This window comes from Populus alba, chromosome 11, assembly GCF_005239225.2.
Source record: "Populus alba chromosome 11, ASM523922v2, whole genome shotgun sequence".
Lineage (NCBI taxonomy): Eukaryota > Viridiplantae > Streptophyta > Magnoliopsida > Malpighiales > Salicaceae > Populus > Populus alba.
The window spans coordinates 13,447,220-13,568,063 of record NC_133294.1 but is presented as its reverse complement, the minus strand read 5'-3'; the positions used below and the strand labels follow the sequence as shown (position 1 = coordinate 13,568,063).

At 34.2% G+C, this 120,844-nt stretch overlaps 7 protein-coding genes and 1 long non-coding RNA gene across 15 annotated transcripts; 5 read left to right on the top strand and 3 right to left on the bottom strand.

The window, feature by feature from the left end:
• Positions 1–15,690: 15,690 nt before the first annotated feature.
• LOC118038317 (uncharacterized) lies at positions 15,691–16,397 on the top strand. The gene is made up of 2 exons (XR_012171126.1): positions 15,691–15,916; positions 16,092–16,397. It is a non-coding gene; the product is annotated as an uncharacterized lncRNA (long non-coding RNA).
• A 6,713-nt stretch (positions 16,398–23,110) lies between these two features.
• LOC118038280 (BES1/BZR1 homolog protein 4) lies at positions 23,111–27,025 on the top strand. Of its 2 annotated transcripts, XR_004685742.2 has the most exons (3): positions 23,111–23,764; positions 25,834–26,744; positions 26,824–27,025. XR_004685742.2 is itself a non-coding variant. In XM_035044594.2 (2 exons), the coding sequence occupies exons 1-2, from the start codon at positions 23,549–23,551 to the stop codon at positions 26,575–26,577; spliced, it is 960 nt and encodes a 319-aa protein (XP_034900485.1). In that variant the 5' UTR covers positions 23,111–23,548; the 3' UTR covers positions 26,578–27,025. The 2 variants fall into 2 exon arrangements, 1 of the variants encoding a protein (XP_034900485.1); XM_035044594.2 differs by having other exon boundaries at positions 25,834–27,025.
• Positions 27,026–27,483: 458 nt separating this feature from the next.
• On the bottom strand, positions 27,484–33,484 carry LOC118038279 (uncharacterized). The gene is made up of 5 exons (XM_035044591.2): positions 33,102–33,484; positions 31,015–31,929; positions 30,401–30,601; positions 28,676–28,871; positions 27,484–27,900 (listed from the first exon to the last, which is right to left on the bottom strand). Exons 1-5 carry the CDS (start codon positions 33,168–33,170, stop codon positions 27,719–27,721), a joined length of 1,563 nt encoding a protein of 520 aa, XP_034900482.1. The 5' UTR covers positions 33,171–33,484; the 3' UTR covers positions 27,484–27,718.
• Positions 33,485–39,305: 5,821 nt separating this feature from the next.
• Positions 39,306–48,726, top strand: LOC118038282 (uncharacterized). 5 transcript variants are annotated; one of them, XR_004685743.2, is made up of 7 exons: positions 39,306–40,447; positions 42,808–43,047; positions 43,644–43,733; positions 44,607–44,756; positions 44,869–44,993; positions 45,729–45,812; positions 46,248–46,383. XR_004685743.2 is itself a non-coding variant. In XM_035044596.2 (7 exons), the coding sequence occupies exons 1-7, from the start codon at positions 39,872–39,874 to the stop codon at positions 48,496–48,498; spliced, it is 1,437 nt and encodes a 478-aa protein (XP_034900487.1). In that variant the 5' UTR covers positions 39,311–39,871; the 3' UTR covers positions 48,499–48,726. The 5 variants fall into 5 exon arrangements, 2 of the variants coding, with proteins under 2 accessions (XP_034900488.1, XP_034900487.1); XR_012171204.1 differs by having other exon boundaries at positions 45,712–45,812; XR_012171203.1 differs by having other exon boundaries at positions 45,703–45,812.
• A 5,117-nt stretch (positions 48,727–53,843) lies between these two features.
• LOC118038382 (probable LRR receptor-like serine/threonine-protein kinase At1g53430) lies at positions 53,844–62,673 on the bottom strand. Its single transcript, XM_035044714.2, has 24 exons — positions 62,305–62,673; positions 60,993–61,167; positions 60,629–60,700; positions 59,960–60,031; positions 59,800–59,871; positions 59,650–59,721; positions 59,368–59,439; positions 59,208–59,279; positions 59,027–59,098; positions 58,830–58,901; positions 58,651–58,722; positions 57,916–57,987; positions 57,736–57,804; positions 57,525–57,584; positions 57,402–57,440; positions 57,274–57,323; positions 56,794–57,161; positions 56,401–56,599; positions 56,160–56,300; positions 55,936–56,054; positions 55,597–55,807; positions 55,268–55,505; positions 54,862–55,012; positions 53,844–54,425 (listed from the first exon to the last, which is right to left on the bottom strand). Exons 1-24 carry the CDS (start codon positions 62,432–62,434, stop codon positions 54,036–54,038), a joined length of 3,060 nt encoding a protein of 1,019 aa, XP_034900605.1. The 5' UTR covers positions 62,435–62,673; the 3' UTR covers positions 53,844–54,035.
• A 4,650-nt stretch (positions 62,674–67,323) lies between these two features.
• LOC118038383 (protein trichome birefringence-like 41) lies at positions 67,324–71,885 on the top strand. 2 transcript variants are annotated; one of them, XM_035044715.2, is made up of 5 exons: positions 67,324–67,736; positions 69,009–69,180; positions 69,776–69,951; positions 70,063–70,221; positions 71,477–71,885. In XM_035044715.2, exons 1-5 carry the CDS (start codon positions 67,483–67,485, stop codon positions 71,772–71,774), a joined length of 1,059 nt encoding a protein of 352 aa, XP_034900606.1. In that variant the 5' UTR covers positions 67,324–67,482; the 3' UTR covers positions 71,775–71,885. The 2 variants fall into 2 exon arrangements, with proteins under 2 accessions (XP_034900606.1, XP_034900607.1); XM_035044716.2 differs by having other exon boundaries at positions 67,597–67,736; positions 68,303–69,180.
• A 1,440-nt stretch (positions 71,886–73,325) lies between these two features.
• LOC118038381 (protein trichome birefringence-like 41) lies at positions 73,326–76,420 on the top strand. Its single transcript, XM_035044713.2, has 5 exons — positions 73,326–73,803; positions 73,999–74,170; positions 75,411–75,586; positions 75,679–75,837; positions 75,952–76,420. The coding sequence occupies exons 1-5, from the start codon at positions 73,511–73,513 to the stop codon at positions 76,262–76,264; spliced, it is 1,113 nt and encodes a 370-aa protein (XP_034900604.1). The 5' UTR covers positions 73,326–73,510; the 3' UTR covers positions 76,265–76,420.
• A 23,619-nt stretch (positions 76,421–100,039) lies between these two features.
• On the bottom strand, positions 100,040–104,966 carry LOC118038380 (large ribosomal subunit protein uL13c). Of its 2 annotated transcripts, XM_035044712.2 has the most exons (5): positions 104,629–104,966; positions 103,549–103,734; positions 102,362–102,532; positions 100,910–100,973; positions 100,040–100,471 (listed from the first exon to the last, which is right to left on the bottom strand). In XM_035044712.2, the coding sequence occupies exons 1-4, from the start codon at positions 104,878–104,880 to the stop codon at positions 100,926–100,928; spliced, it is 657 nt and encodes a 218-aa protein (XP_034900603.1). In that variant the 5' UTR covers positions 104,881–104,966; the 3' UTR covers positions 100,040–100,471; positions 100,910–100,925. The 2 variants fall into 2 exon arrangements, with proteins under 2 accessions (XP_034900603.1, XP_034900602.1); XM_035044711.2 differs by lacking the exon at positions 100,910–100,973 and having other exon boundaries at positions 104,629–104,962.
• Between the last annotated feature and the right edge of the window lie 15,878 nt (positions 104,967–120,844).

Below are 120,844 nucleotides of genomic sequence, written 5' to 3'. Positions count from 1 at the left end.
ATGATTTTTTATTTCCAAGAGATGTGATTGATATCAATTTTCGGGCAGCAATTTTTTCCTTCCTTATTCATACATTTTTATTTTATTTTAGCAAAATTAAGTCTTTTTTAGTAGCATGTTTTTTGAGAAAAAAACTAAAATAAATATTCATTAAAATTTAAATCACTTGAAGTTAGGAGGAAAAATGTATTTTTTTTGTCTTATTTTGATGAAAACATGTTTTTTTATTATAAATAAAAAGCATTTCTTTTTAATAAAAGTTTCTCATGATTTGAAAAGCAACTTTTGATTATAAACATAAAAAATTATCATGACTCAATTATTTATTTATGTGTGATAGAATAAAAATTAATATGAGAAAAACATGTAAAAAACTATTATTAAAATAAAAAAATAGATAATTTATTCTCATTTAATATTCATGAAGATATTTTTTAAAAAAGATTATATATTAGGTTTATATATAATAATTTTTTTTTCTAGGTGTTTTAAGATTTGTTGTTTAATTTAGATTTTTTTTAACTTTTTACATGCTTTTATATTTGTAGTTGTTTTGTGGTAAGGTAGGTTTCATGACTTATTTAAAGATATTGGAAACCTCTTCAAGAGATAATTATCATATATTTAGAGAATAAAAATTAGGGGTGAGCAAAAAACTACAAAATTGATTAAATCGAGAAAAATCAAAAAAAATAATAAAAAAAACCGAACCGTGAAAAAAAATCGATTAAAATTTTTTAAAAACCAACCGGTTTGATTCAAGTTTCGGTTTGATAAGCCTGAAACTGAAAAAACTAAACCGAATCCAAAACCAAAAAAAACCAAGCCAAACCTGAAAAAAACCGAACCAAATCGAAAAAACAGAGCCAAACCAGAACCGATCAGTTTGAACCGAATTTTATTTTAAAAAAAACCAATTTAATTATTTAATTTAATAAAAATCAAACTGAATAAAAAATAATCATCTCTAATAAAAACTGAGAATTCCCTCTTCGCACATTAAAATATTATATATTTTCCATGTGCATGTGTTGTTACAACTATATTTAGCTTATGCCTACTTCACACAGCGAGGCATATGAATTTCGGATGGTGCTTCCCGAATTTTCGACTAGGAAATCTAAAAAATCTTTACTCTAGCTTCAACTTGATTTTTTTTTTTTTTTTTTGTAAACTTCTATCGATTAGATTCAAGAGAAGGCCTGTGGACAAGGACTATAATGACAACTGTCAAGAGGAGGGGACCATACTTAAATTCTTTCTTTCTTTCTTTCTTTCTTTGTTTTTTCTTTTAATTTGTGTGTTTATAATTTTTCACGAGCAAAATTGTTCATTTAGCAGTTATTAGCCTGGTTAATGGATAGATTCTTACTGTTGTAATTTTAATTATTAAGCATTATAGTTAGTGATTAATTTGAAGTCCTAAGCCATGCTTTGGCTACTATATATTTTAATATTTCATAGCCTATAAATATATAGTTAAAATAAGAAACAATATTAAAATGGATAAAATAATTATGATTCTAAGAAAACCTAGTTGATGAATAATAGGAAATCCTTTAGATTGAAACAAATGAATTATCATTTTAAAATCAAAAAGTTACTCGTGTAAATTGTTAAATTAATTATTCAAAGTTTTCTATTATTTCTAGTATGATTTAAACTATTAACATTAACCTGTTATAATAGGTAAGTTTAACTGATATAGAACAATTATATGTTAATTAGATATTGATCCTGAATTTATTATTTCAAGCACCATAGAAAAAAATCATAATTTATATATTCTGTAATCTCTATTTGGCTTTTTGCACAACTATGTACTTTTTTTCTATACATAAATTATTTAAAAAAAACCAAATTTATTAAGAAAAAAAAAAAAACAAAACAAAAAATTCTTTTTTTTTTAATTTAGATTTTTTTAACACTATTTAAGGTTAAAAAATTAAAAGAGTTGCTTCAAGAACGACACCGTTCTGAATCCAGATTTTGAAATAAAGGAGAAGCATCAAATTAAATAAAAAATTCCTTGCTTGAGAGAGACCGAGAAGTGTGATAATTTGAAATAAATAAAAAATCGAGTTGCCACCATTTCTCTCCTTCAAAACCCCTACGCCACAAGCCGAGAAGAGAAGAGATGAGAAGAGAAGAAAAAAAGAGAAGAGAAGAGAAAAAAAAAAAAAGAAAAAAGAAGAGAATATAAGAAACGTTTCGAGCCAGAAATCTTTCAGGTTAGGGATTCGTCTCTTCAAATCACATTTCACTGTTTCCGAAGTAACGTATAAATTTGATTTCACATTAGCAATTGCTGCTGCTTTTCAATTTCGATAGTCACTCTACTCGCGTTTTAGATCTCCATATGATTTATTTATGTTTATAATCTCTAGTGTCTTTACGATTTTAGGCGTTGATTTGTGATTTTCATTAAGGAGAACGCCGAGGAGTGTAATTTTCAGGAAAATTTATCAAGTCGATTCCGTTTGTTTATGCATCTTCTTTTTTACCAGCTTTGTTTATGCGTCTTCTTTTTTCTCGTTTTCCGTTTGGATGCTGAGAAAATTTGAGAATTGGAAAGGAGTTTCAGGAATTTGAATAATAAGACTTCACTGTTGGAACTCGAGGAAATTGGTGGTTTTCATGCAAATTTTGCGTCTGCGCAGACTTTTTGGCTCAGTACCAAACTGAGGGTACTCTGGCCATTTTCATGACCTTGACTAATTTTTCTTGATTACTGAGTAACCACTACCTTGATCAATATTTAGACACTAGAAAATCTTTGTAATTTGATACTCAGAGATGAGGACTTGGCACTTTGCAGCTGTATATTTGACAAAATTTTAGCAATTCTTTTGAGATTGTGACAGTCGTTTTATCTTATGAGGAATACTTTTGTAAAAAAATATAAATATTTGCACAAATTCTGTTTTGACTGTGCATAATGGAAGGGGATTGTAGTGAATTCGCAGATCACATTTTGATGTTGAGAAAATAAATGACCCCATAAAGATGGGCCAATTTCGTAAAAAAAAAAAAAAAAAAACGAATGTTGTGAAAGAAGTTGCGTGGATTGTCATTCTTCATGATCGATATCGCTCTCTATAAAATCTCCATGTCTATTTTTCTGTGCATGATCAATATCATTTCAATGCCATTTCTTTTTTATTTTTTCAAGCAATTTCACTTCATTGTCATTATTCCTGAAAACAAGAACAAAGTTCAACATGATGCTTTGCAAAGCCATCATTACCTGAATGAGAAGAAACTGTCGCAGGACATAAGTAGACAGCGGTTGTGAATTTACACTAATGTCTGACCAGCAGCAGAGAGAAATCCTTCTGAGTTACAATTTTCTACATACACATTTAAGACGAAAGTGTGTTTAATCTCTTCTCCAAGGAAAGAGATGCTTTTTTTAAAAGATAGGCTTGTCTATGCCTGCTTCTTTAATTTCCCTTTGTTAACCCATCAGTATTTCTTACTTGTTCAAAACTCTGGACAGTTGCTGCACACAGGTAGCCAATGCTTCTAGTAGCATCAAATTCATTCCTAAATTTCTCCACCTACACCAAAGAGCATACTGTAATTGGACATCCAGAACATGTAGGGACTATGAACATCACGTATCTCCACATTGGTATGATATTATCCACTTTGAACCTAAACCCTCATGGATTTGCTCTTGGGCTATATCCCAAAAGGCTTCATACCAATGAAGATATTTGTCCATCCTTATATACCTATGATCCTCCCCACTTCTAGCTAATGTGGGACTTTGGTCGTATACCCAACAATCCTCCCCTCGAACAAAGGACCACCGAGCCTCCCCTCAAACGATCATTCATCCGTCCACTCTTTACCAACCAGGATTCTTCATTCTCTACTTCACCGTGTTGGGGTTAGGACACGTCCATGAAGTATCCAGAGAGCACACCACCTATTCAAATAGAGCTGATCCACAGATTACATCATGATCTAATTGGGGCCCACCATCTTCGTTAGGCATTCTGAGGATTCATCCACCATGGCTAACTCTGGGGCAAGGCTTTGATACCACTTATAGGGACTATAGACACCACGTATCTCCACATTGGTATGATATTATCCACTTTGAGCCTAAGCTCTCATGGATTTGCTCTTGGGCTATACCCCAAAATGCCTCATACCAATGAAGATATTTGTCCATCCTTATATACCCATGATCCTCCCCACTTCTAGCTAATGTGGGACTTTAGTTGTATACTTAACAGAACACACTTAACATCAAGGAAAAAAAAGAAGAGAATCTAAATAAATCCTTACAGACATAATGAACACAAATCTAAGCTCAGCCTGACAAATAAACTCTCTGACTTGTGTGGGATCTGAGTTCACTCCAAGAACCGGAATTGAATCATCCAAGAAATGACTTGCTGGTAAAAGAGTTCCATCACCACCAACAGTAAAACCAAATCAAAATTCCGAATTGGTTGTGATAAATTTGTACGTAAGATGGGTTCCCAGTCAATATTTGATTTCTTTCGTAAAATATCATTACAGTAGTTTATAGCATCCTTGTGAACCTTACATGGGGATTGAAATGTAAAATATTTGATTCATATGTATTTTTTTGAAAATTTATCAAAAATATAGGTAAAAAATTGGATAGCAACATATATAGGGATTAAAATGTAAAATCATAAAACTTAAGGGACCAAATAAATACATAAACTCAAACTTTTAAAACTAAACCAAGGTTTTTCATGCCTTTTCAACATTGGACGTTGTTTTTTTTTCATGTTATTTGGATTTTTAAAAAAAACTACAATCTAAGATTCTTTTTTGAAAATTCAGTCTTTAATTTGACATGGGATCATTCCTCTTACCTTGGATATATAATAACATGCAAAAGGAAAAGAAATTATTAACCGATAAAACAATGATAATAAAACTTGAAAGGATGTGATTGTGAATAAAAAAAGTTGAATGACAAAAAAACAATCCATAATACATATGAATCTGCATGCATAGTAGCATGCTTGATTTTTTTTTTTCAAATCTTTTAGTTTATTTTATTAGATAATTGTCTGCACCATGCTGCAAGTCAGATCAATTTTTTTAACATAAAAAAAATCCAATAGTTGTTAATGTCTTTTTAATTTTTTTTTTTTTAACTATATAGATATTGACCTAATGTGACTTAGTCAACTTGGAAGATCCAAAGATTACCTGAATGACCACTAAAATATAGTTTGAGTTAAAAAGAATCAAGATGACATCTCTTTTAAATATTGAAAGGAAAACATATTACATTGATTCAGATCAATTTTGATTAACTTGCCAAATCCTACAGAAAGAAAATAAAAGAAAAATAAATTCAATATTGAAAGATGAAATTAAAAACATAACTCAAATAAAATCATAAGTTAAGTCAACTCTGGTTAATCTATCAAACATGGATCATGAGATCAGGATAACGCCATAGAAGAAAAAAAATCAAAGTAAATTATAAATCTCAATTCTCAATCAACTTATTGTTTAAGGTTGAAATTAAAAGATCAATTAAAAAAGAGACATAAAAAAAACTTTGAGTCAACTAACTAAACCCGTGACACGCATTATGAGATTGGGAGCTCCCAACGATTAAGACACTACGGGCCACCCGTAAGTTCTCGATCATAGTGTTGGAGAGCCTGTACACCTGATTTTTATCGGGTCCACTGAACGATCCAACCTCTATCCACAAATCCGGATGGGTTGACGGATGTCCCTATATCTCTCTCTCAACTCGGCTATTATAGGTCTCCTGAAAATGAAAAAAATAATCATCATATTCAATTCAATAAAAATAATAACTTACAAAATAAAATGGTTGAACAAACATACCATAAAGTGTTGAGCATGGTTGTCAACGAATTGTTGCACCACCTTTTGACGGTCTTGACTCCGCAAGTGCATCTCAACAAACAGCTCCATTAGGGTTGGCTCACGTCCAAGAGACGTAGCCTATAATGATAAAAATTAATTAACAACAAATTAATTTAATGATATATTTCATTTAAATTAATCTTACCATCTGTTTTGCATGTGCAGCAAATAGAACAGAGTTGCCGGTGTGCGTTGTTACCGAGCCATGAATTAGCCAATTTCGGTTGCCAGCACCGGACTACGAGCATGTGTGAACTACTCAGACGTCACGTGCTCAAGATAGTGCGGCCATATATCTACCGGGATGTATATCGGTTTGACATCCCTCCAAACTGCCACGTCATTCTAGCCTTGGAAACCCTATCTCTTGTTTTTTTTTTCCTTTTCTTGTGCTTTATACCAAAAATCATGCAACCTACTTCCATAGCCAGAAATTAGATTTTGAAACATAAATTTTTTTCTAAAAAAATCTTGTAATGTTTTCGATGTTACCTAGTTGCCGCGTGATTTTCCCACACCCTCCTCACAACTTTACCATGCACCCTGTCACAAGTGAATTTGTTTTATGTATAATAATTAAGTAAATGAAAATAATAATTTATTTACAATTATATTAATAAATTATTAGAAATAAGCTGGAAATTAGGAATTAACACCAACCTCAAATCTGTCAAACGATGCATCGATTTGATGTATCCATTCAGGATGTCTGGATACCTGACTCCATTGAAATAAAGGAATCTCCATCAACGATTTAAACATCGATGATATTACTCAGGCGGACACAATGCTTGTGAACCTAAAAAAAAATTAAATTAATGAAATATTGATTAGTTGTTCGTAAATTATGTTATAATTTTTTTAAAAAAAACTAAAACCTTAACAAAATTATATTGAAAGGTCGTCCTTCTACTTTGCCTCGTACTTGTGGGTGAATTGATTACACTGCGAAGACTAGACGCCTCTGCGCCATGAAACCGCGCTGGAAGCGGCAACATCGGTTGACGGCGCAAGTGACTCTTCTTGATAGGCACCTAAGGATATGTCATCCTCGCTGTTAGAAGAACTAGTTGCGATCATACTTGAGCGACGAGCTGTGGACGTAACTACACAATTTTATATGAATAATTTTATAATTAAATTTGAATGTTAAAAAAAATTCAACAGCACGTCCCCGATACTGGAGACTACCAAAATCCACAAACCTGCAAATATTGACAATAGCCACAACCAATTGACCCCATCTATACTAATATTGTATATAACATAACATCTATACAAATAACATCCACACTAACTACAAGGAAATTCAACATTAACAATTACAATTCAATAAATTATTCAATTATTATGGAAATACAAACAATAAAATATATTTAATAAACTAAAAAAAAACTCCAAACTAAGAATTAAAATTAATGGAAATAATTAAACACAAATCATGCTATAAGGTAAATTCAACATTAACAATTACAATTCAACAAATTATTCAATTATTATGGCAATACGACAATAAAATATATTCAAAAAAATTAAAAAAAAATAGACTTTAGGAATGAAATATGCTTACCTTAATAATGTGATAGGGCAAATGAAGTAGACGAAAAAAATGAAGTGATAGGGCAGTCGCTGGGATTTATAGAGTAGTTTTACCGACAGCTTCACTAACAGAAATAAAAATTAATATTATTTTAAATTATTCCATTGGTGAAGCTTCAAAAATCTGTTGGTATATAAATTTTGAATTTTGCACCATCGTTTTAAATTACCCTCCATATTTTTCGCAGTCCGTCGGTGATTTTATCGGTAATATTGACTCACTGACAATATACCGACGGACTTAAATCCATCTGCACATTCATCGGTAATTTTTCAACTTTGTGAAATGCAGACGAATTGTAGGTTGTGGAAAAGTTCGTCGATAATTGTGGCATTTCCAATAATTATTTTTCAACTCTCTGTGAAATGCCGATGGACCTTAGTCCGTCGATATTGATGTTGGTGATAGTTCATTATACAATAAAGATTACATTTGTATTGCCTATTTACCTTCTTGCAAACACTTAAATGATAAATTGTCCATCGCACAAAACAATAACAACAGTGCTTAAACATTACATATATAAACTTATAAAATAAATATTTTGTGTTACAAAATATATCATCCATAATATATATTACATGAAAAAAAATGTTTTACACAAGGCTTCATTCTGATAGTTAGTTAGAATTTTCTTCTTCATCATCATCCATTGAATAGTCATCACTTTCATCGCAATCTTCAATATGGATATCATCATCTTCATCGACATTTGTTTGTCTGCTAGAGCTAAAAACAACATTCAACTCCTATGTGTCAACATCAACAAGACTATCATCGAAAACATAAAAAATTGAATTTTCTTCCAAGTCAATCGAAGGAGCACCTCGATATGGTTCAACCAACTCACTAACTTGAAAGACTTCATCTTGCACACTTGTGTCTTCGTTCACACTTGTGTCTTCGTTCTCATTTTGAACAAGCTCGACACAACCCTTGAGTTTTGTTTTTAAAACAGACAAGTAATCCACTCTTGATCGATCCTTTCTAAAGGAAAGGGTGTATGTGTAATAAACTTGTTGCAATTGCTTTGCGAAAACAAAGACATAGTTTACGTTGCGGAGTTTAGCTTTTCAGTTGATTTTGACCAGACCATAGTGCGAATCAACACTGATTCCTTTGTCAGTCATGTCATACCAATAGCATTTGAATAAAAACACTTTATTCTGCTCGCTATGATATTGCAGTTCGACGACCTTTTCTAATCTACCACAGTAGTCAACTTTTAACTCACTACTAGTCGATCTCTTAACACAAACACTGCTATTGTATGTCTTTCTTCCATGCCCGTATTCTTCAGTATGGAACACATATCCATTGACAAAATACCCATTGTAGCACTTAACTTTTCTTTCAAGGTCCAGGCTTAGTGAAGATAATGACTTAGCAGCACTCCTTCCCATTTGATAAACCTTGTATGTAATGTACATCAATGAACAATCTATATTTTTCTCGTAATGACATGTATATGGTAATTTTGCAAGTGAGGATGCGTTTGTGATAGTACTTACATGTGTTTTGAACCACGTGGCAAATTATTCATCTTGTAATTGAAAGATCTGGGATTCGGTCAGTTGTGAGTTATTGGACAACAAATATTGTCAATGTTGCCTGCAAGTGATAATGACAGTATGATATTACAATATATAATGACCATTATATATATTATTGACAAAGTTTAATTAGTATTACACATATATATACTTACTAAATAAAAGGTCTCAGCTCATCATAGTTAAATAAAACATAATTGTGTGCTTGTTTGAACTCTGTTTAGGACAAATATCTTCCTCTTATGACATTTTTAGGTGTGGGTTGTCCAGGATTGGAGAATATTGACAAGTTCCCACTAGAAGGCACTTCACCGCCATCATCATGCCGTGGAACAGGATTGATTCTCATTCTTAGATGAGGTTCAAAATAGTACGAGATAAATATTGAGATCTCCTCAACAATATAGGCCTCACATATCAAAGCCTCAATATACACCTTATTTTTAACCTTTTTCTTAAGATTGAACAAGTACCTGTATTAAATTAATCAAATATTTTCAATTAAGAAAAACAGAGAAAATACTTTTATATATGAATTACATTGTAACTGTAATATCTAACCGTTCGAATGGTTACATCCATCTATACTGGACTGGTCAAAAAATGATGGAGGGAATATCATCTCAAGTTTGCATAGTTTCTCGTTGATATTCGTTTCAAGCCTTTCAATATGATCAACATTCAAATTGCTGGAACATACATTTCTAAAGAAATGACTGATCACCGTGAGTGCATCCCATATCCTCTTTGGCAACAAATCACGAAAAGCTAATGGGATGAGTGTTTACATAAACACGTGGCAGTCATGACTCTTCATTCCATACAATATGCATTCCTCCATATTAACCTTCCTTGATATGTTCGAGGTATGTCCATTGGGAAAACGCATACTCTTAAGCCATTTATAGACTAGTAGTTGTGTGTTTTTCTCTAACATGAAGCTTGCTTTTGGTTTTGCGACCCGTGACTCATCACAAACCAACTCCATATTTTTACGGTTATAGAACAAAGCTACATCCAATCTAGCCTTGATATTGTCCTTTATCTTCCCCTTAACATCCATGACAGTGTTGAAAATGTTCTCAAACATGTTCTTTTCAATGTGCATGACATCAAAGTTATGGCGGAGCAGATTGTTCTTCCAATAAGGAAGCTCTCAAAAGATACTTCGTTTTACCGAATTATAGGTCAAAACAAAACAAGGAAACTTTTGTTTACCTGATTGAAGACCAAACACAATTTCACAGTACTCTGATACAACATCATGCAATTCTTCACCAGAAAGACGCGGGGATGCAACATCCTTTTTAACTATGTCAACAAAAAAATCTTTTCTATTCTTTCTGTACCTGTGATTATGTGACAAGAAACGACGGTGATAGTAAAAAAAAATAAGCTTTACCTTCGTTTGTTAGCGTGAATGCCTTGTTGTTTTCCATGTAGTATGGACATGCTAGTTTCACATACGTGCTCCAACTAGAAAGCATTTCATAAGCTGAAAAATCATTGATAGTCCACATCACAGCCGCCTTCATCAGGAAATTTTGTTTCCTCGATATATCATAAGTTAGAGCTCTGGAGGACCACAACTGTGACAACTCATCAATCAACGGCCAAAGACAAACATCTATATTCCGCCCCGGACTGCTTGGGTCGGGTATGATAGTAGATAAAAACATGAACTCCGGCCTCATACACATTCTCGGTGGCAAGTTATAAACTGTGAGTATGACCGGCCAACAAGAATAGGGAGTAGCAAATGACCTAAATGGGTTGAATCCATTTGTACACAACCCAAGACGCACATTCCTTGATTCAGCTGAAAAGTCAAGATGCACACTGTTAAAGCGTTTCCACGCTTCGCCGTCAGAAGGATGCACCATCACACCATCAACCGCATCATGTGCTTGGTGCCATGTCATGTGCTCAGCAGTCCTTGGTGACATGAATAACCTCTGCAGTCTAGGTATGATCGGGAAGTATCTAAGTTTTTTATAGGCCACTAGAGTCTTTCCTATGCCAGTTCTGAGTTTATAACGGGAATGTTTGCATGTCATGCACTCAATCATCTCAGCATTTTCAAGGTAGTATAACATGCAGAAGTTAGGGCACATGTCAATTTTCTAGCATCATAAATCGAGGGGTTTCATCATGGACTTCGCAACATAGAAGTTCTCTTTCAGCTTGTTCCCTTCAGGTAAAATGCTTCTCGCCCATTCAATAATTTTAGCATACCTGGCCTCACTTAGCCCATGATTTGACTCGATGGTGAACACCTATGCCACAGCCGATAATTTACTATGGTTTGTGCAGCCATCCCATAATGGTTCGTCAGAATCTTTCAACAAATCAAAAAACCTAGTTACATCTGCATTAGGTTCTTCTTCTATGATTGGACATTGACTGACATTACCTTGATTCATTCTCATTGCATCCATAACCATATTTCTGTAAGGATTAGTGTTGTCATTTGTCGTTTCATGCACGTTGCTAGCACTAGAAGTTGACCCAACCACCGTTTCTCCCATTCTCGTCTTACTAACAAATACTTCTCTATGTACATACCAACACTGGTAATTCTCTATAAGCCCTTTGTGTAGAAGATGCATCATTACAACATCTGAATGCAGATACTTTTTATTTTGACACTTCCTGCATGGACACCTAATAACGCCTCCAGTAAAATTTATGGGAATAGATGTTGCGAAATTAATAAAACCCTGAACCCCGTTACAATAATCCATCCTCCGTAATCCTTGGGGTGAATCTCGATACATCCATGAACGATCATCCATGACTTATATATATCAAACCTCTATAAAATTATGATGACATCATATATTAATTAACTAAGTTAGGTAAATAAACTTGCAAAAATATTACTTTACCTCGAGATTATCTAACAAACCAATCACAACTTCTCATAAATATTAAATATTCATTATGATCATTTATTTAATGTCCATACGTACAAATTAATATATATAAATTTACGAAAATTACCACACCGCAATACCATTGATAAAACTTAAAACGGACCCATTAAGCAAGCTATTCATTATTTCAAAACAGCACATGTAATTTGGTAATTCCATAAATTTTTAACGATTTACAAACAAATACAATCTTATAAAATCTAAAACAAACCATAATAGGAATAAAATTATACATTCATATACTACAAGTTTGTTTCAGAAATAACAATAAAACATGTACATCTACTAACAAAATACCTATACTAAAAAAAACAACAAATTAAATTGATATTTAAATGTTAAAATTTAAAAAGATAGAATTACTTACAAAAATTGATAAAATCCGTCGGAAAATCAAAACACGGATGTTGTGACCACAAAACTTCAAGAAATATAACTTGTTATGCTGAGATGAGGGAGATTTTTGTTTGGGTGTTGGCTGTTTGCAGATGGGGAGAGTTGGGATTAGGAAGAAGAAGGTGAAATAGGGGAGGAGAGTGTCGGCAATAGGGAATTATATTAACTTTTACCGACGGTTTCACCGACGGATATTTCCGTTGGTTTATCCATCGGTCTTTCTGTCAGTAAAGTAGACATGTCACCGTATGGATCAGCCATTTCAAATCCGTCGCTGATTCCGTCGGTATGTTTAACGATGAACCGGTTATGTCACTGTACGACCCTGTCGTTTTGAGTCCGTCAGCAAAAACCTCCCCGCCAAAACCTCCATGTCAACGACCCGTCTTTTTTTTTTAATCTGAACTTTTCATCCGTAATTCGGTCTGTAACTACCGACGGACATTATCCGTCTGCAGTTACCGACTGAATTACAGACGGAAAAATTCCATCGGTAATTTCGACCTCAAATTGCCGACAGAAATATTCCGTCGGTAAATCCGTTGGTATTAAGCGAATTTATGGTAGTGAATGTAGAATAATGAGTGTCCCTTTGTATCGTCCATTAATTATTTTTCCTTGCTTGAAAGATGTTTTAAATTCTGAAGTTTCTTCCCTTATTTTACTAAAAATTTACTCTAAAAAATAGAAAAGAAAGTGGCCGAAATATATTTTTTAAATAGCCTCCCATAATCTTTCTTTTTAATAACAAAAAAACCCTAAGTCTTATTGCCACCACATACATTCCGTAATAAATATAGAAACCTTGCAAACTATTAATATTAGTTGTTGCCATAAATGTCTCATTATTTGATATGAAATACTTGTAGAATAGGTAAGTCAATATCTACCACACATGTTTCTAAGAACATTAAGAAATTCTTGTATTGATTGAAATCCATAATACACAAGGAAATAATGTTTCTTCAATTCTCGCGCATTTATGACATATTTCAGTCCTAACTCCAAACATGTCGATCTCTCTTTTCCAAATGAATTAGTAAGCCTACCATATACTGATGAAAATGTATGAATGTCTATTTTTCAACCCAATTGGGATCTTAGAATAATTCTTTATGTAAATATAGATATAGTCTAAAAAGTAGACGGAGGTCCATATAGACATATTTGATAAGATTCGTTTGGTAAATTCGACCATTTAAAATAATCACTTACCAAATTCTGATTGACCCGAAATTGTAACTCAATGTAGAATAACATGTTTAGATATGTCTGTAAGAAATTCATCTTGATCCAACATTCGAAATAAATGATCAATAATATAAGACTGAATAATAGAAAATTTTATGCCAAAATCAAAATCAGGTTCGGGAGGGTCAACTCGGGTCAAGATAAAGATATAAATGGTTACTTGAGGCAAGACTTAGATCACGGGTAGGGAGGGTAGAGTTGACCCAAATGTTTTTAAAAAGAATCAATGAAAAAGGGTCAAGTCTAATTCTTCTATTTCTTTTTAAACTCAAATTGGTCCAAGCACTATGTCTACCGGGTTCTAGGTCGACTTATTAGGTTATTTTGAGTTTATAATTAGAATTATTATTATATTATTGATTTCAACACTCAATATAAACTAAAGAGAAAAAAATAATATTTATTTATTTTTATAAATATATAAATTTTACAATAATATATGTTAAAGGTAAAATAGATTTTTGCTATATATATTTTTCTTTGACCTTATATTTGAGTACTTTTTTTAAGTTTCAATTTAAAAAACAATATATGTTATAATCTATACTTTAAACATTAGATAAGACATGAATATTATTTTCATTATAATATATTGTTTCTATCTTATTAAATGCTTACCAAACACTAAACAAGATTCATCATCCAATCCAATCCAATATACACCAAACACAAAATAAAACAATTATTTATTTTATTCAGTACAATATTATCAATACTGTACAGCATACCAAACCCTAATCATGGCTCTAGTGCAGGGTTCTGGTTTCATGCGGAAGAAGAACATGCAACTTTGATTACTCTTTGATGCGCGTTGCAACTTCCAATGATAATGGTTGTTTTTCACTTGCAATTTAATTTTTAAAAAAATTTGAAAAGATTGGAGGCTTTTTTTTTATTTATTTTCCCGAATATTATCTTAAATTAACTCTTTCATTAATTCTCAATTTCCAAAAAAATCTAAATTTAATATTTTCGCTGTGGAAATGTGTTTTAGACCCAATTATTTATCAGCTTATTTAGAGCAACCTGATAGAAGCAATTTCGATATATTTCAGCGACTCTACTTCTCTCAGGTTACGCCATTAGCAGAAATTTAGTAGCTCTCCCTCCTTAATCTTTGGAGATTGTTATGCTCTAAAATCCCAAGACCAAACTGGAGATTTTTGTAGATGATATATAGTTCTTAAAGGAAAACCAGGAAGTATATTTCTTGAATATATTGTACATTCAATTATTAGAGTATTGATCCGCAATAAGGACGTTTCATGACAATTTCCTCCTCAAAATGAGTGGGATGTTAGAATACACTTGTGAAAACTTGACCGAGTCAAAAATATTTACACATTGTCAAATTTTGTAAGTGTAGACACGCCCTAAAATTTTCAATAGTTGACCGCAACTTGATCTAATTAGTCAAGTTTCTAAGATAAAATAATGGAGTTGATGTTCCACCTCAACTAATTAAAATTAATCATACTCATTCCACTATAATATTTAACAGTTTTAATGATGTCGGTGTGAGATTACTATTCATTTGATACATGTTTTATTGACTAAATCCCTGCCGAAATACATCCGCCGGCATAGTTTTTATTGATAATTCCACATTTTATTGGTAAAAAAAATTATCAATGATTTTACAAATAAAAAATATATGTCAAAAAAATATTCCCGTTGAAAATATATTCTAGTAATACTTGTGTTAAAAAATCATCTCAACTTAATAACTTAATTGTTAAATGAAATTAAAATATATAATTAAAATAAATCCTAGTCATCCTTAGTAATACTTGAAAAATTATCTTAACCTTATAATGTAAGTTATTAAATAAAACCTCCATATATAATTTATATAATTTTAAAGGTGGTTAGATTACTAATCTACGCTTGTTTGTTTCAAAATGAATAATCAACGTAACCCTCTGCAATTGGTACAATAACGACGTGAACATGCATGTGTTGAAAAATCAACCTCGTGGGAAGATTCCAATATGGTAAGTGAGCTGTCTTTGTTTTTTCCTTTAGGATTATTTCATTGACCATTCAGACTAGCCAGCATCTGGTGAAGTTACTGCATATAAATCTTGCATCGGAGCTCAGTTGGAGCACAAAAAGGAGCCACTGAATCCAGAGCTCCCCGGAGAAAATCAGCAGGAGAGTACTCTTCACTTAACCTTGATCATGGCTCTAGTGCTGGGTTCTGGTTTCATGAGGAGGACCACGGAGCTCTCTCCCTACGTCAATTACTACTATCAGCTGAAGGCGGCTGTGCCCATGTAAGGAGTGTTTATGATCATTTGTTACGAGCATTTTGATCGGAAACTTGGTCTTTCACACACCATTGCATCTTTCAGTTATGATGACAACTTTTCACTTGCAGCTTAGTTTTTTATCTTTGGTCAACTATATATATATGGCTAACAATCCTTTGGTGTTCTTTTGGAGCACAAGAAGTGCAGCAATAAACGTGAGGCAAATCAGCGTAGGAAGTGGACCGAAGATCCATGGCTTCCACGGGCTTGCCAAGAGGACGGAGATTGCTGTCGGAGAGGAAGCCACTGCTCCAGTTGGCTTCAATGCTGGCTGCTCAAGAAAATTTAGGACAGTAAAGAGGATGATACTTCAGCTCCAGAGACTCAGGCCACTGGCAATCACTCTAGGAAGGTTAATGTTATGGAGTCAATTGTTAGTTTTCACGTTAGATATTACTTCCCACTAAATCATATCATAATTCAAATAAGATGCCGATGTTCATTGATGAGATCACTGTTATTAAATATCACTTTCGTTTATCATTCTGTAAAACAAAATAATAAAAAAAAAATCTCTCCATTTCTTCGTTTCTTTATTTTCTTTTCCTTTTCCTGGCTCTTCTCTCGCCTCCAACCATCATCGCATGCTTCTGTTCTTGCACGTTCCTCTAATTGGAATCTAGTCACGTTTTTTTCGGCCTAATTTTTTTGCATGCCGTGCCATGATAAAATGAAGCCGCCACAGCAAAAACAACTTACTAAAATACCGCAATGCCAAACGGACTCTAAAAACAACGATTCTCAATCTCTAACGTTATATACTTAAAACTATAAAGAAATTTAGAAAACAGCTCCTTAATATTTTATTAAAATTTGAATAATAATCTAAAAAATATATAAATTAAACCCACTCTTGACGGGCTAATGAGTACGTGTATGGCTAAAAGGCGACACTTTGGAGTAAACGGGTCCAAAAACCAGGGTCAGAGCATCACGACATGACCAATCCAAAATAGTGGTAGATAAATTACGATGTCGTCAAGTCCAACAACTCGTGAATATTAAAATAAAACAATTGGAACAACAAAAAGAAAAAATCATAAATTTTTTTACAAAATATTTCATTACAAATACTAAGAAGTTATTTTAGAAAATAATTTTTTGATGGAATTTCTGACAAAGAAAAATGGTACAAAAACAATTTCTTGTTAAAAAAATCTATTGGATAAATACCGACTTAATCTTTTTGATTTTCTTGAAAACAATTATATTTTTTTCAAAATTTTTCATTAGTAATTCCTTCGGTAATTAAAATAAAAAAAGCATAATAATAAAATCTGAACTAAATAAATTTATAAAAAAATAAAAATTCAAATTCTTAGTATTGATATTAAATGAAATTATATTTTTTTAATTTAAGTTCAAATTTTAAATATTCATTTTATATTATCAAAATAATTTAAAAAAACAAAACAAACCCGTCATTATAAATTAAGAAAAGAAAAACTAATGTAAGATAACTCTCTTTTATATTAAATGATAATTTGCAATTTTGGGTTGTATAATATCTAGGGTGATCTAAAATCTTCAATTAATTGAGAGTGTACTTAAATAAATCCAGAATTCTTAGAAACTTTCAATAATCATAACTCTTAAGAATAATATATCAAATTGAATGGCTAACATGTCAATATATTGTAAGTCCACAATGCAATTGAAGGAGGAGAGCTCGCGGGAGTCGTACAGGTTAGCTATCAAAAGTCTTTGCGTGACAAAGTGGTTTTAGAAAGAGTTATCAAACCATGAGATGAGAATTTATGAAATAGAAGGTTTTTAAAATATAATAATAATTGTTTTTTTAAAATATATTTTTACTTAAAAATATATTAAAATAAATTTGTAATAAAATAATTTTAGAGTGAGTTATTGAAATATGAAATGAGAATTGATAAAAAAATGTGTTTTATAATAACGGTTATTTTTTAAAATGTTTTTTTATTTAAAAATATATTAAAATAATATATATTTTTTATTTTTTTTAAAATCATGTTAAAATCAGCATATTTAAATCATTTAAAAAAATAAAAAAAAATTATAAATTTTTTAAAAATATAATTTCAATAACGTTGGCGGACGAACCCAAATAAAAACGATTGTCTCCGCAACAGGACAAGAACGCAATAAAACCAAAAGTAGCGAATAGAGGGCAAGGAGGAAATGAGTGCTCCCTTCACCAAGTGAAAGGAATATGAAATTAGTGAGAAACTAGAACCGTCCAATGAGAAGGGGAATAATAATATAATAATAATAAATTATTAGTATTATTATTAATTAAGATTTTTTCTCCTTAAAATAGGGGTAGTTGTCACTAGGCACTACTAGTACGAGGAATTAGTATAATTCTCTTTGCCAGCTCTCCTTAGTCTCCACTTTTATTTTATTTTATTACGGGGAATTTAGTTGCGCTGCCATTGCTGTTTCTTTGACCAGTTAGCGTGCTGCCCTAGTTATGCAGAGAAAGCATTTTTAAAAATTCTTACAAGATCTGGTACGAACTGTAACCAGAAAAAAAAGCTTTTTTTAAAAAAAAAATACATGAGAGAAAAAACACATTTTTTTCTGGAAACAATTGGTTTCAAGTAAAATTAATTCATAATTAACATTAATAAAAGTCAAAGCATGCAATTAACAATCTTATTTATTTAATAATAACTGTTATTATTTTTTATTTTTTAAAAAACATAAATCGAACAAAAACAATAATTTTATATATTTTTTTGGATTGATAAATATGAAGAGTACAACTATAAACCAGAATTTTTTTGGGATTTTAGGATAGGTAAAAAAAATATTTAGGGATCTAGTACACTTAATCGAGTTATAAATACCAGTTGCGACATGCGAGCCGCATATAACATATGTGACGTATAAGTCACACATAACATTTATGATTCAATAAAGAGACATGACTATAAACGATTTTTTTATCTATCAATTTGTAAAATTCAAATAATTAGTTTTCCAACCTTAAAACACAATTCATATAACATCTTCAATCCTAAATAAAAAAATTATACAGATGATTAACATAACATAACATAACATTTTATTACAATTAACCTAAGTATGAATCTATTCATGATTCTCATAATATATAATGTAACTATTTCTAATAATTGCCCCATCTCGTGGATGAGTATAGAGTACCACCCCAACTTTTTCAAATCGAGGATGAGTGTATAGCATCAATGTAGGGGTAAAGAGGAATAATATCACTACGGCTCGTGGACAGAACTAGAATGCTTGTGGATGAACTTGCATCACCACCTCAATTAGTCCAACTCGAGGACATGTCTATGTAGCTGTCAACATCAATATCACCTCAGCTAGTAGACGAGCCTATGACGCTCATATATAGACCATCATCCCCAACACTCCCACAATAAACAATCTAATATTCTATTGATGTCGCTTCAAGATGCTCAGCCTCCCCAACCTTTAAAGTCCACCACGACACAAATTGAATGTAGTGTTAGCCACAATACGTCCAATCTCATTGACGCCTTGACAGATTGTTCTTGTTGCTTTTTATGTCTCTTGTACTAAGTAATGAATCTACATGTATATATTAAAAAGTCATTAGTACTTATCATCTATAATAACAATAAAAATATTTACTAAATGTTGTATATAAAGTAGTATTGTATACCAATCGATTATATCTCGGATATCAGGGAGTATAATGCATCAGATTACATGGGCGTTTCGGGAAACGGGATCACGTAGGTGTAATGAAATGACATATAATGGTCAGATACCATCTCATGTAGGTATCTATATTAATAATTGGATGTCACTCCTAAAAAACATGATCCTTTTTAGCATCTTTAAATTTTTAATAAGAGCATAAATCACCAACCAATTTTCCTCGCGCTCATCCTAATGACTAATATCACTTATCACCGATATCAATATAATTTGATATGTGTTGAGATAGATAAAATTATCACATTACCAGATCTGAGTAATGCACTCAACAATATTAAAGTAGTGCAACGAGACCTGTGCTAACTAAAATTTAGATCCCTTTGAATTTACTCGCAAAGTGTCGTGAATAAAATTAATGATATCTAATAGGCTTGGGAAAAATTTGTTCCATGAAATTCTTAATCATCGCATGTCTATCTGATATAATACACAACCTGGTATGATCACCAATTAAATATCAACAAAGCAAATCTAAAAACTAATTTTAATTATCGTTGTCTTTTCTTCCAAAATAATAAAACACAACGAATAAACTCAATTACTCATATTATAAGCAACTGTAACCAACAACTTTTCCTTGTATTTATCATAAAGGTGAGTGTCATCAATATTTATTGGATGATAACATTATTGAAACTCATTAATTGAAGTATCAAATGCCTAAAATGCTATCCCAAACATTGTCTTATCATCATAACCATTTTATAATCCCAAATGATAATCGTTCTTGGATTTGAGTATTTGATGGCTAGTAGCATTCTAAGTGGGTTTTGAAATGACTCTTCGTGTGTACCAAACAACCATTTCAATATTTTCTACTCAACCATCCATGCCTTTCAATATGAGATGTCATACCCAACTGAGGTTTCATATTAATAATTTCATGTACCAATATTTTGTCTCCTTGCATTATCACCTAACCTAGATGGACCAGCTGTTTGTGTTGTCTGTGTGGTTCTCTATGAGTTATTTAGAATCTGAGTCAACTCAATACTAAAAGAGTTTTCTCATCTAGGTTTACTATTCAAGTAGAGTTTTAGCATATTAATCTCATTAATCTTAGCAAACCTAAATATCAAACTCACACTTCCGTCATTGCAAATTGGTACATCGACATAATGTTCTTAACTGATCCCAGTTCACAACATCATCCAAGTAATTTTGAGTTTTATTTTAAGCATATTCCAGCAAAGTCAACCACTTAACATTCTAGATAACTCGTTAAAAGACATATTTGATGCAACAGTTAGGAACACATGACTTTTTCTATTATAAATGATACCATTCTCGATAGTTATAATGATACCACCATGAAAACATAATATTTCTAAATTACCAGATATTCTAGCAAACAGCACAACAAAACATAAGTCTAATTTATTAATATCATGATGTTAGTCAAATTACATAATTTATCAAAAAAATCATAACGATAACATAATCGATTAAAATCTAAATTCATCAAATTAATTTGCAAGCACCTAAATTCATTGAATTTTGTTATTATAACAAAATTATCAACTCAATTCATGTATTTCACAGCTAATTATCCTATTTTATACCTAATTCAGTATAATCCCTAATTTAACCTAAATAAACACTAACTCTAACCTTAATTCACAATCAACAATAACTCAAAATCATTTATTATTTTACAAAATAACATAATTATCAACTCAAATTATATCTAATTAGCCTAATTACAAAAAACCCTAAATCTTTCAAAAAATCTTTAATTCTAAACTCTAACATTTTTTAAATCAAATCGACACACATTAGCATAAATTACATCAAATTAATAAAGAAAAAGTGTTGAATATACCTCCAAGTGTAGAATGTGTATCGTAATAGTGATCAGTGGTGATAGTTTTGACTGAAAATAGCTTGACCTGAGGTAGAGAGCTTGACCTGAGGTAGAGAGAGAGAGGGTGGTGATCTCGTGTTAGAAAAAGGGTAATCTCGTGATGTTTTGGAAGTGTTACCCAATAAGGAAAGAAAAAAAAAAAAAAAAACAAGGAAGTCACTGGTAGCAGGAGGGGTGGGGGTGGGGGTGGGGGTGTGGGGTGTAAAACCCTACTTCGCCATGTTTTCTTAGAAGAAAAAAAAAATCAATGTGCAAAAAAAAAGATAGAAAACTCATAGAAACCATATAGGTATTTAATTGTGGGCATGGTGGCCGATGGAATTAGTCCCAAAACAAAATTAATTAAAGATTTTTGAAGCAGTAATGATTGCTGAAGCAATGATTACCCATCATCTATTAGTACTATTACCCTGGTTCATTTTTTGTGCTGTCGATGTAGAGCTCAGCAGACTCATTATTTGCGAGTTATTTTTTCACTCTTCTTTTTATGCGCGCTGTTCAACAATCTGTTAACAGAAGGGCCCCACTTTGATCACGCCAAAACCCATCTGGTCACGTGAAAAGAGAGGTCCGCGTCCGCATCATCTTCTACTGCAGGCGCATGCACACCAAGATTAACATCTCATAAGGCATAAGGGCCTCGGCCTTGACACGCGCGCCGAATACTGACACGGGCGAAAGCAGTTTTGCCTCTCATTGGATGGTTTCTGGACAGAGACAGTTACACAACAGTAACAAATCAACTGCCACGTGGCACAGAGAATCAATTGTTGTCATGCTAAGCAATAATAAATTTAATATCAATATCTAATTAATATATATTTATTGTATCATTAACATTACTGGTTAAAATCATGCTAAAAAATAATTGTAAATCTCAGATAAATGGTTTATCAATTTACCATTAAATTAACCATTTTTTGTTTGTTAATTTAAGAGTGTATAATTTATGTATTTTAATCAAATAATTTTATATTTTTTTGTGATAGGATCTAGAACCTTTAAATCAGGTCCACATAAGCATTGAGCTGTAGGTTTAGTCAACTAATTTCAAAATAAAAAATTACTGATTGTTTCTTTAATTATTTAGATTTGTAGTTATTTAGTTTTTTTCTTTATAATGATTTGTGTTCTTATTTATGGGATTATTTTGTTTTGTTAAATTTATTAATTTTTTATATTTTAATATTATTTTGTAACCATGTACGAGGGTTTTTTTAAAGTTTTATATTTATATATATATATATATATATATATGTATGTATATATATAAATAACGGTTTTGATTTTAGTTATAAAATTTGATGGATTAATCTAATATTTTATTGATTTAAAATCTAGATTCATCTAAATTATAAAAATATATAAAAAACTAATTAATTTAGTTTAATACATTAAAAATCCGAATTAATTTATAATTTAAAACCGATCAAAAACCCATGAAATACATGGATACATGGTGTTACTTGATGCTTTTCTCTCTTATTCGTGCATAAATCATGAGTGGTGAGACATGGGAGACTAGTCCATTTATTTATAATCATAACTTATTTTTTTATTCCATCTACTGTGAGTGTCAAATTCGTAAATTAATAATAATAAAAAAAAGGCAATGAGCTGAGCACCCTCCAACATACTTAGGTGACCGTTCTCCCTTGCGATTTTCTCAGGTTTTACTTCTTCCCGGGTTCAACCAAACCAAAAAAGACCACCTCCAGTTTCAGTGCTCGTCTCCACCTTCAACCTCTGTCCTGATCTGATCTGACCGATTTCAACTCCAACTGCTCCCATTTAAACCCAAGTTTCTGTTTTTTCCGATCCCAAACAACTGTAGCTTTCGCTGATTTCCGAAAGCTACTGATCCAGTCACTTTTGTGGTTATCATCATCCATCGCACTTTCTTTTTATGAAAAATTAGACTTCTACCGGAAAACTTTCAGCTTTACTATTTATTGTCTAGCTATCCAAGAAACAACCATTGATCACTTCCTACTGATGCAGCCACTTTGTTAGAGACTAGAGGTATGACTTCAGGTACGAGACTACCAACATGGAAAGAAAGAGAGAACAACAAGAGAAGAGAACGGAGAAGAAGAGCCATTGCAGCAAAGATCTTTTCTGGGTTACGAATGTATGGCAACTTCAAGCTTCCAAAGCACTGTGACAATAATGAAGTCCTTAAAGCCCTCTGCAACGAGGCTGGTTGGGCCGTCGAGCCCGATGGCACCACTTACCGCAAGGTACTTTACTCACACAGTCACCTTCTGTATTTTATTTCTGCTTGACTTTAGTTTTACGCTTTAGGAAGCAAAACTTGAAAAAATCCGCAGTTTTGGTGTTCAAGTTTCGTTATCAATTTGCTTATTCCCTGGACATTAATTTTGGGTTACTTGTAGTTTTGATTAGTTTTGTCTGTTTAGTGGCATTAGCTAGGTGCCTCTCTTGTGTATATTTAGTATCATTCATGACTCCTCTGTATATGGCGATAAGCATTAGAAATGACAGAAATTTGTGAAACCAGTTCCTGCAATTCATTATCCTTGCTGAATTCTGCCTAAAGCTAGCTTTGTGAGGCTGATTATGGTGCATGTTAGCAGAATTATACTATTGCATGCTAACATGTTTGATTTCCATAGCAGTAGTGGTGGCGTTGCTGAGGTATTTTTCTTCTTTCTAAAGCTGGTGTGATCCGTGGGGTTGGATTCGTTTGCTGATTTTTTTTTTTTCTCTTTGGTCTTTCTGGGGTTTATCTCTCCGGCTCACGTTAGATCGTCAGCCCCGTGCTTTATTGGCTGTTTTTTTTTTTCTTTTGTGTGTGAGGTGTCACCGGCGTACGTTATATCTGGTCAGCGCTGTTTAAGCGATCTTGTTTCCTTTTTCAGTTTTGGTTTAGTGATGTCAGTTTTCCTTTCTCGTGAACCACAAGATTCTCTCTTGTCTTTCTTTTGCTAACAACTTTGGACTCCCTTTGGTCTGTTAGAGAGAACATGAAGCAGCAGCACAGAGGTCCTACAAAGACCAAATTGACCTCGAAAACAACACCATACTGACTGCAGCATGTGGATGGTGGTAAAAGGTTAATAGTAATGTTGGACTCTCTTTCATGGATTTGGTTGAGTTGCTTTTAGATCATTGGCAGCAGAAATACAGACCCTTTTTTCAGTTCTGTGCAGTCTCTCATTAGGGAGGGAGGTGTATTTGCTTTGGTTGTGTTCGTGATTGTGCTGCTGCTTCTTTTGTGGAGCTGCACTGGAGTTCATTTATTGTTCATAGAGTCAAAAATAACTTGAACTAAGTTTAGTAAATGATTTCTATCGGGCTTGGAGATTGTTAAAATACTTGTCTTATTTGGTATATGAGTTGTTTAAAGTCACCAATGACCAATCCACTGATGGAGATCACAAGTTGATGGTTCTGTTGGTGGTTGAAATACTTTCAAGTGTTTTAGAACACAATGACCTACACTCCATATGCAAAAGCTTGAGAAGTATGAGAATAACGCTAGTTCTGAGCTAAGAATCTTATCCATCCAGATGTTGGATGTTTGAAGTTCAGGGAAAAGAGATTGACTATGAGTAAATGATCAAGTGGATTGAGCTACCAAGGATAGCTCAAGACTGCAAAATCATCTCCCTGTTTAAGATATAATTTAGAGGAATGAGGCTCTGGGAAGGATGCTGTAGTTGATTGTAGAGGAAGTTTATGGTGATTGTTGAGAGTGATGTTTGTATCTTGGGAAGAAATGACCGGTGGGGACATAACAGTGAGTTGCACGTTCCACAGAAATATATCGAGTTTTATGGACAAAGGATCATCATTTGGGACACTAGATCAACCATGTCTTCCCATTATTATATATTTTAGGAAGTAAATAATTTTCTTAGATGTTTTTCAAAAATGGGGATATTTTACCTTCCTCCCCCTTTAGGTTTTAGTTATTTATTTCCATGTGAACTTGCTGGGTCATTTCTCTAAAGCCTGCTGCAGCCACAATTTGCTTTCAATCCCAGACCATGTTTTTCAGCTGCTTGGTCTTTTTATGCCTTCTTCAGTTATGGGCATGTTTCTATCCTGATACTGTTATGCTAAATGGCATTAGAAACTTCCTCGTCCCTGTTACTGGCATGGTTGAAAACTTAAGGCTCTGCTTGTTAGGCTGGAAAGTATGATTTTGCAATCAAAATAATGTTCTCATTTTTGTTGTTGCTTGGCATAACTTTGCCATAGCATTAGGAGTGCCACTTCATCAAGTGATCTGTGATGAGGTATTTATTACAAAATAATTCTTTATCCTCATAATTCTCTGTAGGGATGCAAACCTGCGGAGCACATGGACATTATTGGTGGTTCTGCTACAGCAAGCCCATGCTCCTCATACCTCCCTAGCCCCTGTGCTTCATATAACCCAAGTCCTGGATCCTCTTCCTTTCCCAGTCCAGTTTCATCCTCCTATGCTGCTAATGCCAATGTGGATGACAATTCCCTCCTCCCGTGGCTCAAAAACCTCTCATCGGCTTCCTCTTCTAAGCTTCCCCATCTATACATCCATGGTGGCTCCATAAGTGCTCCTGTTACGCCTCCCTTGAGCTCTCCAACTGCTAGAACCCCCCGAATAAAAACTGGCTGGGAAGACCAACCAATCCACCCAGGCTGGTGTGGGCAGCACTACTTGCCATCTTCAACTCCACCAAGCCCTGGCCGTCAAATTGTTCCTGATCCAGGATGGTTTGCTGGGATTCGATTGCCACAAGGTGGTCCAACTTCTCCCACATTCAGCCTGGTTGCCTCCAACCCGTTTGGCTTCAAGGAAGAGGCTTTAGCTGGTGGTGGGTCCCGCATGTGGACTCCTGGCCAAAGTGGTACGTGTTCACCTGCTATTGCAGCTGGCTCTGACCATACAGCTGATATTCCCATGGCTGAGGTGATCTCGGACGAGTTTGCATTCCGATGCAATGCAACTGGGCTAGTGAAGCCATGGGAAGGAGAGAGGATCCATGAAGAGTGTGGATCAGATGATCTAGAGCTTACACTTGGGAACTCAAGAACCAGGTGAGCTGGGATGATATTTGATCAAATAGATTAACTCTACTGTCATTTTACTGGATCCATGTTGGGATTCAGATCATCAATGGCAGAAATGAAAACATCCAAGTGATCTCCTTACATGAACTTTCATTTCATGGTTGTGCTACTGAAAATAGAGTTATAGATGGGATCTTGGTGAGTATTAGCACATGCCCCCTTCTTATTTATTTTCTTTTCCCTGTTTCCCGTGTACTTATTTCTAGACAACATGTAGGCAGGTAGACAGGGCTTCAAGGTGAGAATTGGTTTCACACTTGGTTAGTTCCATTGAAGAACTCCTACTACGGGTTGCCAGCCTTCAGTTTCTGGTTTGCCATTGAAAAGTAACGCTCAAGTGAGTGGAATTTGTAATTCAAGGGCCAAACCTGTTGTGCATTCTCTGGCATTAATATGTATTGTTCATATTATCATTTGCATTCCTTTTTAGCTCTTTCTTGTTTTGTTACCTTTTATGCTCTTTCTAAAAGAAAAGAGAGAGAGAGAGAGAGAGAGATGGGCAAAATCAAGCCTTTTATTGCAAGTAGATGGAAGGCATATCATAGAGGGACCACTTTATAGGAGATGATGATTGTCGTGGACCAGATCACTACCACCTTATCACCTGAATTCAAGAAATTAGACTGGGAATATATCATATATCTATATCTTGTGGCCAAAACCTCGAGTGACCTGATCTTTCAGGGCCCCATCTGAGATCTGACCAGGAGTTTTATTTGATAAAGACTGCAGCAAGCCTCCATTGTGAGCTAGGCCCCTTCGATTAACCATTTCAATCAAGTCTTTTACAAATGTTTTGATGTCCTCCACCTGAGCGTGTTCGTGGTGGAAAATGCTTCTCGGCTTTTGTATTTGCGGGGAGAGAGAGAGGGACCTCTTACATACAATCGTTAATGCTGTGTTCATCAGCAATGAATTATTGGGCTGGAATTGTAATGGCCATATAGATTATAGCAGCACCATGCATGTGTGCCAATATTTTGTTAACTGTACAATCACTCACAAACCATTGCTTCAAGGGGGTCATAGAATAAGCGAAGAAACTTCAAATTATTCAGGCCACCTCCCAAGCACTAAATTTATATACTTTTTCAGACACTATATTTATTTGATCACCTCTCAAACTTTCCAAAAAGATTCGAGAGAGCATGGTAAAGCATGGAAGCAGCAGGAGGCCCGGGCAGTGACCCCAGAAGAATATCTGATGCATTCATGGATGCACCATAAAATCTTGCATTTTCCTGTGTTCGAGTTGCAAGTATACTTCCTTCAAGTGAGCATCCAACAAATGCACCTGCATTGTTGATTAGAGTCTAATTAGAACATTAAAATTGATTTCCTTCTCAAGAAAGGAAAAAGAATAACGATTGAGGGTTAAGCAGATTCTACCACTTTAGATAATTAACATAAATCGAACAGTTAAAATCAGTATGGTTTGTCATTTAAAAAATCAAAAACTATACGGTGGCCTTAAACATGAAAATCAAGACAAGGAGAACAAACAAAAGATAAGCGTTTATGGGATGGGAAGAACATGTGTTGGAGAGCTAGTCTTGCTTAAGGAGTAAATTATAAAATATATATCCATTTGACATGGACCACAATTTCTTGACATGTTCAAGGAAACGTAAAGAAAGCTAGCATATCATTCATACTGGATTCACTGTGTGTTTGATAAAGTGGGTTGGAAGTGATTTTCATCTGAAAAAGCACCAAATTGATGCTTTTTTAGATTATAGTTTTCAGATTTTTGACATGTTTCAAAACCATCGGAAAAACATCCCGTAAGGCAACAATTTGGTGCCTTTTCAACCCCAACACACTTCAAAAATCACTTGAACCACGGCACTAAACCATCTCAAACAATGCAACAGCAATTTCAGTATCATACTTGAAACAATCAAGAGGGTATGCATGCATGGCCATGAAAGAAGTCATATTTTTCAGTCAAGACAGCAGCTATAATATGAAAGTAGAAACACTGTTGATATAATAGTAGTATGAGGTTTATCCAAAAAAATAAAATAAAAATAGCCAAACCACCATCGCCGTGAAATAAGTCATAGTACCTTTACTGCAGCTATAAGTGTAACAGGTAGCCAAACCACCATCACCACCCCTTAAATCAGCTTCAGCAGCCCGTCCAACAATGCCAACAGCTGCACTCAAACCAGCTCCAACTGAGAAGTGCAGATTTCCACTGAATGTTTTAACAGCACCCAAAGTTCTCAGCACAATTATGAAATCAGTAAATTCCCCTCCAACCTGTTAAAAATTGCAAAAGAAAACAAAAGGTGATCTTGTGATGTGTGCCATTTAATCTGCGAAAGGATTCACATGAACTCTCAATAATCAATTATAAAAATGAAGCAAGGCAATGGTCTGGTTCACTGTATCCCAAAAAAACAAAACACAAAAAAAGGAGAGGAAGAAGACAAACTTGAGAGACTGGATCAGCCAATGCTTCGAAAACAAAGTTCTATATTATAAGGAATTTCTACCATACTAGTTGGGGTTTGTTGCATAAATCATTTTTCTCCATTTTGTTTTTTGGACCAAAATTTATGTGGAAGTTCTATGGTAAAAACCATTCTAACTAATTCAACTCATTCCACCTTCTATTTGCCTCATTTAATTTATTTGATATAATTACTACTCTGCAATGGCACATTCATAGCCTCACATAGAACATGGCCACCTTTGACAATAATTCATTAACTTGTCCTCAATGGATGCTCCATTTCCTTGACGTTAACATGGCCAAGCCATATAATTTTACCCTCATTACAAATGCACTCATTCTTTATCCTTTCTTTTTTTTTCTGCTGACATTCGCATCATCACAATCTCATCTCAGCTATTTCCCACTTTATGGACAAGGTACTTCTTTGGCACTTAAAACTATTAATCATAGAATATAGCTACAGTTTTTTTTATCTGGTTGAAGGAAGGATGTTTATGAAATGCAAAGAAGTGATGGACAAGGTCCTTGTTTGGGTGGGCAGACATATACTCAGCGGGAAATAAGGATGCATCCCTTTCTTCTAGGCTCACAATTCCAATTGTAAGGGAAAGGAAACAATTTCTTCTATTTCACCTTTCATTCATTGGTTTGATCTGCTCTCTCCTGCCCTGACAAAACAGCTAGAGAGAAGGATTGCTTAATCATTCTCCTCTCCGACATTCCCAATTACTCTTTCCATCTCTATTTTCCATCCTTCCACCAACATTCAACTTAGCAGGGACTACACCATAGCTTAGTGCTTAAGCAACACTGCTCCACTGGTGTATAGCCTCTCTATCTATACAAAATAAGTGCAATCAATCTCAAAATCCCTTGATTTAAGGCAAAGCAGTCGAGCAACATTGAATCTAAAATGCAGACACAACTCAGACTCATAATTCATCAAATAAGAGTCGAATTATCGCTGGATTTTAGATGCAAACAATCCCCAAACCCCTCAATCTGAAGCAAAGCAGTTGAGCAAAAATTGCATCTAAAAGTCAGCAACAGTTCAGACTCAGATTTCATAAATATACCTGTATCCTGTAATGTTGACAGGGATGCCACAGGTCCAAAATGAAGTCTATGATGACATACATTCAACTACAAAATCTGAAATTTTCTTGAACAAAAACTAAATCAATGAATCCAATTTTCATTATTGTTCTGAGATTAGCTTAACTATGGATCATGTTTTAGGTGCTTATGGAACTGAGGGAGAAATACAATTTTCATGCAATATTCAAGGAGATAGACAGTTCTAGATGTATCAGATAATTGCTATCTTTACCTGAGCTCCCCAGCCCATGCCAAAGGAAGAAATGGCTGATGGTGGAGACCAGGAACCATCCTCCCTACGAGAAACAACTAGTCCCGTCCCAATGTTGTACGTCACCATTACACCAACCTTTGCAATTGTAAGGATTGCAAGGCCTTTTGCTTGTTTCAATATAGAATCCGGTATGGACTTCTCAGGCAGTAGAGAACCAACCTGAGCAATGTGAAAACTGAAGGTATATAACTAATCATCAACATGAGTTATCACATTAATGCTACACTCTCATTAATTAATGATACTACAAAAACAACTTTATGACAGGAAAGGCTCAACAGGGAAGCCATCATCATTGAACTCAGTAAAAGTTTCAATAGGCCAAAATTTAATCATAACAATCAGTATAATTAAAGCACCTCTACATATTACATAAAAGGAATAAGATTTCTCTGCACACTACTCCAACAAGAGGTTTGCATTTGACGAAGCTTTAAGTGCTTTTTTTTCTAGACTCTTATTTCTATTTATTTATTCACCTTTTGAGCTCTCAACAATGATGCGATCCACTCAAACAGCTTCATGAATCATTTAAACTGAATTCAGATGATAGCTAAAGATGTCACTGTTACCTTAGCATAACCCTGAATGGTGTTCGTGGCCTTGTAAATCTCATACTCCATGGACTGGCCCCATGGGAAATTGAGCCATGATCTCAAAGTACTGAGGTCAGTTAGATCTTGTGTTGGCAACTGAGCAGCGCGACTTTCATGGTCCTTCAAGTATGATTGCACTGACTCAAGCCGCACACAGCACACATCACAAACACGTTGTGGGTTTCTGGAGCGGAAATTTTTGGGCAACAAGCTTCTCCCCTTTGAGCATTCATTACAAAATATTCCACCACAAAAACGGCAGTGATGCCTGGAGCACATGATGGGATGGAATCTTACATTACACAACATGCAAGCAGAAGCAGAACTATCAGCCAACCACTTTGGAGGCTTGGCTTCAAGAATCTCCCAGCTGTTGCCAAAATTAGCCTCTGTAAGAGTTTGGGCCATCTCACTCCAAGCTTGCTCAAGAAGATGATCTGATATCCAGGAAATTCCACATCTGTGGACATCTCCAGAAGCAATGGCACTCACTTTTCCTCGAGCTGCTACCAACATCTCAGCAACCACATCCCACATGGTCAGCTCCTTATTTTTCTCAAGGAGCTGATTCCAATTTATATCTTCATCAGGGAAGCATCCCCCATTAAGAGGGAGACCTCTACTCCATTCTTGATGTTCACTTTCTGACATTGGTGGAACAGAGACAGGTATCCAAACTCCAGTTTCTTCAGAGTGTGGTGTATCATAAAAAAAAACTTTACCCTGCTTTGAATGGCAGGTCTTTGAAACATTTTCCACACCATTGTTAGCCGTGTCAGGTTGAGACACTTCACTTTCACATTTTCTGAGCAGTGTCCTATCATCTTGTGCAGCAGCATTTTTTGGTATTATATTGCTTTTACATCTATGGTCCTCCATCTCTTCAGAAATCTACCAACAGGACAAAGACCTCAAACTAATTTTTTAATCATCTAGGTACACAAGAAATGAGAAGCAAGGGAAAACAATAAAAGAAAAAAAGTTTTCACATTGTTTTATTTTGCACAAATCAACACTTATTATCAAAGGGTAAACAATTGCACAAAGTCAAATACAGTATACTAGAAACACATCTCATCCTGATAATGAAAAACCATCTAGAAAATGATATTTTATAATATAAGGTAAAGAGCATTGGTAACCATTGATTTATCTTGCTCAAACTAACACATTACTAATGTAATCCAGATTAATGCACCCTAAAGGAATATTGGTAAACACTTCCTTCATAACCATACAAAGTATATTTTAAGCACGTTATTTCCGTGCCAACGCCAACAAGAAAATGATTTGAACAAAAAAAGTTAAATAAAAATCCATCATCCTTAAAAGACCACGAGTAGAAATTTCTGAAGGACACGAATTAAACCCTTACAAAAAACGAAAAACAAGAACAAAAACAAATTCCAGTTTAATGAATCACACTCTTCAAAATCTGTTTTGCTTCATCCTGGATATCACATAGCCCTTGAACCAATTGAAGCATCGAATTGCATGTAGAAACAGCAAAAAGGGATGGCTTCATCATCAAAACAAACCATCTTAGCATTCTAACATAGTTTCTTAAAGCATTAGAACCTCCCTAAGAAGGCCAAAGCGCACCCTTTCTTCTATTTGTTTTTCTAAAACAAAAATACACATATCCAGTTAATAGTGACGCAGAAAACTTCTCTATCTTCCCTGATTAACATTTACCAGATACAATTAGAACAATCCCTTTTGATTTAAAATGTTTTACCATCAATCACATCTTAGCTACCTTGATTAGATTGGTTTGCATCACTCCAAAAGCACAGCTCATCTGGCAGTTAATCCATTCAAACTATAGAAAGCATATTCACTAACAGTGACGGTAAAGCTTAATCCTTTGCTTAATATACTAAAATTCAATTAACAAAATTCAGTGAATTTTCAGATTTGTCAACCAAACATGGAGGACCCCCAGTACAATATTTAACATGCAGAATATAGTATTCTATACAAAAATCTCAAAACTTTCTTGTGGTTTCTTAGCAAACAAACAGAGAAGAATTAAAACAAGTGACAGAGCGAGTTAGACTTACCAAGTGAGAGAGAGATTGAGGCTGGTAATCATCTAATTGGATTTTAGGGTATTGTATATGTCCCTCCATTTTTTTTTTTAATGTAAAATACCTTAATAAAAGAACACAAGCTCCTTCTATAGATGATAAAGTTTCACAGAGAATAAAGTCACAGAACCGAACCGAACCGTTTTGAGCCCTTCCGAGTTAGGCCCGGTTTGTTCTTTCAACTCCTCCCGGTACGAGAGCAAGTAACCCGATCAACCTCTCAACAAACACCCATTACCCAATCAGAGAAGAAAGATTATTATTAAGATTTGTTGCTTTCTAAGTTTTTTCCATTGGTCCAAGAGGCGCGATTATAAAATTTGCTTGAGCATTAAACGCCTCGTAGAGTCTTTCGTCTCGCGATCTTCCCTTATAATATTTATGAAATAACCTTAGTTAAGTTATAAATATCTATTAATCATGTTCTCTAATTTATCAACACGTGTATCATCATCTTCCATTTCACTTTTTTAAAATAGGTCAACATTATTATACATACAAGTAAAGGGTTTGGAGAAATCATTCCCCATACCCAAAAACACTGTACAGGGTGTTCTTCTTCTTCTTCTTCTTTTTGTATTTTTTTTTTTTCAAACTTTCATTTTTTTTCTTTTTTTTTGTTGTTTTTTTTTCCAAAATTACTTTTTTTTTTCAACTTTCCTCTATTTTTTTTCATTTATTTTTTTTAAAATTATTTTTGTTGATTTTACTTTTTAAATATTGAGTTGGTTCAAAATTTCGCTTTGTAATTTTTTTCTTTTAAAATATTGTGGATTTCTGCGTTGTTTTCCCCATATTTTTTTCTTTTTTATTTTTTTATTTTTCAAAATTATATTTTTTTATTGTTTTTAATATTGAGTTAATTGAGAATTTAGTTTTGTAAATTTTTTTAAAACATTGTTGATTGCTACCATGTTTCTCTACATGGTTTTTTTTATGATTTTCTCTGAATTTTTTTTTTTAATATTGAGCTGGTTAAAAATTACAGTTACAATATGTGAGGAAAACACTGTAACTTTCCTCGCAAATTATTGTGGATTGCTACAGTGTTTTTTTCCACATGGTTTTTTTCTGCTTTGTTATGTTTTTTTTTCTAAAATTGTCTTTCTCAATTTTATTTTTTAAAATATTAAGCTGATTAAAAATTGCAATTACAAGTAAATACAAGGTTTCCTCACAAAACACTATGGATTGATATAGTTTTTCCTCACATAGTTTTTTTTTCAATTTCTTTTGTGTTTTCATTGTTTGTAATATTTTTTTCTAAAATTATCTTCGTTGACTTTTTATTTAATATTAAGTTGGTTATAATTTAACTTTGTAATAAAGCTTAATCATGTGGAGAAAGCATTGTAGCTTTCCTCACAAAACATTGTGGATTGCTATAGTATCTCTCTACATGTTTTTTTTTCTTATAATTTTTTCAAAATTATTTTTGTCAATTTTATTTTTTTAATATTGAGCTGTTTGAGAATTACAATTACAGGTCATTACAAATAAAGCTAAATCATATGGGGAAGCACTGTAGTTTTCATTACAAAATACTATGAATTGTTACAATGTTTCTAACATGATTTTTTCCCCCTTTTTTGTGTTTTTTTTCTAAAATTGTTTCTGTCGATTTTTTTTAATATTGAGCTGATTAAGAATTTAGCTTTATAATTTTTTTTTCTTTAAAACACTGTGAATTGTTGTAGTGTTTTCCTATATGATTTTTTCCAAAAAAAAATTTATTGATTTTTTTTAAATATTGAGTTGGTTAAAAATTATAATTACAATAAAGCTAAATCATATGGGGAAAGCGTTGTAGTTTTTCTCACAAAATATTGTGGATTGCTACAATATTTCTCTAAATTGTTTTTTATTTTATTTTATTGGGGAAAGCATTATAGTTTTCCTCACAAAACATTGTCAATTGCTACAATGTTTTTTCTCATAGGTTTTTTTCCTTCCAAAATTATCTTTGTTGGTTTTTTTTAATATTAAGTTGGTAGAGAATTTAGCTTTGTAATTTTATTTTTTTGCTTTTTATTAACAGAAAAGCTAAATCATGTGGCGAAAACACTGTATCTTTCTTTACAAAACACCGTGGATTGCTACAAATCATTTTGTTCAGTCTCTAAGTTTTTTTATCACCAACACAACGTTTATTTCTCCGTCATGAAATATTTGCTCTATCATACCTTTTAGTTTATATTACTTATCTAGTGCTGGTTCACAATTATAACACTATCAAGTGCATTTGTTTTATAAGCCCGCAACAGCACGCGGGCATGTCATCTTGTCTAAACTATATTATGTTTATGAAGTGTCTTACTTACATCAAGAATTATGTATCTCATTATCGACATACTCCTTGTTAATCATTATAGAATATTTGAGAAAAATATCTCTATCATTTTTTAGAAAACATATCAAACAATAGTTAAACATAAAACCCTTAGTAAAAGAATTTGTATAAGCTTCAAAGTTCAATCGATATTTAATCTAATCTTCATCCATGGTTTATCCCTTTCCTTTCCAGAAGATTTTATCTCTGAATAGATTGCTCAAGGCTACACTCATGTTCATATTAAAGCTACACATGGATGAAAAAGACTCATAGCGATCACTCAGTTTGCAGCACTTGACTCTTGTTTTATCAAATATTACCAAATTTATCTAGCTACTCTTCAAATAACATTAAATGTAGGAATGTGTTTTTAACACTTTTTTAAAATTACTACATCCCTCTTTTATGTCTTAGTCTTATTAGAGCTATCAAGGCACAAGTTTATATCACCGGTGCCCACATGATAACCAACACTTAGTTAGACACTTTTCTTGCTTAATTTTCTTACCGGGTCAAAAATCATGCTCTTATCTTGTTGACTCCTTTTCCAATAAAAAACTACTTTTTGCTAAATGTTGAAGCAGGACAAACTCTAAAATATATTTTAGTCCCTCAATGGCTTACTAGAGATGAGCTTGTTTAACTTCTACTAAACTCTTGAGTTACAATTATGAAGAGTTTCATAACACTATTTAACACATACAAAATTCTAACTTAATGTTTATGTCATCCAAATTTCTTTCTCAAAAGATTTAAAGGCTTCAGCATAAAAATATATCTATTAATAAATATATGATTATTAAATAAGCTTCTCACCTTTATTTATTTATTTATATTCGACATTTTATATTTGATAGTCATCTTGTTTATGAAGTATAATTAGATGATGGACATATAAATTGTTTTGATCCATTTGGTTGCACTTGTTCTTCCTACCTTTTAAGCCATTTTTCAAATGATCTAGATTTTAGCTCTTATAGACGAAGGAAAAACATCCACTTCCTAATAGTATCTTCAAAAAAATATATAAAAAGTGATGCAAATCTCGTATTCACGTGGTCATGCAACTAATAATCAAGATTGAGATTTAATCCTGGAAAGCTGAAAGAAATTTGATAGGAGTGTAACACAATAAAAACCATTAGCTGGGTGGAGAAAAAATGGATATTTATACCCTAATTTTCCATTAATTACACATTGGCCCCCATTTGTATTTAATTATCTTTTATTCCACCTCATTTCCCTCTAATAACTTTATGCTTTGTAACTTCTTTTTTATCCAATTTTGTGCCTTCATTTATCTAATTTTATTTCATCTAACTTGATCCAATTTATTTCTCAAACTAAAAATAAATTTCTTTTATATCTTTTTAGGAAAATATTTAACAATAAAAGTCAATGTATAAATTTGTCAAAAACAAAAAGGCATAAATACAATTGGCTAATTGTTCAATTTTTTTTAGCATGGGGTAAATAAGTATTTGTACTGTTTATAAAAAAAATAAAAAGATGAAAATAACCCCTAACAAATCTTTATTGACTAATTGACCTCTGAAAAAGATGAAATCACCCTCAAAATTAAGACAAACAAAATTTTCTTCAAAGGATGAGATCGTAATTTTAAAGTCATAATGAATAGTCTTTTGTGTCTGTGTGCTAAGTAAAATCTATAGTATTTTAGTAGTGCATTTTATATGTTCTGTTAATTGTAAGTAGCTTGTTAGCCCGTGCTACGCTTAAGTTAGAGTAATATTTATTTCAAACGTAAAAAAAGTCATGGTATTGCTAGCGTGTCTAAAAAAAAATAGATTTTAATTATTAATTTAAAATCAACTCCATATTGAATGATATTTTTATCTAATGTTTAGATGGAAACATATTAGATTTATGGGTCTGTTTGTTTCTGTGTTTCAAAAGCGCTTTTGAAAAAAAATGAATTTTTATTTTTTTATTAACTTCAAATTAATATGTTTTTAGTGTTTTCAAATCATTTTGATGTGCTGATGTCAAAAATAATTTTTTAAAAATAAAAAATATTATTGGGATGCATTTTGGCACGAAAAGTTATTTGAAAAGCAACCGCAACTACACTGCCAAACAAGCTTAAATCAATCTAGGTTGACTTGTAAAACTTACGAAGATCATCTTAAAAAAAAAAAAAAAAACCTAGAAAGCTAAATCTCAATCTCACTCAATGTTGAATGATGAAATTGGTAAAAAACAAAAACCAGTTAAAAAAAAAAAAAGTGAACTTGAGCAACCAATCTATTTTGTGATGCAAGTTATGCACGCCATCAGATTCAATAATTTTTTTATCTCATAAATTATTTTTCACTTAATAGATTTATATGTCAATAAAGCGCATGAGAATTGTTTTGTATAAAATAGTTTTTAAAAAAGAAAAAAACATGATAGTTGTGTGTGATTAAGATAACAAAAGTAGATTATTGATAACAAATGGTCAAATTGTGTTTTTTTGGTTTTAAGTTAAATAAATAAATAAAATACATCATCAATAACAAATAGTGAATTTTTTTTTAAACATTTTTTTAAACATTGAGGTACAAAAAAGAAAAAAAAAATAATAGACTAGATGTTATGGCGTAACTTGTCAAGCTTACAATCCGGGTTATAGACTCTACCGGGTTTGATATTTTTTTTCATAAATCTATAATTAACCTAAATATACTAAAAAAATAAATAAAAGGGCTTAAAAATAACCCAACAATGCAAACCTATGGGCTAACGTCCTAGGCCTGTGAAAAGAAGAACCTTGGTGCTTTGGCCTTTAAGCTCAGACTTGTATGCTTGTGCATGTAATTTTTTTTTTCTCATTTAAAGGGATAGGCAGCTTATCATCTGCTATTATTTTTTGAAAATAAAAAAAAAACAAACAATATGTCATCTGTTGTGCATATGACATGTTGTTTGCCAACTCAGATTTCAGACATCACTATGGTAGCTAAAAAATTAGACCTGTTGTTTTTTTATGAAAAAAAATATTTTTTCAACCTATTTTAACCCTAAAACACTATACAAATACTCTTAAAACATCAACATACCAATATATCAACATAATAAACAAAAAAAGATCCAAATCACAAAATCAACCTAAATAAAAATTCTTATTCTCAATTTAGATGTTGTTTTTAAGTGTATTGAGTTTCAGAACAACTTTAAGTTTTTTTTTTTATTGAATGCATCCTGTTGACACTAATTTCAACCATTTTAATGGTTGAAATAGGTGTTAACAATGATTTTTTCTCTATACACTGAGTTCTAGAGAGTGTCTCTTTTTATCTCATGAAAAAAAAATGAAAAAAATGAAAAAATAAAATTTAATATCAAAATTAAATTTCTTACAACTAAAAGGACTAACCACTTATTAACAAAGAAAAAAAAAATAGAGACAAAATTAAATGTTTATGTGAAATTCAAAGTTGCTATCTATTTTTTTTTTTATATTTTTTACTTTGATTTTCTGTATTTTAATTTCATCTTCTCTTAAAAAAAAAGAGAGGAAGGAGATTGACTTATTTAATTGTAATAAAAAAATAAAAAAATTAAATTAATTTTATTTTAAGATAACTATAAAAAGTGCAACTTCAATTGTAAAATCTTTTTAATTTAATATTTAATTTAAATTAAAAAATGTTACATGGTATTTAAGATAATAATAATGATTTATTTTTAAAATATTTTTATTAAAAAATATATTAAAATAAAAAATTATTTTTAATACTAACACAATAAAATAATTTTAAAAAATAAATTTTAAAATTTTTAATGCACCAGATAAACACTAAATATATTTTCCCCGGAGAAAAACCCCTTCCAATCATTTCCTTGCTAAAACTTCCGTCTTCAGTCCTCTCTCTCTTTTTATGTATAAAAAACACACAAAATCCCCAATTGTCTCTTTCAAAGCCCTAACTTCACAATTTGATTCCTTCTGGTTGAGCAAAGCAAACCTTAAAAATCAAACCCCAAAATTCATTTCTTTTAAAGCTCAAAAAACGAAATCTTGATCTCAAAGCTATGTTTTTTAAGTGTAAATCCAAGCTTCAAATTTTGCAGCTTTTGAATTACTAGCTTTGGACTTTTTTTTCCCTCAGCTTCGGCTTCAAAGTCAGTCTTTCTCCTTATTTTTTCTTAAATTGTCTTTTTGATATCGTTGAAGCTGAAAATGTCTTCCCCTTTTCGGAATAAAAATCTTTCAATATCGAAGCTGTTTTTAGTTTATTAATATTTCATTTGAACATTTCTGCAACTACGACTGGCACCTAACACATAAAAATTCAACCTTTTCTCTGTCAATAAATCTCCAAAACCTTCAAATTTGTGTTTTTAGTAAATTTGTTGAATATACCCATTTGTGAAAATCGCATGAATACTTGAGTTTCGAAACCAAATGTCAGTAGAAAGATCATTCGAAGCATGGGAAGAGGTCCAAAGGCATGGCCAGGACCTGGCAGACCGGCTAGCGCAAGGGTTTTCAGGCCTTATACAGTCACATATGACATACCCACCTGCGTTTTCTTGGCCAAACTCTCCAAAATCGAAGCCTTTTGATCTGGAGTTTCCGGGACATGGTTTTAGTAAAAGGGATTTTGGGGTTTTAACTGATAATTCAGGGATAGATGGGGTTTCGGCTATTTTTGATATTGGAAATAGGATTGGACAAGCTGGGGCTGATTTTGGTGCAGCTTTGAATGGATTGGTGCATCAGTTTTTTAGGAGATTACCAGTGCCGTTTAAGCAGGATGAGAGCGCGGGGGCTGGGGTGAGGATGGATGGTAAGAGGAGTGAGGTGGGGCTATGTTTGGATGGAGAGTTGGGTTTGGTTAGTGAGAGGTTGAGGGATTTTGGGTTTGTGGAGGATAATAGTGGCGGCGGCGGCAGCGGCAGCCGTGGAGTGGATGAGTTGTTGGAAGAGGAAATTGGTGGGTTTAATTTGAAGGGTGTGGGATTTCTTGGCAAACCACAGGTAATGATTTTTATATGCTATTGTGTTCTAAGAATTTAGTTGTGTATGTTTTGTTAGCGTAGAAGTGCTCATTCATACAATAATGCAATTTGTGTATAGTTTCTAATGCTATTGAAGGAATAGACCACCTAACAGATTTTTAGCCTAAATTGTCTATTGAACTGTTTGTATGGAAGTGATATTATCTTTTGGAACTCGACTAGGAATAAGTCTTCGTTCTTATTTATGGAGGAGATGTTTTGATTGATTTTCAACTTTTTGTGATAGAAAATTCACAGATATAAGACGTTATCCAGTCTAGATAGTAGTGGCTATCTGGAAACGATGCTGCGTTTGAAGCAACAGGACTTTCTGTTTGAGAAAGCCTGTGTTGAACAACCCTGTTTGTTTTTGCATTTTAAAAGCGCTTTTGAAAAAAATTAAATTTTTTTTTATTTTTTTTCTTACTTCAAATTAATATTTTTTTGGTGTTTTTAGATCATTTTGATGTGCTAATGTCAAAAATGATTTTTTTTTTTTAAAATAAAAAAAATCATCTTGATATATTTCTGAGTGAAAAGAACTCTGAAAAGCAACTACAACTACACGCCCAAACAGGATAGCTGATGCAAAGTACAATGTCCAGTCTAGTTAGTAGTGGAGCATTTGAAGCAATGTAAAGAGGATTAGTTGACAACTTCCTTCTCTCTTCTTCAGCAAGAGTGCTTTGTTTTAGAAGTAATTTGACTTGTTTTAGAAGTAATTTGACGCAGCTGGTAGTGAAGGATAATGGAGTTTGTTACAAGTCGAAATCCTCAAAGACTAAGAACAATTGTGGAGGGACCCCTAAAATATTCAATTTTTATTTATCAATGTTGCACTTGCTAAAAGGCTATTACAACCTTTTATATAGAAAAAAAAAAAAACTAGAAAACTCTAATAATACTGAATAGAAAAAATAAAATAGGAAAACTATTCTCTTCAAATAGAAAAAAAAAAAACTAGAAAAACATAATATATGAAATAGTAAAATAAAAAACATAAAATTAAGTTAGGAAAATATTTATTTTATTAGTCTTCTCAGTTTGGAAGGAACTTGCCCTCAAGTTTAGACCTTAGTTAGAAACTGTCTTCCACCACAAACATTCTTTTGTGTGGGCCACCTCATCATGGGTCCCTAACATCTTTGTGTTGGCCTTCCCATCATGGGTCCCTAATATAACATCTTTGACTTTGCTGCCCCATCGTGAGTCTTACCATAAGATTTTCAATAACAACAACTGAAATAACACACTAGTTCTTGGGCTTTTTCTTTCTTTCTTAAGGGAGCCTCCTCATTCCCTCCTAAATAAGCACATCATGTTCTGTGGCCTATTCTAGCCATGGTTATTCAAGAACACACAACAATTAACCACTAAAAATTTACGAGCTCTAATACACGTTTTCTGTGACCTCCATCCACAATCACTAAGAATTATTGGGTTCTGATATAAACTAATAGCTAGATTTGTTACAAGTCAAAACCCTCAATGTCTAAGAATGCCATAACTATGGAGAGACAACTAAAATGTTCAATTTGTATTCATCCATGTCTCACTTGCCAAAAGGCTATTACAAGCCCTTTATATAGAAAACAAAATTTAGAAAATCCTAATAATACTGAATAAGAAAAATAAAGTAGAAAAACTATTCTCTTCAAATTGAGAAAAAAACTAGAAAAACATAATAATACAAATTAAGAAAATAAAAATAGTAAAACATAAAATTAACTTGGGAAAATATATATTTTCCCAAAAAATAAAAATAAAATCCTGCATCACATTTTCCTTATGCTGATATTTGTGTTTTCTTTTAGTTTCGTTTTTACTTCCTCGCTAGCTTTGTCTTATAAATGCTGGCTTGCTTTCATTTTAGGGACTTTCAATTTGTTGTGATCTCATTAATGATCTACTTTTGTTTTGTGCTGTACACTTAAGTTAATGTCTTGAGTGACTTGAAAAGTTTAGAGTGGAATATAATATCCCTCTGGTTTTCATTGGTTCTTCATAATAGTTGTCCTTCGATAATGTGGTTGATCATATATAGAATTACCATTTGGACATGGTTCTATAGCAAGGTCACAATCACATTTATTTGATGGGATCCAGTCAAATTGTAGGCAATTGAAGGAGAGGTTCACAATGTGTCAAAAACAGAATTTTCCTTGGTATTGAAATTTTGCGTGGCTTGAACAACATCAAGAAACCCTTAGAGAGGAAATTTAAGTCGCACAATTTTAATTTTTTTTTAATGTATTGTGAACATAAATCAAGGATTTCAGTATGAATTTAATTGTAATCTGTTTGTGCATTCTTTTTATGGTTCATTTCCGCTGGATGCAGGGGACCATAAACATTACCTCAACTTATGACAGCAGAACTCACAACATTGAGGGTTCTTTGGTTGCAAGGGGAGATTTATGGAGAGTAGAGGCATCACATGGAAGTTCCACATCTAGAAATGATAATTCATCCATGTTCCTTGTCCAGCTTGGACCTCTATTGATTGTGCGTGATTCAACCTTTCTTCTGCCTGTGCATCTTTCAAAGCAACACTTGCTTTGGTATGGGTATGATAGGAAGGTATGCCCAATTTTATGTTTATTTAATTGAAGTGTGAAAATAGACGACATAGAAGTGTTGCAATATTCTCCCTAGCTTTTGGATATTCTTTGGTAAACCTCATCTATACAGCAAGCTTATGTGCTCTTAACCTTTAGATTTCACCGGAAGTTTGACAAGAAATGGGGAGGGCTGTAGACAAGTGAACTTATGTATTCACTAAATGTTTTTTGCTTCCTCAATCCCAGCTGTTATACTGATTTCCAGCTACTCCTATTAATTGCGTTTTGGTCCCTATGTAATTTTGTTAGCTTTATGGTAACCTTTTTTCTATATTTGTTTTTTGTCAAATTGGTTGATTTTTGGTGCATATGCTGATATCCCATCTTCCTAGTCTTTATCTTCTAGCTTCCATATCCTAAGATCTTCTGTTCTTGATCATGGTTTCCTGCCTTTATTTGACATGTCATTTTTTGTTGTTGTTATTTTGATACAGAACAGTTCATTGAGAATCAGTTTTCCCTTGTACTGTATTAGATTTTGCATTTGGATATCTCTTTATAATTGCTTTATTAATCTGTTCTTTTAATGCACTATTTTTCTTGTATCTTTGTCAGACTGGAATGCATTCACTGTGTCCAGCTGTGTGGTCAAAGCATAGGAGGTGGTTGTTAATGTCAATGCTCTGTCTCAATCCTTTAGCTTGTGTAAGTTGTAGCTCCTTCTAAGCTATGAAAGGCATCAGAATCAGTCTATGTTTCATATTTGTATCTAGAGGCTTAAGTGTGGGCAGCCAAAAGCAATAGGCTGTGTTCTACACATTGTGGATTCAATGAAGAAGGGGAAACAGTAAGCATGATGCTTTGGCTTTGAGGCATCTTGCAACTTTTGTGGGATAGGATAGTGTTCCTAGCCTCTTAATATTACAAGGCTTTAAGGAATTTTAGAAGTTATTTGCTGGTATTCAACAGAATTATAAATTATCTTGTTTTTGGTTCTTTCTATTGAATGTCTCTTCAACAAATTCTTCCCATTCTAACAAAGTTTCTTCTTTCATCTTTCCCAAAAAGAACATTTTTATCAGTGGACAAAGTTTCATAGTTTGAAATTTTTTTTTAGCTTTTTCATTGTCTTGAGATTCAACTAGCATCATGCCATTTCCCCTTCTTCATATGAAGTAAAAATTCCTTAGGAAGGGGAAGTGGAGCAAAGCAGGGATGTGAATGGAACTTGACTCTCTATTTAACTAGGCTGAATCCCAAATTCAGATTTTAGTTTTTGGTGGGGGGCAGGATAACTTGTGGAAATTATTTTCAAAAGGGAAAACTAAGAATATCAGAGCAGCCTTGCAATCCTTCTTCCTCCTGTCCTCAAGCAGAAACCTTTCCCAAAAGTGATATACATGGCTTTGCGATTGCCTGGTGATCCAGTTGAGTGCAGAAGCAATAACCTCTGTAATGAAAGCATGAAGATGCAGTCAATATGTCTTTTTGTTGCATTAAATCTTTAAAATTTGTGGAGCTGATTTCTCATTGACCTTTCTTCTCGTCTTCCTTCTCCTTGTCTCTTTCATCATGCAGTCTTTTGTAGATTTACAGTTTCCAAATGGGCAATTGACCTATGTATCTGGTGAAGGACTGTCTACCAGTGCTATCGTACCTCTTTGCGGAGGTCTTCTCCAAGCTCAGGGGCAATATCCTGGGGAAATGAGATTCAGCTTCTCTCATAAGGTCAGGTTTTGAACTTGTCAGCGAGTACTTGATGATTTCAGGGTATACCAGTGGATTTGTCTGCATTAATTTTGGTGGGGACTAAAGCCTATTGTTTTGAATAATTTATCAGAATAAGTGGGGAACACGCATCACACCGATGGTACAATGGCCTGACAAATCGTTTACATTGGGTTTTGCACATTCTTTAGCATGGCATAGATCTGGTCTTATGGTGAGGCCAACTGTTCAGTTCAGGTAACTTTTAATTTTCATATTTGTTTAATAAAATTATGATCACTCTTTGTTTTGCCATACATGTGAAGATACAAGCAGAGTATCTGCCTTATTATTGACTCTGGCCTTTGAAAAGTGCTTCAGTAACTGTGAAAACAAACATGGTTTCTGACGCGATCCTACTATTTATATTGTTAGCTTTTGCATTGCAGGTTATCCTGCAGTTCCTTTTGTAGCTTGGTATGGTTTATATCTAATTCTGGACCAATCCACAGAAACCAGTGAACTCAATGAACCAACCATAAATAAGGAAAAAAAAAGGAGAAATACAAGAATAGGAAAACAGAAATAATAAAACCCTGAATGACCTGCATTGGTGACTTGCTGAAGCAACAGTGTTGAACTAAAAAAAAGGTGCCCTCTGTGTTTATTACTGCCAGTTTGAGCCCTCATTATGCCTGAAGATCTGAATGATAGTATATCTGGTGCATTTGGTAATTTTGATGCTATGTTACATTTAAACTGCACACCAGTTTTCCTCAAAACTAATAGATAATTTCATCGAGAGATAACTGAACACTTTTGTCATCCAAAAATAGTAAACTGAAGCCAGAAAGAAGTTGAAAACGTTTCTCCAGAACTAATCCCAGTTGCTTGTTCTAAAACATTCATTTAACATGCTGCATTAGACTCTGACAGTGCAACTATTATTTTTCTGTTTCTTATAAAGTGGCATCAGATGAATTTGGTCAACAGGAAAAAGTTACACATGTCGTGTGTACTTGGTTAAACAATCACAAACCAGGGCCAGTCTGCATTTCTTGATGGTGCCACACAAAGGTTGGACCTGGTTTTTTGTTTTTATGATCAATCTTTGTTGTTTCAATCAGCATTTCTCCACCATAAAAAATTAAGCGTCCATGAGAAGACATGATTGTTTTATTGGGTCATGACCACTGGGTTTAGTTAACTTGTTGATATTCCCTAGACCTGATGGTACCCTGATATCAATTATCTCATGCTCACAAATGGTTTGACTTTTGGAAAAAACATGAATACTGGTAAAACAAAGTAGGTGTTGTTGAGGACAAAATACACTTGCCAGTTATCATTCAAATACATGGTCCTATGTTTGCAGAACCTGTTTTCCCTTCCTTCACTTTTGTACTTTCACTTCACACTTGTTTTGTATCTTTAAGTCGAGCAAATTTATTCACCTTCTGTGGTACTGTAAGTAAATATAATTATCTTCTTCTCTTAATGATATCTTGTCAGTTTGTCCCCCACTTTTGGTGGAAGCAATCCTGGTTTGCATGCAGAACTGATTCACTCAGTGAATGACCATCTGAATCTGATATGTGGCTGTGCTGCAACGATGCACCCTTCTGCATTTGCATCACTATCGGTAAGCTGTGACGTTCCATTATCTGCTGTTGATCCATATCTTTTTATCTGGATTATACATCTCTGCTTGGAAGAATCTTTGGTTTCTTGGTCCATCCCTTTCTTTTTAGTTGACAGAATGGGACCCAGGTACATGGGAAGTTTGCACCTGGTCCTGTTCTTGAAAATCAAATAAATGGTAGGATAACGAATCCCAAAATATAGAAAACAATGGAGAAAGTACTGGGAATTATCTTCATTGAGACTGAAAGAATCTAAAGAAACGCTGGTTAATCTCATGCACCCTTCATGCCATTGGAAATATGCTGTTCCCTTCCAACCTGATAATCCACATTAAAATGAAGGGGTACAGTTTGCTAGTCCAACTGTTATCAAATAGTTGACAAGTTAGAACGTTAGAACTCCCTGTAAGAGCAATGAACTGAAGACAAACCATCAATTCACCATCCCGTTTGCTGGTTGTATCTGGAACACCTGATTGTGAAAATATCAATCTTCCCATATTTGGCAGTCCTTTGTCATAATCCTCTGGAGTGAACTCGGGCACAAACCAAAAAAAAAAAACAAAAAAACAAAAAGCTATTTTCCATTGGTTACTTGTGTGCAAAAATGCAAAACCATTTTCATCAGGAACAACTCACCTCCTTTTCTTTGAATGCGTTTTCACAAGTACCTTCAGTTTTTCCCAAACCTAAATTATCATCCTCTTATTTTCCTGTTTATTTGGAAAGGACAGAATCTTCTACATTTATCTACTATTCAGTCTCTTTCGCAATCCAGAACACCCCAAGCTTTCTCTGATTTCAAATAGCAATATTTGAGTATTATACTCTGGATCTAACTGCCTCAAATGTTTTGGTTGCCAATTTGCATCTGAGAAACAACTCTGGAACATAATAGAAAGATCACAAATGTCCACCAACAGAATTTGAGAAAAGAAAAATAGACAATGGATGCCTTAATGAGGAGGACATCTTGTTCTGAGTTTCGTCTTATCATCATCTTTTTTGCTGTGTGCTGTGTTGTTAGATGCATGAATTTGCTGGACAAAATAGTTGTAAACACGCTCTGTTTTTGGATTGCATTTCTCATTATCATTCACATCTATGCCATATGCGCCCCATTCTGGGATTCTATTCATTGCCTACAGTCTTGCTATGCATGGCTTTGGCCTCTTGCATGGTGGAATCAACGATGATCTTGAAGTTTCCCTTTTTTTTATGTTTTTTTTTTCATTACATCATCATAATCATTAATGGAGTTCTATTAGATGCTACCTTCCATCGGATGCTTCTTGGTCCTTAAAATGAATTTCTTTTTGCCTGTAATGAAAGTTCAGGTTGATATTTGCAGTTTTTCCCCGAAGCTATTAAACACTTCTTACCTTTGGAAGGCAATCAATCTGAAGTCATCTCCTAAGTGAGACTTTCAGGTTGACATGTAATATTTTGAAAATTTGGGCACAGGTTGACACGAGAGTGAAAGTTTAGGAAATATCTATGAAATCCCACAAGTCAAACTCTAATTTGATATCATAAGGAGGCCATTAATATCAGGAATCTTCTCCTACCTCTTAAAATGTCTTGTATACAGACTACGTTATGAAAGCAACAATTGAATATGAAATTATGAATTTCTTTTGTGACACCAATAAAACTTTTTTAATAGATGCTGAGTGCATAGATATAACTGGTGTCTCATCAGCACTTATTAGTTGCGCTACATCTTGATGGAAGGGCTAAATTCTAGTGAGTAGGTTCTAACAACTGATGTGCTGCAACTAATATGGTTGTGAAGCCAGACAAACAATGAACTTGTACTTTGATTTTCAATTAAATGGTTTGTTTTTTTGTTTCTAATATCATTTTGTCATGGTAATGTTTAATGATTGTTGATCCTGACATTTAGACGTCGATGATTGCAGGTAAATATGGTACTGCCGGTGTTATTTATTCATCATTGTCTAACATCCTTTCTTTTTTGTTTCCTATTGCAGATTGGCAGGTCCAAGTGGAATGGTAATGTGGGGAGCTCAGGACTGGTTGTGAGACTCGATACTCCTCTCTCTAATGTTGGCCAACCTTCCTTTTCTGTTCAGATAAATAGTGGTGTTGAGTTTTGATTGATTCCCCCCGCATATCATGTTAGTTGAATTGTAAATAGCCACAATGCTTTTAACCATATGATACCTACCCCGCTTGTGTATACCTGACTGTTTTTGCATCAACCATAGTTTTCCCTTCTTCCCTCTCATGCTGGCATGTAGTTTTGTTTTCTGAAATAGAAAGGAGGGTGACATTATATAGATTTTGATTCGATTCTGCTATAAATATTGACCTTTTCAGATCCAGCTAATGTCCAAGTTCCTTCAAACTAGTTAAAAACTATCAAGATAATGATATGGTTTTCCTTTTGGATTGAAAGTTAATTATGCGTCCTTTGAGAATTATTTACGTGGATTGCAATAATACAATCTATCATGTGATGGTCAGAAATTTGTGCTGATAAGGTGGGGACAGGCCAAAACTTGTTTATATGAGTGGCCATGATTTGGCGCTAAGAGGATTTGTTTTCGGATGATGATAAGCCAGAGAAAAACGAAAAAGAAAAGGAAAGAAACGACCAGAAGAAGTATTTACGTGGTGAAGAACGGTTTGTCTACTAGCCCACCCCAAAATTTTGTAAATATAATTTTAGATTTTGATGTTAAATTTGTAATATCTTTATTGTCATAATCCTATTTTAAGATTATTCCTCTAAAATATAGTCTTTTTCCTTATAAAATATAAAAGTAAATAATAAATAATAATAATAAGAATAGTGTTTTGATAAAATTAGGCCATGGAGGATTTCAAATATAGAGGATATTTAAGCTGCAATTATGAATGAATTGTGTGCTTAATTGTGTCCTATTGTATCTAAAATTGTAGAGATAATGTGAATTCAAGATCAAATTAAATCATTATTGAACAAATTCGCATAAAAATTAAACACAAGGACATAATTAGAATTTTAATAGGTTAATTTAATTTAATTAGGAGTCAAATTAAAAGTTTAATTATATTTAAGAATTAATTTGGGTCAAATTAAAGGATTTAATTATATTTTAAATAAGTCAAATTAGTTTTATTATGGATTTAATTGGTAAACAATTTAGTTTGAGAGCTTAATTTAAGCTAAATTGAGAAGATTGCAATGTTAAAGGATCAAATTTAATATTTACAAAGTCAAATGGTTTAAATCAATGGTGAAATTGCAAGAAATTTGGAAGTTTATAATCAATTAGAGATTAAATTGAAGAAATTCACAGTTAATGATCTTTTTAAAGAAGTCACCAAACTCTAGGGATTTAATTGACTGAAATCTAAAGTGAAATTGAAGAGAATTGAAAGTTTAATTGTCCACTAGAGGCTAAATTGAAGAAACCCAAATCTAGGACTAAAATGAAAAATACACTAAAATTCAGGGTTGATATTGAAGTTTGGCAAGACTGAAATTGCATAAATTAGAAGTTTCAGGCCAATTAAAAATGTAATTGAAATAATCAAAAGTCAAAAGATTAAATTGAACTTTGACCAAATTTCTAAATTAAAACCCTAAAACCAAAACAACATCGTCTTGAAGGTAAAAAAAAAAAGACAGACCATACAACGTGATGTTCGGTTACTGTACATCACCATTTACCTTTTATCAGAAAAAGTTATGCGGGTGGCTACTTTTCAGGGATATTTAATACTTCTTCTTCCCGCTAAACTAAACAAACCATATACCACTATGATAACCTAACATTGTACTACACTCTAGAGTATGTCTCGCCAACCAACTATCCTTATAACTGTCGCGACACCGTTCTAAAAATGTCAACTTAAGTAGCATTTAGCTGTCAATTTTTTTAGGCCATGATAACAATTTTGAATCATCAATTGAGATTCTTCTCATTTAAATTAAGAGCTAAGATTGGTCTCTAAAAATGATAAAGCGTTGCTTTTTTATCCCCTATATGTAAAGGTGGATTCCAAGTATTGAGTATCAAGAAATCTGAAGTAAAAATTGAGAAAAAATCAACCTCTCCCTAGCTTTATCTACCAATGTTGCCCCCTATTTTGCGCCACAATAATTGCCAGTTTCTTTGCCACTTAGTGTTCACCACTACCATCATGTATAGCTAGCATACAACCTTTACGCCATATAATTTTTTTCCTTGAATAACCTACACCCATCCCTTTAGTTTTTCCTCTAAACGAGGCATGTAGAACATGAATTGACTCATGTCTTGCTGCCTCTCTTTTCTTTTAATTAAGATAAAGATAGGTTAGACATGTTTTTGTCCAATTTTTTTTTTTAAAAAGGAGAGAAGGTTGTTGGGTCGCTAGTCAGCCCAACCCGACTTGCTAACTCCTCTTGCTTTGATGTTAAAACTACTATTGTTAATTTCATATTAATAAATCTAAAAATTTCAAGAATAATATTCGTTGCACTTGCTTGCTCATAGTTTTCCAAAATCTAATACCCATTATAGTTTCCAAGTGTAACTTCCACTATAGGTAAATCTTGCATTGCCACTACCTATACAGAAATTAGTTGTGATTGTCAATGACCACGGGAATAAAGTCAGTTCTTTGGTCCAAGTTACCCATATCCACCTCCTACGAAAAGCATTAACTACAGGGTACGCATTTATACTCCATTTGGAGAAGCATTGTATCCATGGACAAATCTTTGTTTGAGATCAATGAGAAGGTAGCCTGATAATTAAGTTTTCTGAAAATGTTTTTTTCTAGGAATCGATCGCTACGATGGGAAAAAAGCTGCTGAAGCAGGTATGGTTCATGCAACTTATCCCATGGGACCGCAGTTCCTATAAGAAGGGATGGAAAAAGGTTATTAATCCACTACATGTTGTCTTCCTGCCTTTCATTCGTACCTCCTCTTCTCTTTCCCATTTCTTTTGCTGTCACTTTTATCCTCTTTTTAATTTTGTATGACGCCATGGAATACAAGAGAAGGAAGTGGAGAAGAGAGGTTAAGCATTTCCTTGTTCATTCTCGCAACTTCGATAAGAATCTAATGGTTTATATATTCTCTCTCATTTGTTTTTCCCATTTATGCAGGGCATGTACAAGACAACAGTGAGAGATCTTAAGACGGAGGAGTTGGATTTGTTAGGATGTGATCAAATGTTTATTCATTGCATGCTTGGACCGGAAATGGCTTCGACATTTTGAACAATGTGCTTCCCAACATTGAACAGCTTTTCGGACACAATATCTGAAATTTTAAAGAACAAGCAATGTATTTCTTTTGGTGAACAAGAGCATTCGTCTACTATTCTTGCGTTTGAACGTGACATTTGAAGCAGCGTATTTGTATTGACCAAAAAATTAGCATCATTTTTATATTGTTTGTATGTCTTAAATTCTAGATGGCACTGATCAATGGCAATCAGAAAAGACACTGCTGTTTCGCCAAATAAAATGTCTTTTACTCGCCCTTTGAAGAAAGCAGAAAAAAAAAGTCTTAACAGAGAAGTTCTTATCAGATTGGTTAGATTAATCTTCAACTTATGCACGGTTTGAAATGGGGAAAAATGATGGAATATGACTGCAATACTTATTCAGATCCTTATGCAAGTTTTATTTATATTATTACATTGCCATGGTTATGCCATCGTTGAAGGTGATTCAGCAAAGATGCTGAATGCTGAGCCCAACCTGAACTTATTCCTTGCGTTTGTTACCATCCTCCTATTCAAAGTTGACAGACCTCATCTCAATTCTCAGTTGCTTTTGTACCAGGAAATGAAGTTTGACTGAGTCCCTTTTTAGTATACGGAATCCTAGGCCTTCCTCTTTGGATAATTATTGGTCTACAGAAGACTAAAGCAAACATCAACTCTGTCAGAAACAGGATGAAACTAGTCCATACAAAAATGGTTCTCTTCCATAGCCAGATAAGCCTTTTCAATCGAGGGAGCTCAGATTCCAGTGAGAGTGACGCTGCTTAAATTTCAGGGATGCCAGCACCGGCTTTGTATTCTGCTTGATGTTCTAACCATCACCTTCAAGAAGGCAGTTGGCTCAAGTCCTTCTGTGAATTCGTCCATTTTTATGTTCAGAATCTGAGATTCTGATACAAAACCAGCAATGACAGGAGCACTCTTAATGATGGTTTCGACTACACGGATGGGTTGGCTTTTGTACCGCATTATGCATGGCTGACAGGAACTCAACCCTCACCTGAAGGAATGCAGGAGAACAAAGTGTCATAAACTACTCCAATTGAGTTACTTCTCATGAGGAGAAGGCTTGAGACATGCATGGCTTGGCCAGAAGAATGCACAGCCAAACCTCATTGCTATATTTCCTATCGACTGCGGTGCTTTCTGGCTGACATTTCTGGTAGAAATACCCCATCATCTAAACAGCTTCTTCACGAAATACCCTCTAACATATCGTTTGGAACGGAAACATCAAGAACATGAATGGAAAGTATGATAACCAAATTGCAAACGTGAAAAAACTAACCAAAAGATTGAACTGAAAACCCATGAATTTCATCAATATTAATGCAAAGAAAGCAACAAAGTTGAAAGGAAATTCAGTGTAGTTTCCTGAAGGAGAAGTAACCACTTCAGACACATCAACATGCTCTTTGTTCCATTCATTACAACCGCTGAACCCATCTTTGCTTGGTTCTAGCACATCAGTGCCCATTTTAGCACTTTCCATTTCCTTCTCTTGCAAGGTACCGCTATTTTTACCTTTCTGTTCAAAAGCATATTCTCAATAAACCTGACAGCCCTTCGAACTAGAGCCCCGATCCTTCCAGCTTTCACCTGAAAAACTCCGGTGAAGAACACACGGTTATGTGCGTTGCTCCATGTCACTGCCAAATGAACTTCTTTCCGAGAATTTTTTATCCATGAACACCTTGTCAGCTCCATTTATGACAAATTTCAGCGGGCAACATTTTAGTGCATCACAGAGACTCAGCGAATCCACATAGCTCTTATAATCAAATCGAAGAAATTCATTCCTATTATGGATAGACTCATCATCATGATCATTTTCTTGGAGTTCTGATTCATTCATTGCAGCAATTGCCAGAGAGACAAGCTGGGCAGAGACAGCGTGGTACTTCGAAGAGTTAAATAACAGAAGAGGCTTTGTGGTGTGGTTCGGGATTTTTAACTGCAGAACATAATTTATAGGGTGGCAAGATAACTGGAACTGGTGTTGTTTTCTTGGGATGCTAAAAGATTAGAGAATTTGGTAATGTAGGTGCATTAACCAATGGTATTGTGGGGGCTCTGGACCTGGGGTTTGATTGGTTAATTTTCACACCAAATTTTATGTATCAGGATAAACTGCAGCGCGACTCAACACACAATACTTTAGGGGCATGAGTCCATAGAATAATATTCAATATGCTGTGATTATAGTTTGCTCGATTTTGGGCACCAACATACACTTAGCAAATGTTATCCTTCATCAAAAAGATTTTTATGGAGTGTGCGTTTCAGTGATCAAACCCAATAGACTGATAATGCCAAATACAAGCTCTCAAAACATAAAATTTTACAAAAGAATCAACCTATTTCTTGATTTCTCAGCAATCCTATTACAAAATCAGAGGAATATTAGCCAAAAAGAGGAGGGCCTATTTCATCAATTTCCTCCCATCTTCATCCATACTTTGGGTAGAAATCTCCGAATCCATCCACGGTCCATCCATTGATATGCTTTTCTGTACCAGACTGCTTTGAGAGGTATTTGAGACGTGTGCTTGGCTATCTTGTGAGAGAAGCTCAAAAGCTTTGAACCTTGCCTCCTCGTTCATGGTGCCACGCTTGACTATCGGAGCTTGGACTGGAATTTGACCTTCAATCATACGCACTGCAGAGGACATTAATGGTCTCAAACTGGGGGATGGGTTGGTGCACAAGAGAGCCAAGTTAAGCATCCTCATTGCCTCCTCTTCCGAGTAGTTTGAACCAAGGTTTGGATCCACTAGCTCAAGAAGGTTGCCTTGCTCTTGCAGGACATAGGCCTACAGTATGAAAGAAAGCAGTTAGCATTCACAAGCTTTGTAATCAAGAATAGTTTTCCTACAGCATTACATGGACCCAAGAGATAGTTAAAGGGAACAGGTATGGAAAGACATGATTGAGGAAGGATTCCCAGTTTAAAACTTCCGGAAAGCTAAGCAATTTCCTGGGCAGGCATGCCCTTTTCTATGATTACGTTAAAAATCATCTCTGCAATTTCAGACATAATACAATTTTCAACCTCAGTGAGTTTTTTTTAGGGTAATATGCATGCTTATTTCCTTTATAAACAACTTTGATATGATAGATCTTCACTGGAGACATCAATAAATGCAAACAAAATATAGATTTTCCATCGGTCGACAGTAACGCTCGTTGGAAGTCAATGTAAATGTATGATGCGCAGACAACATTCTGAAAGGAAAAGATATATGTTACCCAATCAAGAAGATAAACAAACTCCTCCTTTGGCCTGTAATTTGTGTTGCTCTTCCCGCTGACAATTTCTAAGACAACAACTCCAAAGCTGTAAACATCTGCTTTATCTGTCAGGTAACCCCTCATTGCATATTCTGGAGCCATGTAGCCTCTGAAGAGAATTAGAGTGAACCAGAACAGTGAGTGTTTGCCATGAAGTGGCACAAATTTGCATGTACTGTTCAATGTTTAATCATATTATCATATACAAGGAAATCATCATTGATAATCATTGTATGCATTTGACAACATCTCCAATTAATATCCGTCTTGTTTTAAAGCATCATTACATAAGAATAAGTTGTTAGATTATCCTTTTACCACAACTCAAAGAAATTAGACTGAGAAAAAGGGAGTGAGAACTCACATTGTGCCAGCAATTCGCGTGCTAATATGAGTGTTTTCTTCTTCATCAAGCTTAGCTAAACCAAAGTCAGATATCTTGGCATTTAGATCCTTGTCAAGCAGGACATTAGTTGCCTTTATGTCTCTGTGTACGATTTTCAGCCTTGACTCTTCATGAAGATAAGCTAATCCCTTTGCAATACCCAACAATATCTTCTTTCTTGTCTGCCAGTCCATTTTAATCTGGTGTTCATCACGACCTAATGGAGAGGATACAGAGGACGATTCAATCTCATTCTCATTCTATGGACTTTATGAACTGATACATTAAGGAGTTGGTCAAGCAATTACCGAAAAGTGCCCGAGCAAGACTGTTGTTTTCCAAGTATTCATATACTACCAGCAACTGGTTTCCTTCAATACAGCAACCATACAGCTTCACGAGATGAGGATGTTGCAAGGCAGATATCATGCCTATCTCATTCACAAATTCGCGATTTCCTTGTTTCGATTTGGATGATAACTGCTTAACAGCAATTACAGTGCCGTCGGACAAAACACCCTGAAATAAAACAGGCTGAAATTTCAGAATATTTTAAGAGATAGTACTTCCATTTTATCAGAGACTTTTGCATGTATAGTGGAAAACGTTGTCAGCACATAACCAAAGTAAATAATAAATTTAAATACCTTGTAAACTGGACCAAATCCCCCTTCACCTATCTTATTGGCAGGGTCGAAATTATTGGTAGCATTCTTAATTTGCCTTAAGCTGAAATAACCGGTTTGGAGATCTAGAGCACGAAGATCTGTGATAAGCAGAATCTCAAAATCAGCAAGACAAAGCTAGTGAAAAGTTCTACAGCGTGCACACCATCAAACGAGATAAATACTTCTTGTGCGATTAATCTTACCTTTGTCTTCATGGTACTTCCCTCCCAAGTAACCTTTCCTCCAGAGAACAAGCAAAGCCAATGCAACAAGAACACATGAAGCAGCTACAATGCCGATAATAGCTCCGACTGATAATCCGTCACTATTATCCACCTTAAAGTCTACAAGGAGAGAAATAAATTAAATGACGACGAGAGGATAAACTTAAAGGAAACGTCCATTGATGGGCAACAAAGAATCCTTGATTTTGTCATGACTTACTTGGAGTCACAGTAATGGCGGATATGAGAGGTCCATAGACACCTCTGTCAGGAACGGCAGTAGTACCTTTTCCTGACCAGTATAAGTCTATCTCCAGTGTGCTACCATTAACAATTATACTATCAAATTCCTCTGCGATGCCAATGCCAACTCCTCCAGCTTTCTCCATAATATTGAAATCCTTCCTAACTACATCTCCCTGCAAGAAGAAGTTCCGAGTATAACTTTACAGGTTTTAAACAGCGTTGCCACTTGCCACCCTTTTATATGGATGAAAAACTTGAAAAGGTCCAAAACACACAGTAGGCCTCATGAGGGTATTTAGAAACTATCATCATTGATAAAAAGCAAAATCCTAAATGAATATGCTAATTTGGAAATCATTTTACTCACTTGAATTGATATATCGAATATGCGCCTTCCAAGGCTGCTAAATGTAGAGTCATTGGAATACATAATTTCAGCAAAGTGGAGCTTCACTTTGTAGCTTCCCGCCCTCATACACAGGGCATAGTACTTGAGTGATTGAGGAGCAAGGCGGGCAGTTTGGTAAAACCCTTCACCGGTGACATTCAGACCAAAAGAATTTTCTGCTTTGTAACCAGCTCCATCATTGTTCATGTAAGTCCCGGTACTGCTATAACCCCATCTCTCTGATAAGGAAACAAATTCAGCTGCCCCCCCAAAAGTTGCGTCTTCTTCATATTCATTATCACCAACAGTCATACTGTTCCCTCCACAATTTATGAACAAGGAATGGTCTGAAGAACAAAGGATCAATATCATAAGGCGCCTTCCGTAGGACAACAAGTATTCTGTATTTATGCAATTACTTTATCATCAAACATCAGTGTACAGTTTCTTCACACTTACATTCTGGTTTTCCTGAACAAACAAGGTCCTTGTTCAAGCACCAAGAAATACTGCACGCAAGAATTAAAGTAGTCAGTCTTCAAATTTCCAGATTTTTCACAATGCATCTTAGTGAATAAGGAACTTACCTGTTATTCCCAGTTGTTACATGACTAGAAACTAAGTTCCTGTTGAATTTTGAAATTAAAAGTTAGCAATCAAAAAAAGACAAATGAGGAGAAAACAAAGTAAAGAGCAAAAATAATGCCTACACTGATAGCTGTTGACAACTTGACTGAGGTGACCCCGTAAAATTGTTGTAAGATAAATCCCTGAAACAAATTTTCATGGCATAAGTAATGTAGTTGTTGATTGATAAGAATAAAGATTGGTGTATTCATTGTCTGAGAAACATAATATATATATATATATATATATATATATAATATATATTGATGTTAATTTCTTGATATATAGACTCACAATTCTTTGTTCTTGATGTTCAATATCCAACCAGGCACTTCTCCGGTTAGCAAGTTGTTATTCAGAAACCTACCCAAATTAAACAGGTAATGAACCAGCAAGCAGTCAATACGAGGTATATATTAAAAATTTAGATACTGTGCACTTCAGCATGTTTATTCGATACATTTATTGTCTTACATAAATCGTAGTTTTGCCAAGCTCTCTAATGCAACAGGAATTTGGCCTGTGAACTTGTTGAAGCTCAAATCTCTGCAATGGAATATATACAAATTAATGAAATCACATGAAAAAGATAAAATTAGCTCTGGGAAATAAAAACACAACGCAATCTAATTCGCAAAATATTGGCCCGGTCCATTTTGTCAGACTGATAATATTCAAGTTACTATTACATCCTCTGCAGCATGGCTTCTTTGAACATGATTATATATTGAATAATGCAGAATAAATTGCAGGTATAGTTCATTCTCACAAACCAGATAAGGAGGATTTGTAGCCCAATATGAATATCTCACACACATATGCAACTTGAATTGCTATATGCAGCTTGTGCACATAGCTTCTCATATGATGAATACGCTTGAGTTATAATAGATGACTCGGTGAGAATCTAAAATACAGGAAAATGAGACGCTAAATTTCCCCAGTTTGCCAGAGGAAAAGGCTGGAGGTTCATGGTTAGTTACTAAACAATTGGGAAAAAAATCCTTGTTCAACCAAGGAATGGACTTATTCCTACAGCTTTTCTCCCTCAACTTGTTTTTTCTTACTTTAAACGAAGCCAAATAGTAGAATAAAGTGATATCAATCACCTGCCACCTCTTGTTCTTTTGAATCAAAATAACATTATATGAAGCATATAAAATTCATGAAATTAAGCATTGCCAAAAGGTAGCTGATTGAGAAACTAACAGAGTATCCAGCGATGCCATATTTCCAATGTATTCTGGGATTGAACCATTCAATGAACAACTTCTCAGAATCCTGAGAAAGAAAGATATTGTCAATTCCTAATTCGTTGCTGTCAGTGGAATGCAGAAACAATTAGAAAGGGCTTAAACAATATATTTGATCAGTATCATTCAACTCACAGTGTTGTCATGTTTTTCATATCTTGCAGATCAGGGAAAGTTGAACTTGATCCATTCAAATCGGATATTCTCCTGAAAAAACAAGACAACAGGAAAAAAAATCAGTTTTTTCATATATAGGCTAGCTTACCCAAAAGCAACAAGGCAAAACATTTAAGACTGAATGTGAAGCTGCAAGATAAGGAACTTCTGCTCACAATTCTTTTAAATTTTTTAAAAGTGAAATGGTAGAGGGAATAGGACCCTCCATGGATGTTCCTTGCAAATCCCTGCAAAAGAAATTTAGAATTGTTAGGAATGCAGAAGGTAAAGGAAAACGGAATCCCATTTAGCTGTAGATCAACAGGAGTAGATAAATGGAACGGAGTAAATACTCACAATCTCTGAATGTTGGTCCAGTTCCCAATAAAGTTAGGTATCTTCCCTGACAGTTCACTTCCATCTATCCGACTGCAGCAGCGTATGATACAAATGAATACTTTAGCTCAAAAAAACTGATTAATATTAAAAGAAAATCGTGTCCCACTTCATCACTTACAAATCAGTTAAATTCTTTAAATTGCCAAACGTATCTGGTATCGTTCCTGTAAAATTGTTCGCGGAAAGAAGACTGCAGAGGTAAAAACAATAGTAAACTACAAATATATCTCTCCAAGTGAGTATCGAATAGCGGCATCACTCATAAAAAGAGTGATATCATGTAGTTGATACGCACACATTTACTAGACAATGGTTCTGGTATCACTACAATATGTGGAAAAATGGCAAATGCTGCACAATAAAATAAAAATCAGATAGAAGATAAAGGCATGTATCTTACAGTCTCTTCAAGCTTCTCAAATTTCCGAGGTCTGGATGAAGAGACCCTCCTAGCAGATTATCTTCCAGGACCCTGCAAGATGCAAATCATATTTTTTTGTTACTCAGGATTTCATTTACTTGACAAGTTGAGAGTTTTTTCGTGACTTACAGTGACTCCAGTGTTGCCATGCTGCCAAATTCCCGAGGAATCGAACCAGTGATACGGTTTGCCAGAAGAGACCTAAGGTGTAGAAAAAGGTTTTTATTCATGAATGGCCATCTTGCGATTGAAAACTTCCTCGGATATTCAAATGCACAAACAAACTTACAAAGTCTGAAGGTTGGGGAGCTCAGCAAGGCTTGCAGGGATCGGTCCATTTATATAATTGCGAGTGAGATCACTGTACAATGAAAGATGATTCATCTCAGTCGTTGTAAAGTTCAATTTCTTATAGAGTGAGAAGAATGGTAGTCCTCTATAAACCACGTTGCTTCACTAACAAAATTCTGCTAAAATGATTTCCAAAATCAAAAAATCTACTAAGATGTGAGCAAGACAGTTGGTTTGAGAAAAGACGCACCAGAAATTTGGAAAGTATTTCACATGTAAACGTGTACCAAACTGAATAGGGATATATATGCTGTTGTTACAATGCGGTCAATCTGGATATGCTCTTTAGCAACTAAATCACATGAAAAAACCAAAGAGAAGGGAGAAAAGGACAGGAGTTTATCAACTAAGATAGTGTAACCTATGGAGAATTTGAAATTTAACCTTTGTATCCCTGCACAGAACTTTTAAACTTGCACATTGATCATAACCCATTAATATGTCAAACATGACGGGAAAAAAAGAAGTTATTTACGGGGATCATAAGTAAACCAATCAAATTCATCTATAAAGAACATGGTGTATCAAGAAATGCAAGAAAAGAAACCCAGATAGAAATCGTCTGACAGTAAACATGATTAACAAGAAATATGCACATGTCACTCACATTTCACGCAGATTAGTAAGATTCCGAAATTCCGACGGTAAAACTCCGGTCAAATTAAAACCCTTCAGCTTGCTGCAAAAAAAAGAAAGAAAAAGGAGTTGATTATAGAGAAACGAAGAGGTAAAAGGTGAAAACCCTTCATATATACAACACCACGACTCTGCAGAACTGAGCATTCGCTGAGGTCTAACAACTAATACAGTGTTCATACAGAATTGGACCAGTATCAAATTCAAGATAAAAGTCCCCCATTAAGCTTTGCTTCAATTTTATTCCACCAATCAAAGCATTGGTTGAGACATGACCATCTGTATCCTTATTATATCCGAAGAAAAAAGTGGGATACAAGGAAACAAGCACGTACAAGCTGATGACATGACAGACAGTGCTACTATTAAATGTACAGTCGCATGTAACGTTGCTTTGAATTTTGTCACGGCCGACGATGGTCAGGTTCCACTGTGCGCTACCACAAGAAGTCCGATCGATGGTCCAGTTGCTGTTTTGCAATTTGCTGGATATTGTTTTAAGGATTTGCACTGTTGCATCAGTTAGCATAAAATACATGTTAAACAACATCAGAAAAATGCTTCTAATAATGTCAACATTTACCATTAAAACAAATTATAATTTCTCACGTGGATGCATAACTCTTTTTTGGTTTGTTAGGTAGAGATTATTTTTTGTTTGAAAATATATTAAAATAATTTTTTTTATATTTTTTTTAAAATTTATTTTTAATACTAGTACATTAATAAAATAAAAAACACAAAAAAAATTATATTTTTAACAAACACAGCCACATTTACCACCTTTACATGCCTTGCGAACCCGTCTTTAAAATATATCACACGGACGTGGTCAAATTAAACTCTCTGTTTCCTTTTATTTTATTAATTTTATTTTCTATGAAGATCAAAACTACAAACTCTGACGAATCCAACTTTGACCATGATATAAATGGTGGGCAAGATGGTCAAAGATTTGTTCTCTGATCCATTCACTCTAATTGTCAAACTGATTTCGACACTGTTTTTGAGCTTTGCTCTATCTTTCCAAGACATAAATAAACAAATCACACACAGTAATAACAGAATCTTCCACATGTTTACGTCAAGCATTATATAGAGCCTACTAGATAAGACGAACATGCATAACAAAAATGTCACATCAAACATAAAGCAAGAAAACTCTCCTAAGAATTATAAAAAAACTCAAATCCTGCAACAAAAGCTCTGAAACCCAAAACTTAAAATATATCATCATCTGATTCTAACCACACAGAAGATTTATAATCAGAAATTGCTCAAAACATAGGGAAAAAAAATAACTGCCCAGAAACCGAATCCCTTTCATTTTTCTCTAGCTACTCGATTCATGAAATAAATTTCCCACGTTAATCTGAAAAAACTTATAATTTGAGACGAAGAGATAACGAAGGGTTTTCAACGAAAAACGAAACATTATGAAATTCAAAACAGCAGTTTCCTCCCTACTTTTCAACGTAGAGCACGCACGTATCTCGACAAATATGAAATAATAATAATGTAAAAAGAAACACTTATCCACTACACGAAGAAAACCCAGAAAGCGCAAAAATCATTTATTTTGCCAAGTTTTGTGAATTGGTGACAAAAAATTTAGTGAAGATTATGGAATTACGTGCAGTTAGTTACCTTCATCTTCTGGCAAGAGTGGAGTGACTTGAGCATGAGATCCAAATTTATCCACAGAAAAGCAATTCAATAACACAAGGCCGAAAACAAGAACGGAGACATTCTTTGACAGTGATTGAACAAACGCCATGTTTGAAGCATGCAGAACAGAGTCACCCTTTCTCTTTGTATGGTAATTAATATCTAAAACAAACTGATGGAAGTGATGATAAACAGTTCAGCAACAACAGAAACAATGTCTGTGGTCTTGTTTTGGAGAGAAGAAAGAGGGTGGAGGGAAAGATAAAGAAGGGGTTCGGAATTTAAAGATGACAAGTTACTCGGTTTGGTCCACTTTGCCTTGGTTTCTTTTTGGAAAGTGTTGTCGTTTGCATGAAATGAGAAAGGTCACCGAAACTAGTCAAAATTATGTTCGTTTAGAAAAATCCATATTTTTAAACTAGTAAAATAATAAAACTACTAAACTAAAAAAAAATAAAAATCTTCCAAACAAATAACGCAACTAGCTAGCTGGCCGTTTAAAAATTATATTTCATTGTACTAATTTTGAAAAAAAAAAAAAAAGTGCAGGTACGTATGATTTGAAAAAAAAACAGTGTCTAGACTAGAGTGGCAACTGCGAAAAATCAAAGAAGAACCATAGTAATAATAATTAAAAAAAAAAATGAAAAAAGAGAACGTGCGTTTATTACCATTCAAAAAAGTTGCAAAAAGTGAAAGAAATGAAAAGGGCCTGTATGATTTTGTGTTTTATATCATCATCGCTCTAGCAGCCAGCGCCAACCAAGGTTGATTTTAGGGGCACACAGGGAGGGGACGCGCGCGTCTGGGCTTATGGTGATGGATACATTGACATGTCTGTTGATACAAACTGGGGGTGCCCCACGAAACAACATTTACTGCTTGTCCAAGAAAAACAAACAAGATTGAAGAAATGCAGTCAACCTTTACACGCCACCAGTTAGTTACATCCGATTAGTCTTCTTATTTTTTTAACAGATATGAGTTTTTTGGAATTGTAGTTGCGGTTATTTTTTAAAATATTTTTTATATATAAATATTTTTTTTATTATTTTAAATTATGTTTTAATCAATTCATAAAAACGATCAAAAATATATAAAAAAAATTAATTTTTAACAAAAAAAATTATTTAAATTTTTTAAAAACACTGGTAAGTCATGTTTCCAAACACTCATATAAAACCAAACTAAATTTTTTTTTCATTCAATTCAGTTTAAATTTTTTTAAAAAAGTTGAGTTTTTTTTTTTTTTTGTACAAACCTAAACTAATACAATGTTAATCTTTTAGATAAATACGGATATGTACCCATTAATTTTAGTAATGAAAAACTTCCAAGAATAAAAATTAAATAATCTCCAGGGATGTGGTTTAACTGTTCAATCTTTAGATTTGCTTTTTAAAAATCACCAATTCAAATATCACAAACATCAAAATTATTGAAAACCTATATGGTTATTAACTTTAAAATCTGTAGGATTAATATAATTGTATAAAAGCTAACTCAAATACTACGTTAATAAAAAAATAAAATAAAAATAAAAATCAATAATAGATATGTTAATCTTGGTTAAGTTAGTAGCTAATTTAAATATTCAATAATAAATCTTAAAGATAGAATCCAATAACAAATTAGCTAGATCATCTAAAGTTGATTAAAAAAAATCCCGGTTTCAACCTTATTCCACGTCAAACAAAAATACAAATTCACTGGCGACTTCATGGGTTGCCATGCACCGATAGGGACCCACAACGCTTCAAAAATATCCACAACAACCAATAATTTCACAAATCATTTGGACCACAAGAAGAGAACAATAATATTACAAATTATCCAAAAGATAAAGGAAAATAAATAATATTACAATTTATTCAAAAAATCAACAAAAGCGACCTCGAAGTACGTCGACCGAAGCCGCTGAAATCGAACCAAATAGAGGTGGCTTGTGCATGTGAGTAGTGACGGAGGTACTGTTGGACAGTGATGGAACATGGAGTGCACGTGTCGAATCTGTACTTGCAAAAAATCAGTAGAAACGATCGGGATTTTGGGCTGATTTGGTTGCCTTTACTTCTAGGTTGATTTGGGCTATGACCAGGGCTGGTTTTAGGACTGATTTGGGCTGTGATTTGGTAGTGGGGGGAGGAGATAGTGAAGGTGTTTGGTGGCAGCTTGAGGTAGTGTAATCGACGGTGAAAAGGAAAGAAACCAGGGTTTGTTTGGAGGGTTGGTCTTCAGCGACTGTACCAGCGGAGAAGGTTGGTGGTGATCGGAGGTTATGGCAGCTAAGGTTTGTTTTAAGGAAGAAGGTTTTTCTTTTACTTAATTTTGGGTTCTCTGTGTCTCTTTGTCTCTCTGCTTCCTTCCTCCCCTCAAAGATTTTATTTACAATGTTGATAATCCTAAAAAATAAAATCTAATAATTAATTGGAAGATCTCTAAGGATTTTAGTATTTGATTTTTCCTTGTTTATTTGATCTCTTGTTATATTAATTATTTCATTCTCAATTATCATGGTTCTCTCTTTTTTATTTACTCATCATTTCACTTCCATTTCTTTCTTTTTTTATTATTTTTTATAAAAACTCATCACACAATAATAAAATAAGCCAACTTTTTAAAAATAATGAAACAATCATAAATTGACTAAATTGCATCAAAAAAAAAAATCTTAGGAATTTTTGTATTTTTAAAAATTTGTTAAAAATAAGGCTAAATGGGGTATTACACTACTTTTTAAATAGAGAAAAGTAATGAACAATATGATTTTTTATATATACAAGCACTTTTAGCAATGTAAAATATTAAAATTATTTTTTATATCTTTATATTTAGCTAGTGTCATAAATTTATTTTTTATTATAAATATAATATATTTTTTGAATTAACTATATAATTTTTCAATGATAATTTTTAAGTTGAATGAAATTAAATTAATATTCTATAATTAGATTATCACACATAAAAAATATTAATATAACTATTATATACTATGGTTTTGATAATATTCTATAATTAAATTAATGTTGATGTATTTCTCTTTTTTTTTGTGTGTGTGAAAATTTGTCTTTGTTTTCTTAAAATGAATACTTTTTAGTATTTTATTGAAAAAGAAAAACTTAAAAAGGAAAAACAAAACAGAATATGAAAAAGAAAAAAAGAAAAAAAAACTCAACACACTCGCTTTTCCACTCCAAACATGTTTCCTCCCTCCTAAGCACTAGAAGCCAAGTATTAATTAGAAGCAATCAACTGCAAATAATAAAAAAGGAAAATTTCTGAAACAATTGAATTTTACTTCCTTACTAATGATATTCATGAGAACAAAGAAGTTTCCTGATACAACTATAAATTTGTGTATAATTCTAAGTTGCGTAATGTTTGTATATTCTTTATGTTATAATCCAATTTTTAATCCTTTTATTTTAATTTTATTTACTGAAAATGATAAAAATAATAATAATAATGATGAAAAAACAAGTAAAAATAAAATAAATTAAGAATGAATTAAAAATTGGGTTAAGGGCAACATGATTGGAAGTTTAAAGATTTAATTAAATTTTTTACTAGTTTAATTAATCAAGTCAAGGGATTTAATTGGAGAATTGATAAATTTTGAAACTTAATTAAGCTTGGAATTAATTTAATTAATCCAATCAAGGGTTTAATTGAAGAATTGAAAAGTTTTGAGACTTGATTAAGCTTGAAATTAATTTAATTCATCCAATCAAGGGTTTAATTGGAGAATTGATAAGTTTTTAGACTTAATTGAGCTTGAAATTAATTTAATTAGTCAAATCAAAGGTTTAATTAAGAGAATTGATAAGTTTTAGACTTAATTGGACTTGGATTTAATTAAATCAGGGACTTCATTGAATAAATAGCAAAGTTTGGGGTTAATTAGAGGCACGATTGCCACATATTAAAATTCAAGGACTAAATTGAAAATGGCGCGTAAATGCAGGAGACCAATTACAATTTAAAACAGGGCTTAATTACAAAACTTTTAAAACTTCAAGGGCCAAAAAACAAATAATCATTAAACATCAAAACGATGTTCATCTGTAGATGCGTTGTTCATCTTCTTCAATGGACACCCACCGCCACCATTACACCTGCAATCAATGGTTGGAAGAAATGGATTGTTCTCTGGCTATAAAAGCTAGAGAATGAAAGGTCACAAGGGGACTGAAAAGGGGGGGAGAAAGAGCAAATCCGAGAAAAAGAAAAAAAAAAGGAAAAACTGAGGACGAAGACTATACAGAGGGGAGCAATTTTATTTACCCTTGTTTCTTCTCAAAGAAACAGAGACGTTCGTGCCTCACGATCGTGAGGCACAAACGCGTGAAGAAAGGTCATTCTCTAGCTTTATAAGCACTTTAAATATGTTTACTTAGGAAAAATTTCAACAACATTTTTAATTAAATACATATTTTAATCTAAACAACAATTAAAATTGATTTTTCTAAAGTAATTTTTTTAGAATTACTAACACAAAAATAAATTAATTACATGTTTGTTTGAGGGTTTTTAATAGAATATAAAATTTAACTATAATTTTAAACAAACTCCTTAAATATATTTTTTAAAAAACAGCTTCAATAATATTTTTAATTAAATACATATTTCAATCTAAAGAGTCACAACTAAAATTAATTTTTCTATACTTATTTTTTTTTTAAATCACAAACACAAAAACTACCTAAAAAACAAACAAACCATCCATTTATATAAAAAAGAAATATAGATTTAATTGGTAAAAAAGAAATCTAAGTTGTGGAAAGTGCGAAAGAAATAAAGCAAGATAGTAAAAATAAAAGATGTTCACTCAAGTAGAAAAAGAAATTGAGTGCTGATAAAAGCAAAATAAACAAATCCCTGCATTATGATTTTTCCATTTTGCCACCCCAAACTCTTACATAATTATACAACCGTACTTCTCAAAGGTGACTTACACACACATTTCCAACACATTTATGAATATATATAGGAAGGTAGTAAATGGAAATCAGAGAGAGAGAGAGAGACAGAGAGAGACAGAGAGGCTTCATTTGGCCTCATTAATCTCCTCCTTTACAACCTCTCCTTTTGTTTAGCCTCTCTCTCAAGATCTTCACTACCACTCTATCGGTGGGTTAATTTGGAACAGATTTAGAGATGAGCAGCGGGTTTCTTTCTGGTTCCTCTCTGACTGCAGCTGTTCCTCTGCTACTTCTTGTTCTTGTTTATAAAGCGAATGCAAGGGGGTGTGATTTCTTCACAGGGACATGGGTTGTTGATGGATCTTTCCCCCTCTACAACGCCTCAGCTTGTCCCTTCATTGAAAGAGAGTTCAGCTGCCAGAAGAATGGCCGTCCCGATTCTTTATACACCAAGTACAGATGGAAGCCTCTGTTCTGTAATTTACAAAGGTATTGTTTCAGTCCTCTCTCCCATCATATGCATGACAGTTTTCTGAATTGCGTTCTATGACAACTGTGGGGATAATTAGCATAATTAACAGGGGCTCATGGCTCATGGCTCATGTGTAAGCATCATTATTCCATTGTTGAACGTTTTATAAAACAATAATTACAGACGTTAAAAGCGGCTCACACTACAATCGTACCCATCAGTAAACATGGTTTGGCAGCTGGCACGTCTGTGGAATCTTTTGAGTAATGTTGCTCTTGGTAGAACGTCAAAGTAGTTTTTTTTTTCTTCTGTGATTTGAAGTTATCATGACTTCTGTCAAGACTCTCTCTCTGTTTTTTTTTTCTTTTTTAATATCATCATGTAGATTTCGTAGTTGATTTTATAGAGTGATGCACGCGCTAGGATCCACTCTTTGAGAACACAGTTGCAGAACGCACTTTTTCTACTGATTACCCTCCACCATCAATTTTTTCTACTCATTCAATGAGAACCAAGACAGCTGATTCAGACACGTCTCCCTGGTACCTCCCTCCATGAACTGAGTTGTCACTTTCACACACAGGTGACACGACCCAATTATTTATTACTCTGGCGTTTTTCTCGGGCCAAAGTACGTGGCCCAATGAGAACAAAGCTCCTCCCTTGCAATGATTTGGAAAAGAGTGGGAATGTTTAGCTGCTCAAGGAATCTGTCTGCCTGTGATTGGCCACACGGGGCGGGTGGTCTGCCTTCTTACGCTTTGTTTCATCGTGGGGTCGGGAGGGACGACAGATTCTCTGCTAGCATCGTGGGGATGAAAAACAGTACAAAAAATGATGTCAAGCTCACGGCAATCTTCGGTGGGAGGGAGGGGTATCTTCCGCACTCCTCCTCAGGGCTGCCCAGCCACCTCCGCTGTTCAATGAAGTTGATATCTCCGTGACAGTTTTTGTTACCGATTACTTGAAACTTGCACGCCAAATTGGTTCTTTGACTTGTGTGTAGGAAACCTACTAGGGGAATTACTGCTCAAATGCAATTATATATAATTTATTTTAAAAAAACAGCATTATGGGTGTTTTTTCATTGATGACAAAAGATACTGTTGAAACAGCTAATTAATATCAATTTATTTTTTAATATAAAAAAAAGTTGATGCTGGCTTTGTAGTGTGATGACAACACAAATAACAAATCTTACCAACAACAAAACACTCGACGGAATAAATGGAAAAAACAACATAGGAATAATTCAAGAATGGAACTTGATGTTTTGTCTACTTTTGTAGGTTTAATGGAGTAGACTTCTTGGAAAGATTCAGGGGGAAGAGCATCATGTTCGTGGGTGATTCTCTTAGCAGAAACCAGTGGCAGTCATTGACATGCATTCTCCACTCTTCAGTGCCCGAAGCCAAATACAATTTAACCAGACAGGGAGACGTCTCCATATTTGCATTTCCGGTATGCACCCATCAATCAGCAAGCTTCTTCTTCTTCTTTTTTTTCTTATTATAAGATAAGATTGGTTTAGAATTAAGAAAAAACAGCCATGGATCGATGCATCCAGTTCATGTCACGTGAAATCATAGTCTGACTTATGCTACAGACATTTAACATCTTTCAAATCCAGGCAGACAAGTTATGACATATGCTTTGTCTTCATCTGTCCAGCCATGTGGCCCTCTAGGTCACTTTTCTTTGTTCAGCCGCTTCTGGAAAAGGGCCTGCAATGCCGTTGGGTTTCCTAGAAATTCCCATTGGCGAGGCTCCTTTTGCGATTCTTCTGAGCTTTTTGCCTTTTTTTGTTCTTAATAGACGAGACGAATCGATTTATTAACATGATTTACCATAGGATCCATTACTATATATCCAGTTAATTTTGCTGAATTATTGGCAGTTCTCATGAACGCCTCAAGTAGCACTGCAAGTGGGATTAGTCAGAATCTGACTTGGATTTAACGAAACAGGACGGGTCCTGGCTTTACCGAATCGCTTGTCTCTGTGCATGGTAGAGGGGAAAATCACTTGAGGTTTTTTAACATTTAAGATCTTGCAGGATTACGAAGTAAAAGTGATGCTTGATCGCAATGTCTACCTGGTAGATGTTGCTCGTGAAAGGATTGGTAGGGTCTTGAAGCTTGACTCCATTGAAGGCAGCAAGCTATGGAACGGAATTGACATGCTTATCTTTAACACATGGCATTGGTGGAACCGCAGAGGACCCACGCAACCGTACGTGTTGTCCGAAACTAGCTCTGTCATTCAGAATGGCGGCATGCTTTCTTCTTCTTTTTTTAAGAAAAAAAAAAACTTGAAGATGAGCTGAGTATTGTGATTTTGCAGATGGGATTACATCCAGGTGGGGAAGGAGATTAAGAAGGACATGGATCGTATGCTTGCTTTTGAGAAGGCACTGACTACATGGGCTAAGTGGGTGGATTCAAACGTTGATCCTGCTAAAACCATGGTTTTCTTCCAAGGAATCTCTCCTTCTCATTACAAGTACGCTCTTTGATTGTGATCGCAACATTGATGAATTAATGTGTACGTTCTACAATTAATTTAAATTCCATTAGGCTAAATCTAATCATAGGGATGAATACGATTAATATAATAAATTTCATTAATGAATATCTCGTAGAAAACAAAATTAATTAGTTTTGGTGATCCTGTCTTAGGCTAAATCTAATCATAAGAGTGAATTGGATCCTAAGAAAGTGTTTTTTCGTGTTAGTGGTTGTATTATATTTTAATATATTTTTAACTAAAAAATATTTAAAAAAAATATCATGTATCATAGATGTAGATTAATCTCCTAATCTTCTTCATGCACTACAATGATATTGAATTTTAAGAAAAATTATTATATAAATTAAGGCCATCACAATTCACATCATTGATATATACTAAAAGACAAGCATTTTATTTTAATAATAAATATTGAAATGCCAAGATTTTTTTCATTTTAGTCCTTAAAATTTTTGTGGATTTTTTTTTAATTTTGAAATCTTAATTACATAATTCTAGTCACAAGTTTTATAAGTTAATCATATTGACCTAAGTTGTTATTATTATTTTTTTTTATTTTTTAATATTAGGTTTATTAAATATTAAACTTTATAATATTATATATATATATATATAATATATATATATATATATATATATATATATATTCAGTATGTTGATTTATGGATAACGTAATAGATGCAGTTTAGTAATGATTTTTCAAGTTTTAAAGGCAATTGTCTGTTATCTAAGAATAAAATATCTTCACCAACAATTTTCTCATCACATTAGGGATGGTAATTTAACTCAAATTATAATGATATCAAATCAAATTAACATAAATATGTGATTTTTTTATAGTTATTTCACTGAAAAGTAATAAATAGGGTGTATATATATTATTATTTTTATTTTATGTTGAATAATAGATAATATTAAGGTAATAAGAAATACTTGAACAAATTTCAAAAATTATTGTATAGATGTGAATATCTAAAATATTGTATTTGATAAGTAATAAACAGTCTTGTAGATTTCGTCTTATCCTTTTTTTGGTGTGTTTTAATCAATGGTAAGTTTCCCAACTTTTGCGACTATTAATAAATTCGGTTTATTAAAAAGAAATAATTCTATCAGTAGAATGTTTACTCCCCTGCCTAGAATGCAACAATTCTGGGTTTTTTTTTTTGTTGGATAATTAAATTAATGTTTAATTGCTTTTAACAAATTAATGGTATTTTTTTATCAGTGGGACCGTATGGGATGAACCAAGCGCTAAGAGCTGTGCGGGTCAGAAGCAACCAGTCGCCGGTTCAACATATCCGGGAGGGTTGCCACCACCTGTAGAGGTTCTGAAAGGTGTTTTAAGCAAGATTACGAAGCCTGTCACTCTGCTCGATGTAACACTCCTCTCTCTGCTACGAAAGGATGGACACCCTTCAAATTATGGTCTGGGTGGGTCGACCGGACTGGACTGCAGTCATTGGTGTCTTCCCGGTGTGCCTGATACTTGGAATGAGATCCTTTACAATCTAATTATACGTTGAAAATTCATAAAAATTTATTTAGGATGAGGAAGTTGAACAATTTCTTACATGAATTACATGGGGCATTCATATTTTTCTGAGAAAGTATCGATCAGAAACGTCGAGAACTCAGACATTCTTGCATTCCTTTTAACCCTTTCACAATCTGTCCTTGAATTCAGCAACATTTGTATTAGATGTTCATAAGAATCAAGTTTTAAATCCATGAATGCACGCTATGTATTTTGCCTCTCTTCCACGGCAACTCTTGTTTATTCATCGCCCAAGGATTGCTAGCCATTTCCACTGGTTTACTGTTCTGTTCTACTGTTAATTTGAACATGTCTTTTTTTTTTTTCTTTTTATTATTATTATTGTTGTTGTTGTATATAAAAAAATATTTAATTAAAAATACTAAAATACCTTTTATAAGTATGGAATTTATAAATAAAAAATAAAAAATCTATACAAAAGGACTGAAATTCCCTTAAATGCATGTCTTACTTTTTATCTATTTCTAATGATAAAAAAAATATCTTTTTACTGTATTATAAAAAATCAAAAGATAGAAAAACTCTTGTTCAATATTTATATATTTTTTTTACTTTGAAAGTAAATAAATTATTTTACTTTGGGAGTAAGTAAGTTAAATTTTTATTTTTTTGAAAAAGATGCATATATTCATTAACAATTTTTTAATAATCAATGAATTATTGGAAAAAATCAAATTATACCTAACACAAAAGCATTTATTTTTCATTGAAAAAAAAAGTAATAATTTAATTGTAGTAATTCATAATAATCTAGTTCTAGTTCTACAGTAAAAAAATGTATGCATGATATGTTTTTGTTAATTAATATATATAATTATATACAAATAAATTTATAAAATCTGTTCAATTTTTTACATATACTTTGGGAGTTTTGTTTTTGTTAATTAATATAATTATATGCAAATAATAGAGTTCCAAAGAATTGTTTTTTTTTTTTTTTTTGTTATCTAGTTTGGTAGGTTAGAGATTTTTATCCATAAAAAGAACCCTCGTTAATGGGTTGTCATTAATGAATGAACCAAATTGGATTTGAAATGCTCTAATTTTGCACTACTTTTTCTTAACAAAATCTCTCGGTTATTTCTATTTTGGTATCAATTGGAGTGAGCAATACATAGTGGATAAAAAATTAACGAGGGATTAAAAAAAATATTATTTTTTTAAATATTTTTAAAACATAAAAACAAACATATTAAAAGGAATTCTAGATACCAAATCATGTAACACCATAGGGCAAACTGCGAAGAGCAGCCAATATCATAGATATGATACCATTTCTTGGCTAGCACGTCAATGATGCTCTCCCCCATCATTCCCCTTCCAACAATGGCAGCAAGATTCAAGATTCTTTCTTTTCTAATTCCCCTGTCATTGAAGGAAGCTTTCCTTAAAAGGATGACAACACAGTTGTTGCGGAGAGAAATTAGACTTTACGTCACTGAAGAGTTCCTAATGCCCAACAACACAGACTATAAAATTTCCAAAATAAAATAAAAAATTCTTTTTTATAAGAAAATAAAAGATAAAAAAACTGATGAGTCATGAATCCCAGCATCTAAGAAAATCTTTAATATGAGGAAAAAAAGATCTTTCCATTTAATCTATATATTCCTAAAAGAGCTTATGATCATATGTAAAGGCTAGAACATTTCTTATAATTTCACACAGCCCTTGCCCATTTGCCCCCAGGCAGCGTGAATCAATATGGAAAATGGGTTTCGCAGCTTTTGCTCCTTGTTAACTTATGCTCTTGGCCTTCTCATAATTTCATGTCTTCGACAATCCAACGCCACGCAATTATATGATAACTTGGGTGGTTCAAAGTTAGGTGGTTGTGATTTTTTCCAGGGTAGCTGGGTTGAAGATGATGCTTATCCATTATATAATTCATCCGCCTGCCCTTTCATTGAGAAAGAATTCGATTGCCAGGGAAATGGACGCCCGGACAAATTATATCTCCAGTACAGATGGAAGCCTGTTGCCTGTGAATTGCCAAGGTATTCGTCATCTCCTTCCTAGCTAGCTAGGTTTTACGTTCTTTAGAAATGGCTTTGACTTTGGATACTGGTTAATTTGAGTTGCGCATAGTTTCTTTGTATGATTAGTGCTGGGATGTGGATTTGATTACATGTTTTTATCTGAGTCTGGGACATGAGGAGTCTGTGAACTCAAGCTTTCTCGTGGTGCTGTAGATTCAATGGCGAGGATTTCTTGACAAGATTCAAGGGGAAGAAGATTTTGTTTGTAGGGGATTCTTTAAGCTTTAATCAATGGCAGTCACTCACATGCATGCTGCACGCTTCTGCGCCACGATCCAATTTCACCTATAGCAGAAAGGGAGGCCTCTCTACATTTACAGTAATGGTAAGTTTCTGATGCTCCATATCTTTCAGATATCCATTGTTCTCAATGCTAGAAATAACAAGTTCTTGTGACGCTTAATAAGAATTTATGAGAAATAATTCTTAATTTTGAATCATAACTCAAAAGTTATTCACATAATTAATAAAAATAAGTTCAAATAACTTTAGATTAAAAATACATTTAATAAGAAATACATCAAAATATTTTTTTACAGGAAATAGTATATGTTAAAAATTTTTATCTCATTTTTCCCAACAAATCTTTTGTTTAAGTTAAGAAATCCTGACTATGTACATATTTGTAATTTTTTTATAAGTTAAAATTGAAAAAATAACTTATAGAAATTTACAAATTAAGTGATACCAAACATAATCTAAATTATAAGTCCATATCTGAATGAGAGTTGACATATTTGAAAAACAAAATAACTAAAAAAGTTATTTAAAATCTATAATTTTCAATTGCAGCCATTAAAGATATAATGAAAAAATTAATTCATAATTTTTACCTTTTTCAGGATAAGAAATATAAACCTATAATGAATGCAATTATTAAATAAGGAATATAATCATAAAGGATTGACTTGATAGTATAAATATTAGGGTCAGAATCTATAAGAATTTAATAAAAAAAATTCTAAATGAATTAATACACTTGTAAAATTAAATTGTTCAGGAATGAGATATACTTTTGATTGATTTTAAATTCCAAAAGTAACCTTTTTACTGTAAAAAAAAAACAAATAAATACATTTACAATATCGAAATTTATTATTAGAGAAAGCCAACTAAAGACAAATTATGTACATCACCCCCGGCCCACGTTTGAACAGAAAATGTTAAATATTGCGAGGATAATTATTTATATATATGTCAAGTTGCATTCAAATTATAAATAAATTTCAATAAAAAAAGAAAAAAAATCATATGAAATTATATGCATATTTCAAGCTATATGCATACTTCATAGCCTCAACATGAAATTAACATGAACCATAAATTATTCTCAGCAATGGAAAATACTCTTTTTAAAAAATATGATTTTATGAAAAATAGCCAGTAACTGTTAAATAAAATTTTCATAATTTTTATTTGAAAAAAAAATCGATGAGAAGGTATTAATTACTACTAATGAGGAGTACAAAGTAACTGCAAATTATGTTAAGCTTTTATGAAAAATAGCCAGTAACTTGTCTTCGGACACCATGAATTACTAGCTAATCATTAATGGTAATTTGCAGGATGGTGAGGTTTCTGTGAAGCTATCTCGCAATCCTTTTTTAGTTGATCTAGTCACAGAAAAGAAAGGCAAGGTTCTGAAGCTGGATTCGATTGAAAATGGCAGAGACTGGAAAGGATACGACATGCTTATCTTCAACACCTGGCACTGGTGGACTCATAAAGGAAGTCAAAAGCCGTAGGTTTATATATATATATATATAAGTTCAATCAATATTTATAATTATTGCTGCTATATTTACGAGATCAAGTTTCTGGCTCGAGTTTCAGATGGGACTACATCCAGGAGGGAAAGACAATCCAAAAAGACATGGATCGTCTGGTTGCTTTTAGAAAGGGGCTCACTACATGGTCCAAGTGGGTTGACACTAACGTTAATCCTAACGTTACCGAAGTGTTCTTTCAAGGCATCTCTCCAGTGCATTACAAGTAAGCAATCCCTTCTCTTTCTTCTCACCACCACCGCCACCAGCTGCGGTGGAGGAAGACTCTGCATTGATTTTTTCTTCTTTTGGATTAATGTATTCTTGTTTGTGTACTCAGTGGTAGGGAATGGAACGAAACCAAGTCAACCTGCAATGGGCAAACCCAACCAATAAATGGTTCTTCGTATCCTGGAGGCCCGCCACCAGCAGCAGCTGTGGTGAGGGACGTTTTAAGGAACATGAAGGTCGCCGTCACACTCCTTGATGTAACAGCACTATCACAACTAAGAAAAGACGGGCATCCATCCATCTATGGAAGTGATGGCAAAGTGGGAAATGATTGCAGTCATTGGTGTCTTGCCGGGGTTCCAGATACATGGAATGAGCTTTTGTACGCGACTCTTATCTCTCAAGGGAAGGCAATGAATTAGAGCTTCTATCAATAGTAAAAATAAGGACTAGCTCCATTGTTTTTGTGACTAGAAAACAATGGAAGACAGTACTATAGAACAGGTCAATAAAGGAGGAAGATTGAGTGAGCATTCGCATGAATTATGTTTTATGGTTCTCTCTTTTTAAGACTTTGATATGGAAAATATTAAACTAAATGAAAAATAAATAATTACACAACTTATTGAATTTTAGGGAGGGGAAATTTTACTGTAGTTGAAACCAATATAACTTTAGAAAACTTTCAAATCTAAATCTCAAATATATCCAAAGATCACAGTACTCATTGAATTGCTGTTTTTTTTTTAGTTCTCTTTCTAATAAACATTCAATAGCAGACAAGATCATACCATAATAAATTAAGTTTAAGTAAATAAAGACTTCAAAAATATTGAATCACGTTAACTCATAGTAAGTGCTCTCATCACAACTTGAGAGTCGGTGTGTCCAAACCTAGATAATTAATTCGAGCGAATATTTTTCTTTACATCACCCAAAAAAATACTACGCCATTATCCTTAATATGTTTTTATAATAATAATAAACTCAAAAATTAAAACATGTATTATATATATATATAAAAAACTAGAGAGGTTCTAAAAGAGAATTAGACGAGGAAAAAGTCAATAGATAATCAATTTGAGATTGAAAAATAAATATAAAATTAAACAAAATCAAAAAATGATGGGGGAGATTCTAAGAAGAGGAAATTTATTTAATGAGGAATCCACAACCAAAAAGGGTATAATATAAAATTTCCTAATATTAGTTCTTCTTTTTTCTTGTAGTTTTTCTTATTTTATAGAGAATCTTAGACAACGAGTCCATACACTCTTATAAGAAGAATAGATCCAAACAAAAGATATACAAAAAAAGAAAGAAAGAGAACTAACAAAAAAAATACTCCATACACCTAAATTCCCTTCCCTCAACTAAAACAAAAACCTAGCTAAAAAAATATTCAAGGTAGCGGATAATCTTACTATACTAACACCCACTCAACTACCAAGACTTTTTCATTGCCGACCAAAAACATCATGCAATTCCATTTTCCTCCATCTTTTCTCATAACCATGATCTTCTCCTAACCCACTAAACCATTGATTTGCTTATAATAATCAAACCTATAACCCCAATCATCATCAGTAATCGTTGTCGTAATCTTTCTTGGTCCTATCCACATCGATTTCTCTAGACAAACCAAAATATCATATAGTTTGATCCTAACACATTAGCCATTCCAAAAGATCTGAACTAGTTAACCCAGACTCTATAATATCCATGAAGACAGAAAGCTTGATCTAAACATACTTGAATATCACAACTTGCTTTTTTAATACTCTTAGCCATGAATATTGATGGATAATCGAGGTGTTATAGATTTGATCATGTCATTGTAAGGCAACTATGAGGGTATGAAGCCGATCTTTTATTTAAGGTGGGATAAAAATGGGTTTGAAACCAAGATTTCTAATCTATTTTATGTGTTAGATTTTTATTGTGTGTTTGTTGTGTGGTGTATTCATTTTATTTGAGAACTCAACCCAAGATTAAGCTACTTGTTACTAGCTGCAATCATTGGATGCTGACTATCGAATAATAAAATTGGTGGGTACATATTTATTTATTGTTAGGGTATTTTTGTTTTTTGTGGTGTGTGTGTTGTCATACATATTGAGAGCTAAACACAAGATTAGATGACCTATTCTTGGCTTTTATCTTTGAAGGTTGAAAATTAGATAGTTGAATTGGTGACTGCATATCAATATCAAGTCCATGGTTGTCTTTGCTCAAAGTGAGGATTCGACCATTTTAAAGTTCAAATCCAAAAGCACTCTTTATTTTAGTTATATATATATATATATATATATATATATAAACCTTAGGTCTAGGCCATCCACAAGCATAACAAATACATGTCATTTAAAAAAAAAAAACAAACAATGCAATTTATATTAGGTAGGATGATTACTGATTAGTACTTAAAAGTGTATTTTTATCAAGGTGTTATATCATTATTTTGCACTTGAAGTATCAATAACTCCTTAACTAAAACATGTTTTATAATAACATATCTAATAATATAAGATACCTTTAATTTATGGTAAATGTTCATCTTAAATGCGGGCCTATCACGTAAATGAAAGTTTTGATTAATGAGTTTAAGTACTAAAATTGAAAGGACAAAGAGAGAGCCAAACTTAGAAAAGAGATGCTAGTTCAGTCCAAACTGGTACACTGTTCGGTAATTGGGTTATATCTGGAGTTGTAGATCTCGGATTTAGATCTTCTTTATATGAATGGAAAGGTAAGACATAGGCCTAAAACTTTCATATGGATTCCAAGATTTAAAAATGTCGTTTTGAAGTCCAAATTATAGCAACAATAGAGAAGTCCAAATCTATCCTGCAGCCCAGACACTGTTCAGTGTTCAGCCCATATCTCGAGTTCTAGAAGTCCAAATGACCTCAATTTTTTTTTCTTGGAAAGATGAGACAAATTTCCTAGAACTTTCATGGTATAATTGGTTTCAATTCTAATGTTAGTAATGACATTTTGTTCAGACAAGAAGATAAGAATTGTCACTAAGTCAAGAGTTGGCCACCCACTCAATAATTAGTCATCTAATCAATAGTTCTAAATTTTAGCCTATAAAAAGAGGCATTTGCCATGCATTTAGGTATCTTTGTTGTTCAGATCAAGATCATGCTCTTTATTTATCTCTTTATATTTTTTGTAATTCTTAAGTTTTGCTTTCATTAATATCTTGTTTATGCTTTTCATTTCCTTTCCTATACTTAGTTAACTTGTATCTTATTTATATTCTTATTTTGCTTATTTATATTTCTCTTCTTCATTATGTTTAGCTAAGTTTATTATATTAAGGTGAAAAGGTTACACTAATGGTGTAAGAATAAGTATAGTGTAAATTCAACATGAACCTTAATGTTTAATATTAACATGTCTTATCTTTTTATCTTATTAATTCTTAATACCTTGCTTGTTAAATGGTTAATCTAGATTTATGTTGTATAACACTTGGTACAAAAAATGTTTGGCACTCTCATAGCCCAACTGTATGGTATAACCTACACCTGTGCTATGAAAGGAACTTAATTTGTTGTTAACATAAGTTAGCATCATGAATTCCTGACAATATTTAAATGTTTGGTGTTACTTAAATAAGATAATTAATATGATATGTTAAGAATTTATAATAAGCTATTAATGACAAATCATCCGATTGGAACCTCCTTTGTGTGTGGTTTCCAGTTGAATAATAAGAGTTTATACTATACTTTGTTTGAAATACCATTAGTGGATCCTCTAACCTTGACATTTGCTTTTATCATTCTTTAATCCTTACATTAATCTTCCATCTCAAAGTTCTCATTAACTACTTCTTCTTATTCTTCTTCTTCATTATTGTTGTTGTTGTTGTTGTTGTTACTATTAGTATTACTATTATTGTTGTTGTTGTTGTTGTTGTTGTTGTATTGTTGTTGTCTATAATTTATACAATTAACATCCCTGTGGTTCGACCCCGGTCTTGCCGGGTTATTTATTACTTCGACACTCTTACACTTGGAAGAAGACATCAATCTTTTGATCATATCAATTAACTAGAACTTTGAAAAACATATTAGGGTTCTTAGTTATCATAAAACTACGTGGCGACTTCTGTTTTTAATTTTACCCTTAATTCACCTAGATATCCCCTGCAACATAATGACTATTCTAGTAGGGATATACTTATTAAGGATTATGCTTTATTTGTTTATATGAAAAATAATGTGTTTTATTGTAATGTTTATTTTGATTGTCTATTTTATATAATTTTTCTGGTTTAATATTAGGTCATGTTATTATTTTTGCATTTTACTTTATCCATTATGTTTATCGTACATATGTGAATTGAATATGGAGTTATGTTCATACACCCATTACATGTCATTTTTATTTGCATCATTTTACATTAGTAATGAGGAATTAGTGGTATCTCAATGGATTTCACCCTAGACTAGCATGCATGAAACCTTAGACTCTTGTTGAAAGTCTATTTGGTTGTGATTTACAGTCGATGTGGTATTGTTCTAGTATATATATACTCTTTGCATTTTATAGGCATTGGATTGACCTTTTAAGGTTTGTTTGGGCGATGAGGAACCTGTTGAAGACTTAACAAACCTACCTGGATATATAATATTTTAAGATATAGGTGACAAGATAATTAGAAATGTTAAGTATACCCTGGAACAATTTCAAAACAGGTATAAGTCCTTACAACAAATAAAGAGATAATGTTTGATTCATGGGTTTCATGATGAACTTCTTGAGTTGAGATATTTGGGTTTTGTTAATGAGGTTAATGGTCTTCAAAAGTGTTGGGAAAAATTGAATGTTCATGATAAACATGACTTCTAACAAAGATATAACAATCCAGTGGAAGTGATGAAAATACCATTGCAAAAACTATCCATCAAAGTTATGGCATGATTTTAGGATCCATCATACAAATATTTTACTTTTATAAATATCAACATAATACCTATCATTTAAGAGTATTAGCGATTGTTAAAGATTATTTAAGATGTACACATAAAATAATATCGCAAACGACACAATGAAGTTGTCCAGAGGATTTTAGAGATTTTTCATGTTAGCAAAAAGATAGGTGAAGTGAAAGAAATAAAAAAAAAACATTCAAGGATGACATTGGAAAGTATAAGAGGATTTGTTCCATAAAAAAAATTAAAAGAGCAAAATGATGGCACTAGCAGAATTTGAATATTGGCATTAGGCATTTTTAGGTTAGTGTTGTTTTCTTCAACATGTAGAATGATAAGCCTCAACTTGACCAAAGTATTTATGAAGGTAGAAAAGGACCATTAGTGGAAAGTAGGTAGAGGGGTTATACGGTGTTATTTGTATCTGATGCGAACATCGTGATCACGTGGTTACGCAACCCACAATCAAGATTGAGATCTGATAAGAAAGAGCTCTCAGTAGTGAGCAAAAAAATTATAGAGAGAGACATTCCTAGTTATAGTGAGAGAAGGTGATTGTGTGTTGCACATCGTTCTGGTTCTCTATTTGAGTACCGTTGCTCTTCTTCACTTCTGCGTCTGTTACTACTCTTTTTATGGCCAAATCAAAGAAGCTCTTTATAACTCGACGGTCTGGTGGAGGGGATTTTGAGCTTCAACCATCGGTTCGTGCTCCCTTGCGAACACATAGGGTTCCACTTCGGAGCCTATCACCAATCCAATCGGACTCGGAGTCCTCGGCTCAAGGCCTTCCCCCCAGACCTAAGCTGACTTTTAGAGAATTTGCTTCGATTTCTTGGTATTAGGGTTTCTAAAACAACCATCTAAAATCACGTTCCTCTTCTTCCTGCGCAAGCAAAGGGGTTTCTAATGAGGGTTCTCAAGTGATTCCATTGGCTCATTCTATGGGGTCTAGGGCTTTGCAACGCGATGGGTTGCATCCTTCTCTTTCTGATCGAACCCCTTATGATAATTCCCCTCCGGCCCAAGCTGGACAATTGGCTGTAAAGCATGATGTATCAGGTTCCCCTAAATTCCCTGGTCTTGTTCACTTTCCAATCTTTACATCCACTGCTTCTTGTCAAATTTTAGCTTCTGATGTATCACCCTCAGATGATTCACTAAAATTCTGTCTCATTGGGTTTGTTGCGGGCAAACCCTGGGTATACTTTGTTGTCTCAATTTATTGTTCAAAACTGGCATTATCATACTAACCTCACCATGCATGATTCTGGATGGTTGATATTTGAATCTCTCTCTGAATCTGCTATGTTGGATACTCTGGGTGGGGGACCATATTCTGTCTTTGGTCGGCCATTAATATTGCAAGTCATGCCTAATTTTTTTGACTTCACTCCACCTGACCTAATCCAGATGCCCATCTGGGTGCGCTTTCCAAATCTACCTATTTAATGCTGGACCCCCCTTTGCTTATCCAAGCTTGCTAGTGTGATTGGCAGGCCTTTACATTGTGATGAACCCACCTACACCAAGACTAAACTTTCTTATGCTCGGGTTCTCATTGAGGTTGACTTGCTTGGCACTTTGCCTGATCTGGTTTCTGTCCAGCTTCCCAATGGTTCAACCTTGGGTCAGCAGGTTATTTATGAACCACTTCCCCGTTTCTGTAAGAACTGTGCTTCCATGGGGCATTCCACTTCCTCTTGCTAGAAAAGCTCCTCTAAACGCAAGCCCAGCTCTTCGAACGGCCACACAACTGCTTCTCCCTCTACTGCTAAGTCAACTGCTGAACCTCAACTTCTGTCTGGCTCCTATCCCCCTGTTGTTCCCTTGGCAACACCCCTAACCAAGGTGACTGACACTCCTACTTCCTGGAGACAACCCTTCCCAAGGCGTAAGCGGCACAAGGTTTTCTTGGCTAATACCATAGCTTCACCCTTTGCATTTGGTCCATCTCCATGTCAAGGGCCCTCTGGTATCCCACCTTCTTGGCAGTTTCTCAACTGCAGCTCTGCTCCCCCGGGTTCACAACAATATATGGGTCAACCAAACTCTAGCCATCTAATAATAGCTCTGATAAGTCGGCTCGTACTGCGCCTATATAGTTTCTTGTGGCCTTACAGCTCTTTGGTGGCTTCTTTTCTACTTTGTGCTCTTTTCAGTTGATGGGTTTTATTTTTCTTGGTTGCTTTGTTTGGCAGGTTCCTTTTTGTGGTCCTTTCTTGGCTTGTGATGGCTTTTTTCCGCCTGACACTTTGTTCTCCTTCAACAATGCTTGGACATTGGCTGTTGGATTTGTTATCTTGATGTTATTTGGCATGTTGTTGTCCAGATATGCTCGTGGTCTTGCTGGTTGGGTTGGTTTGAAGTTGTTTGATGATGCTCTTTTGCTCTAGAACAGCAGGCTGCTTTTCAGATCCTGGTATGCCCTGTTGAGGGGTTTTGGCTGCTTATTGCTGCATTTCTTGTTAGGCTTCATGAGAGCATATTCCCCTAGGTTTTTTGGATTTCTACTTTGTCCTACATGAGGGCTACTCATGCTTTGTATATGGGATCCTATTCCCTTCTTTTTGGGTGCCTTTTTTTTTTGGTGAGGCATTGGATGCCATTTGCTGTTGGTTGGATGTCTGTGGGTCCAGGCTGTCTTCTTGTGCTTGTCTCCTGCTGATTGCTCCTCTGCTGGCTGTTGTTGCCATATGCATGGCTCATGCAAATTGGCTTCACATGACTATTTTTGCTGCTGGGTCCTCTTGATGGGCCCTCTCTTCCTCAGGAAGTTTCTTCCCTGCATGAGGGATGTTCATGCTATTTGAATATGGGATCCTATTTCCTTGGTTCATTCTTTCAAGAGCATGTTCCCTTCGTCTATTTATCTTTGTTTTTATGCATGCTATGGTTTGTTCAAGGAAGTCTGTTCCCTTTACTGGTGTATGTACTGCTCTGCTGGTTTCGAGCTTATATCGCAAGCTTGTCTTGCTTTTTTTGATCTATACAATTCTTACATTTGATAAAAAAAAAAAAAAAGATTGAGATCTGATCCCGGAAAGCCGAAAGAGGTCTGATAGGAGTGTGACACAATGGAAACCTGCCCCAAGGCACCAACACTATTGGAATGAGTAGAATGACGCCACGAAGCCAGTTAATCTTCGATAAGTCAGATTCAGTTCGTTCAAGAACTGAAGAATACAAGAATCACTCTCACACGTTAAAACTAAAAAATTCAGAATAATATTCATCCAAGCTGCCGAAATTTTAGCCTACATAAGTTTAAATAGTTCTTGAAAAGTTAACCCTATTGAACCCCTTATGTGGACTTATATGAGATTCACTCAAAACTTGCCCAAAACCCTAAACTGAAAAGCCCATAACTTAATCCAAACAAGCCTTGGATCCTAGCTTAAAATAAAGTATTAATTAAGCCCAAAGAAGCCTTGGGTTGTAGCTAACAAAATAAAATAAAGCCCCTAATATTAAATTCATGTTCTGCCATGAGAAGAAGAGAATGAACTAAAATAGTACAGGACTGATTGAAGGCTTATTTATAGCCTTCCATGCAGCCTTTTAATCCAAGAAACAAAAGAAAAAGGTAGCCACCATATTGTTTCCAAGTTGTAGTACGATTCTTTTGTTTCCTTTGTTGTCCTCATCTCATAGCCCAAATAAGGTTGTATTGGACCCCTTTTGCACATGGATAAGATGTACTATGATCTCCTCTTGATACTCCAATGGACCTTTCAATTCTGACTTGGTGGAAACCTTCAAAACCAATGCATTTAATGCGTCTTTCAATGTCTTTTTCTTGGACCGAGTCATCGGTCCATTTGGAACATGTAATGGGTCCTTGTTGGTGTTTCTGGGCTGGTCTGCATCAGTATCTCTTATATATATGGACAATTATTAATATGATCATTGGAGAGTTAATATTTAGAACAACTTGTGACTACATCAAAAACCTTTACAAGAGTTTATAAAATATAATTGGCAAAGGTATTCAATAACAAAGTTGATCGAACTATTTTATAAGAAGTCATTTATTGTGATTACTTGGAAAGTTGTTTGGTTAGGTTTAAAACCTTATCTTTCTTGTTATGGACAACACCCTTGTATTTTGTTGATTGGAGCAACTGGGTATGTAAGTTATGTATCATTCATGGTTGCAGGGCAATTAAAGTACAAGCAATATGTGTTAAGAACTTCTAAGTTAGGTAAGGTTACATGAATTTTCAAGAATCATATTTGGCTATGTTGGAGGGCATTATAAAGAACTTGAAGGACTTAGAATAGTCAACCAAAAAATGACTTAAAAAAGCCCTGTAATTACTGAGTTGTATATCAAGCATGTTAAAATAAAGTGGTCAATCATAAGCCACCATAAACCATCAATAACAAGCCATCCATATTGGAGCTCACAAACCAAATTGAAAGCACCAAAATGCACGAGACTCTAAAACCCATAAAAAGTTGAAAATCAAGTGTTGAAGAAAATATAGCTAGAAGAAGGTGAAAGGGCTATCATGGAGCAAGTGAGGCTTAAAAACTAAAAGCTTAAGAAGCAAAAAGGCAAGCTGAGAATTAGGTTATACAAGAATTAAAGAAAGTGAAGAAAGATATGGAGAGTTTAATTAGAAAACAAACATGAAATGATATAAAGTTCCAATAAAGAATTATAGGAGGCTTATCGACTCCCTATAAAAGATCGGAATCTCTTCATAACATTATGATAATGTGCTAATGAAAAGGTATCCAAACTAAATAGTGACGCAAAAAAAGCCCAACACTAACACCAAAAACAATTAGATTTCTTAATGGATGTCAACAACACCCTTGGATGGGAAATTAAAGTAGTGCATTAAGCCAGGTTCATGGGTTTTTTTGTTACGGTAGACTAGCAAATATGGCTTTTAAGAAAAAGTTGGCCAACTAACTTAATATATAAGGGGGCATGCCCAAACCTTATATGTTATTACATTTCTACATTTTTTAGAATTGTGTTGGTGTAGAAAATCATTAGGCTTTTAAGTAAATAAGAGCTAATATATGATAAAACTCAAAACAAATAAAAAGTGGACTAATTCTAAAAGGTAAATAAATACATATAGACTTGTTTAATCTGTGTTAATAAGCTCGTTAATTTGAAAAAGTAAATTGAGATTTCATTTCTTTTATTTTATTCTTACCAGTTTTTTAAGAACATGTGAGCTTTCTTAACATGTCTGCTCCACACATCAGTTTCAAATTCTAGTTACACCATAAACAATAAAAGACTACTCTCAACATTTACAAAATCAATATATATTTTAGTTTTCTTTTCTTTTTCTTTTTCTTTTTTTCTAGTGTTTATCACTCTTCTTCAAAAGAAAAAGTTCGTTTATTTACCATCTTTATTTTTATCCTTGTAAAAATATAGGCTCTCAGTTCTATGGTTGAAAAATGGGTTCCTTGCAGATGTGGTATATGAAAACACAATTAGGGTTCTGAAGATGGATTCCATTAGTACTAGCAACTAGTGGTTGGGAATGGACATGTTGATCTTCAACACCTATCATTGGTGGCTTCACAGTGGACTCTCACAAACATATGACGAACAACGTTTCTATATGAAATGAATGAGTGGTCAATTAACTAGTAAATAAATTATAAAATGATTAGCTAATGAAGCAATATTGTGTTCCAGGTGGGACTACTTTCAAGTGAGAGATGAGATATTTGAAGACATGGATTGTTTGGAAGCCTTGAAGATTGCATTAAAAACTTAGGCTACATAGATTGACCATAATATTGATCTTTCAAAGACTAAAGTATTTTGTCGCACGTGTGCGGCGGCGCGGCGATCGTCCACCCTTAAGGGAAAATCGGAATAATTTATTCCTGGAAAATAGGGAGAGAGACAAGGAAATTCTTGTCTCTACAAGTGAAAAATTGGAATGGGAGTCGCCACCTAGTGTTCTGGTTACTAGGAACCTTAACTGGTCTTTAGAGATCGGGTACGGAGACTGGTTGCGTAAAGGGAAGGTATTAGCACCCCAACTACGCCCTACCTAAGGTAGGCTGCATTGTTTTAATGTCTGATAAAATATAAGATCGTGTTGTGGTTTATTATTGTTCGGAATACGCATTACATGTAATGTCATACCCCGGGTTCTAAGAGACAAACAAAATAAAATTTTTGTTGTTTTTGAAATTTTGGCCAATATTCTCTTGACTTTAATAAACTGGTTATTAAAGCCAAAATGCATGCTAAATATTGTTTTTTTTTACATATGAAAAATACGATATGATTTTTTAGATTTGAGACACTTGGCCGTATGCACAAAAATGTTTGTTTAAATTTTTTTTGTATTTTTTGGAAGTTTGTGACAAAAACCGGATATTGTAATACCCGATTTGTATTTTTACGACATAAAAATACTACCCGATATTAATAAAAATAACATAAATAAAAAATGGGAACATCATAAATATTTTTTAAAACAATAATATTTTTTCTTTTTTTTATGGGCCGGATCAGGCCCAATTGCATGGGCTGGGCCGAACATGGCCCAAATGCATGGGCTGGTTACTGTGCACATAGTAATCGGGTTACTGTGTGCACAGTAACCAGAGAATTAATCTTCGGGTTACTGTGCACATGCACAGTAACCGTGAATTAATTGCACAGTAACTCGCTAATTAATCTGCATGCAGAATAAAAAAAACGACGGAAACGCTACCTGCGGTGGTGATGTTCGACTTTCTTCTCTGCTTCTTCTTCTTCTTCTGCTTTCTTCTCTCTGTCTCTCCCTTCTCTTCTCTTCTCCTCTCTTTTTTTTTTTTTTTTTTAGTGCCCATCCCCTGTTTTTATAGGCAAAAACAGGGGGGCGGTGTCGTGGTGGGGCGGCCACTGTCGGCCGCCCCTCTACTATCAACTCAGAAGGATAACAAGGAGGAGACAAGTGGGTGATTGCGGGCGTCTTATTGCGCAAAAAACGGGAAAGAAATTAGGCGAAAAGGGGAAGAAAAAATCTTCTTCTTCCCCTGCCTCGCGCGTCCAGGGGAAGAAGAAGAGCTACAGTGCCGTCAAAACGGCACTGTTTTGGGCTTTTTTTTTTTTTTTTTAAGCAATAGTGAATGAAACGGCGCCGTTTTGGTCAAAACGCGCCGTTTCATTTAAAAGAAAAAGGCGCCAAAATACGTCAGATTTCAAAGAAGGCCCTCAATTTGCGCGCGTTTTACAATTTCGTCCTTGGTCTCGGATTTCTTCAATTTAGTCCCTAATTGGCCATTAAACTTCAATATTTATGCAATTAAGCCCCTGATTTGACCAAATGAACTTCCAAAAATTATAATTTGACCCCAGAAAATTAATTTCTTCTAATTAAAGCCTAAATTAACTCCAAAATCAAAATTTCTTGCAATTAAACTCTCCATAAATTCAATTAAACCTTCAATAAAATTTAATTGAGTCCATAAACTTCTGATTTTGGATTTTTCTTCCTCAAATTGAATTTTCTTTATCATCGGGGCTCTCATCAGTCAATGATATACTGTCAAAAATTATTTTTTGATTTTTGAACATCCTCAATCAATTTTTGAGCATTTTTAGGGCGCTCTGACATTTTTTCACTGTTCTATTTTTTGATAATATATTTTTTGAATTTTTTTGTATTTTATTATTTTTTATGTGGGGACCCAAAAATGGGTTACAACAGTTGCCCCCCTCTTTACAATGCTTACGGAGCAAAGATTTGTGCATAGTAAGTGTTGTAAAGAAAAAATAAAATTGGTCTTCCGAAACTGGTTGTCTCAAAATTTGATTGACCTAAAACTTCTGCCGGACCCAAAGTCCTGTGTGTGGTTGGGCTAAACTGAGATTCCTTTCGTCAATCCCCTTTAACCGAAACCAAAACCTGCGTGGTTAGGATAGACTGAAATTCTTTTCGGCAATCCCCTCTAACCAGAACCAAAATCCTGTGTGTGGTTGGGATAGACTGAGATTTCTTTCGGCAATCCCCTCTAACCAGAACCAAAATCCTGTGTGGTTGGGATAAACTGAGATTCCTTTCGGCAATCCCCTCTAACCAGAACCAAAATCCTGTGTGTGTAGCTCGGTCAACCTGAAATCCTATATGGAGATTCCCTTTAACCAAAGCTACATGAGATCCCATCTGGCAACCTCATTTAACCAAAACAAAAGAAAATATGAAAAAAAAAAAAAACGATCTCATTGTAATGGGTGACCCACCCAGATGAAAAAAAGAAGAGTGGTCGTGTTGTAATGGGTGACCTACCCAGGTGGAGGAATGGTCTCATTGTAATGGGTGACCTACCCAAGTAAAAAAACATGGAGAAGTGGATGACGAGGGCTCAAAGGCGCACTCGAAAAGAGGTAGGGTTAGAAAACGCACTACCAAAGGATAAGGGCTCAAAGGCGCACTCAAAATGGAGGTGAGGGCTCAAAGCGCACTCAAAAGGAGGTAGGGTTAGAAAACACACTACCAAAGGATGAGGGCTCAAAGGCACACTCAAAAGAAAGGTGAGGGCTCAAAGGCGCACTTAAAAGGAGGTAGGGTTAGAAAACGCACTACCCAAGGGATGAGGGCTCAAAGGCGCACTCAAAATGGAGATGAGGGCTCAAAGGCGCACTCAAAAGGAGGTAGGGTTAGAAAACGCACTACCAAAGGGGTGAGGGCTAAAAGGCACACTCAAAATGAAGGCGAGGGCTCAAAGGCGCACTCAAACGGAGGTAGGGTTAGAAAACGCACTACCAAAGGGATGAGGGCTCAAAGGCGCACTCAAAATGGTGATGAGGGCTCAAAGGCGCACTCAAAAGGAGGTGAGGGCTCAAAGGCGCACTCAAAAGGAGGTAGGGTTAGAAAACGCACTACCGAAGGGATGAGGGCTCAAAGGCGCACTCAAAAGGAGGTGAGGGCTCAAAGGCGCACTCAAAAGGAGGTAGGGTTAGAAAACGCACTACCGAAGGGATGAGGGCTCAAAGGCGCACTCAAAATGGAGGTGAGGGCTCAAAGGCGCACTCAAAATGGAGGTAGGGTTAGAAAACGCACTACCGAAGGGATGAGGGCTCAAAGGCGCACTCAAAATGGAGGTGAGGGCTCGAAGGCGCACTCAAAAGGAGGTAGGGTTAGAAAACGCACTACCCAAAAGTTGATGTTGAAACAATAATTGTCAATGTTGAAAAGCAAATGCATTATAAGTGATATGCATGTATACTTACCTGAGAAATATAGGCCCCCATTTCTTCATGGTGTCTTTGTTTTCTCTCAAAAGTTGTAGTGTTGGTAGTAAACTTTGATGGCTTTTCCACTTTTGCTTACTCGGGTTACACAATGTGATCTTGACCTCTGGGAAGGGTTTGATGTCATCATACATCTTTGTCCTTCACCCTTTATCTCAAGAGTTGCCAATTTTGCTAGACAATTTCCTTATAACAGGAATCATGGAGTCAGCCCTAACATGTGTTTTTGATTGCCCCCCCAGCTTGATCATGCCCCCCAAGTGTTCAACTTGGATTTAGCAGTGAGGATATGTGAAAGTAAGTTTGGTTTTTTGTACAATAAAATGTTTTCATGCAAAATTTTTGGAACTTCCAAGTTATTCCAATCACAAAAATGATTTTGATATTGGTTCAAAATAAACTTGTTCTAAAAAATTCAAGTGATTCCTATGGACAGGTTTCTTGAAGTGATGAAAGCTTTTTGCTTTTGGTGTAAAGATGAAGGTGACATCTGGTTAGTCATAAAAGGTTTAAATGTCAATTTGAGGGTTATTGAGAACCGAATTGATTCAAAGCATTTATTTTATTTGCATGAATAGTGATTTGACCCATACGAGAAAGCACTGCATATCGATCCAGATTGCTTGCCTTTGATCAGAAAGGGCTTTATTCAGGTATGTAATGTAGGCTTTGGCTATTGGTTATGAAGAAAATGGACATGTTACAGGCTCAAAAGGTGTTTAAGGGATTTCAAGACTAAGGATCACTTGTGCTTGTTTCCTGACCTTTTGTCTTTTGGATTTGTTTTTTTCCAAAATAGTCTTCATGCCCCCCAGTGTCGGGTTTGGGCTTTTCTCTTTGTTTTCTTCGTTTTTGTTTCGTTGAGCACAATCATATCAGTTGTTTGTATGAGAAGCTCAAATCTTTTAGATCCTTTAGATCTTCTTCTTTTCTTTTCTTAACCAATCACTGCTTCATTTAGATGATAATGAAAGATTAAAAATTACATGATCAAATCCAGCACCCATCTTCACTGCTTTGTCTGGATGATAAAAACAACAAAACTCTCTTATTTTGCCCCCCAGTGTGGGGTGTGATCATAGTCAAGGTTATTTTCAAAAAACATTACTAGGCTCAAAATGGGACTGCAATGGATATTTTTTTAGCCTTGTGAAAGGATTATCAAAGATGGCATTTCCTCATCTCAAACTCATGCATTGAGGATCGATAGGTCTTGCTTTCATGCGCGTATGCCAAATGATTTATTCAGTCAAATAAAACTCAGCTTTTAAGTTACCTCATAGTGTTGTTTATCTTTGTTGTCTTTTTTTTCTTTCAAGTTTTCTAGGTATATGTGTACCTATTTAAGGAATCACTTGAATTTTCAAAATGCATTTGCTTTGGATAAATATCAACATGATTTTTGTTTTTTTGTACTCACTTTGGAGGTCCCAAAAAATATCCTTGAAAACATATGAGATTAATGTATAGGTTTGGAAGAAAGAAAAAAAGAAAAGGATTCTTCATGTTGTAGTGTTGTGAGCAAATTTGCGCTCAAAATGTTATTTACATGTAATAACAACAAAGAAGAGTGTGATGTGAACACAAGAAAACACATAATCTTATTTCATAAGAAAAACTCGTTAACAGAAAAAGTCTATTTCAAAAGCATTAACAAAAGGCAATAACAAGGCATGCTTCATTCCTCTATTTTGGCGAATCTGCTCAAAGGTTAACCTCCTCTCAAAAGCTCTGTGTAGAGGACTCAAAGACAATGCGGAATAACACCACGGTCAAAATTTGAGTTCTACAAAATTCAAGCTATCATGCTGGACCATTGATGCTTCCCAATTCCCCAAACATTCCATCCTAATATGCTTCAAGCATGATTAGGCAGCGGGTTCGTATTCACATTGGGGGCGTCTTCCAACTCTATCCACCCAGCCTTGATTAATTGCAGAAGCTTTCTCTTGAAGGCGTTGCAGGTATAGATGCTATGCCCAGTAATACCGGCATGGTATTCACAATTGAGTTCTGGCTTGTACCAGTTAGGATAAGGTGGCTGCAGAGGTGTTAGAGGTTCTGGAGCTATTTGCCCGATGCTCAATAGCTTTTGATACATCTCATTCAGGGGTAACGGTAGTGGAGGTAGTTGTTCTTGAACCCTTTGGAAATTTCCAATTTGGCTTTTGGCTTGAAAGTTTTGGGGTTCAGGTTTTTTGATGTTGGCAATTTGGGATGAAGTATGGTAATTTTGGGATGTATTTGTTTTACCCATGTAGCCATCTTCAACATGGTGAACCTCTTTTCTTTCGACGCCTCTTTTCTCGGTTGGTGCAGCAATTCTACCACTCTTGACACCTTGCTCTATGCGTTCACACACTATCACAGCATCAGTGAATTGTTGGGCTGAACTACCCATCATATGTTCGTAATATGGTGCTTTGAGTGTATTGGCAAATAAAGAGACCATCTCTTTGTCCAGAAGTGGGGGATGTACTTGAGCAGCTAATTCTCGCCATCTTTGAGCATATTCCCTTATGCTTTCTTTATCTTTTTTCTCTATATTGGACAAACTGGTTCTGTCAAGCGCAATGTCCATGTTGTATTTGTATTGCTTGACGAAAGCATCCACAAGATTTTTCCAGTTGCGAATTTTTGTGTTATCCAATCTCATGTACCAACTCAAAGTTGCCCCACTTAAACTGTCTTGGAAAAAATGCATTAGTAGTTTTTCATCATGTACTACCTCAGCCATTTTATTGCAGTAGGACTTGAGATGAGTCATGAGGCATTGTGTTCCACTGTATTTAATGAATTCAGGAACACGAAATTTCTTTGGGACAACCACATTTGGGACCAAACACATCTCTGCTGCCCGTACCGGGTCATATAAGTCTATCCCTTCAATGGCTTTGAGTCTGGCTTCCAACGCCTCTATCTTAGCTTGATCAATGCTATCAGATGACTTAGCCTTGTGGGACTCATTAGCAGATGTCTTCATGACTGTTGGGGATGGTGCAGATGTCGCTGACTGCACAAATGTTGGATTTTGCTGAGGTTCTTGACCATGTTCGCTTATTCTTTCCTCACGCTGAATTGTAGTAGGAGTCGGATCAAAGGTGATCGGTCGATTAGAAGGACCTTCATCAGAGGTATTTCTTAATGTTTGCTTGAGTAAGCTAGTGAGGTGAGCCACACTTATTTTCAGAGACTCCAACTCGTCGTGCAAATAGGCCTCACGTTGAGCACGCTCTTCATCTTCCATATTTCTTGCTCGAAGTCGGGTGTTGTAGACTTTTTGGGGACCTATATTTCAATCTGACATGTATGCATGTTAAATGTATGAACATGTAATATATATGATGAACTCGCCCTTCGAGGGGTGATAATATGGTCGTAACTCTTGTATGATGGAACAAGAATCGTGATTTTTGCCCAAACTCTACAATGCAAATTTTCGGAGTGACGACCATTGTGTCACCCACAAGTCTTGAGTTCAAGATGCTTCAAGAAGGGTTTGCCCGTATGCAAATAACGATAGCACATACAACCTAAGGACAGGTTCTATTTAATATGTGAACATGGGTAGGTTGGCTATTCAGTCTCTAAAAAGGGTCTCTTGCTGTCTCAGTGATCGCCCTCGTGGAGGCAATATGGGAGCTTGTAGGCAATGAGATGGCACGTGTACCAACTGTTACCAGTCTAAGCACTCAGTGAAGAGTTGGGGTTTACACAAACTTAAACCTTGACTAAAAGTCGTAAGGTAAGTTGCTAGTCCCCCACTTAACTTAAAGTTTTTCAGTACAAACTCTCATATGAATGATGCATGACACAATCTATAATGCATGAACAAATATGTACAAATTAAAGCGCGTAAGAAATGGAAATGCATATTTAAAAATAAACACGCAAACCACAACAAAAAACACAATAAATCAGACAACAACAAAGCTTAGTCCACAAGGTCCCCAGTGGAGTCGCCATTCTGTCGCACGTATGCGGCGGCGCGGCGATCGTCCACCCTTAAGGGAAAATCGAAATAATTTATTCCTGGAAAATAGGGAGAGAGACAAGGAAATTCTTGTCTCTACAAGTGAAAAATTGGAATGGGAGTCGCCACCTAGTGTTCTGGTTACTAGGAACCTTAACTGGTCTTTAGAGATCAGGTACGGAGACTGGTTGCGTAAAGGGAAGGTATTAGCACCCCAACTACGCCCTACCTAAGGTAGGCTGCATTGTTTTAATGTCTGATAAAATATAAGATCGTGTTGTGGTTTATTATTGTTCGGAATACGCATTACATGTAATGTCATACCCCGGGTTCTAAGAGACAAACAAAATAAAATTTTTGTTGTTTTTGAAATTTTGGCCAATATTCTCTTGACTTTAATAAACTGGTTATTAAAGCCAAAATGCATGCTAAATATTGTTTTTTTTTACATATGAAAAATACGATATGATTAACCAGAGAATTAATCTTCGGGTTACTGTGCACATGCACAGTAACCGTGAATTAATTAGCGAGTTACTGTGCTGTTAATCTGCATGCAGAACAAAAAAAACGACGGAAACGCTACCTGCGGTGGTGATGTTCGACTTTCTTCTCTGCTTCTTCTTCTTCTTCTGCTTTCTTCTCTCTGTCTCTCCCTTCTCTTCTCTTCTCCTCTCTTTTTTTTTTTTTTTAGTGCCCATCCCCTGTTTTTATAGGCAAAAACAGGGGGGCGGTGTCGTGGTGGGGCGGCCACTGTCGGCCGCCCCTCTACTATCAACTCAGAAGGATAACAAGGAGGAGACAAGTGGGTGATTGCGGGCGTCTTATTGCGCGAAAAACGGGAAAGAAATTAGGCAAAAAGGGGAAGAAAAAATCTTCTTCTTCCCCTGCCTCGCGCGTCCAGGGGAAGAAGAAGAGCTACAGTGCCGTCAAAACGGCACTGTTTTGGGCTTCTTTTTTTTTTTTTTTTTTAAGCAATAGTGAATGAAACGGCGCCGTTTTGGTCAAAACACGCCGTTTCATTTAAAAGAAAAAGGCGCCAAAATACGTCAGATTTCAAAGAAGGCCCTCAATTTGCGCGCGTTTTACAATTTCGTCCTTGGTCTCGGATTTCTTCAATTTAGTCCCTAATTGGCCATTAAACTTCAATATTTATGCAATTAAGCCCCTGATTTGACCAAATGAACTTCCAAAAATTATAATTTGACCCCAGAAAATTAATTTCTTCTAATTAAAGCCTAAATTAACTCCAAAATCAAAATTTCTTGCAATTAAACTCTCCATAAATTCAATTAAACCTTCAATAAAATTTAATTGAGTCCATAAACTTTTGATTTTGGATTTTTCTTCCTCAAATTGAATTTTCTTTATCATCGGGGCTCTCATCAGTCAATGATATACTGTCAAAAATTATTTTTTGATTTTTGAACATCCTCAATCAATTTTTGAGCATTTTTAGGGCGCTCTGACATTTTTTCACTGTTCTATTTTTTGATAATATATTTTTTGAATTTTTTTGTATTTTATTATTTTTTATGTGGGGACCCAAAAATGGGTTACAACATATTCTTCCAAGGAGTTGTTATCGTTCATTTCGAGTAATTTTCCTTTTACTTGAATTTGACAACTAAACTAATCATTTTTGCGAATAAATCATATTTTCTTATTAATCTTGGCCTTAATTTTAGTTTTAGTTTCATTCCTAAGGAATGGAAGGACCTAGATCTAAATATAAGGACATGCATAGGACAAACTAAACCAGTTGAAAGACCAAAATATGTAGGACCTAGTCATCCTGGAGATGCTGTTGTAAGAAGTATAACTGGTAAAATGGCAAGGCCTGCCTATTTGCTCGATGCTACAATGCCAACTCAGCTAAGAAAAGATGGACACTTGGGTAGTTATGCTATAAAAAGTCTCGCATTAAATGATTGTAGTCACTGGTTCTTCCTGGTGTTCTTAGCATTTGGAACAAGCTAATATACGCTGCATTGCTATAGAATTAAGTAATTTTTAGCTTGATCTTTGGCTTTAAGAACTTCTTCAAGAAATGCATATCGAATCCCTAAATAAAAAATTTCTATGAAAGCAATGTGACATGGGTGTAATGGATTCGGATTTTGATGTACAAAATGACACGACCAAAAGATTAATGTCTTATCCCAAGTGTAGGAGTATCAAAGTAATAAATAACCCGGCAAGACCGGGACCGAACCACAGGGAGGTTAACTATATGAATTATAAATAACAATAATACAACAACAACAACAACAACAACAACAATATGATCATATTAATTATCTTATTTAAGTAACACCATATTTTTAAATTTTGTCAGGAATTCATGATGCTAACTTATGTTAACAACAAATCAAGTTTCTTTCATAGCACAGATGTAGGTTATACCATACGGTTGGCTATGAAAGTGCCAAGCATTTGTTGTACCAAGTGTTATATACACAAATCTAGATTAACCATTTAACAAGCAAGGTATTAAAAATTAATAAGATAAAAAGATAAGACATGTTAATAACAAACTTTCTTGGATATAAACATTGAAGTCCATGTTGAGTTTATATTATACCTATTGTAACACCATTAGTGAAACCTTTTCACCTTGACATAATAAACTTAGCTAAACATAATGAAGAAGAGAAACATAAATAAACAACATAAGAAGATAAATATAGTAAAGGAAATGAAAAGCATAAACAAGAGATTAAGGAAAATATAACAAGAAATAAAACTTAAATATTACAAAAATATAAAGAAAGAAATAAAGAGGATGATCTTGATCTGAACACAACCAAGATGTCTAAATGCATGGCAAATGCCTCCTTTTATAGGCCAAAATTTGGAACTATTGATTTGATGACTAATTGTTGAGTGGGTGACCAACTCTTGACTTGGTGACAATCCTTATCTTCTTGTCTGAACAAAACGTCATTGATAACGTCCAAATTTGAACCACCTGTTCTCATGAAAGTTATAGGAAATTGTCTCATCTTTCCATGAAAAAAAAATTGAGGTCATTTAGACTTCTAGAACTCGAGATATGGGCTGAACAGTATCTGGGCTGCAAGACAGATTCGGACTTCTTCGTTGTTGCTATAATTTGGACTTGAAAACGGCCTTTTTAAATCTTAGACTCCACATGAAAGTTTTAGGCCTATGTCTTATCTTTCCATCCATATAAAGTAGACCTAAATCCAAGATCTACAACTCTAGATATGACCTAATTACCGAACAATATTTCAGTTTGGATTGAACCAGCATCTCTTTTCTAAGTTTGACCCTCTCTTTGTCTTTTCAATTTCAGTACTTAAACTCATCAATCAATCCTTTCATTTATGTGATAGGCCTGCATTTAAGATGAACATTTACCATAAATTAAAGGTCTTATATTATTAGATATATTATTATAAAACATGCTTTAGTTAAGGAGTTATTGATACTTCAAGTGCAAAATGATGATATAAAACATTAATAAAAATATATTTTTAAGTACTAATCACACAGCATATAATCATGATCATGAGAGGGAAATTTTAAATTTCATTTTGTCATTGCATAAAGACGAGCAAGTTAATTATGTAGCAAATGTTGCAAGCCATTTGACATATGGATGCTTGTGATATTTACCGACAATATTCAATCGCAAAAAACTAGAACAAATGCATAACAATACATTAAACTATCAGTATAATTATGCACTGTTTCTTGACAAAGTCGAGTTTCCAAATAATTTCTAGCTATATCTTATTCCTAGTAAAAGGATATTGTTATAATTACTTGCCACAATAAAGTCATACTATAAAGAAACTATCACATGATGGTATTAAATAGACATCATACGATGCCATATCACACGTTGTTAGCAAATGAATAAAAAATCTAGGTGTTGAAGATGATAATAACAGTTGTAGAAAGAAAACATAATGGCATATAAACCATATTTTTGCATCAGGAATTAATCTTATAAATCAAGAATAATACAAAAACTTGAAATCTTACCTGAAAAGGTTGTTGATTATTAAACTTGTTATATTAATATCAATTATATTAATATCAATGAGAATATTTGATATAAATTACTTATAGTGGGATTAGAAATAGTGAAATTAAAAATACATTTAAATTAGTATTTAGTTTAGTATTTTGAGATTTGTAAGAGTTATTGCTAGAATGTTCTCTTAAGTCTATAAATACTATGTATTCTGCATTGTTTAAGTAAACCATTAATAAACAAATAGTTCAAAGAGATTGTGGGAGTGTTCTACCTTTTTCTTCGTACAAAACTCCAAAAGATTTGGTATCGAAGCAGGGATAAATAGCGGCTTCCAGCAATAACAACAAAAACAACTAGTTTCAATTTCAAATTCCCTAGCTCACAAAACAAAAAGGTGAGCCAAAATAAAATAGTCACTTGAAAATAGATATTTGGTTAGAGAAATGTGACAATGGTCATAAGATAAAGAATGGATATGAATAGCTATATTTAAACAAATATAATTGTTGAAAGAAAAAAAGATTGAAAAGCTAACAATGGTCATAAGAGAGGAAGAATGAATATGAGTAGCTATGTTTAGAAAAATATAATTGTTGGAAAAAATTAGATTGAAGATGATCATAAGAGAAGAAGAATGAATATGAGTGGCTATGTTTAGACAAATATAATTGTTGGGAAAAAAAAAAAACTGAAGAGTTGACAATGAGATGCCATTAACTAATGATGAAAACAGTGGCTAAAACAAAAATAAAAGAAAGATCTTCTCAAGATAAAAATGAAAGATTTGAAATAGTGATGACAATGTGACTCCTAAAAATAGAAGAAGATATTAAATTTACAATAAATAAGAAATGGGAAAGGTGTATCATCCATGACAAAATAATCCTTCAATATATTTCTAAAACTCAAGGATTTCTAGATTTTCAAAATTAAAGGGTAACCTTAGGTATTGTTCATCTTCTTCTTAAAGAAGAGCTCTTGAAATTAATTTTGAAGTCTACATTCAAAGTGTTCTTTTAGTTATTTTGAGAAAATGTATGTAGAATATCAATAATATAGTTATCCTCTATTAGAAGAGTAAGATAATATGAAAGAAAATTGTCTTCAATCATGCTTCCCTTTTTCCTTAATTCTTTCTAACAAAGGCCAATGCATTTATTAGTTTCCTTATATACTATTTTTAGCACCATTCTTCTTCTTCTAGTTTTTGGACATTGTTCATCTATAACCATCCTCACAAACCATTAAATTTCCTTCCTCACAAACCATTGAGTTTTCTTGTTCCAAACATAGCATGTCCCATTGCAAAACCACAAACAATCTGCATCAAACCTTATCTACAAAGCTTTCCACTCAAATCCCTATGAAAACACCAAATAATATTATTTTTAAAAATATATAATAATTATTGTTGTTGTCGTTATCTCTCATCACTATTTTACTTTTTTGTGCAATGACAATCTATATATTTTCAAGTTTCTTTCTAGTAATAAAAAAAAATCTACTTGTTTGGGTCAAATCTCAAATGGCTATAAATCCTAGCCAGGGCCAAGCTTAAATGGCAAGATATCTCTGTATTATTATACAAAACTCTTTCCTTCCTTTTTGTTCTCTCTATTTTTCTCCAAATCAATTCACTAATTTAAATATTGGATGATACTCTTATCATATCAGAGGTAACTCCATCTTGGGGACAAAATGCTAGTTCCCGGCCTAGACCACAACACATGTGAGCTATTATTGTCAAGAGTTTATGTTCTCTACGTTTGCATGCAAATGCAACCTTGAGTTCTTTCCCATTTTCTTTCTGCACAAAACCAGATATTTCTCTCCTCCCAGGGAGAAATTATTACATGAATCCAGCTCACCATGCAGATCCCACAATCAATTTAAGACAAGTCTTGCATAATTTATGTGAGCATGCAGTTAGGGAGCCGGGCTCACCATGTTCTAACCACACAAACTCAATTTCTGCACAAGGCACACTAACGATAGCCATCGAATACCAAAGCTAGCCCCCTTCATCCACAGCTATAGTCAGAAGCGATCTACTCTTTTCATTTAAGCAAATAAAAAACCAGTGATACAAAATAAATTGTAGATCCAGCTAAAATACATCCGAAACAACAGAAACCTACAAAATATACTTCCTTGATTCCGCACTGAACCTTGGCAAAAGACAAGCAAGACCACCACCAATAACCTCTATTATCAAAGAGAAACATGAATGAAAAGCTTATCTTTATAAGAAGGCTATGCATGAAGCTAAAACTCGATCCCGCAACCATGGTAAACATTGGACAAAGATAGATCGCTAGCCGTATCTAAAGCCAGGGTTGTGAAGCAAATCTATCTCTCCATCTGTATTCTTTTGTCCCTTATCGGCAGCTCAATTGGCTTCTGAGCCTCATGCGGATGAGTTGGGCCTGTGTAAACCTTAAGGTGGTTGAACAATGCTCTGCCAAGCTGCAGGAAACAGACGTCAAAACCACATCATTGGGAAACAAGGAGATACCCTGTTATGTGGGCAGCATGAAGTGGAAGTATTTTAGATAGGAAATAAAATAGAAACGACAGAATAAAAATATCATCCAAAGACAGAAACCAAGTAGAAGCAGCTATTTCACTAAAAATTATGAAATTAATGCATAGCTTATCACAAGCACACCGACACAAGTAAATTTTTCATGCATTTAATTATTTACGAGAAAAAATAGTTAAGAGTTTTCAAATTTGATTTCTAATTGGACTGTGTAATAACCCTCTCATATTTTCCTCACTTAACTAATGCCAAATCAACTGTCCTGCAACCCATCAGGCCATGACCCACAAGGCTACTTGATGCCAGACCCCCTCATCCTACAAACTACTCAAACATAGAAAAGATCTATTGTGACTAAGTACCTGTTTGTCTAAGCAGTTATCTGCAGTGCTTTTTCATTCCAACCTCCATTTCAACAATGGATGACTGCATAAACAAACACAGCTTAAGTATCATCTAATGGACTTTAAACTTACTTAGGTCACAAACAATACAAACCCAGAACAAACAAAAAAAGGCATATGTGAAAAGGCTCGCCAAGGGTGAAGTCAGAGACTTGGATTTTTCAGGTATAACATGACCTGTCAATGAATTGGGGAAAGCCAGATTGTTTAGTGAGTGTAGGAATTGATCCATCCAGACTTGTTCTATAGTAACATGCCAAATTTAACTTATGACAATACTTGATAGCTTGAGTGTAAATATTGGTATCATTCACCTAATTGAAGTAGAGCATATAATGGAAAAAAGATGGCTCTCATCACATCATTTTGTTTATGGACAAATACTGCAGTCAGATTGAGGGAGTGACTGACTTAACCAACATCCTCACTCCAATTATTTTTTTAGGGAGGAAATGCGAAAGTTGCTTATTCTGGTTATCGAAACTCATTTACTACAATGCTCCAGAGCCCACATGCTTGCAGCTCAAGATTCCTCAGTTCCTGAACCCATAATTTCATACTTCATAGAGCTGATTGTTTTGTTTCCCTTCTAGGTCAGCGATGAGCATACAGTAAGTACTCTTCAAATCTCACTAAGCCAACCTTCTTCCTTTTTCTATTCAGCTGTATACATTTTCTAAAAGCTCAATCTAAATCACTTATTCTTGACAATCCAAAACCATCAAGAGGACATTGCCAACTTATGTTCATCCTCTTTGGCTACTCAGTATCCTCTCAGCATTTTCACATTTTGGGGCTCTATCCCCACAGATCCTTTTGATTATGTGTGCACACACACGCACAAATCAAATTATGCAGCCCATCAAAAGGGCAACGTTTCAGAGAATGCCAGCACTAGCTTCATGAGGACCCCCCTCCCCATCATCATGAGAATATCCTTAGTAGCTCAAGCAGCAAAATCCCCTAGAAATGCTATCTTAGCAACCCAATTACATGCAAAATCATAAATGAATAGGTTATCAACAATAAATTGGGCTCTATCATTCCACCTTGTCCATGGACAGACCAATCGCTTAAAGTAAAAGCATTTTAAATAAACTTGTTGCAAACCTATGTACAATAAAGATGCTTTTAGAGTGAGACCGAGAGCAAAAAAGACAATAAAACTGGAGTGAGGATCAAAGAACCCAAGAAGAAAAAATCATACTGCAGAGCAAAACACCCAAGGGAAAACCCAAAAAATATTTCATTAAGCAACAAAAATAAGTTTAAAAAAATAATTCAGACTTTATAGAAAAACTTTGTTCTAATAATACAAGGGAAAACAGATAATCTAAAATACATAAACGTGTGTATGTATGCTTTATTTTATAAACAGTTACTCATTTGAGTCAGAACATGCTTGCTCACCCTTCCTTTAGGAAGCATACCACGAACAGCATGTTCAATAATTCTTTCTGGAATCCTCTGTTGTAGCTGATCAAATGTCTCCACTGTCATACCGCCTGGTCTTCCTGAATGCCTCCTGTATAACTTTTGGGTCCTCTTCTTACCAGATACAGCAACTTTCTCAGCATTTACCTTATGAGATCAGAAAAGGCAAAGGCTTCCAGAACTTTAGCACAAGTTAATTGCAATTGGTACTATCAGAAAGCACTTTACAGTAATTGACATTCAATGAAGAAGCAGCCAAGTCCTCCTAATCCTTACACCAGAACCTCAACAAGCAGGTACAATCATATAGAAACAATCACAATACCAATACCAGTTATCCATTAAATCTGAGTGGAGTTTTGAGAAAATTATATGAAACAAGGGTAATATCAAGTGAATATCTAGATGACAATATTTTGAAAAAGGTATTTGGTACCTGAACTTAGGTAAAGAACTTGTCTATGTTGAAAATAATGATGCATCTAGTCAAAATAGATGATTTAGAGATTTATGTTTGGAATACAAAACAGATATCCAATGGTGAAATCCTGCAATGAGCCATTACAAATTCTAATTCTTCATCATACTTTTCAAGTTCAAATCAACAAAAATATAGATGAACTATTGGCAACCAATTCCAATTTCAAATTTTCAAGAAATTTCCTCATGTCTGAAAGTACCTGATGAACTGAGACAAGCCTCTACATATAAACTGCTGGTAAGAAACATGGTTGTAGAACAACTAATAACTACTCTCTTCTTCATCCAAACCACATCAGTAACTCGTACTAAGCACATTAAGCAATCTATGATCTTATCAATAAAGATTTTAGATACATATGTTATGCTGCCATGATGATAAAATTAGTAAATAAACCACAATTTAACAAGATTTTTCTGAATGACAATCAACATTTAGCTACTGATGCAAAAATGCAATAGACAGAAAGCTATATGAGGTCCGAAACCATACCAGGAGCACTGAGGACACCTAGAAGAAACTAATCAAATGCAAAATAATGTAACAGAATAAGAAAACATATCGCTGAACAATCCAATTGAAAACAACAAAAACCACCAACTTCATACATTAAGCAGTCAGAATTCATTGCAAATGATTGAAAAAAAGGACATTGCAATGGGCACTTATTCAATCCACATACCACAATCACAAAAGCCCCCATGTCCACACTAGGAGTGTAAGTGGCCAAATTCTTTCCACGAATGTAAATGGCAATTGTAGATGCCAGTCTTCCAAGAATCTTGTCAGTTGCATCAACAATGTACCAAGTTTTCTCCGTGTTAATATGATCTGCAGCTTTAGGATACCATGTCGTGTTCCAAATATCCTATTTGAAATAAAACCAAAACAAAATTAACATTGTAATCAAGCAAAAGCAAACATCAAGAATTACCATAAAATTTTTACAAGGGACTCAGACCATAGTAAAAATCTGGAAAAAAGAAAAACCAAATTAACAGTTTTTTTTCTCGTTTAATAGACAAAAAAAACACCCAGATAAACAAAAGAAACAAAATGTTCATATATCAAACAAAAGGCTGTTTGGAAGATTAAGATTTGACTAGAATTGATTTCAATTCTACAATTTTTGTCAAATCTCACGTTTGGAACCAACAATTCACTTCAGAATTGATTTCACAACTTCATAAATCTGAGATTTTCGTACACTTTGAAATCGCACCCCTTCAGGTGCGATTTACTGGGAATGGTAGAATAGAGCTGTTGTAATATTCCTATCTCTAAAATTACCCCCAGCAGTCATTAATTAGTGCATACTCTGGGATCTTCATCACAGGCTAAATACAACCATGGTTACCGATCAAACATAGTATAGCTGGCCAAACTACAAATTCCCATTAGTCCTTGCTACTAACAAATTCCCATCATGCATCAATCTCACAATTTATTTTCTGTTATTGCCTTTCAGAATTGAAGACATCGAAAATTTTTTAAGGAAAAAAAATACAGGAGATATGACGAAGTGGATGGTAGAGCAGGTTAGAAGATAAAAAGAAGTTACAGTCATCTCAGATTCTTTAAATACCTGTCATAAAATTAGCCGCATAGAATGTTTGCAATAAATCATGATGGAATGTGTGTTGCCCAACTTGCATTAGATTTCATAAACATAACTTTGGGTTTATTCCGATTCAATTATAAATCAAAAGAACTCAACTTAATTAGTAGCAGTCCAACTTGAGAAAGAAAGAGAGGAAATTACAGGGCCATTAATTTCAGATTCTTCAAACAACCAGCGTTGGTCAAGAGGAACGCGAGTGACGACGCTCTTGTCTTTCTTCTCGCACCGAACCTCGAAACCACGCCTGCTGTTACTCAAAGAAAACCTTGATTGTGAAAAAGAGAACCCAACAACAAAAGGGCTGGGACTAATACTAGTTCCATTCTTTGTTGAGTAAGAAGAAGAGGGTTTTGTTGAAGTAGTAAAAGAAGATGAGGCACAAAGCATTGTCATTGTCCTCTCCTCTCCTCTCCTCTTTCACATGCACTTCACTCTCTTCTCTAACTCCTTACTGCCGTCCTCCTCCCTGCTTCTTTGCTACATCTAGCTGATAAGATGGGGCTCTGTTTTGAGTAAATTATATATCAGTCCCTGTTATTTTAAACACTGAATCAAATAATCTCTTTTTTTCTAAAATAATTAATTAGTCTCAAAAGTTTTAAATATATTGGTCACTTGATTCTTTTCACCCATTTCATGTTCTTTTTTAATTTATTTTGTTCTCTTAAGAAATAAAAAAGATTATGTAATATGAGAATATTGATGAGAAAAGAAGACTTTTTTTAGCAAATAAATATTAAATTAAGCATGATCAACACTAGTTTAGGGATTAATTAATTATTTTAAACCGAAAGAGGCTATTCAATTCATTTTAAAAAATTATAGGTACTAATTTAAAATTTACTCTTCTATTTTTTATTTCCAGTTGTATGCACATATCAGATGGATTTTAGTATCGAGACAAGAGAAGTTACCCCCATTTTATTTTTTGTCTTGGATACCATGCATTTAGTAGTCAGTGATTTTGTATGCTAAGGTGGAGCATATTTCAATTAGAGTTACCCTTCTACACACAAAAAAAAAAAATCAATTTTATTCTTCAAAATTTTTAATAATTATTCATGATTTAATTTTAAACCTGAGTTGGATAAAAAATTAAATTAAAAGGTTTTTTATGTTAGTTTTATTTTTTTTATTTTTCAATTTCATCCTTAAAATATTTGTACTAATAGGTTAGGTTATTTTTATATCGGCCAGGTCATTTAGGTCATGTGGGATCGACTCTTGTGCATTTTTAATTTTAAATTCAAGTTAAAAAAAAAAAAAGTTGGATTTGAAAGTTTTAAAATTGATTCGTATATCAGATTTACTAATAATATCAAATAATTTTTTACAATTTAAATATATTTTTGTTATATTTAAAAAAAAATTAATTTAATTCACAACATATCCCAAGCCCAAAAACTAGTTAGCTAATTTCCTATGTAATGTTAAATATTAATTAGATTAGTGGTTTGCTTAAAGACCCAGCAGGATACATTAATCTCAATCAATATAAAAAAAATGTTATGAATGATCTAGACTTCCATGACAAAGAAGTGCATATAGAAAATTTTATAGTATTCAACAACTAAATATAAATAGTAACTCTTGAAACTCACTTTGAAGAGAAATAGGTAAAATAATGAAAGAGAAAACTAAACATGCACTCACCATAAATAATAAACATATTTTTATAATTTTATTTTTTTCTCTCTCTTTTTTATAATAAAAATGAGTAATTACTTTATAAACACCATAAATATTCTCTATGCATATAGTAACTTTCTTATTTAATAAGCATGACAACGAAAATGAATGTTTGGTCTAACAATATTCATCCTTGCACAATAAAGAAAAAAAAGATTTGAAATCTTGTATTTAAATTTAAGTGTATGTTGGACATTATAATAGTTTTTTGTTGTTGAAATTTAAGAAAAAAACTATGTTGTAAAAAAAATATTTTTAATTGTTGTTAGTTAGTGTTTGGTTAAAATTGTTATTTAAATTAATATTAAATAAAAAACAATTCAAAAGTGTTTGATAAAACTATTATTGAAGATGTTGTTGATAATAAAAATGACTATATGATTAAATCATAGAGTAAGTTCATAACTTCAAATTATATTATATAAAAACTTATTTAATTCACTCATTTTACTATTTTCAATTTAAGACAAATAAGGTCCATGAAGATCTTGTATGTAACAAACATGTTTACTTAATTTTAATGAGAAGAAGCTATTAAGAATAAATAAAAAAATTAGGGATGAAGAACAAAAAATTATTTTTTAAAATTAAATACAACTATAATATTTCTTGTCCGAGTGATCCCTTGCCACTAATTGATTACATGTTGTCTAGCAAACCTAACCTTTCAAGAAGCTTATGAACCTTTTTTTTTTTCATTACAAAAATATTTTTTGAAAAAAAAATGATTTTTTTTACTTTAAATTAATTTTTTTAGTATTTTCAAATCGTTTTAATGTGCTAATATCAAAATTAATTTTTTTAAAATAAAAAATATATTTTATTTTAATATATTTTTTAGCAAAAAACAATTTGAAAAATAATCACTACTGTCACACCCCCACAAAAAATTTTATAAAGGCACGACATCGGCTGGCGATTTTCGTAGTGTTCTGATGATTTGGTTCTTTTGGAGTCGCCACCTAGTATTTGGTCACTAGGAACCCTAACTGGTCTTTCAGAGATTCTAAGGCAAGGGACTGGTTGCGTAAAGGGAAGGTACTAGCACCCCTAATACGCCCTACCTGAGGTAAGCTGCTTGGTGTTTGGTTTGCTCTATAGTCTATGGTGTTGGTGTTTTCTAATCCCGTCAACTCGTAAATCGCAAGGAAAAGAGAATAAAAAAAAACGAAGAAAATTTCACAATTCTTAAAAAAAACAATTACTTTTCACGACTCGTAAACCGTGGAGAAAAAAAATTTTAATTTTTGAAATGTTCTCGATCGCAACCAAAGCTTCTTCCAAACATGTGCGTTGATTTATTACTCCCGATAATATTTTGGATGTTCGTCCTTTTAAGGATTTCTTCATCCAAACATTAGCGGTGAACAATAACCACAACTTCTCCTCCCAAAATAAGATTTTTATAGTTTTTGGAATATTGGCCAATACCCTTTGGAGTTTTACAAACAGGTTGTAAAATCCACGAATGCAAGAAAATGATTTGTGTTTAAGAAATCCATGCGAAAACACATTTTCAAAACTTCCAATATTTTTTTTTTATATATAAAAAGAACATTCAAAACATGTTAGTGTATTGGCCGTATGCAACATGCAAGAAAATATTTTATTTTTTTTTTTGACGAAATCGGGTATTTTTAATACTGAATTTGTATCTCCACAGCATAAAAATACAAACTAATATTAAGTCATTTTTAAAAGATGTACGAAAAAAATCAATAATATTTTTAAGGAATTTTTAGAAATTTTTTGAAAGCAAAAAAAATTTATCTTTGAAAATTTCAGGTGTCTTGACGAAAATCAGATATTTCAAATACTGATTTTATACCTCCATAGTATAAAAACAAAAATACCAACCCCCTAAAAAAAAAAATATATATATATATATATATATATATATATATATATATATATATGTATGAAAGGAAAATAACAACATTTTTTTTTAGATTTTTCAGATTTTTTATAAATATTTTATATATATATATATATAACATATACACATATATATTATAATTTATAATAATATATAATATATTATAGGGCTGGGCCGGCCCAAATGAATGGGCCAGGCTCAGCCCCAAAAAAGAGACGGGCCGATCTCGGCCCGAATGACATTGGGCCGATCTCGGCCCGAGAAACAAACGTGGGCCGATCTCGGCCCGAAAAACTCCTACGGTCTGGGCCAAGACCGGCCCAGACTTGCAAGGCTGGGCCAGCATCGGGCTGGCCCAGCAGCCCCAGGCCCAGCGGGGGAAGAATTAATTTTCTTCCCCCCGCCTCCTGCATGCAGAATGCATGCAGGAGGCAAACCTGCAGAAGACACAAAAATGGGGGGAAGAAAATGTACCTGGCGTGGAGGAGGTGGTCGCTGGCGGTGGTGTGGCTCGTGCACGGTGGCTCCGGGCGGCGGCGCTGCGGCTGTTTCCAAGTGTTCGGTTCGCTCTCTCTCTCTCTCCTCTCTTTCTCCTCTCTCTCCCGATCCTCTCTCCCTTTTTTTCTCTTCGGTTTTCTTCTATATTTATAGGGGCAGAACGGGTGGGAGACCATGGTTAGTGCGCCTTCAATCACGCAACGGCTGGTCGGCTCTTTCGGCGGTGGTGGGGGCGAGGAGAGAGACGCGGGAGAATTTTTGAAATTTTTGCCTTCGGTTCTGCTAAAACGGGGGAAAGGAAGAAGATGAACAGTGTCGTTCAAAACGACACCGTTCTGGTCTTCTTTTTTTTTTTTAATGAAACGGCGTCGTTTTGGGTAAAACGCGTCGTTTCATTTAAATGGCTAAACTTCAAATCAGTCCCTCAAATTCGGTCCCCGCCCCTCTTGTTGGCCGCCTTTTTCATTTTGGTCCTTGGCCTCTGATTTATGCAATTGAGCCCCTAATTGATCAATAAACTTCCAATTTCTTCAATTAAGCCCCTGAAACAATTCCAAACAGACCCCTCTATCTTTGCGCCTTCTCCAAATTGGTCCCTGGTTTCGGATTTTCTTAATTAAGTCCCTAATTGGCCCTTAAACTTCAATATTTATGCAATTAAGCCCCTGATTTGACTTAATAAATTCCTAAAAATCATAATTTGGCCCCAGAACTTTAATTTCTTCTAATTAAAGCCCAAATTGACTTAAAAATCAATTTTTCTTGGAATCAAATCTCTTATAAATTCAAATAAAAATCCAATTAAACCCATAAACATCCAAATTTGGGTTTCTCTCCTCAAAATTCAAAATTTCCTTCTCAATAGGGTTCTCATCCTTCAAGAATATTGTCAAGAATCCAATCTTTGTATCTTTATACTCCTTGACCAATTTTCTGACCATTTTCCGGGCGCTTCTGCCTCTTGTCATTTTTCTAACCTCTTTTGGCTATTTATTTTATTTTTCATGGGGACCCAAAAATGGGTTACAACAGATGCCCCCTCTTTATAATACTTACGGAGCATGGATTTTGCGCAGTAAGTGTTATAAAGATAAACCCGAAACGGAACTCCCGAAACTGATCCGGTCAAAGCTTGATTGATCTGAAACTTTGTCCTTTATAACAATCCTCCTTAGCCCAAAAACTATGATCAAAACTTAGTCATCTCGAGATCCTTATCCAGCGATCCTCTGAATTCTTACATGGAAATCCATCCGAGATCCCATCTGGTGATCTCCTTTAACCTGGAATCCCAACCGGCGATTCCTTTACAAAAAAAATGTGTGTATGGTCTCATTATGATGGGTGACCTGCCCGAGTGGAAAGGGAAAGAGTGGTCTCATTCTTTGGGTGACCTACCCAGGGGAAGAATGGCCTCATTCTTATGGGTGACCTACCCATATGAAAAAATGGAGAAGGGTCTCATTGTATGGGTGACCTACCCAAGAAAAACGATGGTCTCATTGTATGGGTGACCTACCCAAGAAAAATGATGGTCTCATTGTATGGGTGACCTTCCCAAGAAAAATGATGGTCTCATTGTATGGGTGACCTACCCAGAAAAATGATGGTCTCATTGTATGGGTGACGAACCCAAGAAAAGTGATGGTCTCATTGTATGGGTGACGAACCCGAGAAAAATGATGGTCTCATTGTATGGGTGACGAACCCGAGAAAAATGATGGTCTCATTGTATGGGTGACGAACCCAAGAAAAGTGATGGTCTCATTGTATGGGTGACCTACCCGAGAAAAATGATGGTCTCATTGTATGGGTGACCTACCCAGGGGGAAGAATTCTTAGTAAACTCCATGCTTTTTCTAAGAAATGGTTTCAATATGAGGTCCCTTCTGGCGACCTTCCTTGATGAATGTCGAAGTAAGAGATCCCTTCTGGCGATCTCAAATAACTTGGAATCCCATCTGGCGATTCCTTTTATTCAAAGCTGAAATATGAGGTCCCTTCTGGCGACCTCCATCGAAATACGAGATCCCTTCTGGCGATCTCCTTTAGCCAAACAACTTGGAATCCTATCTGGCGATTCCTTTTATACCAAAGCTGAAATTTGAGGTCCCTTCTGGCGACCTCCATTGATGAATATCGAAAACGAGACCCCTTCTGGCGATCTCAAACAACTTGGAATCCCATCTGGCGATTCCTTTTATTCAAAGCTGAAATATGAGGTCCCTTCTGGCGACCTTCATCGAAATATGAGATCCCTTCTGGCGATCTCCTTTAGCCAAACAACTTGGAATCCCATCTAGCGATTCCTTTTATACCAAAGCTGAAATTTGAGGTCCCTTCTGGCGACCTCCATTGATGAATATCGAAAACGAGACCCCTTCTGGCGATCTCAAACAACTTGGAATCCCATCTGACGATTCCTTTTATTCAAAGCTGAAATATGAGGTCCCTTCTGGCGACCTCCATCGAAATACGAGATCCCTTCTATCGATCTCAACAACTTGGAATCCCATTTGGTGATTCCTTTTTACCGAATGCTATCGATGTCGTTCTTCCTGCTGGCAGGGTTTGAAAACCATTATCTTCTCTTCTTGTTGTTCTAGAATCATCTCAATGATTCTTTCTTCGTCCATAATCTTGTTGGAATGCGCTAAGATCTCCTCCTGTAACGATCCAAAAAATATATATGCAATGATTTATGATTAGATGCAATGCATGCATTTATACCTGGTTTTGAAACATAGGTCCCAGCCTCTTCTTCTAGTTCATGAGACTCCCTCTTAACATGAACTTGCTTTTGAAGTCGTATGCTGGATTTATCTCTCGTGTTGCCTATCATATTCTTGGAGAAGAAGTCTTTGACTTTCTTCAAGTAGTCCTTTTCTCAAAATGTATGACTTGTATTTGCCTCTCTGTCATGCTTTTGTCAAATGCTTTAGCTTGGTTTTCGTAAAACTTTTCATAAAACATCTCGTCTTGCCCCCAGTGTAGGGGTGCGATCCTAGTCTAGGTTTTTATATAGAGAAGAAATTCATTTCGACTCAAAACAAAACCACCAACAAAAAAACTCATTAGAGAGTGAAAGGACAATAAATTGTGTTTTTTTCAAAAATGCACATTGTTTAGGATTGATAAACTCTATTTTTGTCTTGAAAGAAAATTTACAGGTGATGTATCAATTCATTATGTTATCCAGAGGTGAGGCTGTATTTCAAGGGTAGCTTTTCTTAAGTTTCATATTAAACCATTTTATGATACTTTATTTGTAACCACTAAACCTTGTTTAAAAAGTGCATAATCTCATCATTTATTTAAAGAAAAGGTAGGCTTAAAGACAAACACAAAATCTGGCTGACAATATGAGCTCTGAATGCTCACTAGAGAAAATAAAAGCAAAGACAAAAGCAAATGACAAAAACATGCTAAGGCAAATAAAGTTGTTTTACATTTTGAAAACTACGAGAAGCTCCTGGGTCCACCCGTTCTGAAACTTCTTCTAGTGTGTGGAAAGTCAACCGAGGCAATGCTTCATCTTCCTTCCCCATTTGCGTTTCCTTGTCTTCTCCTTTGATCTCGCCTTCTTCATTATTGAAGATTCTTGACCAAGGTTTTCCAACCCTTTATCCCCTATCACTTTTGTCATGTGGCGATGGATTTGAACTGATATTGGGTGTATCTTCAAATGACACCCATCCTATCTTGATGAGCTTCAACAACTTGTTCTTGAAACCATAGCACGTTTCAAGGCAATGCCCGGGAATACCAGCATGGTACTCGCAAGTCAACTCGGGCTTATACCAGATGGGGAATGGTGGCTGTAGTGGTAATGTAGGGATAGGAGCTATTTGTCCAATGCTCAGTAGTTTGGCATATATGTCCTTCAGAGGCTTGGGTAATGGCGGTAGTTGTTCTGAAACGTATCTTGGGTTTGGTCTTTGGTGGTTGTTTTGGGTGTTTGACTGGCCATTTGCTCGATTAGGGGAAAAAGGTTTGTTAAAGTTTATGTGGGCCACATGGGAGGTAGGTATTTGTGGGTTATATGAATCCGTTATCTTGTCATTGGACCCACCTTCGAAGTTGTTAACGGGACCCTTCAATTTTCTTCCGAAAAAACCTTTTGTCTCCAATGGCTCAATTATGCGTCCAGCTTTAATCCCTTGCTCTATTCTTTCCGTTATGCGTACAACATCATAGAAATGTTGAGAAGAGCTACCCATTAAATGCTCATAGTAGGGTGCCTTGAATGTATTGGCGAACAAAGCCACCATCTCCGTTTCTATCAAAGGGGGTTGCACATGCATGGCCTCGTCCCTCCATCTTTGCGCATAAGCCCTTACTGATTCTTGGCTTCTCTTTTCCATTGACATAAGGCTCGTTCGATCTGGAGCAATTTCCAAATTGAACTTGTATTGCTTAAGGAAAGCCTCAACTAAATCCTTCCATTTCTTGATCTTGGCATTATCCAGCCTCATGTACCAACTTAGCGCCGACCCCGATAGACTGTCTTGGAAAAAGTAGATCAGTAACTTATCGTCATGAATCACCTCAGCCATCTTATTGCAATAAGATCGAAGGTGAGTGTTTGGGCATTCCAACCCAGTGTACTTTATAAACTCCGGTATCCTGAAATCTTTTGGTACCGTGATGTTTGGTACCAAGCATATTTCAGACGCTCGCATGGGGTCAAACCAGTCATTTCCCTCGACTGCTCTTAACCTTTCTTCCAAGGCTGATATCTTATCATCGTTCATAAATCCGGTGGACCTATTATCGGAAGGCCCATCTACTGTGACGTGAGCTTGAGGGGGCTGAATGAGAATGGCAGGTGCAAAGTGCTGCTCCATCATTGAATCTGCCCCCAAGTTCTGAGATACCCCCGGGACATGAACTGACTGTGCTCCTATAGGTGGTTGGGTAGACATTCCCTCCCCGTTCTTGGCTCTTAAAAGTTGCTCAAGCAGATTGGTCAATCGAGAAACTTCATTTTTCACAGATTCCAACTCGGTCTGGTAGTGCGACTCTAAGTGAGCTCTTTCTTCGTTTTCCATTCTTGATCTGGATCGGGTTTGGTGGACTCTGGATGTGGGACCTATGTTTCACGATCTGGCGATGCATGCATAGATGTATGAGAAAAAAAATGCATGATTGTGATAAAAATGCTTTATTCATTGGGTATGAATGTATGACTTGCAAAAGATATTATGGAACATACATCCTAAGGATAGGTTCTAGTTCTTCTACGTGAGACATAGGGTAGGTTTACTACTAGGTCTCTAAAAGAGGGTCTCTTGCTGTTCCAGTGATCACCCTCGTAAAGGCGATATGGAGGTCCAGCAGATAGTGGGATGGCACGTGTACCAATCACTATCAGTCTAAACACTCAGCAAAGAGTTGGGGTTTACACAAACTTAAGCCTTGACTCAAGTCATAAGGCAAGCTGCTAGTCCCCCACTTAAACTTAGAGTTACATGTGTGTGCCCTCCAAAACATAATAATAATAATAAAGTGATGCATGACTATGGCATGTATGATAGAATGTAAAGATATATGCTAAAGCTTTTAAACAAAACATTATAAGAAAACAAAAACCAATAACACATAACATAAACAAACAAACAAATCAAGCTTAGTCCAAGGGTCCCCAGTGGAGTCGCCATTCTGTCACACCCCCACAAAAAATTTTATAAAGGCACGACATCGGCTGGCGATTTTCGTAGTGTTCTGATGATTTGGTTCTTTTGGAGTCGCCACCTAGTATTTGGTCACTAAGAACCCTAACTGGTCTTTCAGAGATTCTAAGGCAAGGGACTGGTTGCGTAAAGGGAAGGTACTAGCACCCCTAATACGCCCTACCTGAGGTAAGCTGCTTGGTGTTTGGTTTGCTCTATAGTCTATGGTGTTGGTGTTTTCTAATCCCGTCAACTCGTAAATCGCAAGGAAAAGAGAATAAAAAAAAACGAAGAAAATTTCACAATTCTTAAAAAAAACAATTACTTTTCACGACTCGTAAACCGTGGAGAAAAAAAAATTTAATTTTTGAAATGTTCTCGATCGCAACCAAAGCTTCTTCCAAACATGTGCGTTGATTTATTACTCCCGATAATATTTTGGATGTTCGTCCTTTTAAGGATTTCTTCATCCAAACATTAGCGGTGAACAATAACCACAACTTCTCCTCCCAAAATAAGATTTTTATAGTTTTTGGAATATTGGCCAATACCCTTTGGAGTTTTACAAACAGGTTGTAAAATCCACGAATGCAAGAAAATGATTTGTGTTTAAGAAATCCATGCGAAAAACACATTTTCAAAACTTCCAATATTTTTTTTTTATATATAAAAAGAACATTCAAAACATGTTAGTGTATTGGCCGTATGCAACATGCAAGAAAATATTTTATTTTTTTTTTTGACGAAATCGGGTATTTTTAATACTGAATTTGTATCTCCACAGCATAAAAATACAAACTAATATTAAGTCATTTTTAAAAGATGTACGAAAAAAATCAATAATATTTTTAAGGAATTTTTTAGAAATTTTTTGAAAGCAAAAAAAATTTATCTTTGAAAATTTCAGGTGTCTTGACGAAAATCAGATATTTCAAATACTGATTTTATACCTCCATAGTATAAAAACAAAAATACCAACCCCCTAAAAAAAAAAAAAATATATATATATATATATATATGTATGAAAGGAAAATAACAACATTTTTTTTTAGATTTTTTCAGATTTTTTATAAATATTTTATATATATATATATATAACATATACACATATATATTATAATTTATAATAATATATAATATATTATAGGGCTGGGCCGGCCCAAATGAATGGGCCAGGCTCAGCCCCAAAAAAGAGACGGGCCGATCTCGGCCCGAGAAACAAACGTGGGCCGATCTCGGCCCGAAAAACTCCTACGGTCTGGGCCAAGACCGGCCCAGACTTGCAAGGCTGGGCCAGCAGCCCCAGGCCCAGCGGGGGAAGAATTAATTTTCTTCCCCCCGCCTCCTGCATGCAGAATGCATGCAGGAGGCAAACCTGCAGAAGACACAAAAATGGGGGGAAGAAAATGTACCTGGCGTGGAGGAGGTGGTCGCTGGCGGTGGTGTGGCTCGTGCACGGTGGCTCCGGGCGGCGGCGCTGCGGCTGTTTCCAAGTGTTCGGTTCGCTCTCTCTCTCTCTCTCCTCTCTTTCTCCTCTCTCTCCCGATCCTCTCTCCCTTTTTTTCTCTTCGGTTTTCTTCTATATTTATAGGGGCAGAACGGGTGGGAGACCATGGTTAGTGCGCCTTCAATCACGCAACGGCTGGTCGGCTCTTTCGGCGGTGGTGGGGGCGAGGAGAGAGACGCGGGAGAATTTTTGAAATTTTTGCCTTCGGTTCTGCTAAAACGGGGGAAAGGAAGAAGATGAACAGTGTCGTTCAAAACGACACCGTTCTGGTCTTTTTTTTTTTTTTTTTAATGAAACGGCGTCGTTTTTGGGTAAAACGCGCCGTTTCATTTAAATGGCTAAACTTCAAATCAGTCCCTCAAATTCGGTCCCCGCCCCTCTTGTTGGCCGCCTTTTTCATTTTGGTCCTTGGCCTCTGATTTATGCAATTGAGCCCCTAATTGATCAATAAACTTCCAATTTCTTCAATTAAGCCCCTGAAACAATTCCAAACAGACCCCTCTATCTTTGCGCCTTCTCCAAATTGGTCCCTGGTTTCGGATTTTCTTAATTAAGTCCCTAATTGGCCCTTAAACTTCAATATTTATGCAATTAAGCCCCTGATTTGACTTAATAAATTCCTAAAAATCATAATTTGGCCCCAGAACTTTAATTTCTTCTAATTAAAGCCCAAATTGACTTAAAAATCAATTTTTCTTGGAATCAAATCTCTTATAAATTCAAATAAAAATCCAATTAAACCCATAAACATCCAAATTTGGGTTTCTCTCCTCAAAATTCAAAATTTCCTTCTCAATAGGGTTCTCATCCTTCAAGAATATTGTCAAGAATCCAATCTTTGTATCTTTATACTCCTTGACCAATTTTCTGACCATTTTCCGGGCGCTTCTGCCTCTTGTCATTTTTCTAACCTCTTTTGGCTATTTATTTTATTTTTCATGGGGACCCAAAAATGGGTTACAACAACTACCACACTTTTAAATACCCCTTACATCCGACGACGGGAGCTATGATATGTACAAAGCTCCATGGCTACCAGGCATACTTAATTAAAGAGGTATTTATAGAGTAATCATAAAATACAAAAAGTCTAACATTAGTCCAAAAGAAATCAAAATATAGGGCTTTGTAAAGAAGCAAAGTTTCCATTAATTTACAATTGCATGCTTTATCTTTTTCTCCATTACCATCGCTTCTTATACCTTGCCCCGATACTTGTACTCTCACTTTGGTAATATTTTTCACCTACCACTCTATTTGTTTTCTTCAAAATGCAAGAAAATCAAAAGTCAAAATCACCTCAATCTTAAAATTGATTTATTATGGGTATATTTTTTTATTTAGTTATTTTTAAAGGTTTTTCAAATGACTCGTATTTCTACTTTCACTTTGGATCTCCACTTCAGACTCAAGCAAATTTCTCAGATTTGTCTACACCATGTGTTTGAGAGAGACTGTTGATTTGTTGGTGCAGGAAGGGAGATAAGGTTATTTTTTTCAAGAGTGGGTTTTTTTTTTTAATGGTAATGAGAAGTAAACCTGCGTTTGTCAAATGAGAAGCAGATTCAAACTACGAGGGTGTTTATTTTGGTGATAGAAAGTGTGGTGAGATTTTGACTAATATAAATGAGTGAATGGTAAATATTAAAAAAAAACAAATTTAATGTTGTGGGATCCATGTTAAAAAAGTGGTCTAATAGAGGTTAATCAAAAGCATGCCAAGCATTAGCGGTGAGAGAAAAAAACCAAAACCGATTAAATCGAAAAAACTAAAAAAAATAACCAAAAAAACCTAACCGTGAAAAAAAAACAGATGAGAATTAAAAAAAACCGACTGGTTCGATTCAGTTTATACCTGAAATCGAAAAACCTAACTGAATCGAATCCAAACGAAAAAAAAACCGAGCCAAACCAAAAAAAAACCAAGTCAAACCAGAACTAGTTGATTTGAACCGATTTTTGTTATAAAAAACCGAACTGCACTAAATTAAAACTGATCGGTTTTAGTTCGATTTTGTTTTTTTTTTTTAAACCAGTTTGGTTACTTTTTTTATATATAAAAACCGAACCGAACAAAAAATGATCACCCTTACCAAACACGCTTTTAAAATTACTGTGTAAAATGTAATTGAAGCTTGAAGACAGTTTAATTTTTTATTGACCAAAATATCCCTTTTCTGTTTTCCTCTCTGCTCCCCTGAGAAACCAACGAACAATTATTCTCATCGTCTATGTTTTTCAACCTCTTCACCAACCTTTTCCTTTGTTGAACAACCTTTGTTCCGACACTATTTTTTTTTTTTTTGTAGCCACAAACAATTGCAAAACCCATAAACCAACACCATATTTACACAAGCCACCATCCATGACCAAGATCTACGAAAACCACCACCAGATTTGTTTTCCTGAAGTCCTGTAATTCTTTTTCGTGTACAAGTAAGTGTTTTAAGAAGAAACATCTAGGTAAATTTTGATTTCAATATTTCTACAATTTCAATTGTGCATGTTCATAAAAATATTGAATCTAACCAGATCTTGTTCACCATTGAAACTGTATCCATATTTATTGTTATAGGGAGTGTTGATCTACTCTTGTTAATTTCGGTAAGCACTTGTGGTTCTAATCTTTTTCTTTTTAGTTATATTACTATTAGGAGATTAATAACTTTGTTGATTTTGATTTCATAAAGTAAATGGACAAAATTTTAAAGTGTAGCTTCAATTATTTTGAGTTCAAAAACATATATTAATTGATGAAATAATGAAGTTGAGATTTTGTAAATGATATAGAAAGAAATAACAAAAACCCCAAATAAAAACTTACTCACAAAAACTATTAGTAGGATTTATATGGTGCAAGAAACTAAAATCAAGTATTGGATGCTATAACATAGTAACTAGATTGATTACCCTAGACACCTTGATTAATTCATTTGTGACTTCAAACAACCCAAAAATCAGTTAAAAAAACCAAAATACACTTGAATCCAAAACAATTCTCAAGACTAAATCTACCATATCATGTGATATTGATGGAAAATAACGCCTTAATAAAACTATTAACATCGAATGAAACAATTTGACACCAAAATCAACTATTTTAATGGTTGAAATCAGTATCAACTAAAACTTTCTCTCTCTACCATCGAAATACGACAACTATTTCTCAAATCATAGACTAAAAATAATAAAAATAAAGTCTTAAACAAAAAATGAATTTCAAAAAACTTAAGGGACCGAAAAGAAATCATATTAAAAATTGGAAGATAAAAGTGAACTTTTGGCGTCAATTTAGAACCTACTACCTATTCTTAATGCTTTTCACCTTGACCCTCCTTCTTTTAATTTTGTTATTGGTTAATAAATAGGAAGCATTTGCCCTTAAATTTTGCAATTTAAGAACTTAATCAACAAAAAAAACTTTAAGAATCAAAATGAAAAAAATCACTAATCCAGTCCATAATGATACATGAGAGTGCATAGTACATGCATGCCTTGAATCAGGAGTCGACATTGAAATTTTGCTTAAAAGTTAAAGAAAATATAACACTAGGAATATTTATTTATAAATCATCATGAAATATTCAAGGGAAAACTACACCCTGTAGTTTACTCGTATGTGTGTGTATGTAATGTTATGAAATTATAAACACAATTTTGTATTTCATGTCTTTTTTTCATAGAAGTTTTGAAAAACCAAGATCTTTTCTCAATATTATGGTTGCTATAAAGATCATTAATAAAATATTTTTTACTTACAACAAAATCTGCTTAAAAAACATTCAGCTCATTTTGGATGTTATCAGTTACAGATGAAAATGTTGGAGAGGTTGAAGTAGAAGGTTGGTCATTGTTTGAATATAATGGTTTTGGTATTATTATAGTATAAATGTCATTTTGGAAACTAGTGCTAGGAATATAAAAGATCGATTTTCTAGATGAGTTTGTGTGGTAAGACATATTTATAACTGAAGGAATCTCATAAATTCTTCCAAGATTTATTATACTTGATGTAGAAGATTCATCTAAGAACCAAGAATTGTTTGATCATCTATGGAAGGATGGTTTAACTTTACCATCACTATATATAGGTTATGTGTTTGAGAATAGTCTTTTAAATTTGTTTTTTCATTTTGGTCAATTGCTTTCTCATGATATTGAGGTTAGTATTGGTGAAGTTATTCTGCTGAATAATATGTTTGGTGTTTGTGGTGATATCATCATTTGGGTTTTTGTAAGGGGCAACATCTATAGTTTAACTGTTATGTGGGGTTTTGAGATTTCCTAAAGGTGAATTTTCAGATTCAATGAAAGTACCACTAGCAAGTTTCCAAATAGAAGTTTTACTTTTAGATGCTATGAGAGACATGCATGCTTTGCAAATGGATATGCAATATGATGTTCAATTATATAGAATGATTTAGACTAGTTAAAAAATAAATTTTGAACTTTATATAATGTAATGAAATTAAAAAATATTTTTTTTATTTCATGTCTTTCATTCATGAAAGTTTTAAAAAGTCAAGATCTTTTCTCAGCATTATGGTTGCTATAAAAATCATTAATAAAATATTTTTTATTTACAACAAAATCTACTTTAAAAACATTTAGCTCATTTTAGATATTCTTAGTTACAGATGAAAACGTTGGAGAGGTTAGAGGAGAAAGTTGGTTACTGTTTGAATATAATGGTTTGGGTATGTTTACGGTATAACCAACATTTTAGAAACTAGTGCTAGGAATATCAGAGGTTGATTCCTTAGATAAATCTATGTGATAAGGCATATTTATAACTGAAAGAATCTAAAAAATTCTTCCAAGAGTTATTGTACTTGATGTAAAAAAGATTCATTTGAGAAGCTAGAACTAGTTGATGTTCTATAAAAGAATAGTTTAACTTTACCATCATTATATTAAGTTATATATTTGGTTGTGGTGGCTGAAAATGTTTAGTTTAGGTGGCTCTTTTAAGGATTTATTTTTCTAGTAGGAATAACATTTTTTTATTGTATAGATTTAGGTATAATTATGTTTTATTTGGTTTGTTTGGAGAAGTAAGATTTCACAGAATTAGAATTTATGTTTCCTAGAAAAGATAGAAAATATGGTTTTGTA

Excerpts from the sequence above, each read along its gene's own strand:
- LOC118038280 (XM_035044594.2), top strand. The coding sequence starts at position 23,549 with ATGACTTCAGGTACGAGACTACCAACATGGAAAGAAAGAGAGAACAAC. Across the intron at positions 23,765-25,833 it reads ATGGCACCACTTACCGCAAG|GGATGCAAACCTGCGGAGCA; the intron begins GTACTTTACTCA and ends AATTCTCTGTAG.
- LOC118038279 (XM_035044591.2), bottom strand. The coding sequence starts at position 33,170 with ATGGAGGGACATATACAATACCCTAAAATCCAATTAGATGATTACCAG. Across the intron at positions 28,872-30,400 it reads GCATGGGCTGGGGAGCTCAG|GTTGGAGGGGAATTTACTGA; the intron begins GTAAAGATAGCA and ends AATTTTTAACAG. Across the intron at positions 27,901-28,675 it reads CACTTATAGCTGCAGTAAAG|GTGCATTTGTTGGATGCTCA; the intron begins GTACTATGACTT and ends TCAACAATGCAG.
- LOC118038282 (XM_035044596.2), top strand. The coding sequence starts at position 39,872 with ATGTCAGTAGAAAGATCATTCGAAGCATGGGAAGAGGTCCAAAGGCAT. Across the intron at positions 40,448-42,807 it reads GATTTCTTGGCAAACCACAG|GGGACCATAAACATTACCTC; the intron begins GTAATGATTTTT and ends CGCTGGATGCAG. Across the intron at positions 43,734-44,606 it reads GTCTCAATCCTTTAGCTTGT|TCTTTTGTAGATTTACAGTT; the intron begins GTAAGTTGTAGC and ends TTCATCATGCAG.
- LOC118038382 (XM_035044714.2), bottom strand. The coding sequence starts at position 62,434 with ATGGCGTTTGTTCAATCACTGTCAAAGAATGTCTCCGTTCTTGTTTTC. Across the intron at positions 61,168-62,304 it reads ACTCTTGCCAGAAGATGAAG|TGCAAATCCTTAAAACAATA; the intron begins GTAACTAACTGC and ends CTGATGCAACAG. Across the intron at positions 59,280-59,367 it reads TTAAAGAATTTAACTGATTT|TCGGATAGATGGAAGTGAAC; the intron begins GTAAGTGATGAA and ends ACGCTGCTGCAG.
- LOC118038383 (XM_035044715.2), top strand. The coding sequence starts at position 67,483 with ATGAGCAGCGGGTTTCTTTCTGGTTCCTCTCTGACTGCAGCTGTTCCT. Across the intron at positions 67,737-69,008 it reads CTGTTCTGTAATTTACAAAG|GTTTAATGGAGTAGACTTCT; the intron begins GTATTGTTTCAG and ends CTACTTTTGTAG. Across the intron at positions 69,952-70,062 it reads CGCAGAGGACCCACGCAACC|ATGGGATTACATCCAGGTGG; the intron begins GTACGTGTTGTC and ends GTGATTTTGCAG.
- LOC118038381 (XM_035044713.2), top strand. The coding sequence starts at position 73,511 with ATGGAAAATGGGTTTCGCAGCTTTTGCTCCTTGTTAACTTATGCTCTT. Across the intron at positions 75,587-75,678 it reads CATAAAGGAAGTCAAAAGCC|ATGGGACTACATCCAGGAGG; the intron begins GTAGGTTTATAT and ends CTCGAGTTTCAG. Across the intron at positions 75,838-75,951 it reads ATCTCTCCAGTGCATTACAA|TGGTAGGGAATGGAACGAAA; the intron begins GTAAGCAATCCC and ends TTGTGTACTCAG.
- LOC118038380 (XM_035044711.2), bottom strand. The coding sequence starts at position 104,880 with ATGACAATGCTTTGTGCCTCATCTTCTTTTACTACTTCAACAAAACCC. Across the intron at positions 103,735-104,628 it reads AATCTGAAATTAATGGCCCT|GATATTTGGAACACGACATG; the intron begins GTAATTTCCTCT and ends TATTTCAAATAG. Across the intron at positions 102,533-103,548 it reads TGGGGGCTTTTGTGATTGTG|GTAAATGCTGAGAAAGTTGC; the intron begins GTATGTGGATTG and ends TGATCTCATAAG.